The sequence below is a fragment of the Carettochelys insculpta genome, chromosome 6 (genome assembly GCF_033958435.1).
Source record: "Carettochelys insculpta isolate YL-2023 chromosome 6, ASM3395843v1, whole genome shotgun sequence".
Classification (NCBI taxonomy): domain Eukaryota; kingdom Metazoa; phylum Chordata; order Testudines; family Carettochelyidae; genus Carettochelys; species Carettochelys insculpta.
Genome location: NC_134142.1, coordinates 47,569,982 through 47,714,160, shown reverse-complemented (window position 1 = coordinate 47,714,160; position 144,179 = coordinate 47,569,982). Strand labels below are relative to the sequence as shown.

At 42.3% G+C, this 144,179-nt stretch overlaps 3 protein-coding genes and 1 long non-coding RNA gene across 4 annotated transcripts; 1 reads left to right on the top strand and 3 right to left on the bottom strand.

The window, feature by feature from the left end:
• Positions 1–51,433: 51,433 nt before the first annotated feature.
• SPTSSA (serine palmitoyltransferase small subunit A) lies at positions 51,434–58,597 on the bottom strand. Its single transcript, XM_074996860.1, has 2 exons — positions 58,365–58,597; positions 51,434–52,689 (listed from the first exon to the last, which is right to left on the bottom strand). The coding sequence occupies exons 1-2, from the start codon at positions 58,573–58,575 to the stop codon at positions 52,586–52,588; spliced, it is 315 nt and encodes a 104-aa protein (XP_074852961.1). The 5' UTR covers positions 58,576–58,597; the 3' UTR covers positions 51,434–52,585.
• Positions 58,598–62,470: 3,873 nt separating this feature from the next.
• Positions 62,471–73,795, bottom strand: EAPP (E2F associated phosphoprotein). Its single transcript, XM_074996858.1, has 6 exons — positions 73,672–73,795; positions 72,166–72,347; positions 69,785–69,883; positions 66,534–66,657; positions 65,340–65,456; positions 62,471–63,093 (listed from the first exon to the last, which is right to left on the bottom strand). The coding sequence occupies exons 1-6, from the start codon at positions 73,743–73,745 to the stop codon at positions 62,817–62,819; spliced, it is 873 nt and encodes a 290-aa protein (XP_074852959.1). The 5' UTR covers positions 73,746–73,795; the 3' UTR covers positions 62,471–62,816.
• Positions 73,796–77,421: 3,626 nt separating this feature from the next.
• On the bottom strand, positions 77,422–124,305 carry SNX6 (sorting nexin 6). The gene is made up of 14 exons (XM_074996856.1): positions 124,078–124,305; positions 123,931–123,978; positions 115,556–115,660; positions 114,839–114,949; positions 108,269–108,390; positions 104,847–104,970; positions 102,944–103,039; positions 95,107–95,212; positions 90,061–90,136; positions 88,451–88,490; positions 84,857–84,943; positions 84,036–84,195; positions 82,491–82,576; positions 77,422–77,865 (listed from the first exon to the last, which is right to left on the bottom strand). Exons 1-14 carry the CDS (start codon positions 124,081–124,083, stop codon positions 77,812–77,814), a joined length of 1,221 nt encoding a protein of 406 aa, XP_074852957.1. The 5' UTR covers positions 124,084–124,305; the 3' UTR covers positions 77,422–77,811.
• On the top strand, positions 123,870–129,909 carry LOC142014381 (uncharacterized). Its single transcript, XR_012645926.1, has 3 exons — positions 123,870–124,005; positions 128,090–128,179; positions 129,327–129,909. It is a non-coding gene; the product is annotated as an uncharacterized LOC142014381 (long non-coding RNA).
• Positions 129,910–144,179: the final 14,270 nt, after the last annotated feature.

Sequence of the window (144,179 nt, the reverse complement as noted above, 5' to 3'; positions counted from 1 at the left end):
CTTGCACTAGGGTCAAGGCATCCTGGATCCACAATCTTCCTCAAATTACTTCTCTGTCCATGTGAGAGCCTGCAGCTGCACCAGCTCAATCGTCAGGGAACTTAGGAGTGCAGCCGGGCCACAGCAGAAACATCTGATTGGCTAAGGCACTCAGCCTTGGCTAATTTATATAACAACCAAGATTCCACTAGGTCTCTATCTTCCATGCAAGGAAGCAGAACTTGCCTTTCAGTTCCTGCTCCCCCTTACCAAGAGGCCTTGCTATAGCCCAGAGTCACCTGATCTGGAAGAAAATTAGGGAGAGGCAGTGACTTGGGCCAACTTTCTGAAGATCCCACTGTGACTGAGTATCAGAGGGGTAGCCGTGTTAGTCTGGATCTGTAGCAGCAACGAAGGGTCCTGTGGCACCTTATAGACTAACAGAAAAGTTTAGAGCATGAGCTTTCGTGAGTTAACTCACTTCTTCAGATGCTCCATTGTGACTGAGTGGCTTGTTCATTTTGGGGTATTGCAAAAGCAACAATGCTCAAAGAGATGCCTGAATGATGAAGGGAGCCATCTTAAAGAAGCAGAGTAGGGAGGATATTGTGTGTGGAGGGACTTCGTGGGAACAAGCACAGAGAAAGATGTAGGAGAAGGAATCAAATAGGACACTGAGGTCTGTAATGATAGATATTTAGGTGAAATCCTGGTTTGGTCAAAGTAACTGACAAATTTTCCAGTTACTTCAATAAAACCAGGACTTCTTTTAATACTTTCGAGATGCTTGTCCAAAAGGCTTCCCCCTCCTCCTCGCTGTGGTCTCTCTTATACAACTTGTCCAGCTTTTCGGAGCTTATTACTCCTGGCTGGAGGATTGTATCTGACTTTCGTCTTTGCTCCTTCCAAGTCGTATTTAACACAATTACCAAAAATATAAATCTATTAAATTTAACAAATCATAAAATCAGTGCATTTAAATGCCCTAGCTCTTGGACCCTATTCTCACCTAGTTTAAATGGACAGGAGCTACACCAAGTTTCCACCAGCTAAGAATTTGGCCCTTCGCTTTTCTGGTGTATGATGATAATAGTCTCCTTTTGCATTGATGCACAAAACACTTATTTTTTTAGAAAAGGCTTGGGCTTTGGGACCATCAGTGTTTCCCCTGGAGAGCTCTTGTGGCACTTCTGAACTGAGACACTATTTTTTATTTAATTAACTTCTAGTCAAGCTTCTTTAACTACAAACAATTAAACTCCGTCTACCATGTCATTTTTCCTCCTTTAATACACACAAACCTCAAAGCTCTGGGCATTCTGAGAAAAAGAAATAACCAAATAACTCAGAATATTTAATTTTCTATCCTGGAAATGAGAAACAGGTGTAATTAAAATAACACTTTTTTTAAATTAAGTGACCTCTGTTGGCCAGCCATCTGTGAATAATTTAGATTTTTTTCTCCATTATTACTGTAAAATTAAAACTAGTGCATATAAATGGTGAGATCCACTTTAAATATCTTTAAGCACCAGCAATATATATTTTCTACCAGTTAAAATCCTTAATGATACCAAAAATCTGTGAAGCATAACTCCCCCAATTCATTTGCCTCAAACCATCAATATTTTATCATGCACTTGCAGTTGGCTTCAATTTAACAGTCCAGGTTACTAATCAAACAAAACACCCAAGTCATTAAAAGTTAGCGTGCCATTTAGAAAGTGCATTTCACGTTTATTAAAATATCTTTCATGGAGCCATTAGAAGGCTAAAGTTTTAATTACAATCAGATATTTAGTTCTACTTCAGTTATGCTTTTGGCGCTCTCTTGCAACTGCCTTGATTAATCTTCTGGACAGAATTCATCCATTACCTCCTGAAATTATTTTCCTCTTAACTTCTTCATAATTCATCTCTTTTTCTTCCCCCCGCCAAACTTATAAAATGTATTAAAAAGGTGTGCACAATACCTGCCTAAAAGATAAGTCATTAGAAAGATTCCATTTCAAATGCAATTTGTTCTCAAAAGTACTAAATAGCCATAATTCAAACAGATGTATTGAAATTGAAAGGTAGGTCTTAGTCATCATTTTAAACTATTTTCCTACAGACAAGACTAATATGAGCTCCCCCTACTCTTTCATGGTTTGAAATATACAGTTGTCAAATTTTGTCTGAGTAATTCTGAGAACACCATGAACTCTCTCCCACATTCCCTGTCACTGCAAATGTAACTTCTCTTTCCTCCTCATTATAATAGGGATAATGAAATATATTTTATCAAGGTTCTGTGTTGAGGCCAGGTCAATGGCCGTTTTCTGTCCACATTAATAAACAATGTTGTATGTCCAGCCTGCAGTAACTGAAATACTCATTTCTGTCCTCTCATTTAATAGATCCATTTGCTAAGGGCATACCCTAATTAGAGCTGTGCACACAAAAACAGAACAAAACAAAAAACACATAAGAGCCATGTCTGAAAGTTTGGCTCCCACAAGTGGCAAGTTTGGATCTATGCTTCACCCATTTTCTGCGCAAAGACCTTACCTTGAAGTTCAGCCCCATTTTAACTTGGATAGGATCAGATATATTTCCTCTCATCTCCCTCATTTTCATCACATTTATCCTTATCCCGTCCATGAAATCCTCTCAATGCCACCTTGGGTTGCATCACAACACTCTCCAGTAGACCCTAGTCATCTTTCTTTATAGTCTCCGGTAAGTTCTACATTATTATCCCTACTCAGACTTCCAGTCATGTGGTATTTAAGACATCCTTATGTTGCTTTGCTGGGGGACGTGTTCCCACATGGAGGCTCTCCAAGGCCCAGCACCCAGCTCCTTGCAACCCATATTCATGGATTACAGTCTAATGTGAGCAGATGAAGGGAATTTGAGGCTCTGACAAGGTTATCTAGCCTTCTAGACAGACTCCTAGTTAAAGGCTCATGAGGCCACCAAGCTTGCTCTTCACTTCTTTTTTCCTCTAACTGGGAAAGGGTCATTCAAGTAGTCTGGAAGTGCCTCTGTTCTCACAGTGGTTGAAATATAATGTAAATGAAAGGCCACCATCTCAAGGGTGCAAAAAGGCCATCAAAGGCAGCAAAGCTCGTATATCAGGCTGGCAAAAATACACAGAGGGTATAGTGGAAATACATTTAGGGCCTGTTCCATCCTCTTGGCAGCATTGGCCCATGAGGTGCACCAGGGTTTCAAGCCAGGGACTTCTTAAAGTACATTGGACAAGAAGCTTGCACAACCCCTATTTGCCACTCCCTGGGCTGAAGACAATGGTAGTTGAGCCTTTCATTAGCACGAAATTCACACTGTTTATTAACTTATTGTACTGTGTTACAGTAGTACGATATGTTATAACTAGATTTAGCAAAATACAGCAAAAGAATTTTTTGGAATGGTAGGGAAATCAGAGAAGCAAAACAGGAAAACTGATTAATTAGGTTATTCTTTTCTATGATCATTCAAAATTATGCATAGAACTAGGATGATACAAAATAAAAAGAACCCAGGGTAGTACAATTTTTTTTAAAAATGACAGAAGTGGGCCCAGCTCAAATGCTTGGAATTGGGCCTACGCTGATAAAAGCTTGGAATTAGTGCCATGGGTTAGCTCTCTGTAAACACATTTTGAAAATTTAGCTAAAAAAAGGAGATACTGCACCTTGCATTATTTAAACCCTGGCTTTTTCAATGTCCTCAAGAAAAAGAAAAGATTTTAAGGTAAGTTGCATTTTCTGGTGTAATGCTTGATAATCTGGCACCATCTAGTGTTTGCTATGAGAGTAGTATTTTAAGAGGGATGCTGGAGAAATGAAAACAAGAAGTCCTGTGGCACCTTATAGACTAACAGATATTTTGGAGCATAAGCTTTCCTGGGCAAAGACCCGCTTCATCAGATGCATGAGATGCACGAAGAAATGAAAGTTTGTGAAACTAATCCAGCTGAGGTCTGAATTTCCTAAATTGTACCTTGCAGAGTCTTTAGATCATATGATATAAATTAATTGGCAATAAACAAAACTAATGCTGTAGCTTTAACTCATAGTGATAATTAGCTGTCCATTTAGTCTTCCAGGACAGCTCTGTTTTTCAGCAGTCTAATTTGGAATTTTAAATCATGACAAGTATCTTCTTTTAATATACAACATCCCTCACTCCTCCTCTCCAGCAGTGTGTGCTGATGTGGGTTCTAGACAGCCATTCTTTAGAACAGAGGTGAGCAAAGTGGGGAGGTGGCATAAAATTTTGAAAGTGGGGTACAGTATCATTAGCTACTGGGTCTCAGGCTCATCTGTCTCATTAAAATGTCACAATATGTTACTGTTTTTATGTATGTGTATTCACATTTATATACCCATTTTCTTTTCTTTTTTTTTTTTTTTTTGTATTCAACATACTTGTTTTCTTACACATGCTGAAAGGATTTTCTTTCATATGAACACAACTGGAATTTCCATCAATTTGAATTACATTAGACAGGTTGTGGAGGCCCTGAAAATTGCAGTTACGAAAAGTGGGGCGTGACATAATAAGTTTGTTCACCCCTGCTCTGGAGCTGTGTAAATAACTGATTTGAGAAAAGGGGGTTGGTCTGCAGGCAGCCCTAAAACACAGAAAAATGTTAAAGGTGAATCTGAAATTAAATAATTTTATATTTTTGTCTAACAAATTTTGAGTGAATCTGAACATTTTGTTTAAATCAAACTAAGATATGCAGCTTTTACTTTGGCAAAGGAATACTTGTTTAAGTAGAAGTGAAAATTCCATTTGAGCTTGAAAACAAGTTAAATTGGCATACAATTTTAAAATAAAAATGTGGTTTGAATTGAAAGCTTTTGTTTCAAAAATGGCAATTCCAGATGTTGAGGGGTGTTGGCGATTTGGGGAGGGAAGAATCTGTTTTTTTTACTTAACACTTCAGCAAATTCAGCATCTTCACTGTTGCTTTTAAGCACCATTCTAATGTACCTTAGAAATCATATTTCTAAAACCCCTGCATTGGCTAGCCTGACAGTAATTGGTTATCAGATCTACCTTAAGTGCTGCTCAGCACAGAACCCAAAAGAAAAAGTTTCTAAGCAAAAGAAATCCTCATGTGATCATTTAAGAAAAGTCAAAGCATACAGATACATATCTGGGGAGAAATCCTGATCCCATTCAAGTCAGTAAGGAAACACTCATTTACTTCAGCAAGGCCAGATTTCATCTCTAGAACATTCTTTCATTTGTTTTGTTATTTCTTACTATGATATACGTCAAATTTAATACAGTAAGAGGCTTTGGGTGAATTATAGACACACACCAAGCTGGACTAACCCCATATCTCATGGGGTGCCCTTATTGCTAATAACACCTCCTCTTTATCTTCCTGGGGGTTAGCTCTGACTAAAGACCATGCCCTCCTCCACCAGTACGCCTCCTATCATCCTGTTGCCATCTGCCAGGGGTGCCAACAGGCACTGTGGGCCCTGGGGCAAGGTGGGAAGGGGGCCTGGCTCCACACCCAAGAAGGGGTGGCTGGGGAGAGAAGGATGGATAGCTCAGTAGTTTGAGCATTGTCCTTTTAAACCTAGGGTTGTGAGTTCAGTCTTTAAGGAGGCCATTTAGGGGTCTCGAGCAAATAGATTTTAAAAAAGTATGTCAGGGATGGTGCTTGGTCCTGCCGAGAGGGCAGGGGACTGGACTCAATGACCTCTCAAGGTCCCTTCCAGCTCTATGACATATGTATAGAGCCAGCCATACCACAGCGCTGGGACACCTGCTCCCATCTCAGCCACATGCAGCAGCAGCACCACCATGGCAATTCAAAGGGGCCCAGGACCAATTGCCTCCTTTGACCCTTCCCTGCTGGCAGTCCTGCCATCTGCCACTGAAGTGGCTCCCCCTTCACGACTTGGCTCTCTGTCCAAGTCACCACACTTCCCTTTGCTGAGAAGTATATTTCAAAATCCCTTCATATACAAAGACAGTCTTCCCTTTACTGCTTTGGCCTTGTCACTCATCCAGTGGCTGGTAGAGGGTCCCAAGTCCACCCCCTACTCTGGGTGCCAGCTCAGAGGACCTCTGGTCAGCCATCAAGGCCTGCACTGTCCTACTTAGCTGCCTCCTCCCCTGAGCCTTCTCCTACCTTCCCCCTTCAGTTTGCCAGCTCCCTCCTCTCAAGAAGTAACCGTGGACTACCCTCTAGTCCCAAGCACAACTCCCTCCAGAAAGGGGGAGGGGAGTGATTGCAGCCTACTTCTCTGCAGCTCGATCCTTCCTTATACAAACCCCACCTATTCCTGTCCATCTGATTGTCTTATAATTAAATCACTGCTCCCTGTCTCCTTCTCCAGATGCAGCCTAGGAAGTTATTTGGGCCACCTGAGACATCTAACTCCTCCAAGCCTTTACTTCCTTGTTACACCTCCCAGCCCAGGTCAGGGACCAAGAGGGGAACCCCTCCCTCTTAGAATCATAGAATCCTAGGCCTGTAAGGGACCTTAGGAGGTCACCTAGCGCACCCCCCTACCTAAAGCATGATCAACCCTAACTAAATCACTCCAGCCAGGACTTTGTCAATCTGTGACTTAAAAACCTGTACGGATGAAGATTCTATCATCACTACAGGTCAGTGATTCCCAGCCTTTTCCAGGCAGGAACCCATTTTGACAATTCAGGAAGACTTGGTGACCCAAGGCAATTCAAAAGTGCGAGTGGGGGGCATGGGAGCAGTGCCGTAATTAGCTAATTTTGTGCCTGAGACAAGAATATAAAATCGCGCCCCCTCATGTTTATATATTCATAGAAGTTATTTCACAGAAAAGGGGAAAGTATATTAATAATAAAATAGTAACACTACACTTATTACAGTTTATTATTATTTTATTATTATAGTTGATCTGAGTTGTGGTGGGGGAAAGACCTTCATCCCCAAAGCACTTCTCTTCTTCAGCCCACTCCCCCAGCTTAAACCCCACACTCAGAGGCCGGAGGGGCAGAGGGGAACTCTCACCCAGAGCCTGAAGGGAGTCACACTCAAAAGCTGGGGGAGGGGGGTCACACTCAGGGACTAGGGGGAGATACAAACAAAAAAAAACCACCCTGACAAATCAGCTACATGGGGCAAAAAGAGACAAGAGGGGAGGTGGGGCAAAAATTATTTACTTCAAGAGTAGATTGTTAAGTGACTTTCCTGGGATGGGTAGGCATATCAAAGGTGGAGAAACTGTCTTTGTAATGCGTAAATGCTTCTCTGTTGATAGAGCTGCTGGATGTGGCAGCATTAAGTAGCTGCAAATGGCTTCTTCAAGAGCCACATGCAACTCTGAGCTGCTGGTGACCCTAAACAAATCTAATCATGACCCATGTTTGGGTCCTGACCCATAGATTGGGAATCCCTGCTCTAGGTGAAGCATTCCAGTGCTTCACTACTCTCCTGATGAAACAGTTTTTCCTAATACCCAAACTAGACCTCTCTCTCTGTAACTTCAAACCATTGCTCCTTGTTCTGCCATCCGTCACTACTGAGAACGGCCTGTCTCCATCCTCTTTAGAGTCCCCCTTCAGGAAGTTGAAGGCTACTATCAAATCACCCCTCACTCTTCTCTTCTGCAAGCTAAATCAGCCCAAATCCATCAGCCTCTCTTCACAGGTCATGTGCTCCAGCCACCTAATCATTTTCATTGCCCTCATTGCACCCTCTCCAATGCATTCACATCCTTTCTATACCGGGCGAGGGACAGAACTGTATGCAATACTCCAGATGTAGCCTCACCAGTGCTGAGTACAGGGGAATAATATCTTCTCTAGATGCACTGGAAATGCTTCTCCTAATGCACCTCAATATGCCACTAGCCTTCTTGGCTACAATGGCATATTGTTGACTCACATCCAGCTGCTCATCCTCTGCTGCACTACTACTTAGCCATTTGGTCCCCAGACAAAACAATGCTTGGGATTCTTCTGTCCCAAGTGCAGGACTCTGCACTCGTCCTTGTTGAACCTCAGATTTCTTTTTGTCCTATCTTCCAATTTAGCTAGGTCACTCTGGATCCTATCCTTACCCTCCAACATATCTACCTCTCCCCACAGTTTAGTATCATATGCAAATTTGATGTGGGTGTAATCCATCCCCCAATCCAGGTCACCAATAAAGATGTTGAACAATACTGGCCCTAGAACAGATCCTTGGGGCACTCCACTTGAAATTGACTGCCAACCAGTCATTGAACCATTGATCACTACCTCTTGGGCCCAACCGTTTAGCCAGCTTTCTATCCATCTTACAGCCCAAGTAGCCAACCCATACTTCCTTAATTTATGGGAAAGAAAGCTGTGGGAGCATTCCTGCTGAGTTCAGGATCTAAAAACTGGGACGGAGCAATGATTCGTAGCACCTACTGTCTCTGGCACCCACATGCAAAGCTGTGTAAACCTACTTAATACAGTACAGTTACAGAATCATGTTAACATCTTCAACACGTTGGGTCTGTTTAGTCTATCAAAATTATTACAGGTGGGGAAATGAAAGGAAACAACAAGATAATATTGGTCAGCATAATAGGCAGTCATCTGAATACACCAGCAGACTTATCAATAGCAAGTTTTTTATAGCACTAAGAGAACTAAAGCGAATGTTAGGGTTGATTAGATCAGAGGTTCCCAAATAGTAAACCAGAGAGCACTTATTGGTAGTCCATAGGCAATTGGCTAGTCATTCTTAAATTGGATGAAAAGACAGTTAAAATTTCATTAAATGCTTTCGTAATATTTTTCCCATGTAACTTCTGCAGGGATGTGCAATAGAGAATGTGGCAATAGATTATAGAGCAAAAGCAAACATCATTCTCCACAGGACAATCTATTAACATGGTCTACACCCTAAAAATGTTTGAGAACCCCCTGAATTAAGAGAATTTTCTGTCTTCCAGATAGTGCAGATCTCTCTGCAAACATATTATACAACTAGGGTTTCAACAGTGTCCACAGGTTTTCTGGGTTTCTTACCTTTATCTTGGATCAAGATTTTGCCATTGATCTGTTCAGTTGCATCAATCTACCCAGTTATCAAAGATATCCTTCCTTGTCTGCCTTTGTGGCTTACATTATTCAGCCACTTATCAGTTTTAGAGGACAAGAACAGAAATAACTGATTCACTGAAAACCAGAAAGGAAACAAGTCAGACAATGACATATTTCAGGCCTTCAGGCCCTGCAGAAATTCTTGTTTCCAGACAATGAGATGCTAAGTCTGGCAGCTAGTTGAATCCCTATAAATGAAAAAAAAAAAAGACAAGCATTCTGGGTTCCCATCACTGGAGATATGAATTTCCACAGGAAATCCCAGACAAGCTGCCAGAGGAAGAAGAAGCAGAAAGACAGATACTTGAGATTTGAACCCAAAAAAAAAAAAAGGGGGGACACCAATCAAATCCAGTCATGGGATGTGCCAAACATTCATTTGACTAGGTAGAGGCCCTTCTGAGGAGACAGCACATCAGTACAGATTACTCTGAACGTGCTTTACACTGTGAAGCCAATTTAAAATAGACATAAACAAGATCAGTAGATATTGCAATGTCCTTCACAGAGCTAGAGAAAAGTTTATTTGGAAATGTCTGGGTACCTTTGGTGGACAGGCCTGCTACTACCTTGGGCATTTTGATTGTTTAAATTTACAGCAAAACCAACAGGTGACATGCCCAGCTGATAACACAACTCATAGAAAGGAATGCTTCATGGTGAGGGACACAAACTGGATAGAACATTAGGTAACATGCTGTGGTAAGTAATCTGCGTTAGATGGTGTATGTGGAACATGGGCTGTATTACTTTATAGGTTTTATCCATCTCTAAATTCTATTATTCCAGCAATGGCACCACAGAGCTGATCCACGCTGAATGACTATAAGAACCATGTAAGAAATACTTCCAGTATTCAGACTACTTGTGGGTAAAAGGTGTATTTGACAGAGCAGGGTGATAGGCTACCAGCAGGCAGTCCAGCAAATTGGATCATTTAATCCCAGGAAGTATCTACACCTGTCTGACGACTCCTATTTCCAGCTTCTGAGCAGTAGGGGACCTGAACCGAAGTACTCTGTTAAAGTAAGAATAGTCTAAGTGTCACAGAAGATATTTTAAAAAGGTCAGAAAGTTATCTGAGAACCTACAAAAAAGTTAAAGCACACTGGGGAGAAACTGCAGAAAGCAAAATCATCTTTCAGTGTAGGTCACTAAGAGGTAAACCAAAGGAGTTGATAGCAAGAAGTTAGGAGTGAAAGACAATCAAAGATACAAATTTAGTTAGCTACTGGGGGGGGAAATAATTTGATAACATTTAATAATCCTTAAAATGTTTGGACAAGGGACATATAAAGAAAGATCAATTGTACAGACATGCATGTCAATAGTAGCCGTCAAACTTTATAATAAATCAATCATCACAGTTTGCTAATGTTAAAAATATAGTAATAAATTAAGCTGGAAAATCAAAACTGGTCAGCTATGAGATTAATTCTGTTCCCCTGCTAAGCAGGGAGTAGGGGTGATTAGTGGGCAGAGAGAAGACTTAACATTTGCAGCCTGATAAATGAGACCTGATGAATAATGATTATGCTCATCACACCACCATAAGATTCCCCTAAAGTATCTATTAGCATGATCACAACCAAGTATGTGTCCACTTTCAACAGGGTGTTTCATCCTGCTGCCACTGAAGTCAATGAAGTTTTACAATTCACTTAAATTGAAGCTGGAGAAGATCCTGTTGCTGTTACAGAACTATCAACTAAAGTTTCTCACTCTCTTTGAAAGCATCCAAGTTTAAAACCAACCTAAAGGTTATTTGTTTTCCCAGGTTTTTTTTTCCCCCACAGAACAGACACAAGGATTTAAACAGAACTGCCTGGGAAATTTAGCATAACCTGTTTTTCTTTTCATTGATTTGTTAAGGGGTAAACAGAATGGCTAAACTAATAATTAAAAAAAGGATCTTGGCTGTATAAAATGAGTAAGGGTAGCAAAGATGTGACAATTCAGATCCTGACACATGGGTATTCTAACAGTTATATCAGTAATTTGTTTTTAAATTTTTCTCACTTGCTGGACCTTTCCTGAGCTAGTTCAACTGTTTTCTTAACTTTGTGGAGTAGGTTGTTGTTCGATTTATTTTTTCATTCTGTTGAATCACAATATTTTTGCAACAATTGCAAGAAAATGCATGTATTAGCTGCAACCACCACATATGTTCAAAAACAGCTTAGTTTATTTTTTAGAAAATCAGAACATCTTCTTACCATCATTATAATAGAATGAATGGGGAATATAATGACAAACCTGATAGCCCATATCTCTTTAGTTTTCTTGTTCTGTACAAATATGTTTGCGGATTGTGATCATGGTCTTGGAATTATAAACAGAGATTTAATCCATATAAATCAATAAACATGCTTTTAAAAAATCAAACAATACAAAGAACTGCTATAAATTAGTGATGTCAGAGATTCATTTTCCTTTCTCCTAAGCACGTTTTCCATCAGTTTCACAAATGTTGAGGACAAGCTCATAAGAGAAACACAAGATTTCAATTACAATAAGGTCTCAACATTTGCGAGTGTGACATCCACTTTTCGAGCTCCAGGGCTTGGACCGCCAGTGGCCACCGCTTCCCCAGGATTCCAGAGCCCCCTAAATTCATGAAAATCAACATTTGCAAGGGTTCTGAACATGGAACCCTCATGAATGTTGCGACCCTACTGTAAATCTAGGAAATTGACAGAGGAGAATCTAAAGTTGCTTATGCTGTGGAGTAGTTATTGAAGCCATATGGTAATTATTGCTTCTGATTATAAGTCTTTGCTGCAATAGAGAATACTACATGACAACTACTAGCAACACTCAGCAGTATTTAGTTTATTGTTTGCACGTCATAATTTTAAATTCTAACACTTAAATATAAGAGAACTAGTACTGAAATCAGAAAAGCAAGTTCTACACAAGCTTCTCTGTAAAATCTACACTACCCCTCCATCTCAGGATGAAATTCCCCTGCTGCTCCTGAGCAGAGGCTGCCAGTTTCATACAACTTCCTGCTGTTGATGTGACCTTTCAGAGATGTTACAATTGAAGTGAATTACAGGATAGTTCACTATGCCTCAAAGATTCAGTGGGAAGAAAGCACAGTTGTGGGGGCTGTTCAGGCTAGAAGAAAGGACCATTACATAGCTGCCTTGCTGGAAACCATCCCCTCATTTTTCTGTAACAACAGGCCCTCCTAACCTGTGTTCACTTCTGTAAGGAATATTCATTGCTTTTTTGATTGGTAACTCCTGTATAAATGGGGGGGAAGTCCTTCTTTTGTTTAGTTTTTCTTCTTTTCTGCTACAGCCTTCTGCATGTGTGACTTTGTTCCTCTGCTGCCTTACATCGATTTTAGTACTAGGTCATTTAATCAAAGTGCTGAACCTGGTGGGGACCCACAGCAGGTTATCTAATCCACTGACTTTATTTTTTTCCTCAAATTTCTAAGTAAATAAATAAAAGCAGAGTACAGGCAGAAGGTTTCTTTTTTCTGCTCTTTAAAGGACTCAGTCTTTCTACTGTATTAGTTTTCTCTGTAATCTTTACCCGTTTCTTAAACCTTTTGGCCGCATCTACCCTTCAGTAATCTTCCAAAAGTTGATCTTTCAGACGAGCACATCCATGTGGCCACGGGCGCCCTTTCAAGAGAATGGGCCAGGAAACGTGGAGGATGGGGGTCGTATAGCTGGAAAGCCCTTCCAGAAGTGCCAGCCACATGCTGCCTTAAAAGGCCCCTCCCAAACAGCACTTCTCTGCACATGCTACAGAGGTCTACTGACCTGCAGACAGCAAAGCTGAGCTGCATCCGGTTCTGAGCTTCATCTTTGACAGCCATGGACCCACAGGAGCTGTGCACCAACAGTATCACCCTAGCTCACCTGCTGGCCATCCTCCACCTCCTGGGGAGGATGGAGACCCACTCAAGGGGGCTCCAACCCACTATGTCCCCTGCTATGCACCCCACTGGGCCATCCAGAACATCTGAACCCACTCCACAAGCTTCAACTGGTGGGACCAGGTGGTCCTGGCCAAGTGGGATCACACATACTGGCTGAAGGACCTCAGAATGAAGGACACCATAATGGAGCTCTGCAGCTAGCTTGCCTCATCAGACAGCCCTCTCCATGGAGAAGCACATGGCCATCGCTGTTTGGAAATTCACCACCCCAGACAGCTACCACTCCATCGGGCAGCAGTTTGGGGTGGGCAAGTCCACCATCAAAACTATCGTCCTCGAGGTAAGGCATGCTCTGCTCACTGGCCCAGCACACGGAGAGGGAGGGGGCTGCCAGACAAGGGATCCCTCAGGGCATAAGGGAGCAGAGCAGGCTGGCCCTGGGGGTACCCACCCTTACATAAGCCCCCTGGCCGGAGGGGCAGCATCACAGGAAGGGTGCTAAGAGGGGCCAGGAGGGTGGGAGGGGGGTGTAGTAACAGTAAAAAAACTGGGTTGCTTAGGACCCAGGGGAGTACCTCACCGCACATTACCCGGCCACTGGCTAACAGGGGGACAGGAGAAGGGGCCCCAGGAGAGGGGACAGGGGCACCCCTGTTCACATCCATGAGCCTGCCTACTCTCTGTTCCCTGCAGATCGTGAGAGCCATCAACCAGGTGCTGCTCCAGAGGCTCATGTGCGTCAGGGACTCGGATGCAGCTATTGCAGGGTTTGCCATCCTCGTCTTCCCCCAGTGCTTTGGAGCAATTGAAGGGACACACATCGCCACCAGTGCCCTGGACCACAGCGCTGGTCGCTATGTCAACCACAACCACAGCTCACAGCACCATCCCTGGGGGCAGATACTGGATGTCACCTGCAGGTGTGCCCATGAGCCAGGGGCATCTGGGGTCAGGCTGTCACCCGTGTGCCCAGGAATGGGCACCCTCCCTCCCCACTCCAGAGTATGTGATGTGCTGTGCACTTACTGGAGGGTCCCTTGAAGAGGTTGGGGGATGCCTGGCTCAACAGGGAGGCGGCTGAGGGCACCTCAATGACCAGGGACCCATCTTAGGACTCATCCCCAGATGGGACCTCCAGCACACTGGCCTGGCTGGTGGATCTGGGCTGGTCCTCGCCTGAGCCTGGCTCCCCCTCCAGTGCAGCAGGAGGCTCTGGGACCACCCTGTCCATGGTGTTGCGAGTTGGGAGCCGTCCTCACCAGTGAGGAGCCCATGCAACTCCCAGAAGTATGGGCAGGTGACTGGAACTTGTCCTGAGCCCACATATATCCCAGCCGGAGTTCTTTAACTTTACACCAGACCTGACTGGGGGTCCAGGCAGGGTAGCCTTGGGCAGCCAAGCCAGTGGACAACTGGGTAAATTCAAGGGCATTCTGGTGGTGGCCCATTGTGTCCCAGAGGACCACCTCCTCATGCTAGAGCCCCAGGAGATCCTGGAGCTCTGGCTCACTCCATGAGGGGGCCCTCCACTTTGTGCCCTGGGACCTCATGCCTGGCTCCTTGGGCGGGGACATGCCCTGGATGTCCCAGGATGGCTGGCTGCTGGCCATGGTAGCTCTGGATGCTGGAGGGGTGGCTGGGAAGCATATTTGCAGCAGTGCATGTGCTTGCTGCCTCCAAACACTCAGTGTCCTGCCATGGGGTTTCTGGGTCCTTGCAGCTTTAAGAGCAGCAGGGGCATATCTGCCTTCCAGCTGGCGGACGCCGTGGAGGACTGCTCTTTTGGAGGAAGGTGTTGTGGAACGTCTCTCTTCCTGGTTGAAGAGAAGAATAGGGCCTCCAGAAGAATCACCGCGCTCTTCCGAAAGAAAGAAATTCGAAAGAGTGCATTGTGCGTAGACACTCCACTTGCTCTTTCTGAAGAGGGCCTGATTTTCTGAAAGGACTTGCTAATGTAGATGCAGCCTTTGAGACAACAGAACACCAAATAGTATTTTTACGCAGAACACTTATGAAAATTTTCTTTAAAAAAATTGTTGTCCAACAAAAAAAAGCCACAACATATTCAACAAAAATACAATTATGTAATTTAATCAGGTATCATAGCAATGAAGCAGTAACACTGTATCTTGTTTCAATACTAAAAAGCATATACCATCACTGTATTTTTCCAGAAGCTTGAGGAACACCTACAAGTTGTTCATGGAACACAAGTTAAGAAACACTGGTCAATGTCTTGCCTTTCACTTGCTGGTAAAGCTGCTACACTCATCCTTCGCTATACAAGCACAGTTGGTTCCCAACTTTCTGCTCGTAGGCAGAAACTCTAAGAGGGACATTAAATTCCTATTAAATTACATGTTAAAGTCTCTGATTAGCTACTAGGGCTCCTAACTCGGGGAAGGAGTGGCAGCAGGCGGCTCTGCTTTTATGAAGGTAAGTGAACCTTGGACTGGGGAGGGTTAAAGGCTGGCGGTAATGTGGGGCTGTGAGTGGGAGGGAGGGTTAAAATCTGGTGTGAGGGGGTTCAGGCTGCTGCAGTTTAGGGCCAGCAGGGGGGTCAGACTGCAGGGCCATGAGGGGGGAATCAGGCAGGAGGGGGGTCTGGCTGTCGTGGTTTGGGGGGGGATCAGGCTGCAGGGCCATGTAGCACAGTGGTCAGGTGGTGGGGGGATTGGGCTAAGGGCCGGTAAGGGGGTCTGGCTGCAGGGCCACAGGGGAGACAGGCGGTGGGGGTAGTCTGGCTGTGGAGGATACAGGCAGTGGAGGGGGTCTGGGTCTGCCAGGCCATGGGGGATACTGCTGGCAAGGGGGTGGATCTGGCCGCGGGGGATACAGGCAGCAGAAGGTGTCTGGCCATGGGGGTTACAGGTGGCAGGGGCGTTCAGGCTGTGGGGTCAGTAAGGGGATCTGGCTGCTGCAGTTTAGGGCTGAGGGGGCATCTGGCCAGGGGACCAGCAGGGGCATCAGGCTGCCATGGTTTAGGGCTGTGGGGGTGGGGTCAGGCTGTGGGGCCAGCAAGGGGTCTGGGTGCAAAGGGTTGGGGCTGGTGGGAGGGTCAGAGCCACTTGTAAAGTACTCATTTAATGACGGATGAGTGTATTGCTAAGTACGATGGCAAACAGGGACTATTCTGTTATGGAAAATGCTGGCAAATGCATCCCCCTTTTCCCAGAAGAAATATATGTTTGGGCTTACTCCACCACAAAGAATTTGTGATGATGCAATTAGGGTGCTTTGCCAATCCACTACAGAGTATGCATTATCCCTCAATTAAGTCTTTGTGGATTTAGGCATCTCTTGTATATGTTTACTGCTAAGGACAGAACTATACTATAGGTCACGTGTACATTGTATTTTCTTCTCTCAGACGCCAGCATGCTTGTAATAACTAGTCTGTCTTTACCTTATGGAAGAGGAGTATAGACTTCCATAAGTGCTGCAGCACTAAAAGTGTTGTAGGTACCTTCCAGACAAATAAGGAAACAAAGTCCCTGCACAATTTTAAGGGCCCAGTCTTGAACGCTCATGAACAACTTTACTCAGTTGAGGACAATGGGACTAAATCACGTGAGCAAACTGATGTGCCTAAATCATTGCAGGAGAAAGCAGTCGGCTAGACAGTCCCTGTGGGCCCAAGGTGAAAGGGACAGGGTTTATGGCAGTCTCTGAACCACTTGCAGAGCCGCAATACAGCGCTGCTGATTCTTTGGCCCTCCAGGCTCCTTTGAAAGGACAGGCCCCAAGGCAACTCCTCCCCCACCCAATCAGCAGGCCTGGGAGTAAGCCACAAGTAGACAGACTCCTAACTGATGAGGAAGGAAAAGTTTTCTGATGTTAAATTTTTAATGTTTAGAGGGCATCTTAAGCTGACATGAAGACTGAGAAAAAAATATCAAAATAAAATATATTTTAAGAATGGGGTATGCTAAATAATCTACAAACCACTGTTAGGTAACTTAGGTTTGGATTGTTACTGCTTACAGAAACTTCCTACATGTGCACACCAGAGGGCTGTCTAGGGCTTAGCAGAGGTTGGAGTTACAAGAACCAGTATTCTGTATAGCTATCAATTGATGAACAAGAACTTAATGCTGCTGGAAGAAAATGATTTTGAATGCTTATGGTTCAGTGTCTCAAATGCTAATACAGAACAAGGCATATTAGCATCTGCTACAGAGCACCAATTCACACTATGGAGCAGAACAATCAGCTCCTTGTGAATGTACCATCCTCAGCATGTGTAACAATTATAAATGACAATTTTCTGATTCAATAAATTTTGCAGTCAGCAAGGGATATTTCTAAATTAAACACCATCTTTATAAATAGAGAAACTGATCACAAGACTGAATTAATAGTACCTTATGTAAAAGTCATCATGACTTTCTATCATGTGCAAGCAGAATGAAATCCAAACCTGTTATATATATATATATATATATATATATATATATATATATATATATATATATATATATATATATATATAAATTTCACAAAGCTAAAAACAATTGTGAAACAAACCGGCTGGGCTGAAGAATTTAACTAGAAAAATATGAATGATAATTGGGAATTGTTTAAAAACACTACTAGACACCTAACAATATTGAAGAGGAAGGATTATTTATTTTTAAAAACAACCTGGTTTATCAGGAAGTGAAGGCACACATTTAGAAAAATTAAAAGGTTAAAAAAAAGTGAAACTCATCATAATGATGGGTACTAAGAATTGTAGAAAACAGATAAGGGTAGCCAGGGACCAAAAGCCTCTATAACTATTACAGTTAAGGACAATAAGTAGTAGTTTTTCCACATATATTCGAAACAAAAATAATGATAATAGTATTGATCCATTGCTAGATAGAAATGGTAGAATTATCAATACTAATGCAGAAAAGACAGAATTATTCAAAAATATATCTGTTCTGAAACTGGGAGAAAGGACAGACAGACAGACTCTCTCATCATAAAACACCATCATCCTTTCCATTGTACTAGTATGCCAGTAAGATGTTAAGCAGCTCCTAAAGTTAGACATTTTAAAATCAGCAAGTTCAGATAACTTACATCCAAGAGGTTTATAAGAACTGGCTGAGAAGCTTGCTAGACCATTAATGTTGTTTTCTTTTATAAGTTTTGGAACATTGAAGAAGTTCCAGAAATCTGCAAGACAGCGAATGTTATGTCAGCATTACAAAAGATAACCAGGCTGCCCTGTCTGTTAGCCGACAAACCTGGGCAAGATGATAAAATGACTGAGATGGGACTCAAAGAACTGCAAAAAGTATAATGTAATTAATGATAATCAAGATGGATTTATTAACAAAAAACAGATGCTGTCAGACTATCATATCTTTTTTGATGCGATTACAAAGTTGGTTGATCAAGGTAACAGTGTTCTTGTGATACATATGGACTTCTGTATGGTGTAAGACATGGTACAACACAACATTTTGATGAAAAATAATATAAAAACATGACTCACATTAAATTGATTAGAAACCAGCTAACTGATCTTACATGTAATTGTAAAATGAAGTATCATCCTGGAATGAGTGTAGTGGAGTCCTAGTGGGATCATTCGTGGCCTTCTATTCATTAATATCTTTATGTCATGAAAGAGAATATAAAATTATCCTTTATAAAGTCCTCAGATGACACAAAAATTGGTAGAGGGTAATAAACAACAAAGAGGGATCGTCACTTCCAGATTCAGATTGCTTGGTAAACTGGATGCAAGAAACAAAATGCATTTTAATACTGTTAAATATAAATGTATGCATGTAAAAAACAAAGAATGCAGGCATATTTACATGATAGGGGAACTTCTTCTGCAAAGCAGTGACTCTGAATAAGATTTGAGGGTTGTGACAGTAAAATCAATTAAATGTGAACTCCTAGGGCAAAGTCAGGGCCAAAAGGCAAATGAGATCTCTGGATGCATAAAGAAGGGAATCTCAAATAGGAGCAGAGAGGTTATTTTACCTATGTATTTGCCATTGACGCAACTGCTGCCAGACTATTATGCCTATACTTCAAGAAGGATGTTGATAAATTGGAGAAATTCAGAAGAGTCACAAGGAGGAAATTATTAGAAAATTCCCAGTAAGAATTGTGGAAGCAATCAACTTAATTAGTTTTGAGAGAGAGACGAACAAATTTGCTGCTGATGAGGAGGAGGTCTCAACAGCCCTGGGGCAAATTCTCTCTCAGGTGCTTTGCTGCCTGATTCTTGCTTACGTGATGAGGGTCTAACTGATCAACATATTTGGGGTCAGGATGGAATTTTCACCTAGATCAGTTTTCAAAATAGATACAGTTGTCTCCCAGGGGCCTGTATAAGTGTTCCCTCTGAGTTTTCCCACCCACATACAAAATTAATTTTGTTCTGTACACCAATATGGAGGTGATGTCTCACAAAATTCAGGAGGCAGGCTGAGGGGTCTGGAGTATGGGAGGGGACTTAGGGCTGCAGCAGAGGGTTGGAGTGCAGGGGATGAGGGCTTTGGCTGGGGGTTAAGAGCAGTGGGGTGTGGCCAAGAATGAAGACTTTGGGGTGCAGGCTGCCACAGAGTTACAGCAGAGAGAAAACTATTCACAGCTCTATTCTCACAGCAGCCCCTGGGTGGCGTCAGGGAGGAAACATAAGTCCCTAACTGATATACCTGGCCAAAAATGAACCAGTGTAGAGGAATGTTCCCTCATCTGCATCTGTTATTGGGATTTGTTCTTAGTCCCTTAAAAAGAAATAGAACCACTTAGAATGTGGGTGCAAACAAACAGTATATTCAACTGTTCTAAACAAGGTAAACAAAAAGCAAACCAAAGGATAGGTATAAAAAGGACCCCCAAAATTAAAGGAAGGTAACAAAGAAGTGGTAGGCTGCCTGCAACCCTGAAGAGTTCCCTCCCTCTAAATGGGGCCCAGGAAGGGAATGGAAGATTAGAGAATATCTACAATGTTCTGTAGCTTGAGGACCCTCACAGTGATGGGACATCTCTGGATTCCATCTCTAGGTGGTATTGACAGATTAGGAGTGATCAGGTCGTGTTAACTCCGGTGATGGCTTGGCTCACTCTCCCTTTCTATGATGTCATGGGTGTGTGTCTGTCCTCAGTTAAGAAGGGTGGCAGCTAGTAACTCAGCCCTTATGTGCAGGTAAGGTCACGCTCCTGAAACCAGATGTATATGTATAGTGCTTGCTTGCACCTCTGTGTAGCTCCAAACTCTGCCACTGAAAGGCAGACCCATCGAACTGGTGAGGCAGCCTTTAACCTGCTGTTACTGGGTAGTGCTCAGGTTACATGACTGATTTCCCACCAAAACGTCAAAAGAGTGGGAAGTGCCCTCAGGGGAGGAAGGAGAAAGGCAGCCAAGATGGAGCCCAGTTTGTTACTTGGACGCTCCAAGATGGTGTACCAATGTTGCTGTGCAGCACAGTTTTTCCCCCTACACCACCAGCTCTGCCTGGGCTGAGCCAAGGGACCTGAGTAACCTTAACTAGCCTGCTGCACAGCAACAGCTTATAGGGAACCTAGGCTTGTACCGGAACAAGCACTATTCAACATAAGCAGAAAAAACGGTAAACGGTGAGGTGGCAAAATTTGCATATGACACAAAAGTACTCAAGATGGTTAAGTCCAAATCAGACTGAGAAAATGTACACAGGGATCTCACAAAACTAGACAACGGGGCAACAAAGTGCCAAAGGAAATTCTATGTTGATAAATGCAAAGTAGTGCACTTTACAAATATAGCTGGGTTATGTTTTCCAAAGTATTTCAGCATTTTCCACATCATCTGTCGGTATGTTGTTTCCCCCATTCAATAAAGGGTCCCACACTTTACCTGGCCTTTTTCTTTTTGCTAACATATTTACAGAAGCCATTCTTGCTATCCTTCACATCCCTTGCTAGCTTCAACTCCAATTGTGCTTTGGGCTTTCTGATAATAGCCCTGCAGGCTCGAGCAATATTTTTATACTCCTCCCTAGCTATCCATCCAAGTTTCCACTTCTTGCAAGCTTCTTTTTCCATGTGTAAACACACCCAAAAGTTCTCTGTTAAGCCAAGGCTGATTCCACTTACTCAGTTTAACCTACATTGTTTCATTCTTTGCTAATGAACCATGATGACGGCATCAGAGCTGAAAGTTCTCTATATGCAGATGGCAACATGAGCCAGAGACCTCAGTCTAATGTCTCCTATCCTGGAGCCTTGGATTTTGGAAACACAAGCCGAGCACAGAAGTGGACCAGCTGGCAGGAGTTCTATCTGTGTGCAGACCCAGCAGAGGAGGAGATCAACAACAGCAGAATATTGTTATTTTATCTTAAGGCAGAAAAATCTGCATTATTTTCAAGCTCGCCATTCTCTCAAGCCTCACACCTATGTTAGGACCCCATGGGGACCTCCTGTTCCCCAAAGCAGAAAAAAAAACTGTGGAGTGACAGTTTTTCCACTAGAGACTAATCCAACAGGGACAGGGGAGACCCCTAAGTTAGTGCCTCGTGCAGACTGGCTCCTACATACAATTTTGGAGACTTGACAAACTCCGATTTGAAACAAGATAGTCTAATACTGCGATTCCCTTCTTGTGGGAGCAGCTACTTCAAAAAGGTGATACCACATTAGACAGATCCTTAGATGTATCAGCAGCTGCAGGAGAGAGAGAAGAGGAAAATCCTAGGGGAACACATCTCCAGTACATGCAGTGACAATAGTAAACAAAGGCAGGTGGCCAGGACTCCATATGCCTAATGAGCTGAATTTACTGTGGGAGTAGTTACAGGAGAAGTGCCCCACATAGGGGTATTGCTAAGGATGGGGAAGTTCAATCAAGGGCAGAAGGTCCCACAGAGATTCAATTAGACTTACACAAGAAGATGATACCATGACAACTTTATCCATGAGTCTGAAAGCAAGTCAGGTTTAGACTGATGGAACAGGAGAGCAACAACATAAAACCAACGTCTGTGCTTGCAACATTTTTATTAGAGAAGCAGCCAATGTAAATTCAGTTTGACGGGGACATCCTGCAATGTGATCTGTGGGGGAGTGAATTGGACTTGGAAATTGTACAGAACAGTCATGATGTAACAATATACAATGAGTGTATAATACAGCCCACAGGAAAGTGGGACATTATAAGTAATTAACCTCCCAAAATAACAGACAACTGAAGTTTGCAGTGCTGGATATTAAGGAACATGGATGCCTCTTGGGGAACACAGCTGTGCAAGTCGTGGATCTGAGCAGAATGCAGCAGCAGAATTTTTTAGCTAAAGGGCAGAAAGCAAAAATCGACATCTCACAGACAATGCAGCATATGGGGGTATTTTCAAAAGCAGTGGGTACCTGTCAGGAAACTAGAAGTTGAAAGTAGACCCCCCCCAGAATGGAAGATGAGCGCTTACCAAGAGGAAAGTTCTAATCATACTATATAATCTGGTATGCAAGAAGCTTGAAAGTCTTCAGAGCAGGAATATTACAGTATCTGTGGAGGACAGTATGGCTTGAGTAGGCTTTGTGGTGTCGATAAAAAGCCCTTGGGGCAAACTATAGATTCAAAGCCACTGACTGAGGCACTGAAAAGATGCCACCGTTTACTGCCCATTATTGATGACTTTCTACTAGAACTTTCCAAAGCTAGAATTTTTATTGTCTGTGATGAGAGATATGCACTTTGACATGTAAGCCTGGATAAACAGTGCAGTATGCTGACTACCTTTGCAATATCACTTGGTCACTACAGGTGGCTGTGATGGCAGTTGGGCAAAGGCCCAACACCACAGATGTTCCAGGGAAAACTCACCCATGTGCTGGAAAAACTGGGGTAACAGAAAACTAAGTTTTTCTCCAGCAATATTGTTTCAAATGGGATAAACTTTCTAAACAGAAGAATAATTAAATATAGTGAATATTTCTATTTGTATGTGAATATAAATAATTCATATGAAGAATCGCCCCGAACTCTTGTACAAACATCAATTCACTGAAGTGTTCATAAAGAGTGAACAGAAGTCTTATACTGCAGAAATCTTTAGGAGACAAAAGGCATAAGATCCAAGGCTAGAATCTGAGTAAATTCCAAGCAGAAATGAAGATGAGTTTCTGTAATGGGGTAATTAACCACTGGAACATACTAAGGAATGTGGTAAATACTCTGTAACTTGGAGTCTTTAAATAAAAACTTGATTTTTTTAAAAAAAAAGGTGTGAGAAAATTTTCACACAGTGTATTAACAGTCTTTCAAACAGATTTAGGCACTTAACCTTATTCTTAATGAAATCAGTGCTTCCGTCATTTAGGTACTTTTAAAAAACTACCCATCCTGTAGTTCAGCCACAAGTTAACGTGTTCGAAGGCAGAATCACTGGGTGAAATTCTATGACCTATATCGGAGAGGTAGCCGTGTTAGTTTGTAGCTTTGAGAACAACAAGATGACTTGTGGCACCTTATAGACTAACAGATATTTTGGAGCATAAGCTTTCGTGGGCAAAGACCCGCTTCATCAGATGTGTGAGTGGCAGGGGGGGTTTCAGAGGGGTATTTAAAGAGTGAGGTCCCAGTAAGAGAGGGGGCCAGTTTCGCCAATGTAAATTGCAGTGGGACATTGGAAAACAAGAGAACACCACTGACCATCACATACAGCCCCCACCTAAGGCCTCTCCAATGCATCATCAGTGATCTGCAACCCATCCTGAACAATGATATTTCACTCTCGCAGACCTTGGGAGAAAGGCCTGTCCTCGCCTACAGACAGCCTGCCAATCTTAAACAAATCCTCACCAGCCTCTACAAAATCACAAACCAGTGACTCTCGGCCTGCAACCAGCCCCTGCAACAGTCCTCGCTGCTAACTCTGCTCACATATCTACACCAGTGACATCATCACAGGACCTAACATCAACCATCCCATCAGGGGCTGCTTTACCTGCACATCTACTAATATAATATATGCCATCATGTGCCAGCAATGCCCCACTGCAATTTACATTGGCCAAACTGGACAGTCTCTCCATAAAAGAATAAATGGACATAAATCAGACATCAGGAATGGTAACGTACAGAAGCCAGTGGGTGAACACTTCAATCTCCCTGGACAGTCAGTGGCAGAGTTAAGGGTGACAGTTGAATGAAACAAAGAAATTTCAAAAATCAAATGGAGAGAGAAATCTCTGAGCTGCAATTCATTTGCAAATTTGACTCCATTAACCAAGGATTAAACAGAGACTGGGAGTGGCTTGCAGCTTACAAAGGCAGTTTCTCTGCCCTGGGCATTAATATCTCCCCATTAGACTCTAACAAAGGCTCACATCCCCCTGTCTGATCTAACTTGTTTTTTCCTCTTTTGATAAGTACCCTTGACATTGGGCCACTTCCACTTTGCTGAATAGACCTTGTCAGCTCTGGCCCTCCCTCTCACTGGGACCCCACTCTAAATACTGCTCTGAAACCACCCCCCGCCCCACTCATGCATCTGACAAAGCAGGTTTTTGCCCACAAAAGCTTATGCTCCAAAATATCTGTTAGTCTATAAGGTGCCACAAGTTGTCTTATTTTTCTCTATGGCCTATGTTATTCAGGAGATCAAACTAGATGATCCTTCTGGCCTTAAATCTACAAATATGGTCAAACTAAACATCTGGAATCTGAAACAATTGTTCTTTAGCACTACTTTTGCACAGGCTTTTGGGCACAGCATTTGGCAGCTTTCCAAATAATTAAAGTAGATTCTTACAAGTTAAGCTATCTGAAATTTATAATGAGCTGTAACAGGTCTTGATGTCCCCTTTTCTATTGCTTCACTCAAGAAAACAGAATAAGATTAGATTCCAAATTATGATAATTGTGTAGAATAGGATCTGATATTTGAGAAGCTATGCTGGGTAAAATATCTGCTTGGCATACAAAAGACTTCAAACAAAATTCTAGAAGAATCCAAAGTTAGCTTACCCAGCCTCTGCACACACTATATAATGCTATACATCATCCCTCTGAAGGATTGGTTTTTGAGAGCAAGTTGTCTCCTAACATGCTTGGTCTACTAACCAGCTGAGAAAAGATTACACAGATGTCAGTGACTGGAAATTACCTTATTTCTGGTCTTGTAAATAGAAGACAGGTGGCAATGAAAATATTAGTACTATAGCTACTCTTTTTTACTAAACAAACTACAAGCCTGATTCACCCCATTGTTGGTAGTAATCCATATTTTCCAGGGATTCATCTTTGGGGGAGGGCAAGTAATTTCTCTGAAACATTTTCTCCAAAGGAATACCACCCCTGCCACCCACGCCCACCAAAGGAAAGACACTTTAAAGCTTCACCACACTTGGAAACTCCAGAAAGGAAGAACTGAGTTAGTACAACCACAACTGCCCTGACCAGTCCCCTCACTGGGCAATGCTGCGCACTTGTGGAGCTTGGTTAGCCTGCTCTATGCCCTGCATAAAGGGAAGGCTGTGGGCACGTTGTATCGCAGGACCTCATTTCTTGGGCAGATTTTTCACCATTAGGAGTTTTGCAATAGGGTCCACACTAACTTCCGAATGCATTTTGGTACAGAGGCTATGATAGAGCACATGACTATAAATCCAGCAACCTGGGTTCTGTTCTCAGCTCTGCCACTGACTTGTTCAACTTGGGCAAGTCACTATAGACCATCTCCTAAACTAGTGTAAGCTGTTATACCTCTCTTGACTTACACTGAACTATGACAATTTACACAGGCTGAAACTTTTGTCATTAATCTCTATGATACTCCTTCCCCATCTGTAAAATGAGGCTCATGATACTTGTCTTCATTGGCAAAATGTTGACAGCCACAGGCAAAAAGCTCTATTTAAGTATTCAGTATTTTTGTTCTTGCTGATGTAGGTCCAAGACAGAGTCTCTTCATGCAAAGAAACGTAAGCTATTTTTTAAAAATCAATTATTTTACCCCACAGTGGCACTGTATGCACACCTCATGTCCTGTCAGGGGGACAGTGGCTGTGGAAACACTGTGGTTACAGTCTACCCAATTGTCTTGGGCCTCACCATAATGAGGTTTCGTTTAGGCCTGGGGTATAGTGGGAAGAGGGTGGAAGTGGAAAGAGGCTGGCCCTTCCCTGGGCTAGGTGTGGTGCATGGAAGAGTTAGATGGGTGGGCAGTCAGGTGGCTGATGCCACCCTTTTGTCCCTCCCCAGCAGTCACCACTACTTGGACAACTGTACTGTGAGAATGCTGGTCTGAACCCAAACTGCAGAGCATGGAAGCAGGCAGTATAAGAAGCCCTTACTGTTCTGGATGAATCCACATAGTACAGGCTGAACCTCTCTCAGCCAGCACCCTCCAGACCTAACCAGTGCCAAATGAGAGAATTTACCAGAACACAGGAGGGCAGTGCTGTCTAGCAGCATTACCAACACTTCCGCTGTTTACTGGGCTCTTACAAAATATTTAGGGGTTATACTGGAACTAAACAACAGCACAGAACACAGCGCAAGGAGTGGTGGCTGTACACAAAGTATATGGGACCTTGGGAAACTTGGCCACACCCAGGATAAGTGGTCATCTAGCTAACTAAAATCAGGCTGGCTTACAGATGTTGCCAGACAAGAGAGTTCCAGATTAGAGAAGATCAACCTGTATCACAAAGAAGTTATATTATTGACCAGTCCAGGATTCTACATGTGCACTGACCAGTGGTACTAAAAGATGGAAAACTGCTGCATGGTAAAAAAAAAAAAAAAAAAAAGGCTGTATCTTACCAGTGTAATAATAGTTTATAATACTGTATTTTGAATGGTAAAAGGGTAGTTGAGTTGTGCTGACGTAGTAGGCATCCTTCAGTCTGCATAGATTATGGATCGCGTCCTTTAAAGTTTCAACTGAGGACTTCATTTACAGCGTCTATTGTGACTATAAAGACCCACACGAGAGTGACAGTCCTTGCTGTATCCCTTGCAGATGTAGTGGGTGTCTGGCAAGTCCTTAGTGTGCCTTCTGTGCGCTCGCTTCTCCTCTGCTAGCTGTCTGATCTTCAGCTCGCCCTTCTGAAGGCCCTTGTGTAACCCCTGCCTCCATCTGCTGCGGTCGTCTGCTAGTTCTTCCCAGTTGTCCAGCTCTATGTCTACCTCTCCGAGGTCTCTCTTGCAGACATCTTTGTAACACAACTGGGGGCGTCCGGGAGGTCTTTCGCCAGAGGCTAGCTCACCATACAGGATGTCTTTTGGAATCCTTCCATCATTCGTCCTGTGGACATGGCCAAGCCAGCGGAGCCGACGCTGCCTGAGGAGGGTGTGCATGGTTGGGATTCCAGCTTGCTCGAGGACGGCAGTGTTGGTCACTCTGTCCTTCCATGATATTCCAAGGATGCGCCTGAGGCAGCACAAGTGGAAGACGTTCAGCCTCTTTTCCTGGCATACAGGGTCCAAGTCTTGCTGCCATAAAGGAGGGTGCTGAGGATGCAGGCTCTGTAGACTTGCATTTTGGTGTGAGTGTACAGCTTGTTGTTATTCCACACTCTTGCTGAGTCTGGACAGAGTTGTGGCCGCTCTTCCGATCCTCCTATTTAGCTCAGTGTCCAACGACAGGGTGTCAGTGATGGTGGACCCGAGGTAAACAAACTCGTGGACGACCTCTAACATATAGTTGTCAATGCTGATTGATGGGGATTCAGCAACATCCTGACCGAGTACGTTCATCTTCTTTAGGCTGATGGTAAGCCCAAAGTCCTTGCACGCTTAGGAGAACTGATCCAGCAGTTTTTGAAGCTGGTCTGCTGTGAGAGACACTACAGCAGCATCGTCTGCGAACAGCATGTCTCTGATGAGGACTTCCCGCACCTTAGACTTAGCTTTCAGCCTTGCAAGATTAAACAGTTTCCCATCAGATCTTGTGTGCAGCAAGATGCCCTCTGTTGAAGATCCAAAGGCATGCTTCAGGAGGAGTGCGAAGAAGATCCCGAACAATGTCGGAGCAAGCACGCATGCTTGTTTGATGCTGCTCCTGATTCCGAAAGCATCCGATAATGCGCCGTCATATTGGATGGTTCCTCTCATGTCTTCGTGGAATGACTGGATCATCTTGAGTAACCGTGGAGGACAGCCTATCTTGTGGCGCAGTTTGAACAGACCACCCCTGCTGACCAAGTCAAAAGCCTTGGTCAAGTCGATGAAGGCTATGTAGAGTGGCTTCCTCGGCTCCCTGCACTTCTCCTGCAGCTGCCTTAGAGAGAAGACCATGTCAATGGTAGACCTATCTGCGCAGAATCCACACTGCGATTCGGGGTACACCCTCTCAGCAATCTTCTGGAGTCTGCCAAGAATGACGCGAGCAAACAGTTTACCAGTGACTCTTAGGAGGGAGATTCCACGGTAGTTGTTGCAGTCGCTTCTGTCTCCTTTGTTCTTATACAACGTTACAATGTTAGCGTCACGCATATCCTGTGGAACCTCACCCTCTTTCCAGCACAGGCACAGTAGCTCATGTAGGGGTTCCAGGAGCGTGTCTGCGGCACATTTGATTACCTCTGGTGGTATACCATCCTGACCAGGGGCCTTTCCTGCTGCAATGCTGTCGATGGCTCTCTTCAGTTCATCCACAGTCGGTTCTTGATCCAGTTCGTCCATTACTAGCAGGAGTTCGACGGCATCGAGGGCTGCGTCAACCACAATGTTCTTGCGTGAGTACAGCTCGGAGTAGTGCTCAACCCAGCGCTCCATCTGTTTGGCTTTGTCAGTGATGACTTCACCAGATGTGGATTTCAGATGTGCCATCTTGTTCTGGGTGGGTCCTAATGCCTTCTTCATACCCTCGTACATTCCTCTGAGATTACCAAAGTCAGCACAGGTCTGGATGCTGCTGCATAGCTGGAGCCAGTGGTTGTTGGCACAGCGCCTGGCTGTCTGCTGTACTGTTCTTCTGGCCTCTCTAAGTGCTTGCTGGGTACTCTGGCTCAGTGAGCGTTTGTGCTCCAGGAGCGCAGCGCGCTTCTTTTCAATGACTGGAATCATGTCATGTGTTGATGTAATGTTAATGATTTATAGTTAACACAAAATGGAGAATGAAAAAAGATTTGAAAGTTTGGGTAAATGTGTAACCGGGCATGTAGGATGACAAAGGACATAAAGTGGGACATACTAACCCAAGTGACCAAGGGCCCAAGTTGGACAATACAAGCCAGAGACTATGAAGGGATGAGACCATCATGTAGTAAAGGGACTCCTGGTCTCCTGGAACACATTAATTTGATCTGCTACCAGTTGTCTGCCTTTCATATGTATAGGACCATAAATTATAAGTGACAATGATTGTCTGAAAATTCATAAGGCAAAAAATTGATTAAGCCTAAATTGGATGAACTTGTGGGTTCCCCATCTTACATATCTGCTCTGCTGATACTGACCCTCACAGCTGACTTGCCGTGTCCTGCTCACAATTTCAAGCCTTCCACTGAAACATTCAGCTTCAAGAATTTCTTTTCAAGTTCTAGAGCAGCCAGCTTCAAAACTAAATGAATTAGTAGCAATTAGATTTTTTTTTCCCTTTTCCCTTCCTGAGCTGACCCTTCAGAGGAAATGGGGAAAGAGAAACAATTTCTTCATCACTGAGTCATTCATGGTAGCTGACGTGGTAAATCTAATCTACAGAAGTCCTTGGGGTGTGGATAAGAAAGATTTAAACCTCCATCTCATTTGTCTCAATGCATAGGAAGGTTTCAGCATATACATTTCAAGGTTAAGAGTAATCATATTGCCTGCCTAGAGGAAAAAAAAAAACAAACACACAGGGAGAGTACATAGACAATCCACAGTATTAACAATGAGGGTAGTGAGAAGGAAATAATTGTTTTCCTAAACTAAACAATGCCATTCTATAGAAATAGTAGCTTACCTTTTACTGCTTTTATGGTAACTACATGGTATAATTTTCTTAAATATTTTCTAATTACCCAGCTCAGCAGATAGTTAAGCACAGAATTAAAATTTTGGTGCACTGTGTTACTTTAATTCATTTATAATGGAATCTTGCTATCAAGGATCTATAATTATCAGTTATTATTCATGTATGCCTCAAACATATCACTTCATACAACCAACAAGTGAGACACACGTAGTCTTATCAGTTGTAACACGTCTCCCCGGTCCTTGGAAAAAAAACCAAAAGTTATTTTCCAGTCCTACCTGTCATTCAGGCTCACAACTTAGGAATTTTTTAAAATTTCCTTTCCTTCTGTTCTTACATCTGGTCTTGCCAAACCTTATTTCCCTTTCACCTTGCTAAAAATCTCGCTTCTTCCCTGAGTCATCACTGAATCATACCATGGCTCTGTCCTGCAGGGACTTTTCTATCATCTTTGTGACAGGCATTCCCAACTTTCCCCTCTTCATTCTAATCATCATGCAGCAGCTGCAATTTTCTGCTGCTGGTGGTTGGGCCACTTAACACTCTCCCCATTCCCCCTATCAATTCAGTGCACTGGCTCTCAGAGGCCATATAAAATAAAAATTCCTGGTCTTCATTTTTAGGATTCTGCACAGATCTATTAACATCTCATGTTCTTCCCCATCTTTTCTTCTGCATTGACTTTTTCCATCTGCTACTCCTGTCTCCCTGATCCTGCTCTCACCTTCATGTCTTCTCTTACAGCTTTCTGCAACCCTAAAACATACCCAATTCCTTCACACCAAGGCTATGTCTGCACTAGCCCAAAACTTCGAAATGCCCATTTCGAAGTTTACTCATGAAACGCTGAAATACATATTCAGCGCTTCATTAGATTTCAAAGATGCCAGGATCCTTTCGAAAAGGAGCCCCATCTGGATGAGCTGCACAACAGTGACCTGCGTCAATTTAGAAGTGCCGTGGCTGCCGGCATTCTAATGAGGTACTGAATATGTATTCCAGAGCTTCATTAGTAAACTTTGAAATGGCCATTTCGAAGTTTTGGGCTCGTGTAGACAAGGCCCAAGTCTCCTCATTTCAACTCATATGAAAACACGATTTCTCCTTGCTTTCTGCCAGTATGGGTTCTTCAATAGTTCATATTTCTCTCTCCTCGCCAGTCACAGTCTCTACTTAAAAATGTCAGAACTTATATATTATTCTCTCTAATATGACCCATATTAATGTTGTTCATTTTTGTTCCTTCTTTCCCTATTTTGTCTTTATGTTCCATATCTAAATAAAAACTCTATGCTACCTGAGGCAGAATCTGCTTATTAGTTTCTCTAAAATACCATGGAAAGTAGTGGTACTGTATAAATGTTTATTACTACTAGTAAAAATAACTTCAACATCCGGGCCCACCATACAGCAGAGTTCAGGATGCAGGGTGTGTACTGGATACTTTCTCTCTCTCTGATATTCATAGAACATCAAGCAATATAATTTCCCCAGATCAGATGCATCATCCCAAGGAGCAAGGAAAAAAATTTGAATCTGTCTCTACATGCCTGCACAAAAGAATAAGAACTAAGTTACTGAGCCATTCCAAGCTACTGGAAATAGAATCAGTTTCTACTGTCATTGTATGAGATGTGGGAGAAGGACTGGTCAATTAAAATAAATGTTGCACTCTAGGTGGTGCTTTTTTGTCATGGTTTGTGTCAGTAGAGCGTACTGGCACCTTTTTTCAGAGCCCACGGAGAGCCCTGCTGGCAACTCCAGCCCTGGGAACCCCAGGCAGGGGAGGGAGTGGAAGCCCTGCTGCAGAGAGATGGCTGGAGCACGGAGCCCTGCAGTCAGCCCCCTCTGTGGGAACCCTAGCTGCAGGGGGGAGGCTCTCGGCACTTAAAAAGCACTGACTGTAGGACAAGAGACAAAAATCTTTGGTCAAAATGGAACCATTCAAGTCTTCTTTAAATTAAAGATAATTACAGTAGACTCTCAGGTACGCGAGGGGTTGCATTCCTCACAACCCCCATGTAACTCAAATTTTGTGCAAGTCGGGGGAGACAGGAACCAGGCACCAGCCTGGTTCCTGGATCCTCTGGGCTTGCAGGAGCCGGGCTGGTCAGTTTCTTGGTTCCCAGAGTGGCAGGCAACAGGAACCAGAGGGCAGCCTACTTCCTATCCCCACCCCACCCCCGCAGCTTGTGGGACCCGGGAAACTGACCAGCACATGGCTGCCCCCAGGCTCCTGCCTGGTCCCCATTTCTCTGATGCTAGCTAGTAGGACCCAGGAAACTGACCAGCAACATGCTGGTCAGTTTCCCATGTCCCACAAGCGGAGGGGAGCTAGCAACCAAGCAGCAGCCTGGCTCCTGACTCCTTGCTGTTGGCGGGAGCCAGGCATGGGCTTCCCTGACTTCCCAGCTGAGGGAAGCTGGGGAGAAGGTGCATCATCATGGCTGTCTGCCCTCCTGCCAGATTCCCCCTCTGGGGGAGCCAGGCAGGCAGACAGCTGCTGTGGCATGGTTTCTCCCTGCCCAGCAGGCTCCCCCAGCTCAGGGAGCCTGGCAGCTGATGCAGCTTCTCCCCAGCTAGGGGAAGGAGGGAAGCCCTGCCACAGCAGTTGTCTGCCCACCAGGCTACCCCAGCTCGGGGGAGCTGGAACACTTTCGATTTGTACTTCTCGCATTAATGCAAGTTAAGTGCAAATCGAAATTGCGCATACCAGGGGATTACTGTACAAAAAAATTTAATTACCTCATTCATGTGCTGGGTTATATCAGAACACCATTGAAGTAGTTATCACTGTTTTGCTTACGCTTTTGTTAAACAAAAATTGATAACTATTTCAATAATGTTTTCAAGTATATTTTGAATATTTCATGCAAATCTTCACAATTTTTTCACAAGAATGTTGACAACATTTTGTGCAAAATTTTGTGTTTGAAGAAAGGCCATATAATTATAAAAATGGTTTCTTGATACAAACATCCACCAAGGCAAATGTGGGGACTTTCCTGATCATTTGGGCTACAATTCAATGAGTATTTCCAAACTATAGTATCTCTTTATCAGAGGGGTGGCAATATTTGTCTGTATCCACAAAAACAATGAGAAGCCCTGGGGCACCTTATAGACTAACATTTATTGGAGCACAACATTTGGTGGACAAAGACTCACTGTCAGATACATCAGGAGACCATCTTGGTTACAAAAATCTTGCAGGCCACTTATGCAGCACACTTACTAGCTTAGATTGCCCATCACTATATTGGGACCATCTTTAGTGACAGAACGAACTCATTAACAAAAAATTTAAGAAGAACAACAATTATAGTTGGTTTATGGATCCATACCACTTCATTTCCAAAATTCAAGAAAGTTACACACACATAAAACCCCTTTTGGCATGTGTTTACATTAAAGTTTCTCGAACAAGTCTGATCAAAAGTTACTGTGGAGAAAGAGCAATGTCCCTAGCTCAGTGGTTTGAGCATTTGCCTTGTAAATACAGGGTTGTGAGCTAAATCCTTTAGGGGCCTGGGGCAAATAGATTAAAAAAAAAAATTAGTTAGAAATGGTGCTTGGCCAGGCAGGGAATAGGACTTGACCTCTGAAGGTCCTTTCCATTTCTATGAGGTACGTATGTATACCTCCATGTCACCTTGTGAAGGTTAATGAATAGCAATAAAAAGTAAAATAGACATCAGTTAACATGTAAGGCAGATGTTAGCCAACACACACAGCTCAAAAAAAAAAAAACCACCCTTTCATGTTGCCATGACAAATAAGGAGAATGCCAAGCTTAACGACCTTTCCCTGAGCAATGTCATTTCGTAGCTCCTTGATGTTTAGGGTATACCAATAACAGATCTACTAGGCAATCTCAAGATTCAGCTGTTTGTGCCTCACATGGTTATCTGACTAGCTTAAAAGTAGTATCAAGGGGTTCCACAGAACGACTTTCATTGCTCAACAAGAATGATAGTTGATGTAACATACAGCTGAAATAGAAGAACTCTTGGTGTTTCATTGGTTTCAATGGCACCATGATAATTTACACAAGGGACTACCTTACTGAAATCCAACACATTAATATGATTTATTTTTGCTCTCTCTCCTTTTGCTTTTTCCCATTAGAGAGATGAAGTTTAGCTGCAAGTTTTGAATACAATTCCAGGTTTTAGATTCGTGCCTTTTTTTTTTTCCCCCCGAATCACTACACAAAGGGCAGAGACACAATAGGATGTGCCTGGGATGCAATAGTTTTCCCTAGCACAGAAAAGGAAGCCACTTCTAGAAGGGGCAGTTATACTGCAGAGTGACCACAGAGGGGCAGGCACATCAGAAAGACAGTGACCAGCTGGAAGAGGGGCTCTGAATTTTGCTGGTGGTGAACATCCCATGCTGGTACTGGACGATTGCCCCCTCCACCACCCCCCCCCGCCCCATGTCCCACAGCACAGGGCTATTCTTACGAATTATGGGGCCCTATGCAAATTAAGACATCTCAGCTACTGCCAGGGTCCAAGGGCTTCCCTCCCCACCCCCACCCCCGTCTCCAGCCCTGCATGGCTCCTGACACAAGTCCAGGATTTCCTTCCTGCCCTCTCAAGTGCAGTGCCAACCAGGGGCTTTCCGCAATCCTCCTGCATGCAGCTTCTGCGCGCCTACCCCTTCCCTGAGCCCTCCAACTCCTGCCCTGACTCCTCCTCTCTCCCCTCCAACCAATCCCCTGCCCTGACCTGACAGCTCCAAGTAACATACACAATGACGCTTCCAAATGGAGAAATCAGCATAAAGCTGTGTGTGTCCCCCACCTATGGAAATATGTGTACAGTGTGTCATCCTACAGATTCAGTGATTTATCACTGGTGACACTGCATGGGTTGAACCATGGCTACCCTTATCACACCATCCTGTTAGTAAAGCACCAACATATCGAGAAATGGGAGATGGACAGCTTAAAAAAAAAAAAAAAAAAAAAAACACTAAACACAGGATTTTTACATCTGTTGGTCAGAGATTAAAAAAAAGACTTCACACACCCCGCCCCCAACATATTTGGTTATTTTTGTCTCCTTGAAATAATCATAGAAGGCCAGGATGCCAGCTTGAGTGGAAAATAAATGAGTTCAGTCAAGAAAAAGGCAGCAAATGTGAAAAGAAAAAGTTGTACGTTCAACAGAAGGTGAATTTGTGCTTTACCACAGATAACCACAGAGAATGAAAAATGACTTCATTAATCCCATTTTAAATTTCTGAAGTTAAAGAGAAAAAAAAACCATAATAGGTCTCCATCACCTTAAACGCATCTGTCAATCCAAGGTAGGGTTCACAGAGGTATATCCAGTCACAGCTGATGCACATAAATCATGATCAGCTCAGCTATTTCTCTATAGTAGGATCTTTTGCTTCAACTGAATGGCAATCAGTGGTTCTATTGTATTACAGCAAAGTCAGCTGTACCTTGTCAGAAGATGAAGTTATATAAATTCACTGACAAGACAAGCAATAGTGTTGTAAACACAGAAAAGAGGACTGCAAAATCCAAAAATCATGAGGGACTTGCTAGTGGAGAATACTGTGTAATAGCAGGCTGTGCTGGTTAAGCCACCTGTAGTTAGGATTACAAGAGCATTTTCATTGTAGCTACCCAAACCCAGTTGCCCACAATTTCCTGAAAAATTAATTTTATGCCCTGAAATTGCACAGACCTCTACCTGAAGGCAGATATTTCTGATAAGGTTGATCAAAAATGGCTGAGTTTCTTTAAAAGTACAGGGAGAGTGCAAAAATGCTAGGCTGCATTCTAGGGAATCAGGGTAACAGACATCCCAAGCACCAAACTGAGCGTGTGCAGAATGTTGATATTTGGCAGGGAAACAGCACTCACCATGGGGAAGTGCCTGCAGGGGGTTCTCATGAAAATAATTTTTATTGAGCTGACTTACCATGTTTTGAAAGTTTCTATTAGGTAGGTGCAGCAGTTGAAGAAACTAGTTAAAGCCTTTTTTAGCAGAGGAACTAGGGTGGTGATTTTGCAGGAAAGAGGAGAGACTGGTAAGTGAACAGGAGTGGCAGAGTACTATCTACTCCTGCCTTCTTGCTTCACACAAACCTGCTCAGATTCCATTTGTTGGATAGCCACACAAGGCTGTTCCCCACCCTTGCACTTGGAAGGCAGAAGGTGGGGGTCCTCAAGGGTTTTTAAAACATTTTGCCACTAAAGGTTTGTGTTAAACTCTCCAAGGTCACAGATTCCCTGGCCTTGGATGGGTATTGCTGCCGCCACCCAAATGAAAACACCCAGGAAGGAGCACTTGGGAATTCCTTTTATTGAGGAACCCTTAAGCTCTTTAATCCCTCCATCTGGAGAGAGCCTGAAAACCTTACTCTCTCTTAGTAGCACATCTGTGCAGTCTTAGGGTACATGCATACAGAATTTCCTGTCTTCTAGGATACAGGAATCAAATTATGGTCTAAAAGGTGATTTTTCTTATTAACAAAAATAAAAGATAAATACTTGGTGAAACATTATTTTGATGTTTAGTGTTACAGATCAACTTTTAAAAAAAAGGATTAAAACACAGAATTGCTTACCTGGCATTCAGTTTGGAAAGTTACAGTGTAAGGGGATAGGTACATGTGCTTAGTAGACAGAAGTCTAAAAAGCCCCTAAAAGAGAAAAAAAACTCATTGCATCAGACTAAAAACATTCCCTATTTCACAGAATCATAGAAGAGAGCTGGAAGAAACCTAAAAAAACCATCAAGTCCAGCCCCCTGCCCTAACCAGGACCAAACCCATCAGATCAGCCCAGCCAGGGCTTTGTCAAGGCAAGACTTAAACACCTCTAGGGATGGAGACTCCACTACTTCCCTGGGTAGACCATTCCAATGCTTCACCACCCTCCCAGTGAAAAAGTTTTTCCTAATATTCAACCTGGACCTTCCCAACTGCAACTTGAGACCATTGTTCCGTGTTCTCCCGTCCATGACCACTGTGAACAGCCTCTCTCCAGCCTCTTTGCAACCTCCCTTCAGTAAGTTGAAGGCTGTTATCAGGTCCCCCCTCAGTCTTCTCTTCTGCAGGCTAAACAGTTCTAATTCCCTCAACCTTTCTTCATAAGTCATATGCTCCAGCCCCCTAATTATTTTGGTCACCCTCCACTGGGCCCTCTCCAGTGTATCCACATCCTTCCTATAACTGGGGGCCCAGAACCGGACACAGTACTCCAGATGCGGCCTCACCAAAGCCAAACAAAGAGGAACAATCACTTCTTTGGATCTACTGGCAACATTCCTCTTGATGCAACCTAATAGGCCATTAGCCTTCTTGGCTACAACGGCACACTGTTGACTCATGTCCAGCTTCTCGTCCACTAAAACTCCCAGGTCCTTTTCTGCAGAACTACTACTGCGCCAGTCGGATCCCAGCCCGTAACAATGCTTGGGATTCTTCCGGCCCAAGTGCAGGACTCTGCACTTGTCCTCACTGAAACTCAGCAAATTTCTTGCAGCCCAGTCTTCCAATTTGTCTAAGTCACTCTGGACCCTATCCCTACCCTCCAGTGTATCGACCTCTCCCCCAGCTTAGTGTTATCTGCCAACTTGCCGAGGCTGCAATCCTACCCCTCATCCAGGTCACTGACAAATATGTTGAACAGAACAGGACCCAGAACCGAACCTTGGGGCACTCCACTAGAAACCGACCACCATCCCGACATCAAGCCGTTGATCACTACCTGCTGGGCCTGACCTTCTAGCCAGATTTCTATGCATCTTACCATCCATTTATCCAATCCACGTTCCTTTAACTTGCTGACAAGAATATTGTGGGAGACCATATCAAAAGCTTTGCTAAAGTCAAGATAAATCACATCCATTGATTTTTCCCTATCCACAGAGTCAGTTATCTCATCGTAGAAACTAATCAGATTGGTCAGGCATGACTTGCCCTTCATGAATCCATGCTGACTATTCCTGATCACTTTCCCCTCCTCCAAGTGCCCCAAAATGACCTCCTTGAGGAACCCCTCCATGATTTTTCCAGGGACTGATGTAAGACTGACCAACCTATAGTTCCCTGGACCATCCTTCTTCCCTTTTTCAAAGACGGATACTACATTTGCCTTTTTCCAATCATCCGGGATCTCTCCCAATCTCCACAACTTTTCAAAGATAACAGCCAAGGATTTGTCAACAACATATGCCAACTCCCTCAGAACCCTCGGATGAATTAGGTCTGGGCCCATGCACTTATGTGCGTTTAGCTTTTTAAGATAGCTCCTAACCTGTTCTTTCCCCACCAAAGGCTGTCCACCTTCATCCCACAATGCATCACTTATTGCATTAGTCCAGGAGCTGCCCTTGTCCATGAAGGCAGGCAAAGAAAGCATTAATTACTTCTACTTTCTTACATCATCTGTCACAAGGTCACCTCCCTCATCCAGTAGGGGCCCCACGCCCTCTCTGATCACCTTCTTGCTCACAGGCCTGTAGAAACTTTTCTTGTTATTCTTCACAAGTCGTAGTTCCACTTGCGCTTTTGCCTTCCTGATAACTGCCCTACATTCTTGAGCTATGCATTTATATCCCTCCCTAGACATCTGTCCAAGTTTCCACTTTTTGTAAGCTCCCTTTTTGTGCTTAAGTTTTCCAAGGATTTCCCCAGTAAGCCAGTCTAGTCTCCTACCATATTTACTTCTCTTTCTGCTCATCGGGACGGCTTCCTTCTGTGCCTTCAATAGAGCTTCCTCAAAATACTGCCAGTTTTCCTGGACTCCTCTTCCCTTCATGGTAGCATCCCAGGGGATTCTGCCCATCAGGTTCCAGAAGGAGTCAAAGTCTGCTTTTCTGAAGTCCAAGGTGTGTAATTTACTGCTCTCTTTCCTTCCTTTGGTCAGGATCCTGAAGTCTACCATCTCATGATCACTGCTTCCCAGGTTGTCAAAGGTTCACTGACCTATCTGTAGTTTCAAGACTTAGACCTTCCCTAAACATATATGTTGCTGGCTTCCCCATGCCTGCCTCACTTCACATCCTCCAAGGCCACACAATGACAACAAGAAGGGCTAGTGCTCCCAGTTAAAAAGCCCATACTGTTTCCACTGGCTACCCTGGCCTCCTGCCAACTCAGTTCCTGCTTCCCTAGCATTCCTGGAGATTCTCTAGAACCCACAATCTACAGTTTTAAGCAGGGGTGGAAATATCTTATTTCAACCAGGATCTCTGCCAGCATTTTAAATAACTCCCTGCTGGCTTTTGCCACAGCTCAGCCAGCTCTTGCTGGAGCTGTGTACCAGGGTGCATCAGCTTACTTTCACCTCTGGTTTTAACCTTTATAGGCAAGACAATTTGGGCTACACCTCAACAGTCAACTACTGAGAAGAGACTTTAGCTAATCAAATGGCTGTAATGTCCAGAAAAGGGTATTACTCCCCACCACTCATTTACCACACCCACACTGTGCTGTTCATTAAGGTTAACTCCCATCAATACTTTTACATTCCCTGTAATAATGTTATTTACAGGTTCCTCAATGCTTTTCTCCAGAGCCTGAGAGAAGCAACATTTCCTTTTTTTTCCCTGTGCAGCTAGTTCCATTCCCCTCTTCCAGTCCATGCTTTCTTCTTGAGCCCTTATCAGTGTTGAGCTGATAGGCTAATTGGCTCTTTAGTGCACCAGTCCCTGACTCACACCAAATTAAATAATTAACTCCAATTACCTCAATCAGCCTTCTCAGGCTACCAATGGCAGAATCACAATCCTGGACAAATCCCCACAGGAGCAGGGACATAAGTCCACTTGTGCCTTCTTGCACTACAGAAATCTCAAGAAGGGTAGCAGTGTTAGTCTCTATGGTGCCATAGGTTTGTTACTGGTGAAGCTACAGACTAACGAATTTGTTAGGTCATGAGCTTGTGGGTAAAACCCACCTACTCAGATGACAAATTAAAAAAGGAAAAACAGAACCCAGAGATTACATAGACAGGGGTGGAAATAAGACACATCATACTGAATCTGCTTTATTAACTCGTTCCACTGGTGACGGATAGCCTTCCCTCTCCCCCTCAATCAGCCTTGCACACGGGAGCTGGGACTAAGTGATCAAAATGCAGCCTCAACTGTTAACTCCCAGCACTCAGGGGGAAAGGTCTTGGGAAAAAGAAACACTGATGGGATTTATAGGAAATAGGAGAGAGTTGAGATACTACAGAAAGAAATTACTGACAGTCAGAATGAAAGAAAAGAGATGGGGAACTGGGGGAAAAATAATGGAAGCTAGATACAGTAGGCTGTCTGAAGACTGCTGGTGAATCAGTTTTGGAAGCTAAAGAGGTCCTCATAAGAGAGGCAATGGGAGACTGCAGTGCAGGGACAGGGAAGGGTAGGGGAGTTAAATGTGAAAAGGAATTTGTGAAGTTGGAAATACTGAGCTGTGGATGCTCTTGCAGCACTTCACAGCAGTGTCCCTACTTTGGATAAATGCTGTGGGCACTCCATTAGGCCCAGTATTCTCTAACCATTCCTCTTTCCTATTGGGCAATAAGGAAGACTTCATCCTCTCTGTCTCAGAGGGGTAGCTGTGTTAGTCTGTAGCTTCACAAAAAACAAGCAGTCCTCTAGCACCTTAAAAAGACTATCAATTTTATTTATTAGGTAATGAGTTTTTATGATGCATCCATCGGCATGGCACCTTAGTGAAACAGCAGACTATTTCATCTCCCCACTTATATCAATCTACAGTAATACAATGCAGTTCTACCTAATCATGCAATCCTAGCTAAAAACTTTACATTCCCCAATCCCACATTCCTCATATTTTTATTTCTTTTCCTGTTTGCATGGCTACACAAAACGTACATTTAAACTTTTTTTCTTGTCCCCTTTCATTGTTTGAAAGAGACATTTGCAGAAAAATTCACTGGTGGTCTTCTATCCCAAAACACCATAAGAAACCAGCAAATGAAAATAACCTATTTCCAAGTAGACAATGTGATAAAATAAACGGAGTACAATATTAAAAATGTCTAGATTTCTACAGCAAAAACAATTAATACCTGACAAAGACACCAGCTATAAGAATCCCCATAAACAATACAACAGCTACAGTTTCAATCCAACGTATGTAGAGAAATATCAGTGTCTGAGGAAGGAATTACAAGAAAAGAAACTAACACTGGTCAATCATTAAGCTTTCTGATATCAAAGACCAAGCCACTCAAGTCACAGATAGACAATAAAATGTAACTTTGAGGAGTAGAGAGCTCAGTTGTTATAACTATGTATGTTGTGAAAAATATATGCATTGTGAGAATATTTGAATTTAGTGTATATACAGGTTTAAATAAAAATATTAACAAGAGACTATCACAGATCATTCCCTAGCTCCGTACAGATTTCCGATCTGACCTTGGACAAATCATTTAGTGTATCTGTGGCTCAGTTCCCCACATGTAAAATCTTGACAGCAGCACTTCCTGACTCCCTCCCTTGGTTTGTCTTTATTAAGTCTACAAATTCCCTGGAGTAGGGATTAGCTCTTACGCTTGGACAGCGTCCAGCCCAATGAAGCCCCGATTTCAGTTGGGGCCTATCAGCTTTACTGTAATACAAATAATAATCACATTTTGACTCTTTTTTTTTTTTTTTTACAGGTATAAGCTGGTGATTAAGGCTTTAGCTGGTAGTAAGAAAAGGCAAGTTGTGGGGCCTAGATAGAAGCCATCGTTCTCTATCAACTCCGCCTTTGAGACAGCATTCCTTCCTTGTGCTAGGGGAAGAGAAAATTGCTTTGACAGTGGGAAAATAGCCCTTGGGGCACCCAGGACATTACACCATCTTGTCATGCTGTGCCTCTGGCATAAGGGAAACTATCTTGGGGTAGCTGGTTGTTAGCTCCTTACCACCACCAGCCTGTTAACTGCAAGCACACTCACTCTTCTTCGACATCCAGGTTAATGATAGGTGCACATCAGTCCCTGAGTCCCTTTGAATTGCTCACTATCATATCCAGCTCCTGATGCTGTTTACTGATAGAGCAGTATGGCTCCGTTTACTAGTTTGTTTGTTTTTTAGCACTTAATGAAATAAATAAGTTTTTCATAAGATAGCAGGGAGAGTGAACTGCAAACAAAAAAGTGGTGGAAACAAAAGATTACAGTGAAAAATAAAATCAAAGGAGAACTTGGAATTAAACTTATTAATCTTTTCTATATAATCACGTAGGTTTCCCCCCCAACATTCAATCTATCGCAGAGCTGACTTGCTTCACAGGAATCAGGATCCATTTTTCAAAAGAACAACCCTTCTTCCCAAGATGGCTCCTTAGTGAAAACGATAGAGGGTTTTCAAAACATTTTGTTTTTATTCACAACCTCCGTCTGTTGTAATGTTCCTGCTTTAGGTTCAAGGAGTTTCAATTGTTTGCAGTGGTCTTCGATAGTTTTCAGTTGATAATCTTCGGATGGAGTAAGACTAGACTATTGAGCCTGGTATTGTATACACAGCTATATAAAGGTAGGTTGACAATCTTTACTTGAATGGAACATCAAGATATATTGTCCTGTGATGGCTAACTTTTACTCTAACTCCACTAAACATACTTACAGTACAAGTACATTGTGCTTTAAATATTGTTGCCTGATCAATTGTGTATTAATTATACTAGTCAATTAGAAATCCAAATTAATATGCGATTTGGCAGGGTCCTGTCTTGTAATCAGACCCAGAAATATTACACTGATGAGCGCCTTGGTATGCAGAGGAGAGACAATCACACTTAGGAAGGCCTTATGTCCTCCTAATACTTTATTAGCACAGTTAGCAAAGTCATAAGTCCTGCAACATAGCAAAGTAGATAAATAAGAGAAGAGGGTCCACACTTGAATATCCATATATTTACACCATCCCTTGAGGATAAACCCAAAGCATCAGATTTCATCATCATCTCCACCAACAGCATCACCAGCCATGATCATCATCATAGGCACCTACTCTGTGGGTAAGGCACATCCATGAGGGAAAACTGATGAATGCTGAGCACCCACCAACAACCCTCCATCAGGTCTTCCACAGTACCTCCCCCAGGACTTTGGGCCCCACAGTTCAGCGCACTCTGCACCCCTCCCACCCACTATGATCAGCTTTGCTGGAAAGGAGAGGTGAGGAGGAATGACACAGCATGCTGGTAGGTGAAACTGGGTAGGAAGAGACAGAATGGGAGCAATGCCTTTTCTGGAAGGGACGGAGTGGAGGCAAGGCCTGGAGCAGAACTGGGGGTTGAGCAACCTCTAGTATTTTTGAAAGTTGGCACTTAGAAGCATCGTCCTAGCATTTCCAAAGGCTCACTGGCCAGGATACAGCTTTTATAATGAGTTACATTAGTGCTCACTATACCTAATGCATATTCAGTAGAGATTTCAGCACCTTTTCCTTATCTTTACTTCTTCATGCTCCTGATAATCAGATGCCCTTCTCCCATAGCTGACTGGCCCCTTGGTGCCAAGCTTAATTACTATCTCAGTAACCCTGGCATTCGTGCTGATGTTCCTAACTTAAATTAGTTGAAGCTATCAACCGGCATCTTGTCGTTACCTGCCAACAATTTATTCGTTATTTATTACAGCATTCTACCTTATGATTTCTTACAAGCTAGGATTAATCCTGTGTAGCAGCTTATGCTAAAAATGTTCTGGCCATAGCCCATAATTTGCTTAGCTAAGCTACTGTCTTAACAGGCCTTGAGGTTTGTAGGCTCATTGCTTTACTGCCTTAACTTATACTGATGCCTTACCTAACATACGAATACCTTTAGATTGCAATATTACCTATATATACACATTTCCCCAATTATAAACCCGAGTGGCCAGCTTACTGTTAATACCTTACCTGCTGCTCTTTATGGATAAATACCTGGTAAGACAAACATGTTTGGTGCAGTAATTTTGTCAAGTTTGAGATAAGAGTTGTTTGTAAAGTGACTGCTTTGCCAAGGACCCTATGTTAGGGATTCCTGTGCTGCAGACCGTCTGAACCTAGCAAAGAGTCTGAACCTGTTCAGCAGTATTTTGGAACAAAGGAAAAAATTGGAAGAAGCTATTCTAAAAAACTATGTAATGCCTGGATCTCTCATGAACTATATGCAGGAACAACTTATCAGCATTTGCACCTCTGTGCATGTCTGTTATCTTGGAGATGTCCAGGTGTTCCCTTTGTGTGGGAGGAAATGCTCGTTAATCCACTGATTATCGATCTAGCTTGCAACAATCTTTTAACTGCTGAGGGCAGTAATAATTAAAAAAAACTTTTCCCACATCTGAACACTCTAAACACAAACCCAAGTCCTTGAAAAGGTTAGATATGGGGGAGTACTGGGTGGGAGGGTATCACCTTCACAGAGTCATTCTCCATTTCCTCAGTCTTGTGCAAGCCTTTCCTAAGGAAGAACACACGTGGCTGGCACCTATCTTTAAGAAAATACCAGACAGTGCTAGCAGACTTTCTACTAGCTCCTCTCTTACAGGAGGTGCACTGCTCTTGTTCATGCAACATTGACACAAACAGGTGATTGTAAAATCAGAAATCATCCTTTTAATTCCTGTGAAATATCCACTAAACAAGGAACCCTGTCGCAACTTGTTCCCTGCACAGAAGGGGAACATACAAATGAACAGATACTGTGCCTGCTGAGGGGAGGATGCAAAAGGGTGTATGCACTTCAGCCATTCCCTTGACACAGCCTCTCTGCCCAGTAAAATAGCTTTGTCTGCACTCCAAACAAAATTGCAAGGATTCCCCAACTATATGCTCTCACTATGTCCAGGTCCTACAGTCAACACAGGAATCCCTGACCTTGACAGAATGCAACCAGCTATCTGTAGTCATGAGGTCAGGAGAGAGATAGAAAGAATACAAAAGCACAAGGTCCCCATGTCAACTGCACTGGCAACTAGAAGCTTTCTTCTCCATCCAGTTGCAGCAAGTGCACTGTCTTCCAGCATGGGAATGAGCCAGGGAGAAACTCTAGAGTCTAGAAGAGCCTCACTGTTTCTTGTCCCCATTTATCAGGATTATGTCAATGTAACAGTGCTTGATGCCCTCATGTTGGGATTAGTCACATGAGAAAGGCGTTTAAGACTGGCCCAAAAAAAAAAAAAAAGGAAATGCAGAACTCTAGTTACTAGAGCAACGTAGCCACGAGTATTCTACATTCAACCTGTCAGTGCAGTATTACGGTATGTAACTGGGTCTCGATCCTGCAAGATGTTGAGTACTCAGCTCCCATTAAAGACAGGGCTGCCAACAGGGCTGTCCTTAGATTTTTGGTGTCCCTATGCAGCCCAAGCACCTGAACTCTCTATCCATGGGGTGGGGCAGGGGCAGGGGCAGCCACTTCATGGGGGAAGGCTGTGCTATGGGCTATAGGGATGGGAGATTTATGGGGAGCAAAGCAGACTAAGCAATACGGCTGGCTGGAGCTGTTGGCCAGCAGCTAGAGGAGGGAGGGTGGAGGATTGGGACACGGAGATCAGGACTGGGGGTTAGGGCCAATGGGGCCAGAGGTGGAGCAGGGGGACTGGAACACTGGGTTCAACCAGGCTGGAAGGAAAAGCAGGGGACCAGGGAATTGGGGTGGACGGGCCAGGAAGCAGAGCAGGGAGGTGGGGAACTGGGGCTGACAGAGCTGGGAGGCAGAGAAGGGAGTTGGGGTGCATCACTGCTGAGAAGGATCTGAGAGCCGTGGGGGATCGCACCACAACATGACTCAGCAATGTGATGCTGCTGCAAAAAAACAGTAAATACAACTTTAGGTTGCATTAACAGACATTGTCATAGGAGGTGATACTACCATTCTGTTCAGCACTGGTTAGGCCTCAGCTGTAGCACAGGTTCAACCTCCCTTGTCCAGCAACCTCAGGACCTGACTGGTCCCAGATGAGGGAATTTGCTGAACAAAAGGTGGTCCCCTGCTCTGGCCACCTTGCCTGCTGCCAGATCCTCTTCCCCACCCCCACCTCCAAATCTAGCCACAGAGCCCCCTTACCTACTGCCTGGACCTCAGCCCCTGCTGGGTTTACACTGACCTGTCCACCTCAGGCTGCTGGTCATGGAGATCACTCCAGCCCAAGTCAAACTGCAGGTACTGGCTATGGGCACACCCACGACCAAGGTCACACGGCACTGGCTCAGCCCTGAGTGGCCTGTTGAAATGGACGCCAAGGCTGGTGGCCAGCTCTAGCCCCGGATGGCAGCTTGAGCCAGAGCTGCAGCTGAAACCAGCTTTAGCATGGGCCAGGCTGCTGGGTGCCACATGCACCAGGTGCACCCCTGTGCCCACAGAGGCTGGCTGTGCCTCTGGCCAGGGACACAAGCCCTGCTGGGCTCCCCTGTCCAAGGTAGCCAGATTCTCTATAATGAATTCCCACCCTGGCATCTCTAGTCCAGTAACATGTGGTCCTTCCAGACGATGGATGTTGCCAGACGAGAGAATGCCAGTTTTAGGAGTTTCAGCTGCAGCATGTCTAGTTTTGGCCACCACTGTATAGAAAAAAGAGGTACAGAAACTGGAAAAAAATGACAATCACAGGGATGGAATGCAACCTATATGAGCAAAGGCTAAAGGAACTGGTTATGTTTAGATTGAAGAGGAAATTAAGGGGGAAAATTATAGTGTTCTTCAGATACTAGAAAGGCTGCCATGAACAAGATGTTTTTGCCACAGAGGGCAAGACAAGGGGCAGATTTAAATTAAGTTTCAAGAAAATCTCTTACTCTAAGAACAGTAGAGCAATGGAACAGACTGCCTAGCGACGCTGCAGAATGCAAAACCTTCATTACAGGTTTTCAAAAGAAAAATGGCTAGCCATCTGCTTCAGATGATTTACACACAAGAAACTCTGCATGTTTGAGGGGATTAGACTAGAAGATCCTTGTGATAAAGTACATTAGGTAAAGTGAATGTGACACAGATGTAGATGTACTAACCAAGATATGAGGATTTTTTAAAAATCAAGTTACAGTTTTAATAGCTGAAACTGCAGCCTCAGAGTGAGGGAGTTGTAAAAGTCTTAAGTGGTACCTATACTGTACAGCATTTTGGGGGGGAGGAGGGGGCTGAATGAGTGTGCAGGCACCAGAACCTGGAATCTTACAGTGGCAATTGCCAGTATACATGCATGCTGAGGCACTGCTCAACAAGGATAGAGAGAAGGAGGCATGAGCAACTTTATCCCACCTCTAACATCATTAGGTTAAATCCAGTAGATGGCCTCACCAGCCATGCTTCCACTGATTGAAGAAAGCTGGGAGCCTGGGCTTTCAGCTCCACCTGTGCTTCTCCCTTTCCCATCAGGTATAGGGGCCAAACAACTGGGTTTTGCGTCTCCCTGAGCAGGGAGGCCAGGGGACCAGTCCAGCTGGGAGTGAGACACTTAGATCTAGCTGCCTGCTTTGTCAATTGACCTGTGGAACTGACAAAAGAGCCAACAGCTGATGTTAAGTAATGTAGTGTCTACACAGACACTGTGTTGCCATAAGTTCTATGCCTGTCATGGAGGTAGAGTTATGACATCTGTGTTGTAGAACATTTACATGAGCAAGACAAGACTGCAGTGCATACATTGACATACTAAGGGTGACAAACTGCTTTACATCAATTTGTGTAGTGTAGACTGGGCCTGAGGAAACTTTTGGAATTAAAGTACTAATAGCTCAAGTTTAAAGCATATAAAATGATGGGAAGGGAAATGCTCTACCTCTTTTCCTGTATTAGCATGCACACACTGTTTAAAAATGTATTTTCTTGAACACTGTTCTCAGTTTACAATCCTCAAAGACTTACTGGAGGTCATATATTACTTCAGGTAAAACGTTGCAAATGTAGGCCATTTTGAGTTACAGCTCCCCAATAGTTTCATTTCAAGCTCTCCATAGTTGGGGAGTGGAGTAACTCCACCTAGAACATTAAGTTTTTTTTTGGCGGCTTCTCTATACAGAATCTTATACTCTTAAGGTCATGTCTATACTACACAGTTGTGTTGACAAAACCCAGAGAGCATCCAGATTCCCAAGGTGATCTGTTGACAGTAAATTGACAGAACACAGCACTTTGTTGACAGTCTTATCCCACTTTCCCATGAGACATAGCGCTTCTGTCAGAGATCCGTCAGCAGAAAGGCAGTCTGGACATTCTGGAGGGGCCCTCTGTCAACAGACAGGGCTTCCAGCTCATTGGGAAGCCCTAACTGCTGTACTTCAGGTTGGTGTTTTGTCAAGAGAGAGGTCGGACGGTCCGGCTGCTCTCTGTCAGAGTGGATTGCTCTTGCAATCCATTTGGCAATCTGGCTGGAATCTGTCAACAGAAGTTTGGTCAGAAGATATCTTCTGACAAAAACTTCCATCAACAAATCAGTGCAAGCTAGACATAGCCAAAATGACTCCAAATTTAGCTCCCAACTTTACAAGGTACCCTCTTGAAACACAACAAATTGCAAAGAAATCCAATGGAGCATGTTATTTTTAAGAGGATGTACAAAAGTTGACCTTTAAACGGAGGACATGCCATACTACTAGAATAAGGGACATACATAAGGTTATGAGGAATTGTTGAACGTTCGTGCAGTTCCAGAGCTTTAAGTTCTTAACTACACAGCCTTCATATTACAGCATAACTGTTTCATGTATGGCCATAAACAATTTAAGCCTCACAACACGCCTGTTTTACCCCCATTACATAGACAGGGAAGTCAACTCATAGGAATGACAACAAGAAAGTTATTACACCTACACAACAGTGGGTGAAATCCGGGGTCCATCAAAGTAAATAGCAAAGTTCCCCTGATTTCAGTGGACCCAAGATTACACTCACTCTTCGCAACCAATCAGTCAAAGTATACTGTGAGGGTTCCTCAGAGAAAGAACAGTACTTTAAGTATCTCTCTTTGGAATTGTGCCTTAAAAAACGTAAACCACAGCTGTCAGTATTGTGGGACAAATAGTATCTTTAAAGAAGTTAATTGTCTTGCCATTTTTGGATGCTTTTAATGTACATTAATTCTAGCCACCCACTTGCTTTGTTGCAGTTATTGGTGCCTTGACAAACTTATCTGTACGTTCAGTGGTCCCAAAGGCTGATTAGTGATGACAACCCACCCATAGTTCTGAGGTTAGAGTCAGTAAAGGAAAACTTCATTTATTCTGAGGTCTTATCTTTCAATGAATTACTAATTTTACAATCAGAGAATATTTCTAGCATGTAATCAGAATCACCAACAGAAAACCCACAGAAAAAAAAAACAATTTGCCTAACTGAAAATCCTACCATCACAATTTTTCAGCTTTATGCCAAGACATCAACATATATTTTTTATGTAACATCATTCTTCTTAGAATCATAGGGCTGGAAGAGACCTCAGAAGTTTATTAAGTTCAATGCCCTGCTCAAAGCAGGACCAAACCCCACTAAGTCATCACAATCAGGGTTTTCTCAAAACCAGGATTTTAAAACTTCTAGGGATGGAGATTCCACCACCTCTTTAGGTAACATATTCCAGTGCTTTACCACCCTCCTGGTAAAACAGCATTTCCCAACATCCAACCTAGATCTCTCCCACTGCAACTGGAGACCACTGCTCCTTGTTCTGTCATCTGTCACTGTTCAAAACAGCCCTTCTTCATCCTCTGTGTAACCGTGTTTCAAGTAGTTGAAAGATGCTATTGAACAACTTTTCTTCTGTAGATTAAATAAGCTTAAATCCCTCAGCCTCACCTCGTAGATCATGTGCTCCAGACCCCTAATAATTTTTACTGCCCTCCACTGGACTCTCAATGCATTCACATCCTTTTTGTAATGGCCGGCCCAGGATTAGACACAATATTCCAGATCCAGCCTCACCAGTGTTGAATAAAGGAATAGTCACTTCTCTATACCTGCTTGCAATGATATTACTAATGCAGCCCAATGTGGAGTTAGCCACCTTCTTATAGCCATACTTAAAATAGCTTCCTTCAACTCTTAATTTTTAAATTGCCTTTTAAATCTGGATTCCCCTGAAAAAGTGATGAATAATACAATATAGTATACAAGACGATCACTGAACTGACAATGGCTGTAAAATGTCCACAGAAAAGTGGGAAAATGTTAAACTAGATTTCCTTAGATAAGTAGTTGAAATAAACTTTCTGATCTATTAGCTACCTACTGGTCTCCTTACTTTTAATAAAGAGCACATTCAATTTCACAACTACCACCTCTGAATATCTGTCCTCCAGATCAGTGTTGTGAAATGTGTCTTACAGACTTTGTTTTTAGGAGTGTGCACTTAAATTTTTTCCCACAATAAAAGAATCTTTCATCCTGACATTTAACATCTATCAGGATGATTCAGGGATTTTATGACACTTATGTTGCAATAAAAACAAACCCAAATTTTCACGTGTATTATTAATTATTGCTAGAGTCAAGTCCTCTGTAACTCCATTTATATTGTAGACCTTGTCACAGTTGCCTTTTTCTAACCCTTAAAAAGTCACTGAGAAAACTTGTACATCACCAAAACCCATTTACAAATGCTTTTCTACTTAAAAACATTTTTACATGCACACTATTCTGTAACACATCTGTCACTGCATAAAAAGAATTCCCAAACATCTCATACAATCTTCAAGTAATTGCTAGGTGGCAATGAGATGCCTTTCACAGCAGTTTAAAAAAACAAGTCTATGGTAGGAATTTGTTTTCTCTTCACACTCAAACTTATTATTCACACCACAGTTTCTCCAGCTACCAACACAGTGACAACCTCTGACACACCACAGTAAAGTAACTTGGTATGTGCCCACTTCAGCTTAGCAAAAGGAAATCACTCGTCCATGTAAATTTTAACGTTCATAACTCAGTACATTTATAGAGGTGCTTTCAAAAAAGGCAGGCTTAATGTTTATATGGCCATTTCTTTTAATGGAATGAAGACGGAATTCTGCACCAGCTGTCTATTGCCATATCAGTAATATTAACAGATTAGGCCTATCATGTAACTGTGTCCCAATAAAAAAAAAAACAAAAAACCAAGTGTTAAGGCTCACATTAGCTTTCAATAAGTTTCACTCTCTTACCTGCCCCGTCCGAAGCACTAATCAACCCTAACTTTTGATACCAAGGACAGTCTTATGTAATATATGCAAATCAGGTAAGGAAAAGTTAAGTCACAAAGATTACAAATAGATTTTATATAGCAGGTTTCATTCAGTTAAACTGAAAATAAAATGCTTCCACTTATTTTTAATTAAGAAAGGTTAAGATGCTTTTTCTCCTAACTGGAATACAAATTTAAAGGAATTAAACCTTGTCATATTACATATTGAAATTGTCTTAACAGCTATGCATTAGTTAAATATAATGCATTATGTATTATCTGTGCAACTTCCATTAGCATCAACAGGAGCTGCACATATTAGGACACATTTGGACCTTGACACATGTTGATATTTTTACTAGGACAAGAAGTCAGCTTCTTTGAAGATCATCCCCTGACCCCGTCAGAGCAGTATGAACCACACACACGAGTCTCTCACAATAAAGGAAAACAGTTTTGCATCAACTCTGCTTTTAGTTTTTATTTAAAAAAAAACAAAGAAAATTCTCCACCTTAGAAATTTAGATTGTTGCCTTTTTATATTTCAGAATACAAATCTGAAAGAGAGATAAAAAAAACAAGACTTCAGCCAAGTATTCTGCTTCTTATTGCTGTAGCTTTAACTCAAGTCCACTTTGAATCCTAAGTTTTCATCATTCGTAACAAGAACACATTCAGAACACTAACTGCAATAAGGAGGTTCTAAACAAGACACGATTACACTGCTGATAATGAGCATAAGGAAATATCTGTCTGTACTGAAACAATCCTTAGAAGATAAGCATTATGTACTAGTACAGTTTAGTTAGAAGTTAGAACAATATTAAAATTACAAAACCTTGAAGATCTAAATGCAGTTCATCTAAGAGCATAAAACCATTAGTCTTTTTGCTCCAGCTTTTGAAAGAACATGCCTATAACCTTATCCCAATCGTGACAGTGTTAACACCGTCTCATTCACCCCTCCTGCTTCTATCAGGTACAATAAGAAGACTTTATATTTGTTGCTAAAGCCAAATACAGCAATATGCACAAATATTTTGTTGAACAAAATCTGGACATCAAACAGTACACCTGAGTTGAGGTTTACAAACTGCTTTTTGTAAGTAATGTTAAATGAATGCACCTATGTTAATGAATCTAAAGGCATCTTCTTAGAAAATGTGTAAATAGAAATATATCCAGGCAGATGTATACCATACAATAGTAAAAGCTTTAAATCCCATTTAATGATTCTGATTAAATATAGAAGGCAAAGTTTACTCAAAGTTACATTACAAAAAGCTTTCACAGTGCAATATTGAAACAGTCACAAAGTTAAGAAAATACTAATATCAAAGTACAATCACAATGTTAAAATAGGCAAAATTACTATTTAAGGGCATCTTGTAAAATTAAAGTGGATGAACACAACACGTGACACGTTGTGTTTCTGCTCTGCGCATCTGGTTTCCGAGTCTTCAGAGTCATAGCTGTGTGTTGTTTTCTTTGACATCTGTAGAAGTCTCATTAAAATTAGCTAGTTGCATCTTCTTTGCAGGATTAATCACTGTTACTTCTTAAATAGTAAGTACTTCTTGAACTTTTTTTCCCCAATCACTGCACAATTTCAAAGTAGTGTAATATAGCCATGATATGCTGAGGCATGAACACATAGCCAGTGTAGAGTGCCATTCCAACAACAGAAATCAGCATGGAATCTGAGCTAGAGCTAAGGAAAGCTACAGTTTGGAATTCTACGAAATCACAAAACAGGAACGTTTTAAAACTATCCTTCAAAACCATAACAAAACTTGTACAATTCTAAATTGTATCTGCTCAGTGTTCAGAAATCCACTGTAAATTTGAAAGTTATCAGATCAGTAATAATGACTGACGTTACCACCACGAGCCTTAGACAGAAAGACTTCTTTTTGGGGGTAAGGAGGAGAAACAATTAATGGGAAATAGCCAAACTTCCTAAAACACAAACTTCTACACTTCCTGAATTTTACCCCATCAATAAGCACAATGTCTACACTCTAATTCACAGGGATAGAGAGCTACACAAGATCTTATTAAGGGTTCTACATCTGTTATGCTCATATTTGAAGAAACTGGTCCCATTTGGCTGACCTTTGTGTGGGTGAAGATGCGCCGCTCCCAAGGCCTGAGAGCATCACCCCGGGCAGGGGTGCAGCTGCCCCAAGTGCCAGTTAAGAAAATGTGCTCGTTATCTGAGTGCCAAGTAACATGGCTTTTACTGTAGTATCAATTCCCTTAGCTGATCTATAACTTATAAGTAGAATCAATCCAGATGCTTCACTCAAGTCATACCATCTCAAAAGCACAGCCTTGGTTTTAATTCAAGCTGTGTTTGTAAACTGTTCGTTAGCATTTTATTTAAAGTGGCTGCAGCTCTCTGAAAACTGTTTTGGTAGTATTTAGCAATTCAAAAACTCTCTCAGGATAATTTCACTTGTTTATTTCTGAGCAGCAACTGCTTGGAAAATTCATAAGACAAATTACCTGTATTGCTAATATTTCGTCCTACAGCCAGTTCCAGAAAACACAAATCCAGCCTACGGCAATGCAGTGGGACTGTAATCATCTGGAGGCTGGATTAACTCAAACCTGAACATTTCTGGATACCCAAAATTTGGGGGGGGGGGGGGGGGGAACGTAGTCTAGTCGCTCGAGTTATGAGAAGGTAGCATTTCCACACACTCTCTCCTAACAAAAATTTCACGTAAGTCAAGGGGTGGCTTTTTTCCCCCCAGAATGCACATTTTGCAGCCGAGGAAGCAGCAGAAGCACCTGGATCTCCTTTTGAAAGGTAAATCCTGGAGCTGGGGCGCAGTTGAGATGGGTTAAGCCTGGCAGTTGGTTGGGGCCATGGGAGAGGGGCAGAAGGGTTAACCCTGAGGTGGTTTAGGGCTGCAGGGGGTTGAGCAGGGGCCACACACTGGGGGGGGGGAGGTGTTGCGCCAGGGGGAGCAGAATTTTGAGTTGCGATTAACTCACATTAAATGTGAATTAAGTGCAAGTCAAAAATCGTACGTTGAGAGATTACTGTACAACTCCTCTTCAATCAGACAACCTGCAACTTCCTCCAATCATAACTTTAAAATTAGATTAAATAAATCTAATAAGATAGCATTGTAAACATAGATTAGATATTAAAGGGCTTGACAAAAGTATCTAGCTATTACAGTTTCAACAACATGAACTGCAGGTGCTCAGCACCTCTGAAAATTAGGTCTGAACTGTGTATATTTAACCTTGTAACTATCTGGCATATCATATAAAGCACACACACTAATTGTACTCGTTCACTATTTTTAGTCAAAACAAGTCATGGAATATTGGAATTTAAGAGCACGCAGGGAAAAAGTCACCTCATACATCCCTAAACTTTGACATGAACATAAGCATGAAAGTACACATAAGGACTTAATGGTGCGTCCTTAATGGAGAGGAAGGAGGACAGCTCTGAGCTGCACTCCCCCCAAGGGGCAGAAGGTGCCAGGGCTGGTGGAAGACCACCCAGCCCAACCAGTCCTTCAGAGCTAGCAGCCAGAGCCCTTTGGCTGCAGTAGTGGAAGCCAGCAGCCCCACGGCTCCATAAATGATATGAAGGACCTGGGGCTCCTTTTAAAATTGTTGTGCCCTGGGGCAACTGCCTCTTTCATTCCCACCCCCCAGTCATCAGCCGTACTGTTATGGTCTGGAAGTACTGCAGCACGTCAATGTCACCACTCATTTTGCCTGAGCAAAAGGGGCAGGGAAGCACTGATAAACCCTACAAGCAGGTACAACAATTGGTGGGGAAAGCGGCAAAAAGTCAACTGCTCATAGACCAGTACTTACTGATGAGACACATTGGCTTACCTTCAGTTCTGCATGAGTGCTTAGTGCCTTCGGATTCCAAGTGGATACTAGATCTACTTAGGCTACCTCTAGATTGCTGAGAATCGTCAGCAGAATATACCCAAACTTCACAAAGTTTTTGCTTACAAAAATTCTGTCCAGAGAGTCTGTCCTGACATTTGGCCTCATTTGAAATAAGGATGACCTGCATGTCTACAGAAGGGTCCCAGATCAGCAAACTTCTACCAGGAAGCTGCTGGGCTCCTGACAGAAGCCCACAATCTAAACATAGCCTACACTCTTCAGGGCAAGAGTCTTCTTTTGTTCTCTTTGTACAGCACCTAGAACAATAGACTCCTGTTCATGACCGGGACTGCTAAGTACTACAACAACAGAAAAACTATTTAAGGCCTTCTACTCTAGAATGTCATCCCATCATTGCCAATGGCACATGCTTCAGCCATGCTTTCCGTCACAACCCTCTCTACAGCTGAACTGTTTTCATACACAAGGAGGGCCAAGTGGGAATTAGTTACTCAACTGTTCTCAGCAGCAGGTCCTAGTACTGCCAAACTAGATCCTAGGGTCAGATGTGAATTTATGTGGAGAAAATATGGCCATATGGCAATCAGGATGCTATTACTTAACCAAGCATTCTTCTGCCTAAATATCCTCCCCTCGCCACCAAAATGATACTTAAGATTACAATAGCCAAAAGGTATGAAGAAAAAAATACACTGGATTTTACTCACACTTCATATGTAGTCAGAATTTTAAAAACATACAGAAATAAAACAGGTAAAGGGGCTCAGATACAGGTGTACTATCTGAAACTACTTTAACTTTTTCAACAAAGATGATGGTTTATGCTATTAACATCCAATGAAAATCTGACATTTCCAGTTTTCAAGTAGCTTATAAACATAATTCATACCTTGCTTGGCTCTGCACAGACATAACAGAGACCTTACATTCAAAGCATAAGAAAAGAAAAAGTATACAGATACAATAAGACATATTCATTACTTCATAGATAGCAATACCCAGATAATGCCTTTATAAAGTGAATGATACCCTTAAACCAGCAATACTACACGTAGTGCTGGTCAAGGTCATTTTAATAAATCTTGGACTTTAACTCAGGATGAATTTCAAAGCCTTGCAGAGATGTTGGTTCAAAGTCAAGCCAGATCAGTGACAACAAGCTTACATGATCAAGTTATTAATATCAGTTCAGTCTCTATCACATTCAGTAAATTCACTGAAGGACTCAGAAGAGAGTTCTTCAAAGACTGAATAGGCATGAAGATCAAAATAACATTTTCTCTGAGGACACTAAAAGGCTTTAGGCTTGTATCTTTGTATTCAAATGCAATCTTCATACTTGTCAAAATGCTTAACATGTTACATTCTGTTCAAAATGGCCAGCAAACTTACAATTACTGTAAAAATGTAATTAAAAGTTACTGGCAATTGCCAAATGAGCATACACAGCTATTACTTCAATACAATAAAAAACCCTCAAAGTTTTACCTGTCAAACAAACTTTTGATCCTGTAAATAACAAAATATGAAGAGAAACATAGTTAATGTTTTGCCAGAATCAGAGGATTGTTAAACTGATGTTAAGTTGTCATTGTTCAAGCCTAACTACTCTGACAAAACATATTATTCATGAAGCATAGAAAACAAAGATCTTTCTTCACTGACACTGGACCTGGCATAAATAGAGCCAAGTATCATTGCTAAGGTATAGGATAATTAAGCAGAGGACAAATAATTAAACATATTATGTGGATGTATGTGAACATATAGATACCAAGTCCATCCCATGTTCATTCATTTCTGTTTTGTATGGTTTCCATTTTTCAGCTTTAAATAGAAAAAAATTACATGATTTTGCACCTGTAATTCAGACAACCATCCCCACTTTTACTAATGGCACATATTTTCTTTACAACAGAACACCACCTCTATAAAGGCAATCTTATTACTACTTTCACCATATCCTGTTTGTTACTGGTTACATTAGTTTCTCATCACCTCTCTCAGTACTCCTTGCAGGTACTTTTAAAGGTCATTAGAGATTGGCTGCAAACACAAGGTAGTGCTTTAACACAACATCAAATCACCACCACATACAGAACAGAAAGGTATTTGAGATACAACCCCTGAAAAGACATTATATTATCCTATAGAAAGAGGGGCTCAAAGAAAATCTAGATACAGGTCTCTACATTAAAACCTCATTTTAGTAGACTCTCTTACAGTGAAATACATAAAACAAGCAAATTTAGCTACTACTGGGTCAGGAAACACCAGTTTAAAAAGCCATAGGTAGATGAAACAAAATGGAACATAGAGTTGCATGACTATGCAACATACATAAATTTTCTTATATGCAATACACATTTTCCTTTCCAGTATGCAAAATATGAAGGAATGCACAAAAGATTTTTGCCTAATGGAAGTCTGAGAGGAACTAAGGGTAACAGAGAAAACAATTGGGACTTAAACTGAAAGTGGAAATTGTATCAAGACACAGAAACCTGCCTCAGACTCAGAACTTAACTGAACTGCTAAATGGACACATGGGATATAAATCCAAAAGAGCACTGTGAAAGTTTAAATTATACTTGATACCTTATTACTTTCCAAAAGATACCGTGTTGCTCTCTCCAACATTGGCAACACTTGTTATATATTGTTGTAATGATACAGATTGTGAATATGAATGTGGTTTAACAAGGTGTGAGCATCTTAAGAGATTAGTCACACATGGACCAAAGAGTCCCCTCTTTGTTCACACATTAAACCTAATTAGTGGGACCAAGTCAGTGACCCCAACAAAACCCCATGTAATTCTAGACTGCTGCTATGCAAGAGGGTTATTTTATCTTGGTACTCAGGCCCTTAGAACCCCAAGTTTTTAAACCACCAGCTTAGTTACAGGGATTAATAACCCTCAATGTGAAGAAGAGCCAAGCATTGCCCAAACATCCCTTAAATGTACGCCCCATACACCTGCCAGGAAAGCGTTGCTGGGGCCATTTTACAGACAGGTTAAGCACTCAGAGGTAGCGAAGCACTCACAGACGTTCTGTCAGCCTGAAAAGCCCAAGAGTGAACCCCAGGCCTCCCACTTCATCTCCTGGCACTTCAATCGTTAACACCTTCCCCACAATAGGGGCTGAATGGGCAGCAGAGCAGCTTGCTCAGGACCAAGCCCAGACCCTCCCGCAAGCAGCTCCTACAGCTCAGCCGCGGCTGACGCGCTCCCCCTCGGGGCGCATCGGGGCACACGAAGGGACAAACCAGCACACGGGGATCCAGCCCCCGCCCGCAGGCCCTAGCAACACACCACTGCCCCGCACCGCCCAGCATACACCTCTCCACGCGGGGCCATCACCGCCACGCCTACCGCCCCTCTCCGAGCCTAGCCATGCGCCCGGCCGCATCTCCGGCGCGCCCTGCGGCTCAGGTAACGGAACCCGGCCCCACGCCCTGCCCGGCCGCGGAAGGATACTGAAGACCGTCCGCTCCCAGGGCTCCAGCATGTAGAGCGCGGTGACAAGCAGGTACTGGTAATAGAGCCACGACACCCGCCCCCAGGCCGAGCCCAGCGCCATCGCCGGACCTGTCTGCGTCCGGCGTGTGGGGCCGCAGCAAACCGACCGAGCCCGCCCTGAGGAGGCGGGAAACGTCCTTTCAATGCGCCCCGCCCTGCGCCGCACCATGCCAGGCACCCAAGCTTCCCCACTCCGCGCCTGCGCTGTTGAGAGCGAGCACGCGCCTGCGCGGTCCGCATGCTCACTAACACCTGCAGGAGTCGCCCCTCCCGTGGGGTGGCCGCGGGCGCCTGGCTTCGGGAGCGGAGGTGCGGGCGTGGCTGCGAGCCAGCTGCGTCACTTCAGAAAGAGGAGTGATGCTGGAAGCGGGGTGGCGTCCCGTTCCCACGTTCCACCGCCTGCTTCCCAGGGCTGGGCCTTTCCGGGCACACCAGGGCTCTGAGGCCCCCCAGCTGAGCTGCTCCAGGTGTTTTGCTCCAGTGAACTATAGCAGAGAAGCAGCCGTGTTAGTCTGTATCTGCAAAAACAATACGTCCCGTGGCACCTTATACACTAACAGATGTTTTAGAGCATAAGCCTGTGTGGGCAAAGACTCGCTTTCTGTTGTTTTTTTCAGTGAACCGCGTTACATACAGTAATTGGCAATGTTTAAAAGAATCTAGTCGCGTGGCAGGAAACACATTTGACTTGCCTTTTTTCAGGTTGTCTGGACTGCATTTTTCTTGCAATCCACTGCTAAATGGTGTTTTGCTCCTTTATTTATTTTTTTGAAATATTTTATTACCTTTGCAGTTCATTTACCTTTGTTAATGTTATGCTGATGAATGTCAAGATAGTTAAGAGACTTTTTTAATAGCAGTCACTGAAATTGAAGTTGCTAGGGGCTTCTGCTATCACATCTCACAGTAATTCTGCCATGGCACTTCCTGTTGGGACTTAGAGCTGGAGCAGCACATGGTGGAGAGACACCACGCCTGTTTCTGCAGGGATGCACATGCCAGCAGCAGCCACAAGGAGCAAACAGTCAGAAACTGCTCTAACCGCCTGTGATTCCGATGGTGGCAACACAACTCCCCAACCCCACAGGCATTTTAAATTGCAAGTTGTGGCAGGCAGGGCTAAGGGACATTGGGTGGGAAGTGTGCAGGGCAGTAGGGAATGCAGGGGATGGCACCTGTGGGTGCCAAGCTTTGGTGGAGTCTGATCCAGACCAGGAATATTCCTGGTGCCCAGACATCGCAAGCCCATATAACTTTCCACCAATGATATTAACTTATCTGAATTTTGCAGTTTTTTTATATTTTTGGTTAAAGTTTATTCTTTGGAATCACATGATTTCAAGGCTGACAGAAATCCTGGTATGATGTCAGAACTGCTGTTTTCTTTGAGTGTCTGCTGGGGATTGACTTTGGCAAGTGTTATTTTGCCTCTTAGTGCATTTTCATCAGTTTCAACTTACACGTAGAACCTGTTTTCCAAATATTCACTACAGGCCAGATTATCTTAAAGTTTGAAAGCATCTAGATGATTTTTAAAAGCCCATTAGTTGCTTAAATATCTTTAAAAAATCTGGCTTTAAGAGTTGTATGAAATCCTTCTCAAAGGCAAATTTCTTCTGGTAGGTATACAACCCTAAGATAGACTGACAACCACCGCTATTCAAAAATCATGAGTTATACACCCCAAATGTATGAAATTAAAACAAACACATACATATATATCTATGGGGTTATTTTAATTTTCCCTCTTTTCCCTGACATGTTAGGGCACCCTAGCTTTATATTTGTGCTGTTACCTCTCCCAAAGAATCCCTATATTTAAAACAATCCTACATTCCTATACTGTACACTTTCTTGGACTTCCATACTATCATGAGTTTCTACTCCTGTGATAATCGAAAACTTATTAAAAATACTGATTTCTGTAATTCTTCACCCTGCAAACACAAATTCACATTTGACTCTTATTTCATTTGTTCCATACATAAATGTTGATCTTTCTGCTGAATGTGTTTATACTTATAATTGTATATTTTAATTTCATTACCTGTCATGTATACTTGATAACCAAGTATGCAGCAATCAACAGATTATCTTCAGGGCACAGCTTCAAAGGACAGGATTTTGCATAACTGGAATGGGAAATTTGTATTTAGCTCCCCCTGAGATTCCCCACGGAACCCACCTATGTTTTTCCAAAAAGTCCCTTCTTCTCTCATACATTGTTCTGTTAAATGAGTTCATGAAAGATTGTTACTAGACAGCCTGGTCAGTGACAGATGCCCATGCTCTGTCCCCCGCTAAATCTGTGACTTCTAGAAGCTAGAACCATTGGGTGGATCACTTGATAATTTGCCCTGTTCTCTTATCTTCCTCTAAAGCATTGGGCACTGGCTACTCTCAGAAGAAAGTATACCAGGCTAATGGACCATTGGTTTATCCTATGGCTATTCTTAGTTCTTCATACAGTCCTTTGAAGTTCACAACACTTTCCCAGATCCAGCTCGTATCTCCCCCACTCTTATATACCAGTGTTTCCCAAATGGTGTTCTGCAGAGTGGAAATAAGAATTCCATGAGAAAATGATCAGAGGTCAGCAACCTGCTGCTCTGGACACTGGCACCACCGACTTTTCTGCAGCTCCCTGCCTGGCTGCTGCTGAAACAGTAGAACTAAATTTAATTGGTTTAATGGCCGGAAGGGTGGCAGGAGGGATCAGGCCATTAAACCAACTGAATTTAGTTCCATTATTTCAGTGGCAGGGAGTCGCAGAAAGCCCCTCACTTGCTGAGTAGCCAGTGTGCATGCAATTGGAGTGGGACAAGGGGAGCCAATGGCTATCCAGAAGAAAAGCCAGATGGGTTCTGCAGTTCCTGCTTCACCCTTGCCTGTCATTGGATGCGACTGGCCTCTTGCGTTGCCACAGGGCGGCCAATGAAATTGGGCCTAACGGGACAGTCAGTCAAAGCTGAAGAACAGGAGAAGCTATTTGGATATTAGTAAGTGTTGTGCCCACCTCGAGACCCCAAACACCTGCCCTAATTCCCACCCACACACCTCCCAACCTCCTGCCCTCACTCCAGTACCCCCACCTGCTACCCTGAGCCCTGCAACACCCAAATCTGTGCTGACATCTGCACTCCAAGACTCTGCCTCACCCCCATCAAAACCTCTACCCTGACCCACACCTCCTGCCCTCACTCCAACACCCCCCCACCCTGAACGCCTCCACACCAAAATCCCTACTGTGACATCTCCAGCCCTGACCCATTCCCACCAAGTCCTCTGCCTAGATTCCCATTCCCCCGGCCCTAATCACCCCACAACACTGCCTTGAGCCTCTCCACGTGAGCCCACAGCCGTGACCCTCCACCCCCTGCCCTGGACCCCCACAACCCTCCAAGCCCCCTCTTCTCACTCCACCACCTCACCCCTCCCATACAACAGCCCTTACTTACCCCGGCCTTTAGACACGCCCCCACCCACCAACATCTTACACATACTACTTTCTAATTACCCCTGTGACCCATGAGGAGTACCCTCAAGGGCCGGGGTTGCTATACAACAGTACCTGGAACACCTTGCAGTTACTTTCACTCCTGGACTGCCCCCAGATGATCCACAACAATAGGATAAAACTACAACATGATTTCTTCTCAATATACCTTTGAGAACAGAGCTACAATAGACTAGCAAGTATAGCTTCTCACTAGAAGTGACAACTTGCACAGTAAAAAGTTCACTTACAGAATTTTTTGCAAAATGCCTAAACAAAAAATACCACTGCATCTAATGTTATCCAACTACATCACATTCATAAAGAATGGCACAATCAAGAGTTGCTGAAAGCACAACACCAAGACAAAGACAAGCAGCTCTTTGATCACATGAAGATGAAGAACACAGAGAAACTCAGACAGAAGATGGTCAACAGCTCAACCAAACAAAAGTGAGGAGCCCAGGGAAACCTGACTTCAGAGTCAGAATAAGACAGTCAACACCTTGAGCACACAAACCAAAAATCCAATACTCCACTGAAAGATTCAATGAATACCAGGTAAATTGGACAGTTTTTATTATAAGCAACAGTTTAACACATGACAACATACTGCATATGTACACGAGCAATGGTTCCAATACACAAAAATATTGCCTAGTATGTACATGAATTTAAACTCTCTATGCTTTTATCATTATCTGAGGGCCTGACAGGCTATTGCTCCCAAATGTGATCCATTAATGTATTAATCCATTCATGTATCTCTTCCATGAAGTTTTACAAAAAGATTCTTACAGTGACAGTTTAAAACTTGTCAAATAAAAAGGGCTTGTCCTTTTTTAAAAAATAAAATATTGTCCACATTTTTTGGGATTTCATAGAGTCTTGAACAGCACAGCTGTTTTTCCACATTAACAGTGGCTTGCTAGAACATTGAAGAAATGAAAAACTTCATCTTTATCCAAGACTGCCACTTCAGTTGAACATTCGGTACATTTGACTGGATGATATACTTCCTCCTCTTCCTGATTTGCTTGCACAGTGGTGACTTCGTTGCTGTGTTTCATTTTCTTATGGCCTTTCTTTATCTTCTTGTCCACTGGGCCTTTGTATTTTAGAACCTCTTCTTTGTTAACAGAGCAGTTCATCACAAACATAGCTCTGTACTGTGTTTTGTAGGATTCATGTCTAGGAAGAAAAGAAGAAAATGCAATTGTCATATTCTCCTCTGATAGAATTCTGTTTTCACAAAACTAGTGACCACAGCTGAAGGTAGGACTGAAGACAGGAAACACAAAATCAAAAGGTGTTTCATTAGTTTTGAAGTTAACCTGTTTATAAGTATGTAGCTGCTTGTTATGATAAACATCCCTGAACTACACAGCAATATTACTGTGGAATCATGATGGTGATTTATGGCTAAAATGGGACAAAGATTAGAAACTAAAATTTGACCTATCCTTTGCCCCCAACATTAACTCATTTTAAGCCTGTCATTTCTCATGATTCTAATCAGTCCAAAACTAACTTTTTCCAAAAAAGTTTGTGAATCACAAATCTGTCAACGTAAATTTAGTATCTTAAAATTCTGAGCCAATATATTTACACTAGAAAGATAAATTCAGATCCAATCTTCTGGTACAGCTTTCAAGAAAGGAGTGACAAATTACTTTCTGATTTGTTTCTTTCCTTATAAAATAAGGCTATACTGTTCCTCAATTCATCACCATGCTAAATGCTCCCAACTGTTCTCTGCTAAGACATTCCCAAATCCTTGCGTCTATTATTCAACCAGGATAATAACCTAGGTATACATTCTCATTCAGTTTTGGCTTCCAAAGAGCTTCTTGGTATGAACAGAGATTTCATCCATTTTAGCCAAGCATTCCTTTCAAAGCCTGAGGCACTAGGCAACTGTCATTAAGGTAAACTGATAAGAGAGCTCAACACTTCTCAAGATTGGACCTTTGTGAGCATCTTTATAGTTTCTAAAAATCTACATCTCAAGAAGAATGTAGAACTTGTACGTGCAGTTTAGAATCCAGAAGGCTAAATTAGACCAAGTGTGAAGTACAGTAGATGGTGGGCAAGGGTTCAGCGAGGAAAGTGTTAACTTTTTCCCTGTTCAAACAGATCAGATAATGTGCTTTTGTTGACACTTCTCTCTTTTTAAAACAAAAAAACACTATGACTAGATGGGGATCAACTCAGTTACATATTCCTAGTGTCAAGAATATAAGATTAGACACCAAAGATCATTATAATGCTTAGGACCAGTGCTTTTTTTGTGATGGTACGGCATGGTATGCTGTATCATCACATCCCAGCCAAAATCCCCAGCCCGATGACAGGGGAACCCTGCCAGCTCCATGGCCGGGGCACGGAGCCATGCTGGCAGCTCCAGACTCAAGGACCTGGCTGCCGGGGAAAACCCAGAAGCCCCATGTGAAGGAGCCATGTGAGGTGCAGAGCTACAGCCCAGGGACCTGGGTGGGCCAACCCTGATAGCTGCAGGGCTGGGAGCTCCACCAGCAGCTCCAGCCCCCAGGACCTAGCCAGGGACGGGAAACCCTGGCAGCCCCAGGACTCGGAGCTGGCCCAGGCACGGAGCTCCACTGGCAGCTCCAGCACCATGGACCCAGCCAGGAGGCAGGGGTCCCCAGCAGCCTCATGGCTAGGAGCTGGCACAGAGCCCTGCCAGCAGTCCCAGCTGTGGGATCCCTACTGGGGGCAGGGAGCCAGCTACCTACCTCCCCCCCCCACTTTTTTCCAAGTAAAAATCACACACACACACACGCACACACACTGAGGTAACATCTTTTGGACATGCCATAAAATTGTACTGAGAAATAGCAAAGACATTTTCTTGCAACTCAAACATCTGCTACTATATCCGAACATAGTATCATCATTTCAATGTCTTCTACATGTTCTGGAATACTAGTTTGTTGTGACCCAATATTCTTTCAAAATACCAATGTATTACTAGGGTTATTTACTACTCTGCCTTTGAGTTCTACTTCCCACCACAATCAGCATAACACAAAAACTGAGTGTGAGTATTTGATCATTTAGTCATTGATTGATCCAAGCTGACAGGCTGGTTTACAAAACAGCTGGGATGTACAAGATTAAGGCTTCTGAAAAGCATTAGTGATCTGAACTATATCTATCTCATAAATATTCAATGAATTTTCAAAACACATATTGCTTCTTTCCATGATGGTCCCACTCCAACATCGCCACAGAAAATTCCTAGATTTGCTACTGTTGAACCAAGGTGAAATATAATTGCATGCACTGAATCCACACCTTTACTTCCATAATGACATTATCTACTGTTCAAAACTAATAAGTATAAATTACATATTTCACTGCAGCTGAAAATAAGACATTATGGAAATACCACTTCATGTTTATAGTTCAGTAATTACCTTTGGCAGTCGAGGCACAATGTAGTCATGCAAGCAGGGCAGTTCAAAACAGCATCACTGTTTGGAATGGCTGAAGGTTTGAATTGCTGCTGCTGAGTTCTTCTTACATTTTGGTACCTACCATGAGGTAAAAAAAACAGGTGAAAATATCCATCCCTACAGATTAGGCATCTAGACTGAACTTTAAAGCTGTATTTTACAACACTACCTGCAGCAAATGTTGGATACCTGGAACCCTGCTCTCCCAATCCAAAGCACACAGGATTCATATTGTTGGGGGTAAAAATAAAGCACCAACATTTGTTGGTCTCTCAGCCTCGCTTTTTATATTTAATTAGTATGCAAGGATTTTAATTTGCTCAAGAGCTTGAATCTTAACTGAGTGTCAATTTCTTTATGATAACCTTTTGCTCCACATGAAATATGGTGCATTTTTTCCTAGGTGTAATCAGCACAAGGCATTTAATTCTGCTTTTATTAGTTCTAGCTGAACTTCAGAATCTAGTTTTCACATAGGTCAAAGGGTTTTTACTTCTTACACAACCCCAAAATCCCACAGAAAAGAAGCTCTTGGTTCTTTCCATTTTATCTAAACACTCTTCTGCCTCACTAAATTCAAAGCCTGCCAAAACCAAAAATGCATTCACCTTAGTTTTACCTCATTTAGCATAGTGACCTACTGCTAAACGGTCGAGTGATCAAACTATGCCAGAACATTAAAAAATATTAGACACCACCTAATCCTGCAAGGTCGCTGTATGTGGAACGTCATTTGCCTTCAATGGGAACTCAACACATGGGTGACTTTCAGGATTTATTTTATTTTATTTTTTTGGTAAACAAAAAAAAAAAAAAAAAAGGGACAGTAATAAAGCAGCATTTAAAATCCTTACTTCCTCTGGTGGTATTTTCAGAGTTACATCCTAACACAACTCCCATTAAAGTCAGTGAGGAGTTTATGTTGAATAAGATTGGCACCGAGTATGTACAGGTTCAAAACGATAAAAATACATGTTTTGACACCTGCAAATGTAGCTAAGCACACTGTTTTAAAACAAGTTTTTATTTCATATACGTCAAATGAAGCTGTGAATCAACAAAACAACTCTAGATATACTGTATTTATAGCACAGGCTTTTAAATTGCTCAGCACAGTCCAATATTTCTAGGATTAAAATGTTTACAGCTTCTTACCCTTGTCTCTGTGCGTTCACCCACTCTTGGTCTCGATCATCTGCTTCTGGATCATACAGTAGCTCATCATTAGTAGGAATCTGGCGCTGCGCCTGTCTTTTTTTTTTCCTGGCCACTGGTGTATCTGCGAGGTGTTTGTGAACATAGTTGAACTTTACCTCTCACATAATGTGATCCATTAAACAGAAAACTATTATCTATTTCAGGGGTTCACAACCTTTTCCTTCCTGAGCCTGGTTACTTTGCCCAGTTACCATGCCCCCCGGCCCAACATGCTATAAAAATTTCTCAGCCTCCCCATGCCACAACACCTGTCTTCCTGCCTAGTTAGGGCTGTGTCTACACTAGGAACTAACTTTGAAATTAACTTCGAAGTAGCCACCAGAGAGTCTATATGCATTTTCCATTACTTTGAAGTTAACTATGAAGCAGGGAGCCCAACTTCAAAGTCCTTACTCCATTCCCAGAAATGGAGTAGTGCCCTACTTCGAAGTTCAACTTCGAAATAGGGTGTGTGTAGATGCTCAACTTCAAAATTATTTTTGTAGTGTAGACACAGCCCTGGAGACTAAAAGCTGCCAACATCAGGGGCAGCATGCAAGGCAGTTGCCCTTGGCCCCATGCTACAAAGGGCCCTGCAAAACTAAATGGCCTGAGCTTCTGCTTCAGTCCTAAGTGGCAAAGCTCAGCCTTTGGCTTTCTGCCCTGGGCCCCAGTGCATATAATATCAGCTCCTCTAATGTATTTTTGCAGACCTCCTGAAAGCTTCCTATGGCTCACCAGGTATCCCCAGTCCCCTGATTGGCAACCACTGAACTATTTAATCAAAGGAAAAGTTCCTACTTCCTTTTTTACTGTACCACGCAATCACAAAAATCTCCATTAATACTAAGGCTTCGAAGATACTACCAGAAAAGGATTAATGCAGCACTGGGCTATAGAGTAGAACCCCAGCTATGTGCACTTAAGCTGTGCGTATCTCAGCTTAACGTGACCCAGTGGTGGGGAGCTGGCACCTGGCTCTGGGCTGCCCACCACTCCAGGAGCAGGAAAACTGACCCATGCTGCAGCGTAGGTCAGCTCCTGTCTCCTGTGGGCAGTGGGGAGCTGACAGCCAGGTGCCAGCTCCCCACCACCCTGTCTCCCTGTTTCCCCTAGGGTGGGGAAAGCAGGGAGGAAGCTGGGAGCCAGGCTCCAGCTCCCCACTGCTCGCAGGAGTGTGGAAACTGACCAGCACTGGTCAGTTTTCCCGCTCCTAAGTAGGGGGCAGCCCAGAACCAGGCTGTCCACCACTCACAGGAGTGGGTGCTACGCTGGTCAGTTTCCCCAATTCCCCCGAGTAATGCAAAATTTGACTAAAGTCGGGTTGCCCAAGAATGCAACCTCCGCTTAAGTTGGGGGGAAGGGGAGTCCTACTGTATACAGTGAACTCTCTTTTAACCAGCAATGAAGGGTCCTGTGGCACCTTATAGACTAACAGAAAAGTTTAGAGCATGAGCTTTCGTGAGTTAACTCACTTCTTCAGATGCTGGTCCTGGAAATCTGCAAGGCCAGCTATAAATAGGCCAGAGCAAGGCTGGGGATAACGAGGTTAGCTCAGTCAGGCAGGCTGAGTTGTATTGTCATCAGTAGATCTGGAGGTGTGAACTCCAAGAGAGGGGAAGCTGCTTTTGTATTTAGCCAGCCATTCACAGTCTTTGTTTAATCCTGAGCTGAGGTTATTGAATTTGCAGATGAATTGTAGCTCAGCAATTTCTCTCTGGAGTCTGTTCTTGAAATTTCTTTGCTGCAGGATAGCTACTTTTAAATCTGCTACTGTGTGTCCTGGGAGATTGAAGTAGTCTCCTATGGGTTTTTGTATATTGCCATTTCTGATGTCTGATTTGTGTGCATTTATTCTTAATAAATAATAAATAAATGCACACAAATCAGACATCAGAAATGGCAATATACAAAAACCCATAGGAGACTACTTCAATCTCCCAGGACACACAGTAGCAGATTTAAAAGTAGCTATCCTGCAGCAAAGAAATTTCAAGAACAGACTCCAAAGAGAAATTGCTGAGCTACAATTCATCTGCAAATTCAATAACCTCAGCTCAGGATTAAACAAAGACTGTGAATGGCTGGCTAAATACAAAAGCAGCTTCCCCTCTCTTGGAGTTCACACCTCCAGATCTACTGATGACAATACAACTCAGCCTGCCTGACTGAGCTAACCTCGTTATCCCCAGCCTTGCTCTGGCCTATTTATAGCTGGCCTTGCAGATTTCCAGGACCAGCATCTGAAGAAGTGAGTTAACTCACGAAAGCTCATGCTCTAAACTTTTCTGTTAGTCTATAAGGTGCCACAGGACCCTTCATTGCTGCTATAGATCCAGACTAACACGGCTACCCCTCTGATACTTCTCTTTTAACCAGTACTCAGTCTACCAGAACTCTCAAACACCTGGCACCAGGCGCCATCCCGGTACCTAGGCCGCCTCCTTTAGAAGGCTCCGCTGCTTGCAGCTGCCTCCCCGTCCCACTCATCTCCCACGCATTGGTCACATGGGAAGCAGAATCCAGCTGCCGTCTGGGGAGTGGCACAGACCCATCGGTCCCTGGTGTTGTGGCACCACTGAGCCAGTGTCCTGGGACAAGACAGCCCTGCCGAGGGGAGGTGTTACATTTTCCAGGTGGGGTGAGGCCCTGGAGTGCCCTCTGAGTGTGTAACTGCGCTGATGCCAGAGATAGCTGGAGAGCAACGCGCTGACCTCAGGGAAGGGGAAGCCCCACAACAAGGCCCTGCTGTGGGCCACCAGGGAGAAGGAGGCACCAGGGAAGAGGGGCAACGTGGCAGTGAAACTGGCAGCAGGAGGAGTTGCCACACTGACCAAGCCACAAATGAGAGGTGCCGCCAGCCTCCCATGAGGCAGAGAAGAAGGAGCAGAACAAGATCACCATGCTGCAGCTGGCGTGGGACAAGAGTCCCCTGCAGGCAGGCACAGACCTGTCACAGACCGGGGGAAGATGCCTCTCCACTATTTGTCACATTTGAATATCCAGCAACGTTCCAGTCACACGGGTGCTGGATATGAAAGAGTTTAATGTAAATGAATGCTTTTTCAGAGCTTTAGTGGTGATGCGAGAGGACATACATGCCCTCAAGACCCTCTCCAGCCACAGCCCCTCACTCTAGAGAAGACTCTTCAGGTTCGGAGTAGGAGATACCACTGTGGATATCACCAACTCTTTCTGCAGCCATTTACCTACTTTATCTTCATCCTCTGAATCAGAGTCAAAATAAATGTCATCATAGTACTTTGCCGTGGTGACTGTTCCAGCTTGTTCAGTACTTGAGGAAGTACCTATTTACGAAATCATAGCCAAACAAAACAAGAAGGCACCAGAATTAGCTATCATGAGCACGATATATAAAAACAGATTGCATCTCCATGAGTGAATTCAGGAAAAGGGATCACCAAAGGCACATTCCTTGTAACTATTTGTAAAGGCAACTGCGATCCAATTGTTACACGTTATAGATCTTTACCCTCTGAGTAGCCCCACTGAAATCAATGTATGGATGATAGGTGTCTAAAATCACCTTTAAACTAACCAGTAATTGAGAACCTGCATACAATGAAACATCAGTTTGCACCAGTAACCTGCGCTGTGACTTGTAACAGGAACCAAGATACACATTCTTCTCAGTTGTAAGAAACTAATGCCTCTGGCAACTGTGTCACTCTGGACCAAAAAGAGCAGAAAAATACCTGAGATATGCATTCAGCTTTTAATTCTGGTTTGAGAAGTAATTATACTCCCAGTTCATAGCCTAGTTTTTGAATTATATGTTACCGATGTTTTTTCAGGGGACTAATATTTAAAATATTGTTTGTTTTGTTTTCCTGTTAATGCATTCACATTGGAGATTCCAAGAAGTAGGTCTTATCCACAAAATCTCATTACCTAATAAATAAATTTGCTAGTCTCTAAGGTGCTCCAGGACTGCTTGTTTTTTGAAGAGTATGTTATCACCCTAATTGATTACATTCACAAATACACTTCATACCAGTATCAATTTCCTTTATAAAAGTACAAAATGGGCACTGAACATTGTTTGCTATATAACAACACTTCAAAAGTGTGGCACACACAAAGACTGAGGTTTCCTGCACGTTCAACACACCACTATTCCTTTCCTTCTGAGGACGGAATCCTTGTAGCTGCTTTCGATGCCTTAAAAAGCAATCTATTTTCACATAAAGAAGTCTTCTGAACATTACAAATGCTCAGAAAGAAAGCAAAGCCTTAAAGCCTACAAAACAGCTATGAAAATTGGTCTAAACCTAGTGGCTTTGTGCAACACCACTAATGTGAAGAAGTGGCTGTGTTATCTAAAATGCACTCCAGAATGCACATCTTGGAACAAATATTTTTAGCACGTCCACATTAGCATTTGCTTTTATCTTAGTTAACACAATTTAATCAGATATCAAGTCATTCAGGTTTAAATAGAACCGCAATTCTAGAAAAACCATTAGTGTACCTCTACCCGCCAATTACGTTCGTCTAGCACAAAGGGATCCCTGGGCAATAAGCAAAATTTCTTTTTCCTCTTTGTAACATAAAATGTCTTATTTTTACTTTCCCCTATACTGCCAGTAAGTGATCACTTCCTAGAGCCCCACATCATCAGGGCAAAGTCCCATTTGCCAGAAGTGTGGCTGATGCTCTTAAGATGATCTGCAGTATGTGGAGGAAATCTACTACCTGTTTTTCCTTCTTACATGAGATTTATACAAACAACTCCTGACAACATTACAGAATCACTTAAGGCAGGGAGAGAAGTAAAGCCACAGCCCTCTCCCCCACCCCCATATTTGGAGGAGACAGTCTGAAAACAGGACTGGAGACCCCCTAAAATAGAGCAATGGACCAAGGAAGGCAAACCACTAAACCTGCATTGTCCAATATGCTTCCTGTTCACCACATGTAGCAAATGGGGCAGCGCAATGTGGCAAACGCCACTCAGGCTCAATAGGCCCCACATGTGGGGCAGCCCTCTGCCCACTCCATGCATGGGTCCCACCACAAGCGCGTGGCAGCAGCGGAGAAGGCAGCCCCTGCAGCCCTTTCGTTGGTGAAGCTCCAGAGGCTTTGGTCAGGAGCTGCGCCGTGCCTTGCGATGTTGCCCAGGCACAGCTCCTTCCCAGTAGGTCTTGGGGCTGCACGGCTCTGGCAAGTCACTGGAGGAGGGGAAGGTGCCTGGCTGCACGGAGGGAGAGGGGTGTTGGTACCTGATGGGCATTTGACAATTGGTGGACTTCCTTTTGGAAGAAAAGGAGGAGGAGAATCTTGGAAAGTACAAAATTCACCATTAATCTAAATGAGCATTGGTATATTGAGGTATACTGATAGTAGCTTAAATTCAAATGACTTGGTGAACTATTTAATCCCTGATCACTTCAGCACTTATGTCCAGCTATTCTATAATTGTCAGTGAACACACCATAATCAAACTGAGGGGTCAAACAGTACTATAATTCAGTGTATCAACATAACTGAATCCCAAGGTAAAATAATCCATTAATTTAGCTGGCTGACTGTTTTACAGAGAAGCAGATACTAAAACAGATGTATTTACCTGTTTCTAATGACTTCCACTTGCCCTCCATAGTTTTCATGGTGCAGTTTAGTTCTGCCTCCATTTCCTTTTGGAACTCATCTTCACTTGAAGATTCACTTTCTCCAGTAAGACACTCCCTTATCAGTTTGCGCTTCTGATCAGAAGTACCATATAAAAGCACATCCACTTCATCTTCTGAGCTACAAGATATTTAAGTATTAAAATGCATTATTATTGGTTTACTATAATCAATCCTTCTATTGATGCAATAAAAACCTTTGAATTGTTCTGACATACTGAAACAACCTTCTGTGTATTGAGTGGACATATTCTACAGTTTAGTTGGACTACTGCTCCATTTTGGTCTATATATTAAGTCTAAAAATCCCACAATTGACAGTGAAGTCAGTGGGTCTATGAGTAAGCACAGTAGCCTACCTATGCATTGCCAACTGCAGGATCACAATCTTAAGTATTTCAGTTTAGATATAAAAACTACTCAGACTGTAATTAAAAAAAAACCACTATAGCAGCCATAAAAAAAGCAAGCTCAGGAAAAATCCTAGAAAATGATGTTTCCTTTAAAGAAACAAGTTCCATTTGAGTGAGGTCACATATAGTTTGCTATAAATTACAGCTTGCCTCCCTTCCAGTGTATGTTCCATATGGTTCATTTCTCGGTGTACAACAGTGACGTGCAATAAGAAACTTTGTTGTGTGTTGAAACAGTCTGGGAATGCAAGAATCAACAGTGCACAAAACTATAGTGTTTTTGCGATGAAGCATGTATGTTTGTTTTCTTGGATGCAGTCACAATGCCACTATGCCTATGAGTGTAGTTTTACTGTGTTGCAAGGAATCAGAATTAAATGCAAAGTACAACAAGCTAAGAGTAGCAACTGAAATGACTATTAATACGTTTGGCAGAAATTTATTTTTAAAAGAAATAATTTCAACAGCTAATACTCATCTGTACTTTTAGTCATTTTTGGTGGCCCATTTAAATTTTCACAATTGCAAGAAATGACAGATTACTCCAATTTGAGATTCAAAAAAGCATCAGAAAGCAGCTTGTTTCTGCAGAACTGTAAACAGGAACGTTACGCAGCATCTTCCATCAGATTTCACGCTCGGCAGGGTGGGCCTCAGGCAGCATCTTTCTTGCTTTGCCCACCCGTACATTTCGGTGATTGTGGAGGGAAATGTTTTAAGTTGGGCGCGTGGGAGCTGGAATCACTTCCAACCCTTCCCAGCCTAGTTGCAGAACTTTCTTAGAAAAGGAGATAAATGAAGCAGCGACTTGGCGGGACACCTCCCACTGGCCCGGCCGCCGAATCTCCTCGGGGGCTCTGTCAGTCGGCGCTGAGGACGCCAAGCCCAGTCAGGTTCTGCCTTTTTACTCCCTAAGCTCGAGAGCCCAGGGTAGGCAGGCCCATGGTGCGGGCGACGGGAACTCGGCCCGCCGCTCCCTGCAGTGACGGGGGGCGGCTTTATACTGCAGCAGGAGCGAGGGGCGCTCCGTACCTGCTCTGCCCGGGCTCCTCATCGCTGGGCTCCTCGATCACGTAGGGATCCTCCTCCTCATGCAGGCGGCTCATACCTGCGGCCGGCCAGACCCCCAGCTCCAATCCGCCTGGTACGTCAGCGAACTCTGTCCCCACACCGGGTCCGCCCGGAAACTTGCCCGCCGCCCACTTCCGCCGCTGCGCTGGGCGGCTGCCTTACCGGGCGGATGCGGCGGAGCCCTCTGCTGGGCTTCCATCCCCGCGTCATAAGAGCCCGGCAGAGCCAATAGGGGCCTAGAGAACGGAGTGAGCCGCAAGTCCCGTACCCGCTACTGCTACAAAGTGGCCTTTAAAACAGTGGCTCAATCGAGGCCGGTCTTCGCACTTAAATTACATCCCCCTTCTCCCCGACTTCCTCCGCGCCGAGCAATCCTTCTCTCTGACTGACCGCTAAAGGCAGGCGGATTTAGCCTCTTCCATCACCACATCCAGGGGGAACGGATTAACTGTAGTGACGGGCACAACAAAAAGTCTTGTGGCACTTTATAGACTAACAGATACGTTGGAGCATAAGCAACGAGGGGTCTTGTGGCATCTTATACACTGACAGAAGTGTATGAGCATAAGCTTTCGTGGGCAAAGACCCACTTCGTCAGATGCAGGTAGTGGAAATTTGCAGAGGCAGGTATAAATAAGCAGGCCAGAGCAAGGCTGTAGACAACAGGGTTAACTCAGTCAGAAAAACTGCTTTTGTATTTAGCTGGCCATTCACAGTCTTTGTTTAATACTGTGAATGGCTAGCTAAATACAAAAGCAGTTTCTCCCCTCTTGGTGTTCACAGCTCCAGATCAACTGCTGGCAGTAGGCCTCACCCTCCCTGACTGAGTTAACCTCATTATCTACAGCCTTGCTCTGGCCTGCCTATTTATACCTGCCTCTGCAAATTTCCACTACCTGCATCTGACGAAGTGGGTCTCTGCCCACAAAAGCTTATGCTCATACATTTCTGTTAGTCTATAAGGTGCCACAGGACCCCTCGTTGCTTTTGCAGATCCAGACTAACATGGCGACCCCTCTGATATTTGGAGCATAAGCTTTCGTGGGCAAAGACCTGCTTCATCAGATGCATTGGGGGGCGTGGTTTCAGAGGGGTATTTAAAGAGTGGAGTCCCAGTAAGAGGGAGGGCCAGAGCTGACAAGGTCTATTCAGCAAGGTGGAAATGGCCCAGTATCAACAGTACTTATCAAAAGAGGAAAAAAGTTTGATCAGATGGGGATGTGAGCCTTTGTCAGAGTCTAATGGGGAGATGATAGCAACCAGAGCAGAGAAATTGCCTTTGTAAGCTGTAGTGATGGAACAAACTCCTCTGTTAAAATGAGGCATCTAAACTTACTGTAACTGGTTTTTTTTTAGTTAATATTATCCTTTTTCCCTTCAGTCTGATTGTAGATTGAGTGCCTCAGAGAAAAGAAAAATCCCCAAACTGACTAGCATATTACAGACAGAACTGGGAATAATTATGTGCCTCAGGAGCCACTGGAAATTTTTTTTCACATTTATAATCAGTTCTTGCAGGATGCAAGCAACATTTTCAGCATCAGTTCCTCTTTAAAGGCTTGTCTATATTAGGAATTTATACCTGTGTAGCTACATATCTGTGCAATTCCCTGTATAAATGGCTGGATCAGAGTAAAGGCAGGGTTCCATTGTGCATCTTATCAATGTTTCAACTCACTTGTCATGTTTCAGAGCAGTAGCGGGAGTAGTCTGTTTTAGCAAAAGTAAACCTTAAGGACTAATTATTATCCATAATAAAAATTAACATTAAGGTGCCATCCAACTCCTTGGTATTTTCACTTCTGTCTTGAGACCCCACAAATGGTGTATCAACATGACCTCATGTAGGAAAGCTACTTATTGGCATATTAACTCACTTCTGATTCTTCACCACAAACCCCTATTTATCCAAATCTCTGCTTTATCCATAAAGTAATACAAACAGTAGTTCCAAGACCAGATGTGATTCATGAAGGTATAGACCATATTTTCCCAAAGTGGGGGGTGTGAAGAAATTCCGGGTCAGGCATGAGGCAATCCAGCCCCTCTCATCATTTCCCCTACCCAAACAAAAAGATGGCCTTTGTTTCCAGCTCTCAGCCCCTGCCATTTTGGGGGGAGGGGGGTAACCTGGCACAGCCACTACAAAAAGTAGGCACCTCGTGAAGACCTACATGGAGCTAGCTGCCTCCTGAAAAGGTAAGAGTGTGACAGGGTGAGTTAGATGGGAGGCTGGGGGTGCCTGGCTTAGATGAGAGGAATGGGGATGGGGTAAGAGCAGGAGGCTGGTAGTGCCTGACTTTGTCGGAGGGGAAGGGCTTGGGCGGGCAGCGAGGGGGGCCCGCTGACTCGCAGGACTAGCCCCAGCAATGCGGGGCTTGGGTGACAAACTGGCAGGTGGGTGGGCAGCTGGTCCCAGTAGCACAGGGCTCATATGGCTCAGACTGGCAGATGGGCAGCTGACCCTGAGAGTGTGGGGCTTGGTCAGGTGGCTGGCATGTGGATGGGGTGGGCAGGCGGCTGGTCCCAGCAGCATAGGGCTGAGGTGGCTGGCAGGCAGGCAACTGGTCCTAGCGGCTCATGGGCGGGTAGCTGGCTGGGCCCAGTGGCATGGGGTTTGGGCAGGTGGCTTTGGCAGCACAGGTCTCAGGCAGCTGACATGGGCAGCTCTGGCAGCTGGGACGGGGGCTCAGGCAACTGGCCAGCTCGATCTGCACCAGGCACCCACAAGGGGACAAGAAAAACTGTATACTTATTTTTAATTTTAAATAACATTTTTATATCAAGTTTGTTTTTAAATTATGAATGTTTGTTTGTTAAGGGGGGGTTGGATGATGGATAAAACGTGCGGAGTGTGAGGGTTTCTCAAAAATCAAAGGGGGGGATGAGGTGCCAAAAAGTTTGGGAACCACTGCTATAGACCCTTTTGCACTGGTGTTCTGGAATTACACAAACAGAGCCACAGCTCTAGACAAAGACTCAGGGTTCAAATTAGGAATGAGAGAAAGCAATGCTCTAACCAAAGACGTAGGATCCAAACACAGTAAACCTAAAATTCTGGTCCAGGGAATTTGAACCGCCTGCCACTCCATGTCCAAAAGTTTTGTTTTGCTTTTTATTCTAGAAGCAGAGCTTCTTGCATGTAACCAAGGAGTTAAGTGCAACATTTTCTCTAACTGTGTCCCCTGCATTCACCACTCTTCTTCCCCTTTCCTACATTTTTAAAAATTACTCTCCTATAGAATGGCAAGCAGTCTAAGTGAACTGGATGAGAAAAATCTAGTTCCAGTAGATAAGCAAGCTAAAAAACCTTCAAACTTGAGTGAAGAGTTATTGGATGAGTTTAGCTATTCAACAATTTGATTCAGGGGATAAGTGGAGAAAATGCTGATCAAATTAACCAGTTTGCTATAAAAGTCTAGTCAAGTTATTATGAATGATACAATGCTGCATAATTTTAGGGAAAAATCACTGATTCACAGTTTATTTTACAATAATCGGGATTAATCTACAAGTTAAGGCAAACATACTAATGCATTTGCTTTTCCTTTTAAATCATAATTATAAAGATTACATAAAGTTTTCCAAAATTTCTAAGAAATGTTCATTAATTGGAAAAAAAAAATCATATTAAGATGCTTGATACCAGGACATGGAAAAAGTAAGGATGCATACAATGCTTTATAACAACAATATTCAAACATCTAATGGCAATATTTAATCCATATGAACAATGCGTTCAAATGGGCAACTTCAAAAATTACTTACAAAGGTAAATAAGATTGGCAGCCATACCAGAATACTATTCATAACATGAACATAATTGGCTACTTTCACAAAGAAACAGGACATCTGATTTCTGAACAATGAAAGCATACGATGATTAAATAAATGTGTGTGGATACATGTGCATAAATGAGTATGCTCTTGCTTCATATAGTCTGGAATTGCTTTCAGGAGGCTTCACATTTTCACAGAGGAGGAGCTTAGTGGTGTGTACTTTGCCAACTGATTTCTCCAGTGAGATGTAAATCCGTATCAGAAGTCATGAAAACAAACTCCAGAAGAAGGCAGCCCTTGTTAGTGGAAGGACAGTGTGTTTTATGTGTCTCCATTTAACACTGCCAGGCAACTCTGCAGCAGTTGCAAGTTACCCTGTAGGAATAAGGAAAAAGATTACCATATTTTCCTTTTAGGTATAAAATATTTTTCAATGAAGATAAAATTCATGACTTATTAAGCACCATGAAAGAGATAAAACATTAGAATAATTTTTCTTTAAGCAAGTTTAGTCTGTTGAATATAGCAACCCAGTGTCAAGGAACCAAAGAACAAAAATTCTGAGATCTAGTACACTTTCTGAATGTGACTAGTTTAAATAACTTCTCTGCTGTATCTCGTATCTTTCGCATACATATTTTCATCAGAAGTTTGTGATGCAAAACTCAACAAATTCACCATACAAACCTGTCGTTCTCTTTTGGAGTTAAATTCTCAGCTGTAGAAGGGCAATTGAGATTTGCGTTGAAGATATTCTTTCAGGTATTCCTCACACGAAAAAGACAGTAATACTACTAGTGTCAGATTACTCCCATAACGTAATTATTCAAGTAATACACTGAATAGCAGTGAAAATAAATTAGACAGGAATTGCTGTGGTATACTTATCTTGGAGCAATGCAGGAAAAGCAGACTCTAAAAGCCCTAAACCAATTATTTAAATTTTGAAAAAATTACAAAAAGCAGCACCATATTCCACAGACACGATCCACGTGTGGTTTCACTTTCCTGATGACAGTGACAACATTAAACATGTTCTTAGACCTGCAGAGCCAGAATGGCTCTGGAAGACTGGTCATTAGAATTGCTAACTAAGTTTCAACTGCAAGGCAAATATTTAAGTTGTACAGATGTAAATAAAAACAATTTGGCATGCAAAGTCTATACTACTAGTGATGTAGAAAGCAAAAACCAACAACTGGACCCTCAGATCTCAAAGTTTACTCAGCTGGCAGCTAGAAAAAGATAATTCACTTACAAAATGTCATCTTAGGATTTTGTAATGAATTGTTTATTGAACTATATAAACTGCATTTAAATCATACTGTTTATCCTCACCAAATCCAGAGTATGACCACTACCTTGTTACCTTGTTGTTTGTTCAAGTTCAGTGTTGTGGAACTAAGGTTTTAAAATCATGGGTGGTCATAAGTACATGTAACTCACAAGAAAATCAACATTAACTACAGACTTCTGTGCTTATAGCTCAAGAGCTTCTATATGCATAATATACTGAAATTACTTGCTAGAAGTCACAAGCTACGCACACCTGCACATTTTAGAATTGTTTGGAGGTTTTCATTTGTCTACAAAGGTACCACAGAAACATCTTTACCCTCTAGTGGCAAATAAGGGTAACAGTAATTTATTAATTTAGTACTTATTCAGTTTTCCTTTAAGATAAACTTTCAATGTGTGTGTCTGGAATTTACATAATTCCCATTCCAAAAACTGAGATCCAGAGGGGGGCATGAGACCTCAGGCACTCCTCATCTCACAAAGTCTAACAAAATATAAAGTCTGAGGTACAGTGGATTTTATTTGCAAATCTACAGAATTTTTCATGAAAGTTCTTATTCAGCATTTGGGGAGATGGGTTAAACAGTCTAACAGTAAGTAGATCAAAAGCCTGCCCGATAATTTTTATAAACTGACAGTGATAAAAGTTTTACTAACTCCACTATTGAATTTATCCTCATCAAAATATGCCTGAGTGTCAATGCCTCTTAACTAATCCCTGAAGGGTCCTTGCTGGGGTTTATTCCACCGCTGCCCGTCTCCACCATTTTAATAGTTCCCCAGGTTTTTAAAACCAGAATTCCATTTTTCTAGAGACTGAATGATGTATGTCTTTTGTGACCATTTCAGACATAGCAACCTAAAATCTGAAACAGAAAGCTTGGTCATAACATTTCCATTTGAGTAAGAATCTCTTGACCAGAGCCAAAACGATTTAAATCATCATTTTAAAGGTTTAAAGTTTCCTGTAAGATTGTCGTGAAACAGTCAACTGCAATTGTCTGATTCAACATATCAGAGTATGTAAAAATTTAAATATGGCAAATAGAAGCTGAAAGGTAAATAATATAAATACACTACCTTGCTACAGCTTTAATTTCTTTTATACTCTGTCACATTTTAAAAACAAAGAATATGCAAGGACATCTGAGTCATAATCATTTCAACAAGACCTGATGGGCTTAATAAAAAAAATTAACTGAATTAATCTAAGACTTGGTTTTAGTTCATAACCATAGATCATGTGGATCAGAATTTTCTATTATGCACTCCCGTGCATCATTAATGATTCTGTCTACAGATCAAATCTCTAAGATAGTGGTATTATGAACTTTGCAATATATGACACATCAGGACTTGAACCCTATCCAGAGCAGTAAATTGAGTGCTATTGTTAAGAATAGAAAACTGTTATTATTAGGTAAGAGACTAAATGGAGTAGGAATTAATAAGTTTTTTCAAGTATCAGTCTGTATGAATGGATGTGAGGAAACCTGGACAACTAAGTTACTGCGAAGGGAAGGAATTAGTCACATATATTAAAGCAAATAGTACAAAAGGAAGGGGTACATACACAATTACATATAGCTTTCAGATATATTGTTTGTGTTTGGAAATCTTTATTCTGAATGATTAAAATAAAGAACTCAATATGTGGGTGCACAAAAGGTCCACATTCACATCCCTGGCCAATTAAAAGCTAAAATTGTAAACTATTCCCAATATGGACAGCACCTTTTGGGCGAAGTAAAACGAATATTCAGGGCACCCCCTGTATTTCTCTGTGTGACACAGACACTCACAACTAACAACTGGCTGTTAGTGCAGCACCAGCTGAAGCCCCAAACCCTTTAAGTAACAACTGGAGTGCTGCAGTGCACTCCAGGCAGCAGTGCAGGGGCAGCAAGGAGCAGAGTGACTGCAGTCTGAGCGATGATGAGGGCTGACTGTCCTGGCTCCACCCTTTCTGGGGGCACAGAGCAGGGTCCCCCACTTTGTAGAGGAGCCCAGCAAGGCTATCAGTTCCCTGGAGAAAAAACTAGCTGTTAATAAATTTAGGCCTTTGTTTTCAAGTTATAATTTTGTTTCATATGTAACTATTTGTTTCCATCACTCACTCTTGTTCCTACTGGAAACTCTGTTCTGCTTTACCGTTTCCTTTGTTTTACCATAACTGAACTTAAGTGCTGTGAGCGATAAAGGAGCCATGGCCTAACCTCACACTAGTAAACCGGGGCACATTTTTCCTGTGGGAACAGAAGATCTGGGATTTGTGTGGGTATCCAGCAGTCAGAGGCTAGATACCATAAGGAGACACTGACAAGGACTTGGGAGCTGGGATGTATCATGAAACTGCAGGGCAAAGGCAAGGCTGGCATAGCTCAGAGGAGAGTACTGGGCAGCTGAAGTGCTAGCTGTATGAGGGAACTGATACCCAGGGAACACAAGAAAGAATCCCTTGCACTGAAAGCAGGGGATAAACACAATGAATCTCAATCTTGGATGCCCCAAGAAACATCATATTCAAAACCAATAAATAATATATATAATACTGTAAAACAGTACATGTGAAAGCCATCTTATTCATAAGAACAAAAGTGAGGAGTCCCATATATTCTAGTGCTAACAAATATTTTGAGTTTAGTTTAAGATAGATGGCAAAAGGATAAAATAATGAAAAAAGATTTCCTGAAAATTACATTTAAAAAAGCCATTTCCTCTCCTACCATTAAAAGGCATTCAAAACTAAAAACTGTTTTACATCAAAAACTGAAATGTCCAAACCAATTTAAACAAAAGTTGCATGGATGTTTTGTTTTTATAGACCCTCACACACTTGTGAATATCAAGTATCTATGTTTCGCTTTAGCTTCAAATATTCAAAATAAATCCTCTCAGATAAGGTTTTAATGAACCAGCAGCCGTGTAAATAATGATAATTGAATAATGTGAACACTGAAGGAAAAATGGTTAAAGATGGTTCTTCTGAAAAGTCCTTTGATATAAAACATTATAGCCACTATCTGCAGCTTTGTCAAAAGTAGTAAGCTGTTATCTCTATGTGCAATAGCTGCTCACAGGCATTTAAATGACATTTAAGGACAGTGCACTTAGGTCTTCTAGGGGAAAAATAATTCATCTACTTAAAAAGCATTTAGCATGTTCAGTAAGTTATCTGCAAGTTAAATTTCGTATTCAACATCCTATGCTACTGAACTTAAAAAAAAACAAAACAAAACACAAGGCCCATATCTCAATTTCTTGCTCAGTGACAGACTTCCTACATGAGCTTCATTCATCCTTTTATACCTCACTGGGATATTGCAAGAATATAATCCACTAATAGTAGAGAAGGAAATTCACATAAGGCTAACAAGGTTCATACATGTACCTAGACAAACAACTGTAGCATTACTATAAGCCAAACCATGCGATCCCTTCTACACAACAGAGATGTTCAAAAAAAGCACCTAAAGCACTTTGGAGCACAAGCCCCATTTAAAGTCTCTGCTGTAACTCCTATTATCCATACTTAATTAAATTACCCTTTCAGCTGAAGCTGCTTATATTTTGTATCAACACAGACAACTTTCTGGACATGGAGAATACATTACATACCTCAAAAATGGCCGAACTAATTTTATTCAGGTATTCAACATGGAAAATGGATTTAAATGCAACCCAAATGGGTCTTTGAATACCTTTGCATGCTTCAGTTCCAATTCTGCAAGTTCCACTAGATTCTTTCGAAATGCAGCAACTCTTCTTGTTTTGAAGTCTACAAGTTCTGTGAAGTATAATTTGGGATTTCATTAAAAACAGTGTCAACATATTCAAGCATTAAGACTCTTTCCTTTTTGAATGGGTGGGTGGAGGGAAAAAAAAAAATCACAAGTTTAAGACTACAATTTAGGCTCAGCTCTATTGCAGCACTGCTACACACAAGGTGGAAGCTCAGCCCTGCCTCTCCTCCCCCCCTACAGCCAGGAAATTGGTTAATCCATAGGCAGCATGGCTTTGAGCAAAGACCAGCTAATGCCATCAACCACCACATAAATGGTAAAGCGCTATATCTATTTATTTATTAAGGAAGCTGTTGTAATTAGGACTGTTAGTGACTTTAAAGAGGTTCACCGGCACTTGGGCCATAAATAGAGGTCAAAAGGTCAAATTCTGGCATTCCACCTTGGAAAGGTTGCTGACCCCTGGCCTATACTTCAATTAAAAATCTTGGACTAGCCTGTGCCAGCTAGCTCAGATTCAGAGAATTAGGTCTAAGTATCTGTTTAATTAAAATACAAGGTACTAGCATCCTCCCCAAAACCTGGGCTCTCAAATCCTATGATTTGGGAGGCTCTCAGAGCATCTATTCTGCAACTTAACAGTCCATTACCCCAAGCCCCTGGAACCCAAGTCAGCTGCCATATGCCTCTAACTGCACTGTAGATATACCCTTAGAGAAGGAGCTGTTTAAAATATGGTTTTGCTGTTTTATCCGAACCATAAATTTCCATATATGTAAAGCTATCTGGAGTCAGATAGTGTAGGTATTCATTTTTCTCCTTTCCCTTCATCACAACTTCCCTAGCAGGGGGAGGGGGTCTAAAGCCATGGTGTCAACCAGTTCTGAAGTCACTACCTTAGCTACTGCTTTAGTGAACTAGATACGTTATTCTGAATATCTATTGTTCAAGCCAACTAGCCACATTCAACTGGCCAAATAATCACATGTGGCTGCTGGCTAACATGTTGCACATTAGGGCTCTCAAGGGAAAGCACCTTTCACCCACAAAAGTGGCTTCAGCTGGAACAGACCTCCACTACTAGTATTCACACCAAAACCTCCTCTCACTTGGTCTTCTATTTCTCACAGATCACAACCTGCACTGAGATATGGCCATCAAAGAGAATCAGCACTAAAATGCCTAGGCAAAGTTGTATAAGGGTTTCCTGTTTCAACTGATTTTGATACAATTATATTTGGCTTCACTATCTACAGTCAGTTGCACTTTTATGTGTCAAAAAAAAAAAAAAAGCAACAATTAGTTATTTATATCATGATTTGACCAAATTCAGCCAGCATTTAAGCAACAGTTTGGCACCAGAAAGACCATTAGTCTATAGTATTGAAGGAAAATACTATTAAAATGTCCTCAGTCACAAATACAGAGAAAATTCAGAGCAGTAAACATTTTATATGTCTGAAAAAAATGAGGCTACTTGAGAATTTTTTTAAAATGTAATACCTTGTTTTGCTGATTCAGATATTTTTTCAAATTTCTGACAACATACTTGCTGAGTGGTTTCAGCTTGTAGCACATCTTTATTTTTTGCTCTTGCTTTATCCAATGCCTTATTAGCATTTTCATAATCCACTAATGACCTAGATCTTCTATATAGGAGATCCTACAAAATAAAGTAAAAAGAAGTCTACAGTGACCTACCGGTGGGTATTTTTAGAGCCCAGATCAAGGAGTATTGACTATTTTGTTTGTCTCTAGATTTTCATGTTATTCCTGTTTGTGAGGATTGTTTTAAATTCAGTCATGTGAGTATAACAAAAACAGATTCTCCCTGCCACCAACTCAATGGATTGTAAAGTTCCCATATTCAACAGCCAAGTGGTCTTGTCCAGTCTAATACTGCGTCTGATAGTGGCCAATACCAGAAACTTCAAAAAATGTTGTTAAAAGAAACCCATGAGAAAGGAGGCATCGGGAATTCCTTATTTTCCCATCATGTTAGACTCAAACTATAGTTTAGATTATTAAAGTAAAATACATGCATACCATGAGAAACAGTACTAGAAATGCATTAAAAATGTGAACATCCATCATTATAACCGCCTCTTTCTGAATGTGGACAATTCTGTAAACATTTCCCTCGCACTATCAGAGGAAGCAAAAATTACCAGGCAGGAAATTTTAATCTTCTTCCTAATCCACTGAATTAATATAACAATTTACATTCACATGGGTGATCTAGTCTATGTTCCTTGATACTCAGAAATGCTCTTTCAAATAGCGTACATAAACTAGGTACATTGAACATAAAAGTACAGATTTACCTTAGCAGCTTGGGATTCTCTTAAGTAATATTTCAGAAGGTCAGAAAGCTTAAGATCTTCATCTGCAGACACTCGTGCTTCTATTTTCTGGGTGGGGAAAAGTGATATGCCCTTCTTAAAAACATCAAGACTTCAATTTTTCATTTGTCTGATGCACATACAGTAGCAAATATTCTCAAAGCAATAGTGCACGACACACACATATTGCCACTAAAAGTATATCAAGGTTTATCATCATGGGCTAGTTAAGCCTCCTTTTGTAGTCTTATAGAAAGCCAGTTTTTAAGAGACACATTGTTTCTACTCTCAATGGACAGTCACTGTATATTGAAAAAGGCAGAGAAATTTAAGCAACCTCAGAAGCAAATACATACTCATGTGACCGCAAGACAGAATTATGGTTCATTAACTCAATATCAATTACTCAAATGTGCTTCAAAGAGACCATTCTACTGTATGAACTGTCTGGAAAGGTCAACCAGTTCTGTACAGTAAATAGCTATCTTCATCTTCGGTTTTAAAATGCTACTATGGGTTTGATTAAATTAGTACCTGTGTTCAAAAGGTGCACTCACAAAGTTGAATCTCGGTGATGAGATGGCAACAGACTGATTCAACAGTGTACCCAATATAATATTGCTGTACCCATATGTAGTTAACAGAACAGCATGAATCACTGATCTGAGGAAGTAGTCCTGATTCAGAAAATCTAGCTTATTTGATGTCTTCATAAACAAATAGGCTTTTAATTATTCATATTTACTAGCTATTTACATAAATTTGCCACTCTCTTGAATGATTGCTGCTCAAGGTCCCAACTGAAGATCTTAAAAATTTCCATTAGTGTCCTTGTTAGTCAATCTAATGCATTATATATTCTTGTTCCTGATAGTTTGAGTTCAAAAATATAGTAAAATGGACATTTCAATACTTTCTAAGTAATGTTTACAAATAAAATAATTAAAGGATTTTACTATTACGATATAGAAGTGATTTTAGATGACTTGCACTTGGATCAACATACAAGACAGCTTTCATATTATACTGGCCCACGAGAAAGCTAACATGCTGTTCCAAAACCTCAATGCTGAAGAAACATTTAAGAGAAAAATTACTTTACTTTTTTGGCCATTCACTTGTTTAAGATATTTTAAAAGGGTGTACGTTTTAGGAGTTTGAAGTATTTTTTTTTAAAAAGTTACATCTTGCAAAAGTAGAATTAATACTGATGTGTTACAGCAGGGGTCAGCAACTCCTGGCACGGGTGCCAAGAAAGACACAGAAGCCTATTTTCACTGGCACATTAGGCAGAGGGTCAGCCCCACCCCTCCTCCCTCATGTAGCCAGGGCCTTGCTCAAAGCCATGCCACCTGCAGATTAACAAAAGACCAGCTAATGCTACCAACCACCACCTAAACACTAAAGCTCTGCACCTTTATTTATTTATTAATGAAGCTTTTATAAGTAGCGCTATTAGGCTATGTCTAGATTACAGCAATTTGTTGACAGATGTTTGTCAACAGATTGTAGCCAAACTGCCAAGTGGACCACAAGAGCAATCCCCACTGTCAACAGAGAACAGCTGGACTACCTGGCTGTTCTCTCAACAAAACAGCCAACTGGTAGCACAGCAGTCAGGGCTGCCTGGTGGCCCAGAAGTCTTGTCTGTCAATGGAGGGGCCCCCAGAATGTCCAGACGGTCTTTCTGTCAACAAAAGTGCTGTGTTCTATCGATTTACTATTGACAGAATGCCTTTGGAATCTGGATGCTTCCCGTTATGTCAGAAAAATGCCAGTTTTGTGGAAAAAACCCTCTAGTCTAGATCTAGCCTGAGTGCAGTGGTGCTCAACCTGTTTCCAACCATAACCCCCATATTTTAGAGTACTTATGTTGCGACCCCCAAGGCCCAAACCCCTCCCCCGCATCCCCAGGCTTTACCCTCCATCAGCCCCCAAGCCCACACCTACCTCCCCAGCCTTAACCCCTTTCAGCCCCAAACCCCCCATCCCCAGGCTTTGCCTGACTGTAGCAACAAGCTCTGCGCGCAGCTCCTCCATGGCCACTGCCTCCCCGCACCCCACAACTGTTCCCCTCAGCATGGCTCCAGGAAGGCAGGCTCAGCCACCCCTCCCCCCAGCTCTCCTGCAGCCTTAGCATTCCTCCACATGCAGCGCCCGGGTGGCTCCCTGACCTGATGGTTTCCCTTCTGGCGCTCCATGGTGCTGTTGACTCCACTTGTGGCTGTGGACGCTGCTGCTGCTGCTGCTTAAAGTTTAAACAGTGGCAGCCTCCAGAGCCACAAGAGAAGCGCTCATTAAAGTGCATGTGGCCCCCAGGAACACACAGGTTGCACACCACTGCCTTAGTGACTTGAAAACTATCACCAGCACTTGGACCATACATCGAGGTGAAAAGGTCAAATTTTGGCACTCCACCTCAGAACGGTTGCTGACCCCTGTGCTACAGTTAATATTTTTTTTTTATTAAGTGCCACATTGTTCAGCACTGTATAAAATGTAAGACAGCTCCTGTCTAATAAACAGACTGTCTAACAAGACAGAATGGGGGGAAGGGGGGAAAACAGTGGAAAGTCCAGAAAAACTGATCAGGATTCTTCTTCTGTTAAAATATTACTGTATAAAATAGCGATCTCCCAGAAGTGATCTTGAATGCACAGTGAAGCTGTGATGCTGCAATAAGACTTCACATGGGAACAGTGGTCTGCCTACATATTTCAGGATTAGGGCCGAAAAAAAAACCCCTATTATAAAGGGAAACACAATTAATACCAGATATAATAAACAAAAGCAGCCCCCCTTACTTGGTAAAAAATAACGTCAGACCACAAAGTAGATAACAGACTATATTGTTTGAAGAGCTCTGTACAAGCCTGAAAGCTTGTCCCTTTCACCAAAAAATGGTCCAACAAATTATATCCACCTTGACTCTCAATTACACTTTTACACACCCTACAAAGCCATTTTAAATGTAGTTTTATGAAAAGACTAGAGCAGTTAAGATTTTCAAACAGTATCTTCCTCCTTACCACTTCCCAATACTCAAAGGCTATGTGTAGATCACAGGGATTTGTTGACAGAAGTTTTTGTTGGAAGATATATTCTGACAAAATTTCCATTGACATATCATAGCCAGACCATCAACCATATCAAAAAATAATCCACTCTGTTGACAGAGAGCAGCCAGAGGGCCCAGATACTCGACTGGCAGAACAGCCAACCAGAAGCACAGCAAACAGGGCTGCCTGGTGTCCTGGAAGCGCTGTCTGTTGACAGAGGGCCCCCTGGAACATCCAGAAAGGCTTTTTGTTGACAGATCTGTCAACAGAGGCGTTATTCCTCAGTAAGCAGAGTACTGCTGTCGACAAAAGTGCTGCGTTCTGCAGACTTTCTGTCGACAGAACGCCCTTGGGAATCTGGATGCTCCATGGGTTTTGTCGGCAAAATGTCCATTTTGCTGACAAAGCCCTTTAGTCTAGATGTAGCCAAAGATTCTAATTGTCAAGGTCATGGCATACACTGCGATATACAATTACACAGCATTTTACATCTACAAATTGATTGAATGATACATACCCTTGTTTTGTCAAACAACTCTGATACTTTCAAAAAAAACCTGGGGAGGAAACAGATGTATTATGACTAATGATTTTCAGTTCACTTTCAAATCAATAACAACCTAATCTGTATTTTCTTCTTTTAAAGCCACAGGAAGGTAAGATAGTCTATACTGGACGAGAAGGGACAGCATCTCAATTGCTTATAAAACTAATGTATGGAATCAGTGATAACAGTGAATAACTGGTTTCTTCAATGTGTCTAAGACAAATTACAACACTGTCAAATCCTAAATCAAACAATTCCAGGTCAAACAATATTTTTTATTTACTAAAGGAAAGATTAACATGGGAGCACTTCCTCAAGGACTGCCTTTGCTTCTGTATGTTTAATTTAGACCCAGAATATTGCCACATTGTTTATCTCAATTCTTAGCAGCCTTACACCATTATCAGATGTTCTTTACATGAGGTTCAATACACAGGAAAGTAAATTCACATCTACAAACACATGCAATGCTGAAAGTTCTGTATGTAAGAGGTTGAAGAACAATGACGGATATCCTCGCTGGATAACACACACAAGCAAAGGAAGAAAAGGTTATGCAGCTTGGCAGACACAGTCAGAAGTCAAGTCTGCCTGAAGCCACAACTGAAATGAATCTGGAGCATGTAATTGAAAGTCCAGCACACTAATCACAAAACCACAACTTGGTACAATGCAAGGAAGACATACCACTGCAGTCCTATGAGACCTGAGGTGAACACACAAATCTCTGTACAGATTGAACCTCTAGTCCAGCACTTTCTGGTCCAGTGTGATTTTAGTGAGCTAGATATCCACTTATCATGGGTGTGACCCAAATTTCCCAGGATCCCATAAAGCATATCACCATCAGTCCTGGCTCTCAGTATTCTGGGCTGTTATTTTGCTATACTTTACCCCTAAATGTCTTGTAAGAGCACAGTAAGTAGTGGAAGTGTTGGTAATGTTGATAACCAAATTATGAGAGGTCAGTATTGCCTAATTCTCTGGTTCAGCACCAGTGAAGGTCCTGAGGGTGCAAGACTAGAGATGTTCAACCTGTATGCTAATTTCATATATAAAACTCCTTCCTACAATAATGTGAAGTATAAGTAGTATTATTAAGCTTGCCTTTCCACAAGCAAGGCTTAAAGAACATTTTAAAACCTTCATGAAGCATGAAGAGTCCAGGAGTTCAATTTAGACCAGAATATAAAAGACGACCATTCAACATATTGGGAAAAATTACCAAAAATTTGAGTAAACACAAATTTGGATCCCTAACTCCTGTTTTCAACTATAACGAAAGATTGGGGATCCACAGATGTACACAATGAAGACATTTGTCATGGTTTGCTGTGACTATAACAAAGCATACCCATATCTAGATTTAGATATGCTCTTGTAATGCCTCAAAATCTGCTTGCTGTGCATATTGGGAGAGTTAAGGGAAGAGAAATAAACCACTCTTTTGGATGTTATTCTCCCTTACGAATACATTCCATTTTGGGAAATGAATGGACATCAGCCTGGCCAGTTAAAATTAACATATTGCTGGGTAGCAATCTGTCCTGTAATGTAATCACTTTTAATAAAAATCTTACTTGCACATATCTGTGGAGTCCTGTGTTCCTAACGTATATAACGAAGAACCAATTCTATTATAGTCATCTGCAACATCTAGGGGGAAAAAAAGAGGACCTAAGAGTCAATATTTCACTCTACTGGCACAGGAACATTATTTCAAAAAGCGTGTTTCATTTCTTCAAAACTGGATACATTAATAAAAAAGGTATGATCCAGCTCAATCAAGAGTTATGCGTTCAATTACAAAGAATTACAAAGCAAAATTCTATGGCTTATATTGTATTAGAGGTCAAACTAGATAATTACAATGCTCCCTTCTGACTTTAAAGGCTATTAATGTTACCCAGACATATTCTAACACCACTCAGAGGCTATGTCTACACTAGCCCCTCCACCCACCGTTTTGAAAGGGGGATGCTAACAAGACACTTTGGGATATGCTAATGTGACGCATATTCATTGCAATGAATATACATCACCTCATTAACATAATAGCAGCCATGGCACTTCTAAAGTGCCGATTTTGATCGTTTACAGCTCATCTGCATGAGGTCCTTTTTGAAAGGACCCCACACACTTTGAAATCCCCTTATTCCTATATTTCTAGGTGTTGCAGATGACTGTAATATTTGGTTATATGAATAAGGGGATTTTGAAGTTTGCGGGGCCCTTTCAAAAATGACCCTGTGTAGATGAGGGGCACGCGATCAAAAGTGGTACTTTTGAAGTGCCATTGCTGCCATTATGCTAATGAGACACTGCATATTCACTGGAGTGCCTCATTAGCATCTCCCTTTGAAAGGGAGGGGCTAGTGCAGACATAGGCAGAATGTAGTATCTACAAAATATAACACTACATTAAACTTAATCTTTTCCACCATCTAGGTATAATCCTAAATCATTTGTGTTTCCACATTAGAGGACAGAAATCTCAGTCCCTAATTGCGCGACTACAGTATAGTTAATACAAGCTCTGAATTGCCCAAAAGGAACAAGAAACATGGTTTATGTGGGACTTAGATATACACTGAGTGAAGGCTTTCCTGTCATAGTTATCTAACATCTAAAAGGTCATTGACTAGAAGGTTAATTCATGGTAAATTCAAAACGATTGCTTTAAAACAAACAAAAATTAGTTTTCATTACAGTTCTTCAATATTCATGTTAATTCAGCTAATACCACTGTTGCTATTCTTACTGCATTTGCGAGTTGAATACCGACTGATTCTGTTCATGAAAGCTGTAACGTGTTGAGAAAAAGGCAGGAAAGCCAAACAAGACTTGAGAAAAAGATATCTGTGTAAATGGGTACAGATTTATATTGGGCAGGAATGTAAAATATCAATGTTAATTTATACTCTGACTTTACCACTGAATTTCTCCTTCTCCCATATAGAAACAGGAATGCTCTACTGTACTTTTTTATCTGGGCTATCCTCTGCACACTCCTTTTGGCTGCATTTAGAAGAGACATACATTATACACAACCCCTACCATGGATATATTCAATAGAACAGACAGCAAGGCATTGTTTAGGTGAGTAGAATAAGGGTGCTCCCGAACTCTGGGGTACGTAGCCCTACTTACCCAGACAGTCATCAACATGGCGACTTTTAGCAGCATAACGTCCCACTGCATCCTCATTGCAGCAGCCTTTCCCTGCCACTGAGAGTAACCGGAGTCTTTTGCTCCTACACTGAACAATTATGGCAGTGGGAAGACAGCAAAGACAGACTCTAGCAGCAGAAAATTGCTGAAGGCTAACCCTGCTAATTCCCTCTGCCAGGGCCTTTCATAATACATAAAGCTAATATACCATGTTGTGGACACCACCTTCTTCCCTGCAGTATGTAGGTACACATTGCCTTTCAGCTTTCAGATATCTGACAATTGGAAATTTAACATGCTTAACCTTATGAATACAAGGAAGATGACGACGATCCTTATTCTTATGCTGTTTCATTAAAATAGATCATTACAAAAGGGATACAAACTTTTTTTGTAGCATGGAAACACCACCTCCCTTTGACTACTGTATATCAGCCTTGTGGAATAGCTTACATAAATGTAAGGAAATTATGCATTTTAAGCTGTCTAAATTATACTTTAGTGTAACTGAACAGCTGGTAGTAAGATGTCATAAGGAGTTGCTGTCACTATAGATCTCTGTAGATCACTAGTAAGTACTCCATGGATAATCTCTTGAAGATTCCTAGTGTCCATACTCCCCTACATAGAAGGGGCCAGTATTCCCCAGGTGCCATTTGACTGAACTAGCAAACCATGTGCAAACAAGGTGCTTCTCCTTTCATGTCCTGAGGTTGGTCAGTTGGTCAGTAGCGGATCCTCATTTTTTTTCTACTGCATTGGAAATAAAATCGGCAGAGTTGCAGATCCTGTCTTGGTCATTTAATAACTTAGGGCCTTCTTCCTGTCATCTAGCATGATATCTAACCCCTGCTAGGTGTAAATGAATTTCAGGAAGGAATACAAGAAAGTTAAGTGTTTGGTTAAAATGGGAACCTGATATTGCTTCAGACATATACTTGTAGTCAGGACACAAGGCCATTCTCATGGGACATATCACATTTGCCTGGATCTCACAATTAAGAATATAAACCTCCAGAGAAAACAAACAAAGAGCTGTCTGACAGGAGTTAGAACCATGGCTCCTGTGAGCTTTGTAAGTACCAGTTTCAGATCCCATCAACACAGGTGGTTCACACAGAAGAAATACATGGAGCAAATCTCTGGCAAACTGCATTATTGCAGAGTTAGCAAGAGACCAGTAGTTTATGCATTAGAGGGTGGAAAGCTAAAATGAGAGATGGATTATGGTAGCTTCTATTTTTGACATATATATGGAAGACCCAAAACGAGAAGTCACAGAAGATCATTTTGGATATACTCTTCTCTAAGTTGCTCAGATAGACAATCCCTTCCATTTCATCAGCTAGATTTTTCTGGACAACAGCTTTCTGTTTTTCTGTATAAAACTTTTGACTGACAACACACTCAATTTAGTGGTCCCAGAAAGACAGAAGTCTAGCTGTCAGCACAAGCAGCAGAATCGGGGTGAAGAATCTTACCATCATTCTGAGATAAAAGTTCTGGTAAACTGGAAAGCAAGATTTGCAGTTTGGTTCCCAGTTCTGGGAGGGTGGAGAACTGAAACTGCATAACAAGACTGGCACTAATACCACCAACTTGGGTTGCAAGCCATGAACACTGTGATGCAATAAGCAACTCAGCATACTCCACAGATGTCAATTACTATTTCCAGTGGAGGTGTATGGAATTGTCCTCTGGCAAGAAAGCTTTCATAGCTGTGGAAGGTCAGAAGTCCAACCCCCACCTTTGTGCTAAGATTAAAAAGGACTCTATTGATGTGAATCCCCAAGGATTCCTAGAGAAGAAGACATTCCCTATAGAGACCAAGCTCTTATAAATCAATCACAGTTATAGCAAACACAGATGTCCTTTCTCCACTTCTTCCCTGAGAAAGTGCTGCTTTAAGCTACTGTAGATGTGGACAAACCTTTACATCCTTTAACTGGGGCAAAAAACAGACTTTGCCGTCACATTTGCCACATCTGTACACAATCACTTTGTGCAAATGGATCTTTGATATTTAGACGCCCTTTTAATTCAGAGTCTGCCAGACTCCACAACTTGCTCCTTCAGAGACCAAGGCTGGGAAGGCCTGCTCACCATGTTACCATTGTGTCAGCAGACCTTAACAAAAGGGGGAAAAACAAAGATAAAACAAAACGTACTAAAAAAAGATAGTACAGCAGTGCAAAAGGGCTGAACCCAGACAACATTTGAAAACCAATGTGAATACTGAAGGGAAAAAAGAGCTACTCTAAAAGCATCCTATTTAACTGTTCACAAACAAAAAAAATCACTAGAAAAGGTAAGGACAAACCAACCCAATGAAGAAAGCATCAAGAACACTGAGCTGTGCACGCCCACTGCCTTTTTAGCATTTTGAAGACATAGATAGGTCTGTGCTTGCTACTGTGCCCTTGGAATTCACTGACTGGAAGAGATGGGTGCACACATGGTCCCAAAGCAACTTCTAGTAAGCAGTGTCTCAAGTTGATTAATACCAATGGCAGCTTCCACAACTGAAGTTGTATATGGACAATTGCAGCTGGAGAATTTTATTTCCCTCCTGAGTTTAAGGTTGCCAACTGTTCCCAAATTTTGGCATGCTGATCCTTCCCAATACTCTTCCACGTCCGACACATTATAACTGGCAGTTTTGTTGAAGTAGACAAGTTTGATGTTGAGTAAAGTAATGTAATTTCTTGTGTGGTACAAGTTGAACCCAGGTAACTGCAAGCAAATCTAAAGTGCTCACCACTAGAACAAGTTTTGACAGAAAACTTGATCAGAAATGTAACTGTATCAACCATTCTAAAATTCATAAAGTCAAACATGTTTTTTCTTTAAAAGTACTGAAAAATTAAAATACATGTTTCAGTTAACCCCAAAAGAGATGATGCCCCCCAAAAAAGCTTCCAATATAAAACCAGATTATTCTAATTCCAAGTGGTCTAGTACAGCATGAGCAAAGCCGCCCACAAGGAAATGGGCACTCTCAGCAAACTTGTATTTTGGTGCCCCGGTATCCTAGCCACTGCCCCTGGCCCCACTATTTCCCCACCCTCCCCTTCAACACCCAGGCTCCTGCTGCCTACATGGAGCCAGTGTCTCTCTCCATCGTTGCCCCAAGCTCCTTTCTAGGGCCCTGTGCCCCAAACCTATTCTGTTCCTTGCCTATTGACCATGTCGCCCACCTTTAATGCCAGCACTCAGCATTACTTATACCCATACATGTTATTCCAAGGTCTGATTGTCTACTTCTGCTTGCATAAAGACATTTATACACCCTGAGAATCTTCCTTTTCCTTGCATATAAGACAAGTTATCAAAAGGAAGGTAACAGATAATAACAAAGCATTAGAAAGTTTTCCAGAGTGTGCTACAATTAATGGAGCTCCCCTGCCACCAGAGAACGGGAAAAAAAAAAAAAAAAAAACAAACCCCACACTCACTTTTGTGTGATCTTGTCATTTTATCAGATTTGCCAGAAGCATCTTTGACTCTGTTATGATATTCTACAAGGAATGTTCTTTCATGTTCAAAAAAGTCATCTACATCCTAAAAAAAACAAAAACAGTATTTAGAAGACAGATTCACTTGTTTGTAATAACAATCCATGAAATTTATTCTATAGTCATGACTGTGTACAATTAAATTCTCTATAATAGGTATAAGAGAACTTTGCACTTATATTGTAAGACACCCTATACAAAAGTCAGTTTTTACTTCTAATACTTCCAAGTCCCTCACAATGAGGTGTTTGCCTGCATTTTAAGCTTTATGATATTAGGTGTCGGTCTATAATACTGCACTAAGTCATCCTAATATACCTTAGGTTGCGTTACTGTGGGGATTATGTTGCAGGGCAGTCAACATACCTTATTCTTCTTATGCAAGGCAGAGTACAAAGGTCAACTGAAGAATGATCTGTGGTCAATTTGGCAGGTCTTCAATAGACCCGCTAAAGCAGCTGCTGGTGGATTGATCTCAGGACATTGGTCCTAACAGTAATGTAGATATAGTGTATCTCAATCTAGAATCCTGAACACACAGCTCTTCCTCCAACTACCTGCAGGGTTTCATAATGCATTTGAAATTTACTACTGAGGCTGTATGAAGAATACGCGAGAAAGGAAGCACTTTGCAGTGGCAAGAACTACAGAACGATTGCCTTAACCAGGCATCTAGGCAAGGTGCTGACGATTATACCGACAGAGAGATTGAAATTGCAGATAGAAGAACATCTAGCAGACAAGCAGGCAGGATTCAGGAAAGATAGAAGTATCATACAGCAGGACATTGGCACTAAGCTTGATAGCGGAGAAAGCGCAACAAAAGAACAAGAACATCTACAATTACTTCGTCACTTTGCAGAAGGCATTTGACAGTATAGATCAGAAAGTGACTTGAGTGGTGCTGGAGTCATACAGAGTGGATAGCAGACTGATACAGTTGTTGAAGGATATCAATGACTATGCGGAAGCAGTGGTGAGAACATACAGAGAGTTGGGAAATTGCTTTAGAATGAGCACGGTACGAGACAAAATATTGCCGACTATCTTCATCGCGTACCTAGAGAGCGCAATGGGCAAGATCAAGGAAGAGGTGGAAGGGACAGTTGTGCATAGTATGAAAATGAACAACTTGAGGTTCGCGGATGATATAGTTATCACTGAAGATGATGAAGAGATAGTAGTGAGAATGGTGCGAGTGCTAAATGAGGATGGGAAATGCTATAGGACTGATTCTGAACATTTATAAAAACCAAAACCAATGGTATTTGGAGATAAACAACTAGGAAGATCAGTGTAGATGGGATTGAACTAGAGAATAGAGAAGTTCACATATCTGGGAAGCAACATAACATATGATCTAGACCGTAAGAAGGAAATAGCGAAAGCAAGAGCAAGTTTGAAGGCAGTGGATAAGATCTGGAAAAGCAAAGTGTTTAGCTTAGGAATGAAGCTGAGCATCTTGAAAATGTGGATTCAGCAGCATGTTGTACAGACGTGAGATGGGTTCAACGAAAGATTTGAAGAGAAGAATATTGGCATTCAAGAGGATTCATAGAAAGATCCTGAGAATAGGATGGATGCAGGAGGTCACCAACGATGAATTATATAGGAAGATACAGCCGAAAGAGAACTTACTGCAGGTTATACAACAGAAGTTACAGCTATTCGGACATATCTGCAGAATGAATGACGAATGAAAATTTAAGACCCTGATATTCGACATAATAGATGTTTCAAATAGGAGAGGGAGCCCCCACAGAGAATGGGTACATGATATAGTAGATTGGCTTAGCTTCTGTAGAATAGCTCCACATCACTCTGCCCTGGGCAGGGAAAGATGGAAGGAAACAGTGAGGGAGGCATCAGACACCAATGGGTGCTTAGCCCATGGCTGTTGATGATGATGATGTACTAAGTACCTTACATGTCTAGATCACCAATTCCGTTACGACTCAAAACATCAGCAGGTTAACAAAAAATAGCTAGACGCTGAACTCAACTGAAGTAGTGCATCCAGTTTTGGGTATTTCAGTTTAAAAAAAAAAAACAAAACACCGCCAAATCAGACAAAATCCAGAGAGAGTAAAAAAAAAAAAAATTAAAGGATATAGCAAACATAACCTACCTGGAAAGATTTAAAAAATTAGAATTTTTTTGTCTGGAGAAGTGAAGACTTGGGGGGGGGGGGAGGAAGAGACATAACTGTGTTCAAGTACGTAAAAGGCTGTTCTAAAGAGGAGGGTGATAAATTGTTCTTTTAAACCACTCAAGACAGGACAAGCAGTAATGGGCTTAAATTACAACAACAGAGACTTAGGAAGTTTTTCCTGCTGTTTAACCTAACTGCAAGGGTAGTTAAGCACTGAAACAAGATGCCTAGGGAGACTGTGGGATCTCCACAATTGAAGGTTTTTAAGCACAGGTTAGAAAAACGCCTGTCAGGGATAGTCTAAATCAGCGGTTCTCACCCAGGAGTACATGTACCCTTTGGGATATGCAGAAATCTTCCAGGAGATACATCAACAGCTCTAAACATTTGCCCAGGTTTTACGACAAGTTACAGACAAAGCACTAGCAAAGTCAATATAACCCAGCTTTCTGTCCACTGAGCAGATATTAAATAGGCAGTAGCTGTTGAAGTTGTCTGTATTAGGCTGCTTATATGCTTCAGTATCATCTGGATGATGAAATAGTTAAGTGTCCTTGCCCACTTGGTTCATAGCCTCGCTGCAGAGACTACTAACAGCAGGGTCTAACAGCACCAGTTGTGTAGCTAATGTTTTTAGGTAGATCCCTGTCTACTAGGTTTAGATGAGGAACAGAGAATCATAGAAATTTAGGACTGCATGTGACTTCATTAAGTCGCGTAGCCCAGTACTCTGCACTGAGGCAGGACTACGTATTACTTAAATCAGTGGCTCTCACTCTTTCCACACTAACCTTTCCGAGCAAAGTCAATACAAACTAAAATTTCATACGGACTTACTTAACACTCAATATATTTTATACATTGAAATGCAAATACAACAGATTACAATTTATTTTATTATTATATGAACAAGTAAGCAATTTTGCAGTAATAATGTTCTATAACATCAGTATTTTTATGGCTGATTTTGTAACGAAATACTGTTTAAACGAGGTGAAATCTGGGGTATGCAGGCCAAACCCTGAAAGGGTAGTGTGGAAAGACTGAGAGCCACTGATTTAAGTAATACAAGCTGTGTCTACACGTGCACGCTACTTCGAAGTAGCGGCACTAACTTCGAAATAGCGCCCGTCGCGGCTACACGCATCGGGTGCTATTTCGAAGTTAACTTCGACGTTAGGCGGCGAGACATCGAAGTCGCTAACCTCATGAGGGGATCGGAATAGCGCCCTACTTTGACGTTCAACGTCGAAGTAGGGACCGTGTAGACGATCCGCGTCCCACAACGTCGAAATTGTGGGGTCCTCCATGGCAGCCATCAGCTGGGGGGTTGAGAGACGCTGTCTCTCCAGCCCCTGCGGGGCTCTATGGTCACCGTGTGCAGCAGCCCTTAGCCCAGGGCTTCTGGCTGCTGCTGCTGCAGCAGGGGATTCATGCTGCATGCACAGGGTCTGCAACTCCTTGTCGGCTCTGTGTATCTTGTGCTGTTTAGTGCAAGTGTGTCTGGGAGGGGCCCTTTAAGGGAGCGGCTGGCTGTTGAGTCCGCCCTGTGATCCTGTCTGCAGCTGTGCCTGGCACCCTTATTTCGATGTGTGCTACTGTGGCGTGTAGACGTTCCCTCGCTGCGCCTATTTCGATGTGGTGCTGCGCAACGTCGATGTTGAACATCGACGTTGCCAGCCCTGGAGGACGTGTAGACGTTATTCATCGAAATAGCCTATTTCGATGTCGCCACATCGAAATAGGCTACTTCGATGTAGGCTTCACGTGTAGACGTAGCCACATAGTCCTGCCTCAGTGCAGAGTACTGGGCTACGTGAGTTAATGGAGTCACATACAGTCCTAAATTTCTATGATTCTCTGTTCCTCATCCAAACCTAGTAGACAGGGATCTACCTAAAAACATTAGCTACAAAACCGGCGCTGTTAGACACTGCTGTTAGTAGTCTCTGCAGAGATGCTATGAACCAAGTGGGCAAGGACATTCAACTATTTCATCATCCAGACAATACTGAAGCATAAGCAGGCTAATACACACAACTTCAACAGCTACTACCTATTTAATATGTGCTCTGTGGACAAAATGCTGGGTTACAGTATTGCTAGTCTGGCTCCTTTCACGAACACTGCTCAAAAAGGGAGGAAAAAAATCCCAAGCACATCTCCATTATTAAGTAATACATTGGAAATACATGATGCAATACTATTCACGTGATACAAGGTATGAATGAATACTGATGTTCTCTCGTTTTGAGAGCAATTACTGTGGTGATTGGGAGAAGCCAAAACATCTAAATAGCTTTACAACAGATGCAGGCTTACGCTATACAAGAGTCTAAAACCCAGACAGTTAGATTATCTTTTCTCCTTGAATTGGAGGGTTTTTTATACAGCAGTCTCTCGAGTTACGTGAGGATTGAATTTCCACGTACCCTCATGTAACTCAAATTCTGTGTAAGTTGGCGGGGGGTGGGGGAGGGGGCTTTTTCCGCAGCAGAATGCACATTCTGCAGCCAGGGAAGCAGCAGGAGCACCTGGAGCTGCTTTTGAAAGATAAGTCCTGGGGTTGCAGGCAGGGTTAATCCTGGAGGTGGGCTGGGGCCGTGGGCAGGGGGCAGAGATGAGCCAGCGCAACGCGCAGGGGGTGGCGAGCTGGAGCTGTGCTTGCATGGTGCGCCACCGTGTGTGTGCGGGGGAGGTGTTGTTTTGAACCAGTGCTGCAGGGGCTGGGGAGGCGGGGGAGGAGTTAAGCACAAGTCCAAATCAAGCATTTTGAGGGTTTACTGTACACATCTTTGCACCAGAACTAATTCATGGCAATAGTAACAGCATCTGATGTCTCTTGAACTCAAGGGCATACAATTAGGAAAGTTACATGGATCTTGAAAAATCCACTTGCTAGTGGGAAGCTTTCACTGAGGTGCAAGGGGGATGAAGTCAATTTCTCCAGAATTTAAGGTTTCATTATAGTAGTAGTAGGCATCCTTCAGTCTGCATAGACTATGGATCACGCCCTTTATAGTTTCAATTGAGGACTTCATTTACAGCGTCTACTGTGACTATGAAGACCCACACGAGAGTGACAGTCCTCGCTGTATCTCTTGCAGATGTGGTGGGTGTCTGGCAAGTCCTTAGTGTGCTTTCTGTGCACTCGCTTCTCCTCTGCTAGCTGTCCGATCCTCAGCTCGCCCTTCTGAAGGCCCTTGTGTAACCCCTGCCTCCATCTGCCACGGTCGTCTGCTAGTTCTTCCCAGTTGTCCAGTTCGATGTCTACCTCTCCGAGGTCTCTCTTGCAGACATCTTTGTAGCGCAACTGGGGGCGTCCAGGAGGTCTTTTGCCAGAGGCTAGCTCACCATACAGGATGTCTTTTGGAATCCTTCCATCATTCATCCTGTGGACGCGGCCAAGCCAGCAGAGCCGACGCTGCCTGAGGAGGGTGTGCATGGTTGGGATTCCAGCTTGCTCGAGGATGGCGGTGTTGGTCACTCTGTCCTTCCATGATATTCCAAAGATGCGCCTGAGGCAGTGCAAGTGGAAGACGTTCAGCCTCTTTTCCTGACGGGCATACAGGGTCCAAGTCTCGCTGCCATAAAGGAGGGTGCTGAGGATGCAGGCTCTGTAGACTTGCATTTTGGTGTGAGTGTACAGCTTGTTGTTATTCCACACTCTCTTGCTGAGTCTGGACAGAGTTGTGGCCGCTCTTCCGATCCTCCTATTTAGCTCAGTGTCCAACAACAGGGTGTCAGTGATGGTGGACCCAAGGTAAACGAACTCGTGGACGACCTCTAACGTATAGTTGTCAGTGCTGATTGATGGGGATTCAGCAACATCCTGACCGAGTACGTTCGTCTTCTTTAGGCTGATGGTAAGCCCAAAGTCCTTGCACGCTTTGGAGAACTGATCCAGCAGTTTTTGAAGCTGGTTTGCTGTGTGAGACACTACAGCAGCATCGTCTGCGAACAGCATGTCTCCGATGAGGACTTCCTGCACCTTAGACTTAGCTTTCAGCCTTGCAAGATTAAACAGTTTCCCATCAGATCTTGTGTGCAGCAAGATGCCCTCTGTTGAAGATCCAAAGGCATGCTTCAGGAGGAGTGCGAAGAAGATCCCGAACAATGTCGGAGCAAGCACGCATCCTTGTTTGACGCCGCTCCTGATTCTGAAAGCATCCGATAAAGCGCCGTCATATTGGATGGTTCCTCTCATGTCTTCGTGGAACGACTGGATCATCTTGAGTAACTGTGGAGGACAGCCTATCTTGTGGAGCAGTTTGAACAGACCATCCCTGCTGACCAAGTCAAAGGCCTTGGTCAGGTCTATGAAGGCTATGTGGAGTGGCTTCCTCGGCTCCCTGCATTTCTCCTGCAGCTGCCTCAGAGAGACCATGTCAACGGTAGATCTCTCTGCACGGAATCCACACTGCGATTCAGCGTACACCCTCTCAGCAATCTTCTGGAGTCTGCCAAGGATGACGCGAGCGAACAGTTTACCAGTGACGCTTAGGAGGGAGATTCCACGGTAGTTGTTGCAGTCGCTTCTGTCTCCTCTGTTCTTATACAATGTTAGCATCGCGCATAGCCTGTGGAACCTCACCCTCTTTCCAGCACAGGCACAGTAGCTCATGTAGGGGTTCCAGGAGAGTGTCTGCACCACACTTGATTACCTCTGGTGGTATACCATCCTGGCCAGGGGCCTTTCCTGCTGCACTGCTGTCGATGGCTCTCTTCGGTTACTACAGTCCTAAAGGCAACTTTCTAATCATTTACTGAATGTAAGATTCAAAGTTGTCTTCTTGAGTATGCAGACAGCTCCAGTGCCTAAGAGTTCTTTATTATCAATACTTCACAATACTGTTTGGGAAAGCTATCAAGAGGGACATATAGAAGATAGGTCCATAATGGTAATTAGCCCAGATAGTCAGGAAAGCAACCCTGTACCCTGGATGTCCCTAAGCGTCTGACTGCCAGACACTGGGAATGGACAAAGGGGGATGGATCACCTGATGATTACCCTGCCCTGTTTCACTCCATTGGAAGTATATGGCATTAGCCATTGTCAGAACATAGGGCACTGAGCTCGAATGACCATTGGTCTGACTCCACATGGTCATTTTTAACAAAAGCAGGTACTACAGTTATTCGGGGGGGGGGGGGGGAGGGGGGCGGGGAATGGCCCATATCACTACATCCCACTCGCAAAAAAGGCTGGAAAAGGGATAAAACAGTGAAGCCCTCCCTGTGAAAGCAGCTAAATAGCATTGGAAGGTGACTGGGGTCAGGGTAGGAAGAGTTGCAAAGTCTTTTTCCTGCAGATGGACAATGCAGCTTTAAGATTACATTCCTACTACCCAGAAGAAAACAACATGAATGATGAAATCTCCAGAAAAAGTCCTACGACAGCTTCCTTCTCAATAGCTGATGTTACAAGGGGCTAGTATCTCATCTAGCTGTTCGTGCAGCCCCATGTTTTCACCTTCACTCTCTTTCATATCCACCTCTAGCAAGCATGTGATACATTTGTGAAGCCCTAAAATATACTTTGCATACATTTGTTATTTGTTTCCTCTTGTAATCAGTTCAAAAAGATTGTTTCAAAAAAATTTAACATTTGTAGAGATAAATCACCTTTACTCCTGAAACAATGACACCATCTGCTGACTTAACCATATTTTTAAAGAAGTCTTCAAGTTTCTCTTTCTTGTTTTTCCCACGAACACTCAACTGAAAAATAAGTTCACACCTCAAGTTAGCACGTTCTCTGATGACAATAAAAGCAGTGAATTAATTTTTGCCCTGAGAGGAGCTAGAAACTACACTAGAAACTGCAAGTTTTGTACCAGGTTGATTTCTGTCTGTCTACATTACACGAGATACTGTGTATTACTAATATGACATTTTGCATTATAAAGGTGATTGATTAGACAGACTTCCTTTAACATCTAATGTAAGGTGGCAGCCTGGTTCCTGTCTCCCCCTCAACTTGCATGAAAATTTAAGTTATGCGGGGATTGCAGGAAAACAACCCCCATGTATCTTAGGGTTTTACTGTGTACTAAAGAACCAAAAGCCATGTCTCAAGTTAACAAAAAACTCCATTACCCAAGGCTTGGTTTTAGTTTTATATTCAATTTTCAACACTGAAGGCACCTCAAGATATACAGTTACATTTATTTTAAAAAAAATAAGCGAGGCTCCACTATTTAGCTAATACATGCCATCGTCTCAGAAACAGGCATTTGGGCAAGTTACATTACATAACAGCCTCCACTTCATTAGCCCAAGTTAAGATTTCAACTCACAATGGCTGCGTCTACACTTGCCCGCACTTCTTCGAAGGGGGCATGGTAATCAGCCACAGTGGAGAATACTAATGAAGTGCTGCAATGAATATGCAGCACCTCATTAGGCTAATTCTCCCCACTGCGACTTTGAAGTTGCAAACTTCGAAATGCCCTTACTCCCCAAAATTTTGGTATTAGTATTTATTAGTATTCTCTGCTGTGGCTGATTACCATGTCCCCTTCAAAGAAGGGGGCAAGTGTAGAAATAGCCATTGTGAGTTGGAATCTTAACGCCCAAATGACTGTTTCTGAGAGGATGGCATGTATTAGCTAAATAGTGGAGCCTCACTTATTTTTTAAAATAAACGTAACTGTATATCTTTCACTGCCTTCAGTGTTGAAAATGCAATATAAAATTAAAACCAAAATTTTGAGGAGTAAAGGCATTTCGAAGTTGAGCAGGTACTTCTAAGTGCCCGTGGCTACATGGCATGCCAGCGCTTCGAAGTTTGCAACTTCAAAGTTTCCATGGAGAGAATTAGCCTAATGAGATGCTGCATATTCATCGCAGCACTTCATTAGTATTCTTCGCTGTGGCTGATTATCATGCCCCCTGTGTAGGCATACCCAATATGCACTAAGACAGCTTACACTGGTTACTTCTCAATATATTTAATTAATTTAGCTATCACAAAGCTATTCTGCTTCTCAGAGATGTTTGTCGTCTAGGCAGAATATTTAACAACCATGTTTAGCTACGAATTCTTCATCAGTATAACAGAACCATCATAATTTTTAATCCAAGAGCTACTGTCGGGATCCTGTCTTGATGAAAACTAATTTAATTTGAGTTTTACATAACAATGATATTGGGAGCTAGTTTCATCATGCTCTCTCTTTCAGAGCACCTAAACTGAATCAAGAGACTAAGTGAATATCATCGTGAGCCACAGCAAATGGTGACTGTTCAAAAATATTTATGGGAGTCTAGTAACACTTTTTTAATGACCAGGCTACAGTTCAAAAATTATAAAAATAGGTCCCGAATGCCAGGTTCCCAGAAGGTAGAGTATGAACTTTGACAATGCCAGTTTACTTAATTTCTAAAATTCTAAATCCAAAATAGGTTTGGTTAAAGAATTGTTATAAATTACTTCAGGAGGTAAACTGTTCTACCCATTTTCCAATCATATCATGAAAATACATCTTGACTACTTTTGCTATGGAATCAAGTTTTCAATACTCACATCCTGATTATATTCCAAGAAAACATGGAAATTTAAATCTTTTCTCAAAACAGGATGTGCTGCCACTCGACACAAGAACACTTCATGCATTGCAACAGTCTTCTTGAATATTGCCAGATACTCCCTGGAAACAAACAAACAAACAAACAACAAACAAGTACATTGACTACACAGTATAAAATTCCACCTGAAGCTATTAACTTTTGATTAAGCCGACTGCAAAAATCAGACATCCTAGTACGCAAACAAAACTGTAGGAATGCTAAAATATTCTACCCCAACCTTTGATGTATTTGATGTTAGTATATTATATCGTATTTAATTTGTGTACTAGAAAAAGGTAATGTTAATACATGAAGAAAAAAATGTAAGCTTGTATCCTATGACATAAGCAAACACACAGAGATAAATACAACGAATATTACAAGTCGTATAAATGAAGATTCAAATTCAACCTCTGTGATAGTTTCACTGGAAATAAAATCCCCCCTTAGCCTTCCCATAAACTATCAAGAAACAACAAGACGCAGAATTGTATGATACAAGCAACTACATAGCCTGCTCTGAATACTCCTGCCTGTTCTGAATATTCCTTCCTCTTCTATCTCCACATCTTTGCCTGTTTGCTCCCCTCTACTTATTTGTCTGCATTTTGTCAATTTAGTGTTATTTTGCACGCTCTTTGGATCAGAAATTTTCTAAGGGGACAAACATGTTGGGTGCGATATACACAGATCTTTTGCTTGATTTCAGTTTGGAACGGTCATAAGATTTAGTACACTAGATCCTCAGAATTATGAACACCTTGGGAATGGACATTGTTCTTAACTGAAATATTTGTAAATCTGAACAAGATATTATGGCTGTTCTGTCAAAAGTTTACAATTGAGCATTGACTTAATACAGCTTTGAAACACCACTATGCAGAAGAAAATTGCTGCTTTTAACCAATTTAAATGAAACAAGAACAGAAAAAGTTTACTTATATTGTCAAATTCTTTTTAGTTTTCTTTAGCAATTTATGTTTAACACAGCACTGTATTTTTTTTGTCTGTTGCTGCTTGTGTACTTCTGTTTCCTACAAAGGGGTGTGGTCTACCCATCAGTGCACAACTCTGACGTTCTACTACACATCAAAACCAAGTATCATGAGAAGAAGTCAGTTGCCCAGTTCAATCAAACTAGATTAAGGCAATAACCGAGGCTTAGTTTATCATGCAAACAAAAAATTAGTCATGAGGAGGAACATCTACCAACATCAATACAAGTTTACTACAGTTGATTTTATTTTGTAAATTCAATTAACTGACATTTAGTAAACTGCACTGATTGTGCAGAGGTAAGAAGAAAGGGGCTTCTTTTATTAACCCTCAAGTTAACAATGAAATGGCTTGGATAATTGACACACTTGCTTCCACTACGTGCAAGGAGGGATCATAAGATTTACATACCAGCAAACCAGCAGGATCAGTGTTGGGAAGTGTTTGATCTCTGTGAGAGCAGTAGTCATTCAGTGAAGACAAAAAAGAAGGATGCAGAGGATGGAGGTGGCAGTAGAAGAAACCCCAAGGTTTCTGTGTTATCCAACCCCTAACCAGACCACAAAAGAATCATGATCAGGGCCCCTGGAAAATCACAGATTCTTCAATATTTATTGTGCTCTGCTAATTTCCAGTTTTCTGTCGTATGAAGTGTATATTTCCTCTGCTGTCAAACCATCTCTTGCACACCAGTCTAATGCAATACTTTCAATACAGTAGCTCACCCCAGCATCCAGCTGCTAAGAGCTGCGTCTACACGTGCACGCTACTTCGAAGTAGCGGCACCAACTTCGAAATAGCGCCCGTCGCGTCTACACGCGTCTGGCGCTATTTCGAAGTTAACTTCGACGTTAGGTGGCGAGACGTCGAAGTCGCTAACCTCATGAGGAGATAGGAATAGCGCCCTACTTCGACGTTCAACGTCGAAGTAGGGACCGTGTAGACGATCCGCGTCCCGCAACGTCGAAATTGCTGGGTCCTCCATGGCGGCCATCAGCTGGGGGGTTGAGAGATGCTCTCTCTCCAGCCCCTGCGGGGCTCTATGGTCACCGTGGGCAGCAGCCCTTAGCCCAGGGCTTCTGGCTGCTTCTGCGGCAGCTGGGGATCTATGCTGCAGGGACAGGGTCTGCAACCAGTTGTCAGCTCTGTGGATCTTGTGTTGTTTAGTGCAACTGTGTCTGGGAGGGGCCCTTTAAGGGAGCGTCTTGCTGTTGAGTCCGCCCTGTGACCCTGTCTGCAGCTGTGCCTGGCATCCCTATTTCGATGTGTGCTACTTTGACGTGTAGACGTTCCCTCGCTGCGCCTATTTCGATGTTGGGCTGAGCAACGTCGAAGTTGAACATCGACGTTGCCGGCCCTGGAGGACGTGTAGACGTTATTCATCGAAATAGACTATTTCGATGTCGCAACATCGAAATAAGCTATTTCGATGTTGGCTGCACGTGTAGACGTAGCCAAGAAGTACTAATTATTTTCCTGCTAGTTCAGTGCTTTTGAGAGAAGTAATCTAGTAGCAATGTAAATATACACATGAAAACTGAAATCAGGGAGGGAGGAAAAAAAGAGCAAAGAGGTCCATGAATGGCATAAAAGAAAGGGGATGGAGTAAGGAAAAAGACTCTCTTATATGGCTCAACACAGAACACTAAACCTTACAAGAAATCCTCCAATCACTATTAACGGCATAACGAGGGACAAAGCCATTTCCAAGAAGTAGTCCTCCAGTAAATTTATGTATACCCATAAAATATGTCAAGTAGTTACCAAATGTCAAGTTCTACAGACCAGAAGTTTGATAATTGCATAAGAACATCTAACTACTGTGGTTCTACAAGCTCCTATCACATCACATAGATTTGAGAGCTCTTCTGCCTCACTTATGTCTGTGTCACTAACAATAACTAAAGATAGAAAGTAAAAGTTGCATTTATTACTAGGGCACATCCACAGAAAGCAACTAGTTAAACAAAAGATTTATACAAGTACACAGCATAAACAGAAAAGCAAGTTATCAAAGTTTGATTGAAATGATCTGTACAGGAAAATGTAAGTGAAGATCTAATACCTCACCTTTACAGATTATTTTTAAAAATTCTTTGTAGTTACAAATAAGCCTCTAACCTCCGTTTCCATTTTTAATGTGTATTCATTTACTCCTTTATTAAAATTCCCACAATTGTGGGCAATCATTTCTACAATTTTCCTGATGGCTCTGATCATGATCATTGAGATAATACTGGTCATGTGGTAACTGAAGCTGCCCAAACCTGCATCTTCTGGAAGGGACCAGTGCTATAACATGATTAGAAGTATGAAATAGCAGAAAGCACTAAAAAGCAACTGAAACACACACACCCCTACAGCTGTATAAAATATACATACGCTTCCAGTTCTTGTTTCATCTTAGTAAACTCTTCCTTAGTCATTGATCCTTCTCCTTCTCCAAGCTTCTGCAGTTTTTCCCTCGAAGCATCAAAGTCAGGCCTGGGTGGTGCAGGGGGAATCTGTGAAATGAGTCAGAGCACTTTTAAATTCCTCATCTGTAGTCAAAACTAAAACCCTTCAAATAAGGGCACAGTAATGCCTTGTATCCACTATAGTTTTACTAACAAAAGTCAGCTTTTGTCAACAAACCAATACAGGGAAAGGATCTTTCTGCCCATGTAACTCCTCTATTATGCCAACACCGTAAAACCACCTCCACGAATAGCATATTTTTTTTGTGACAGAACAATGCAGCATCGGTGTAGCCACCTCACTTGATTATGTCACCATAAATGGACTCCAACATGTTCCACAATAACTATCATGACCGTTCTGACCAGCAGTTTGAATTCTGCTGCCCTGAAGGTACACAGATACGTGCTGCTCCTCCACTTAAGGCTCGGGAATTTTTGAAATTTCTTCTCCAGTTTGTTCAGTGTGCATAGTTCACACAGCACCTTCCCAGCTGGCCATGTTGGTCTCATACAGCAGATGCACACTCCTGTGTGGAGCACACCAGAGATGTTTGATCTGCTAAGTACATGGGGAGAAGAGATGGATGTACAGCTGCAGCTCCACATCAGCTATAGAAACTTCAATGCCTATGGGCTGATGGCTAGTGGCACGCAGAAGGGCATGAAAGGGACATACAACAGTGTTATACAGAAAGAACTGAGAAGCTGAGAGACATGTACCAAAAAGCGAGGAGGCCAACCACTGTTCCGCAGTGGTGCTGAAGACCAGCTGCTCCTATAAAGGAGCTGCCTGCCACCCTTGATGGTGACCCCAACTTCATCATGAAGAGCCTCCTGGATACCACAGGGAGACTGGAAGCTGCAGCCGGTGGACTTAACCAATGTTTTCTGATTTATTTTTACTCCCATGTGTGGAATTAATTGTTTTAGGTGTACCAACATGGATGTGTGATGGCAGATGCAGAGTTGTGCAAGTGAGGTCTTTGGAGGTGGGCCAGGGATTAAAGGTTTAAACTGACCCAGAGCTGTGGTAAGAAGAGAAGACTCCCCCACAGTCCTCTTTCTCTGCAGCAGCACCAGGACTCTGGGAGACCATCTCTCCCTGCATATTTTGGGCTGCAGGAACTGCAGTGCTGGAACCAAGGGAGCAGCACCTCTCCCTCGCTGCAGCCCTGTACACCCCGACTTTCTCTCCACCCCAAAAACTACCTCTCTGCTCTACAGGCCCTTGCAGCCACACTGCTTAGAGGGAAGTTAGGACTTGACCTTATACAGGAAATAGCGAATGATGAAATGTAGCTGAAGGACAATATGGAGAAACACAGCAGGATCATTCAGTGGCATAGCAAATCAGGACATTTTTGACACTCCAGAGAGGTCTAGCCCATCCCAGCGCTCCTGCACTAGCATGCAGGAGAGGAGCTACAATAAGCCTCATTCTGCTTTGATACTGCATGGTGAGAGATTGAATTCTTATCTGGTAGAGGACAGGTAAGAGAAGTTGATATAGGGTATCCATCTACACAGTGGGATTATAGCAGAAAAATTTGTGAATGTAAACAGGGATATCCCAGGAATTCTCTACAGAAATCTCTAGGAAGCTTTTCTGTAGGTATTCTTCATTCCTCTGCTGATGGCTCTGTGGGAGATCCACCTTGTTTCTCTCCCTGCTTTTGAAAACTTTGCTGTACTACTCAGCAATTATTTCTGTAGGGAACAGACCAACACACAGGCAAGTGACATACTGGGCTGATCTAAATCCACATGCATGCTGGAGATGCACCCTTAGGGGTGATATAAAGTTGTACTATCCTAGCCTGTGGAAAAGGATACCAATATTCCAAACCAACTCCCTAGCTGCTCCCCCTCCCTGCAAACTCACCATAATCGGGACTCGTACTGATCTCTGTGTTAGCGAAGGCGTTGAGGAAAAGATGTGTAAACTCTTGCGATTCATGGTGGGGAGCGCACTCACAATGACTCTTTCTCTGACTTCTGCACCTGTGCACTTGAGGACCCAGACCTCCAAACCAGTGCAGTGCCTCCATCAAATAAGGCAGCAACCCAGGAGGGTTAAGAAGGATGTTTTGTAAAGTGCTGCAGTAAGCAGATGCAGCTCACAAAAGAATAAAAAGCATGAAGGGAGACAATCCATGAAAGACTCAGGCTGAACAGAAAGGGAAGAGGCCGGGGCAGAAGTTGATGGTGAAGCTCCTGAACGAACAGACAGATGATGGACTTCAACATTAATCTGTAACCTGAGCACATCCACATCTGACTCTCCCTCCAGCCACTACAGAACTCCAGTCCGTGATCTCCTCAAACTTCCTTTCCTCATTCTTTGTATGTTCCCAGTCCCCCTCAGTACCCCACTGTACTCCAATGAAAGCTGAACTAACACCCAGTTGTGAGGGCCCTAACTATGAGACTGTTCCTTATATTTACATCCAGTTTGATCACAAATTTGTGTTTTATCCCTTTATTAAAACTTGAGTCTTTATTAACTTTATTAAAATGAGTCTTTGCGACAAACATGTATTGCTCAGTACCAACACAAACAAATTGGCTATAAGTAGCAATAAATGCTCCTTGCAATTAATGATCAGGAAGCAAGCACTGCAGGCAACAAGCAAACATTTCCTGATCCAATGAATCACAAAGATGCATCACTGGGAATCATTGTCAAAATGCTTCCTCAAAGCCTTCCTGATTCAAACAGCCTCCTGCTGCGCCACTCTAATTGCCTTTTTATCTGGCTGCTTAAAATCAGCAGCCAGCTGCTCACTCTCAGCCCTCCAGTCCAATTAAATTTTTTCTCCCTTTATTTCACAAGTATGATACAGAGTACAGCAAGCCACAATGACCAGAATATTTCCCCAACCAAGGCCTAGCTGGCCAAAAAGGCTGTGCCAGCAACTTTTCATCAAGCCAAAGGCACATTGAATAGTTATTCAGCATCTAAGACAGTTATTAGAGTGTTCTTTACTATTGTCTAGGTTTCTAACGTAAGGCATCATGAGCCAGAGGAGCAAGGGCAGCCAGGTTCTCCAAGAGTCACTGTGGGTACTACTTCTGATCTGGACAAAAGTGCCAGTGTGCAGATGTCTAAACAGTCCAGTGTTCCAAAAGATACATGCAACATGCACATTCCCTAGCCAGCTCAAATCTATGACAGCAAAACAGCCATGGTGCTATACCAACATCTGCAAGACCACAGAGAAGTAACCCTTTTGGTTGATATGCTCCATCTCGGGATATGCATTCTATCTATCACCCCACTGCAGCAAGGGAATATCATTGCCTCAAAGCTATCAATTATTTTCTGCATATTGCCAAGAGTTACAGTGCTTTGAAGCAGAAAGCAGTTACTGACCTTGCACATTTGCACGACCAAAATCCCCCAGGTAGATATTTGCTATGGTCAGCCGAAAATCTGTTTGGAGTCAAGTCTGGAGTTGCCAGTTTTCACACAGCAATCACTACCCACTTTTCCACAGTGAGGGAAGCTCTCATTCTGGTGTCTTCGCCCTACCTTGTTGAACTGAGCACTGCACTCAGTGCTAGGTAGGTGGCCTTCCGCATCTGAAAGTTCTGAGATCACGGTTTGTCATCCCAGGCATGCACCACAATGGAATCCCACCATTCAGCGCTTGTTTCCTAAGCCCAGTCCCAACAGTTCACCATGACAATCTGCACTGTGAATGCCAGCAAAAATCTTGACTTGTTTGATTCCATGGCAGACAGCAGGACAGGCACTACTGATTCAGTCTAGTTCATAGCTCATGAAACACTGCAGGACTTTCTATGTTAGGTCTGTAATGCTCATCACCAGCAGCTCAAGATCCACGCTGCCAGGTAGAGACAGCAGGCACACAGTTTACAGCAGCCATTGAAAAACAGCACAAAGTTAAGAGAAGCCTGTGAAATCATGGAATGGAAAGAACTGCATCACAGGACAACAAGCACATTCCCATGATTCACCACAATCTATTTCCAGAGTTCCAAATAGCAGAGGATGACAAAGTTGCACATTGGATTAGCTACCAATGACAAAGCTTGTGCTTTATTGATGTGAGATCAACAACTGCAGTGCATTCAAACCAACAAAGACCATTGTACGTATGTGCTGCACTGATGTTAAGTGACTTTGGATTATCAATTTAGCTCAATAGTTAAGACATGGCTTATGTTACTTAAAACTTTGTAGATCTCAACTCGACTGTTCTCTTCTCTACTAAACACCACTATGGCAAAAGTCACCTGATGAAAAATTCACAGAGCATGCCAGCCTAATGAGCAATTTCCAGGTCATGGTTTCCTTTTCATACTACTATAATGCTGTTTTCTAGTTCAATAATTAAACACCATTTCTTATTCACAGAATTAACTTGAGTTAACTTTAGTTTTAAAAAAAAATCCTCAGAATGGTCACATTGTCAACTTAACTTTTAAAAATTGCTTTAATGCCCTTCTCAGATAATTTCTGTAAAGCATGAAACTGGAGTCATTTTTCAACCATTTAGTTCACACTAAGTTGCTATTGTTAGGCTGCTGGCACTAAAAAAATATATTTGTTGGAAAAGAGATATGAACTTAACATATAGTAAATAAAGATACAGTAGGTAAAATTTGGAACCACTTAACCTTTTAGTTATAATATGGTCCACTGTAAGTTAAAAACAATTCACCTGAACTCCATGGTGCAAGTAAACAAAAAGTTCTTACCAGTATGAGAGAGGGAAGACACACCAGCTGGGGGCAGGAAAGACATGACCCCCCTCCACATGACTCTGATGCTCTTTCACTCCCTATCCCATATTACCTGGGGGGTAGGGAGGATGCAAGTGCTTACACCCAAAAGTTGACAAGACAAAAATTGCCAGAGGATGTTCACACTTTCCCCCGCTACACAGACCATGCCCATATTGCAGGTATGTATCCCAACGTGAAGTGTTGTGGGAAGATGGAGCTGATCACTGCACATCTTGGGATTCTCTGAGCTCTCCCTCAGCATCCTCATCTGCTTGGAACAGGATCATGAATAATTCATTCTGAGGGAATGTCAAAGCAGCACACATCTGTCTTCCACCCCCCAAAGCAGGAGTCTGCCTGTTGCAGTGCTCCTAGTGCAGGGCAGAATGGGAACATTCCAATCATTCGCTCTTTGTTCCCCAAACAGGAGCAGCATGCTCAGCTGTCAGATACTTCCCAGAGCTTTGAAAGAGGAGGGCTGCATGTCTACAGGGCAACAGAGATCAAAACACTGAGCAGAACCATCAGCGCAGGCATTGTGGGATACTAGCAGATGCCAGTCCTACCAAACAAAAACAAACAGTCTCTACACATGGCTCTTTGTTGACAGTTAAGGGAGGGGGGGGGGGAAATTTCATATAAAGATGGAAGGTTTTTGTTGCCAAAACTGCATGTTTTTTGCTGCCAAAACTGCAGTGTGTACACTTACTGCTTTGTCACCAAAAGGCAGGAAGTGTAGAGAAGGCCTTAGAAACATGGATTAACCACAGTGACAGGAGAACCCCTCATCTCTGTTGTGTCTACAGTTAAGCACTGCTGGTATGCCTCTACTGTTTTAAGTAGACAAACTAGGATAACAGGTTCATTCTTCTCAAATTCATTCACCTCTTTTCCAGGATTAAAAATTAGTGTGATTGCAGTTGCAATCCTCTAAAATGGTGCCTTAAGATAGACAATGTGCACAAAAGTAGTTAAACATTTTTTAAAAAAATGGTTTGAATTCTCTTTTAACAACTTAATTTAAATGCACTGAGTTAAATATTTATATTTGTAAATAATTGATTAATGTTAACACTAGCTGTGTTTACAATTTTCTCATCATTTAACTACCTACTTCAGAGACATTCATTCACTGAAGGCCTGAAATAAATCCAAGAGGAAAGTCCTTTATAGAAATTTTTTTTTTCTGTTTCCTACTTTAAACCATATTTATTATTTTCTTTGCGTTAATACAAAATTAAAGTTGATTTATTCCCCCTAAAGAAATGACTAGTAAAGGAACAAAAAAAAATTCTGAAAGCACTCATGACCTTACAGCTTAATACTCAATTCTTTATTGCCATTCCAGCTACAAAGGAAACAAAAAAAAAAAAAATTGACAAATATTAACTCCTCAAAATAAGAATGCCAAATTTCACAGTTCACTTGTCTTCTATGTTTTAATTAGACTAAACGATACAGATGCAACATTAAGCCACGCAAAATTTTTATAGGAAAGTAAACAGACACACTGCAATAAAACATGTTATAACAAAGATTCCATTGGCTTACCTACAACTTCGTTTCAATATCTGACTTTGTGAAGTTGCCTAACACTATTTTGAGAGAGGAAGAGCATCTATAGCTCCTATCAGCTTTAAATAGTATATAGGCGGTCATTATATGTGATAATCAAGTCCTCAGTCTACAGCATTTTATAAAAAGAACAAGACACACAAAATAAAAGGCTTGTAATACTTACAATATAGCCTGCATAGTCTTCATTTTCAACAAAGGAATCATGAAGCCAGATAAACTCTTCATGTTGCCGAACAACAGAAAATTCATTTTGTTTAAAATTTGGCAAAGAACTCTGCAAAGAAGAGGGCTTTTTTCAGATTTAAGAATTCAGATGTTTACACTACCAGATCACATCCTAAAATATCAATGCTGAAACAGTGCACAAAAACCTTAACCTCTGCTAAAAGACAGCTGCATTCAGAGTAACAGTTCATCTTGCAAATGTGTTGTAAAATAAAAGGGGTATTATATTTTCTAGCTTTAACATCATAAGACAGTACTCATACACCATCAAATAAAGCTGTAAGTAACTTAAGAAATTAAAAATGTAAATCTGAGGCAGAACATATTACTAGCCTGAAGTACAGTTTCTCTCTCCATTATTCACTTCTCACTTGAACAATGTACACCGGGCTGAAGACTAAGAGTGGGTATAAAGGCTCCAATACCAAGACTGACAATTTAATAAAGTAAACGTGAGACTCACAAGGCATAATACAGTAACTACTGAGAATTTCAAGTAAATTTTTTCTTAAATCTACATTTTTGCATATACAGCTTGAATTTTTTGTTGATTACTTGAAGCTGATGGTATACCTCGAATGACCAATTATTACTTTCTCATATTTTAATTGCTTTATTACACTTAAACCACATCCAGATACAAGATTGGGTTTACCTTTGTATGTACAGTGAATTTCACTTTATCCCTTTCACTAAGAGCATCTGAAATATCCACTTGTAGGGCAGCATCAGTCTGCAGATCTACATTTATTGCTCTAAGCTAAACAAAAGAACATTAGGTTAGACTTAATAAAACCTAACAAAAGCAACATTTCTCATTCAACATGAGCTGATTACTGCAATGATGGGCACCTTTGTAACACAAAAGATGAAAAGAACAAAAACTACAAAACGTAAAAGACAAAAAACAAAAACAAACAAACAAACAAAAATCCCAATGCAGTGCACCACCAAACAAGGCCATTTCATAGAATATGCTTCCCTGCACTATTATGAAGTATTGACTTTTCTCATTACATTTTGTTTGTTTACATGCTCACAATTTAGAAGAGCAGAATACACTACAAAGATTAAAGATTTTGAATTCTAAACAGAAGGATTTTCCTTTTTTTTTTTTTAAACACATTATTATTTACAAACACCCAACTCTGAAGAATATATAGGGCTTGTCTATACTACCACGTTCCTTCAAAGGAAGGATGGTAATTAGGTTGTTGGGAGTTTACTAATGAAGTGCTGCCCTGTACAGGCAGCACTTCATTAAGCAAATTCCCCCCCGCAGCAGCTTCAAGGTTGTAAACTTCAAAGTATCAGCACACGTCTAGCCATGGCTCACCCGCCGGTTCTTTGAAGTGCCAGGGCAACTTCGCAGTCCCCTTACTCCCACCCCAGCACTTTGAAGTACCAGCAGGTGAGCCAGAGCTAGACAAGTGCTCATACTTCGAAGTTAAAACCCCGAAGCTGCTGCAGGGGGGAATTTGCTTAATGAAGTGTGGCCTATGCAGGGCAGCACTTCATTAGTAAACTACCAAGGCCCTAATTACCATCCTTCCTTCGAAGGAAGGTGGTGGTGTAGACAAGCCCATAATATGAATGGAGAGTTTAAAGGTGTCCTCAGAGTGGGGGACAGTTTATTCCTTTTCCTTCTGTATGGTACACAGATGCCCGATTTATTTTTAAAAAGTATTTTCAGTTTTTTTGTATTAGAAACTCTCATCTTGCATAACTTGGGGAATATGACTGGCCAGAGATGTGCTAGGATAACCACAAACACTATCTCATTAACCAACAGGTTAATATTTTTATTCAGACTACATTGAGACTGCTTTTGTCTCTAGTATCTATTAACTATATATCCAAGGTTTTAATTATGGGCTGAGAAGGCTAAGAAAATTACCTAAGAAGTCCTCCAATTTGCCAGGAAGGGCTTTACATTCCTGATATGCATGCATAAGATGAAACAAGATGAGAAAATGTTTAACTATATGCTTACCAAGCTATATGCACAAAGCAAAATTGGCACACACTCAATTTTACTTCTACTGGAGGACATGCACAAAGTGGCTCTCATTTGAGGTTTCAATAAGTCAGTCTTAATCTCAATATACTAGGCAGAAGTAGATCTAAAGATTCCATTTAGGCCAAAATTTTCAATTATGTCTGAACTCAAAAGTCACAGTCATGGCCGTAACCGCAGGTCAGATAGTTCACATGTGCTAGAAAAAAAACTAAAGCCAGAACTGAATGGGGGACTTCAGTATGAATGCTGCGGTTATCAGCATTCCATCCTCCAACCAAGTCTCTTAATGTGTGCTAAGAACACAAAGAACAAAAAAAGGAAGAGGTTGGGCATGAGCAATGCTGCCTTCCCTCTGATCAGCACAGAGTCAAAGTTCTGGGGAAAAAAAAAATTCTCCCAGGAATTACTGCTGTTCCCCATTCCACAGAAGTAGAATAAAGAGGTAACGAGGAGATTAAAAGGAGAAGCAGGCTCTAAATGCTACAACCAAGTCATCCACAAAAACCCAGATATCAAGACTATTGTCCCTTCCATCAGGATGAGGCTGGAAGCCCATTCCACAGAGGGGAAAATGAAAGGAACACAGAGAGGAACACCGTATACCTTTTCAATAAGGGCTAGTCTAACTATGCCAATAGGCATAGCTAGAACCAACGTCTCAGAAATCAACTTCTCTGGCTGTCCTAACTAAGGAGAACCGCTCTCATCAACCTTCCTGTCTACCTCCCATTGCGTGAAGCACAGGGGTCGACTGCCAACCCCAGAGAGATTGATTTTGTGTCTCTTTATGTGACCAGATCAATCTTCCCAAAAGTATAAACATGCCCTAAGAGTGGACAATCTAGAGTCCTATCCCTAGTTCACCTTGTAGATCATTCAAAAAATAATGTAATTCAATACAAAAATCTCTTATTTAGTCCCTGCATATGCAGGACGTCTTAAACATACTACAGAGAACTGGGGCATATGTATAAAAGAAACAGACACTAATAAGTCTCATGAAACTTATAAAAATTAAAAAAGCTTCTAAGTCAATATTAGCATTGCTCAGAAGCAAATCTCAACTTGTGCAACTTTGAACAATACAGGAACCAGAGTTCTCATTCAACAAACGACAAGACACTAAAAAGGCAGAGATCAAGATTTCTGTTTCCGGTCCTTGAAATAATTAAGGAACAATGGTCTTAAAAGTATGAAAGTTATTTTGAAATCCTCTCATGCATCATTATCTAATTATCCCATTAATAAGTTTGAGATATTCAGTTTCCTATTTGTGATACTCATTTTTGGCTATGAGACAACTGTACTTTTTTTTTTAAGTTTCTGCTGAAGTGTCAGCTTTTGTAGCAAAATATCCTTTTGTACCATACCTACAGAATAGTTTTTTTTCACAGAATGCCAACTCAAATGACAGCCTTTATAGTTAAATCAAATTTTTAAATTATAAAAGGTACAGGTTGAACCTCTCTAGCTTGGCACTCTCTCACTAGGCAACATCCATAATCCGGCATAATTTTAGTTAGCCAGATGACCACTTTTCATGAGTGGCCAAGTTTCCCATGGTCCCATAAAGTTTGTTTACAAACACTAGTCCTGGCTCTCAGTGTTTTATGCTGTTATTTGCCTCTAATTTACTCCTAAATGTGTTCTAAGGGCTCAGTAAACAGTGGAAGTGTTGATAATGCTGCTAGACAATACTGACCTCCCATAGTCTGTCCAGCAAGTCATCTTGTTAGTTTGGCTTATTCAAATAATACTTCCATAAACTGACTTTCATGTATGACAGAATGAAAAACAAATCCATTTTGTATGGGAAACATTAGATCATCTACTCTGCTGACCCCTTGAACATTAAAGATAATAAATTTCACCCAGATACTCATTTTTTAGGCAAATAACTTTAGCTGAATTAAAGCATTTTAGTTCTCAGGAGACTAAAGTGTTCTCTGCCTATAGCACACAAAAAGAGCTACTGAGATGCCACCAATCTCTGAGACCTCTGCAAGAGCAAGGAATTGATTAGGCAAGACACACTCAGATGACCCTAGAAGGCACTCTATACCCCATACTATCACAATGGCAGAGACATTAGCCTTTTTTCCTGCCTAGCTGAACTTACTTTGTTAACCTTTCCAAAGAGGCAAATAAGACTAAAAATTATGCAGTGTAGACTTCTGAGGTTCAGTACGATTTCTTCCTCAAGTTTTTCCATGATACTAAGTGCTTTATACAATTCTTGGTGTACCAAAGCCATTTTACTTTTACAACTTTACCACTGCATTAATGTCTACTGTAACTTTCTGAACACAAGTTACTATTTTAAAGGACAAGAGTAAATAGGACAGGTGCAAACAGCCAGTAAGAACACTGTTTTGATGGATGGCTTGCCCAACAGATAAAAACTGTACTTTTGCTTTAAACTTTGAAGAGTTTAACAATATGTTAAGTTATGCTACCTTGCTTGCCTGGCAACAGGGCCATTTTTATTTACAATGGTAATGAAGCATTCTATAAATGGTATCAAAGACCATCAGAGAGCTGAAGGAACTTTGCGAGCCACTGTGCAACAAGAATAAATTCTTTGCATTTCTGGATACTGTCTCAAAAGTAATGCTGTCATGCTACAACAGTGAAGAAATTGCCTACTTCATATATCGCTAAGAAAAAAAATCATCATCAACAGATGACTTATTGATAGAGAAGGGAAGGAGAATGAAGAACCTGGAATACGCTGCAGACTTTCAGAGAGATGTTGAGTCTAAACCAACAGGCTGCAAAAGGTAGACGTGCAATTATACCAAGCTGTAATTTTTTTTTTTTTTTACTTCAGTTCATACTTTCTACCACCGAGTTGAATTTCTTGTAAAGCATCTAAAAATCAGAAGTGTAGCCATGTTAGTCTGTAAGTTTAAAAAACAACAAGTAGTCCTGTAGCACCTTACAGACTAACAGATGTATTAGGTCATGAGCTTTCTTGGGTAAAACGCACTTCAGCATCTGAAGAAGAGGGTTTTACTCATGCAAGCTCATGACCTAATAAATTTGTTAGTTTCTAGGCTGTCATCATACAAGTGAAATCAGTTAGCTTTCATTTTATAATCCTCTTTTCTCCTCTTTAATGCATAAAACCCCCTCAACTTTTATTTAAAAAAACTGGAATATGTTGTGAATCCTGGAAATTACAGTAACTGCTCTTGGGGCACCTGAGAGATAAGGAACCTGACCTCAGAAGAGGTTGGGTCAGGAGTGAAGAAGCATCTTGCACTTTCACTCAAGGGAAAAGTTCGTTTCAAATACTATCATGAGGAAGCTGGCACAGGCAAGTCAAACTACTTGGGTAATGCCAGGTATCAATGTGTCACATAATTTACAGTAACATTTATGCATGTACTGTCAAAAATTTAAGAGCCCAGTTGGCATGACAGTCTCAGAATTATAAAGAGGAAAGGGGACAGAAGCACCCAATGAGGAACTCCATTAACTTAATCAAAAGCAGATGTATAGTCCTTCACTATGCGGCAAATAAAAGAACGGGACAAAAAAAGGCCTAGGAAATGCCAACTTACAAAAGAGTTCTTGTTTTTACTAATGCCACAGAAAAGGGCTGCTATGTTTTTAAAGACTCAAATAGCTGAACCTGAGGCCAGGTCTATAGTACAGACCTATATCAGCATAACTGTGCCCCTCAGGGGTATGTAAAAATACACTCTCACACACACAACACAGCCTAACTCCCAGTATACACAGCAATAGGACAAGAGGGAGAGCTGCCATAGTTACTGTGTCTCAGAGAGTTGGATTAAAAAACAGGAGAAGCTCTCCCATTGGTGTATGTATGTCTTCACTACAACAGTGCAGCTGCGCCACACTAGTGCTGTACATGAAGACAAGCCCTTAGGAACAGCTTTGCCTTTGATCCTTACATGTATGTTTACATTACGATCCACTAGCAAAAAGGTCTGGTAATTAATGCTGGGGATTTAGATTCAGAATAAATAGGCAATGAAATAAGAGGGTCAGAAAGTAACATCAGCTGAAAAGTTAAGGGAAGGTGGTGATATGCTGTTCTGTAATAATTACCTAGCACTGGATGCGAAAGGAAAAAAAGAGGCTCCTACTGGCCAATTCAAAATGTATACTTGAAAAACAGCTTAGTCCCAGGGGTCTGCAACCTGCAGCTCTTTGAAGACTTCTTTGTGGCTCCCAACACTCTAATTGCATAGTAAAAAAATGTATAAAAGCCCAGCAATGAACAACTCAGATCTGAATAGCAAGAGATAAGTGATCTTCAAATACTGGGTAATTCCCTCTTTAATAGGTGCAGGGCAGTGTGGAATATGATACTATATCTGTGTTTTGATCATGTTGCTGATAGTCTCTATTTTGAAAAGGAAAAGGAAGCTTGTAGCATTCCTGATGTGAAGGGCAACAAGCATTTTAAGAAAGAAAACTGAAACTAAACACAAAGTAAAATCAGCATAATTAAAGTGGGATTGGAATGGCTTCAAAAAGGAAAAATAAAATATTAAAACAGAATTTCAAACTGAATGGACCCAATCCTTCACATTTATATCTAGTTTGGTGGTGCTCCCTTTCAGCCTCATTTGTGATGAGACATTCACCAACAATAAAAATGCAACCTTGACAGTCATTTGCTCAATAACAAAAAACACAGCACATTACTTTGACCAAACCGAATATAGCTGGAGATGCCAGAAAAAAGAAATGGAGGAGCTGCTGCACAAAGAAAAGCAAGAACACGTTTGCTAAATGGGTGAAATCACCAAGTAGCATAACTGTGGCAACTAGAGAGATTGTGAAACAAGGAAAGATGTTCACGGATGGTGAATATATAAAAGAGTGTTTTATCAAAGCATCACAGAAGCTGTACAGTGATTTCAAAAACAAAAATGAAATTGTTCAGAATCTAGTGGCCTCCAGAGAAAGAGAAGATTTAAGAGTGAAAGTCAGGAAGGCAGTGGGGCAAACCCACACATGAAGCATGAGGAAAGAGAACAAAGTTTTGGAATGTTCTGCAGTAAACATGCATCATATTACAAATCATTGTGCATGCTCTGTTCCTAAGACAGGGGTTATAAACAGTAGGCTTTGACGTTACTAAGGACCACCTCATATTCGCATGCATTGTGGCTCTTGAATTATTGAGTTTTTCACCAAATTCAGAAAAAAATGTCTCTTCTTCCTGTTTTGATTGAGGACCCTTGGTCAAGACCCTTGACTAAAACATTTGTAAAGGCATGAAACAGGACAGTACTATAAACGGATTACTAAAGGAGCCTGTAGCATTAGTGAGAGGAAAAATTTCCAAACAAAATCAATCTGCCTGCAATTATGGCTTTTATTCAATATTTCAGAGATGGGCAAACTAGCTATTCATTTTTAATGCACCCATCACCAGAATATGTAGGACCAAATGTACACAATGGAGAAGTATCAAACATTCAACTCTCTCTCATTTCTGCAGTGGCTGGCACTGTTAAGTGCACAGTGATCATTCTTCCCACCCTCAATCACTTATTTATGCTATACTTTTTCAATAGGAATACTTACAAAGGTTCCACAATACACTCATCCAGGAGCACAATGTTGAAAACAAGATTAACAGTCCTTCTGACCTTTTGTTAATTTCACTTAATGCTTCACCACCAAACCAAATCTTAGCATGCATGCCTACTTACTGTTATTGATTAAAAATTACCTACCCCCCTTTAAAATTCTCACACAATACGTCATTTTATGTCATACAGGTTAAATATATTTTGGTGGGCTACATGGAATTTTCACAATATCAGCTTTCATTTTAAAAAGTTTTTAATCTTCAGGGGGTTGTCTAGATTAGCTAACAGGTAGTATACCCAAACCAAGCCTGATTCACCCTACCCTGCAACACCCAATCTAGCTAGATGATCAAGGTCAATTCTTTCCAAAACAAACTGTAGTGAAATCAGTATGAAGAATGGCTGCACAAGTTTAAGTGCATCTACACTGCATTTCTGCATCTAATTAAACTGGTACATTTTTCTATGACAGAGAAGTTCCAGGGTGAGAAGAGGAAGAGAAACACAGTGCAGAAATAGGCTAAAAAGTCAATGGTTACAACATTTTCCAGCTAATACTGAATACAATGAGATACTGAACAAATAGTAAATAATTAACAAAAATTCTTAAATGTCCTACTTGCACACCCCCGTGACCTTAACCGCCTGCTGTACACAGGAGAGAGAAAAATAACCTATTTATTACTGAGACCACAGCCCATAATTAAAAGTGGAATTCAGTGCTCCCCACCAAATCTGTTACCCCTGCTTGATGCAACAGAGATTTAAGAAGCACATGGGGAGGGAGAGAAAAGATCTGTGTGAGAACTACACAGATGCAAAAAACATACATCTACAATACAAATGAACCTGGATTCAGCTACTCTTTAAAAAAGCTATTAAAACACTTGGCTGGTGGGAAGAAGACAATACGAACAGCAGGCTAAAAGGTACTTGTTCAGCGCTGTGGTTTCTACCTGACCTGAAGAACCCTCATCAGAACAGCTTTTGAAAGGCATCAAAACAAATCAGCGCCCCCAAAGGCACGCAGCCAGCCGGACCGTTACGAGGGGCGGGGAGTTACGAGCCAAAGGTGCACAGCTCGAGTTCAGGTAGAAATGCAGCCACCCGCCCAAGGGAAAAGGCCACGGCCACCGCCAGCCCCACCCCACCGCCAAGTGCCCAGGAACGCGCAAATCAGACACACGCTCCCCAGCCCAGCCTGAGGGGCCCGGATCCTGCAAATCTGAACCGCCCCCAACCCGCCAGAGCGCCCCCAGCAGAGCCGAGCCAGCCCCGCCCCACCCGCCAGAGCCGAGCCCCGCCCCGCCCCATCCCGCCAGGGCCCCTCGAGGCAGAGCTGGCCGGCCACCCCCCGGGTGCCAGGGGCCGCAGGACAGGCCCGGCCCCAGGTGCCAGCGGCCCGGGAAGCCGCAGGGCAGGTACACTTACTTCTCTGTCCTCCTCCGAGAGGAAATCTGGGCCGTCGTCCGAGCCTTCCTGCGCCGGGGGAGACAAAGCGCACAGGTTAGTGACCGGCCACACGCCCCTCCCTCCCGGCCGACTCGCAGCGGCGCCCGCAGCCGCCCAGACACCCACCATCATGGCTGCTTCTCCGCAAGCGCAGGCCCAGCCCGCCAAGCAGCCCGAGCTGCGGGGAGGGGCCGGGCGGAGCTAAAGCGGGAGGCGGTTGCGCGGACAGCCGGGCGGGGGCGGGGTTGAGTCCGCGCGTTGCTTAGGAGTCTCGCTGCGCGGCGGGGCTCGGCTCGCGGCTGCTGCGGGGCTCAGGGGGAGCCCTGGGGCCGGGCACATCGCTCCGGGCCACGGGTCTGCCGTCTGGCTGTCACGCGCCGGCTGGGCAGGGGCTAGGGATCCCTGAGGCTGAGGCGTCCACCCCAGCCACCTGCCGGAACGGCGGCTCCCCCTCGGGCAGTATTGTTATTGCCCGCCCCGTGGAAAATGTACATCTCCGTTCCACGCTCGTTTAGCTCTCGGCCATGGGGTCTTATTGTACCGTCCCCGTGGGACTGGCGTCCCCTTTGTTCCCCATCCCGCTAGAAAGCAATTACCCCTCTTCTTGTCTTCTCTTTGCTAACCTGAATAGACCCAGCGCCTTAAACCTGCCCCCATAAGGCAGGTTTTTTAACCCTTGCCTCGTTCTTGTGGCTCTTCCTTCAACCCACTCCAAGTAACAGGGAGGGAGCTGTGTTAGTCCGTACTGTAACCAAACAAGCCAGCAGTCATGGAGCACTTTAACAAAATAATGTATTAGGTGATGCGTCTCATGAAAGCTCACCACCTAGTACATTATTTTGTTAGTCTTTAAAGTGCTCCACAACTGCTGGTTTGTTTGGTTACAATTTAACTTTGTCTTTCTTGAATTCTGGACATCAGAACTGATCCGGGTCTTTCACCAGTACCAAATATAATGTTAAAATAAAATTCCTACTTTTGGTGGAGGTACCCCTTTTTCTGCATCCCAGCACTGATCACAGCTAGAAGAAACTCCACCGCTGAGGTGAGCAGCATGACTACTGTGCTCCATCTCTGGTGGGAGACTGCAAAGAATGGTCTGAGGATCTCAGACTGTGTAGGTGCTATTTTATACTCTTGCAGCTCTTGAGGCAGGCAGAGCACATGCATGCTCAGGGGCGGGGAGGAAAGGCGCACTGCTGTAGAAATCTCTGATCTTAAGACACTGCAGCCACTTAACCTGAGTGGAGCACCCACAGCAATAGCTCTCCAAGGAGAACCAGAACAGACAGACAGACCCATTCCCTAGGGCTACATTTACGCTAGAGGGTTTTTTCCACAAAACAAGAGTTTTGTGGAAAAACCCACAGAGCATCTACACTAAAAGCATGTTTGTTCGGTCCTTTTGTTGACAGCCTTCTGCCTCTCCCCCATGAGGCAGAATGCCTTTCTTGACAGAATCTGTCAACTAAAAACCATGCAGACACTACAGGGGGGCCCTCTGTCAACTGGGCTTCTGGGTCTCCGGGCAGCCCTGGCTGCTGTGCTTCCAGTTGGCTGTTCTGTCAAGAGAGGGCCTGGCAGTCTGGCCATCTCTGTCCACACAGCAGATCACGTTTTCAATTTGCTTTTGTGGGTGGATGTGGTGTGTCCACACAGGTCTTGTTTGAAGCTCTCTTCAGACAGTAACCTCTGTTGTAGGCATCCTTCAGTCTGCGTAGACTATGGGTTGCTCCCTTTATAGTTTCAATTGAGGACTTCATTTACAGCGTCTACTGTGACTATGAAGACCCACACGAGAGTAACAGTCCTTGCTGCATCTCTTGCAGATGTGGTGGGTGTCTGGCAAGTCCTTAGTGTGCTTTCTGTGCGCTCGCTTCTCCTCTGCTAGCTGTCTGATCCTCAGCTCGCCCTTCTGAAGGCCCTTGTGTAACCCCTACCTCCATCTGCTGCGGTTGTCTGCTAGTTCTTCCCAGTTGTCCAGCTCGATGTCTACCTCTCTGAGGTCTCTCTTGCAGACATCTTTGTAGCGCAACTGGGGGCGTCCGGGAGGTCTTTTGCCAGAGGCTAGCTCACCATACAGGATGTCTTTTGGAATCCTTCCATCATTCATCCTGTGGATGTTGCCAAGCCAGCGGAGCCAATGCTGCCTGAGGAGGGTGTGCATGGTTGGGATTCCAGCTTGCTTGAGGACGGCGGTGTTGGTCACTCCGTCCTTCCATGATATTCCAAGGATGCGCCTGAGGCAGCGCAAGTGGAAGACGTTCAGCCTGACAGATCACCATACTGTAGACGTAGCCTAGGTAGGAAAAGAGGGGCCCAAATGAGGCTGTGCCTAGATTGCCGAGAACTGTCAGAAAAAGATACTAAAGTTGTACAATCCATTTGCATGTCTCCTCCTAACAGTTCTGTGGGGAGAGGCTTTCCTGACATTTGGCCCATCCAAATGGGGTCAAATGTCAGTAAATCGTCCTCTGCTGAGATGTCCCTTCCTCCTCATGGAACAAGGAAGACAGGGATGTCAGCAGAATGCTCCTGACACAGCAGACTTCAGCCAAGAGACCTCCGGTCTCCTGACAGAATCCTGCAGTTTTGACATAACCTGAGAGTTGGTCTTCTTCCTTCTGTATTGACAAGATGCATATTTGATATGGACAACCACATGCTGTTATGGGGTAATATTGTCCAGGTCAGTGACCCTCCACCATGTTTACTCTTTTAATAACCAGACAGTTCTCACTGCTATGTTTAGAATAAAGCTGTATAAGCAGCCGCAGGGGGTGTGGTGGCACAGTGCTTTTGAGAGAGTAGCAGTTTGCTTCAAGTGAACATGACAGAGTAGCCTTAACAGCGTGGCTTAATTATCTATCGAGGAGTTGGAAAGCAAGTAACGATAAGGGAGCAAAGGAAATACATATAATGTGTTAGGAAAGAATTTCTCATTATAGTGAAGGACAAGGGAATTAATACTACCTAAGCCTGTATGGTAACACTTTGAGCAATGCTAGGGGGAAGAGAATGTGCACTGTACCTCTTTGAGGTTCTACTCCTAGGTGTTCGCAACTGAGGTGCTATTCATGCCAACTTCAGGGACAGCACAAGAATGATTTTATTATGGAGAAAGAAAAAACAATTGGAAACTTCAAGGAGAGGAAAATAGAAATAGACAATGAATAAAAGAATGAAAATACAGAGACAAACAAAATTTAAAAATAGAAATAGGCAGAGATTAAAAAAAAATTTAAAGTAGGAAGTGGCTCTGAAAAAGTCCAGAACTTTTACACTGAATCAGGAATCATCATGCTATTATGCTATGCTATCTATCACCAGCTAGAATCAGAAATCATCCTGGGATGCACTAGCTAGTTTACTTATCTATATATTACTTATCAGTGTTACCTCACCTTTCTATCCCCTTTTGTGTATTGGACAGCCAATAAGTACAATGGAGATCTCGTCCTGTCCTAACTAAAGTCTCTAAGTTACTGTGACAGAATGCTGAATAGAGAGGCACTAGCTGACCCACCATTGAGGACCTAAGCTTTAGTAATTTTCCCCCCCCAAAAGCTGTAATGACCTAATGGAGTAGCTGCACAAATAGCAAGCAGTCCTGTAGCACCTTAAAGACTAAAATATTATGGACACCTCTGTTTTAGAGTGAAATCCAGAATGTTCATGGATAAGACACACTTCTTCATATTAGTGGGGTAGCTGATGTGCTAAGGAACAGGATAATTAAATAGCACTGTAAGGAAGTGTAAGGGGAAAGGTTAACAACCCAGAGGAAATAAGATCCCGGAGTGGTGACTACCTTACCTCCTTCTGGAGAAAGGGCTGAAGACTATGGGAAATTGTAAACAGAGGTGCTGCATGGGATTGAGAGTGGATCTGTGGAGATAATGTAAATAACTCATGGAGCAAATGAAAGGCATCTAAGATTGCTTGTGTGGGATGTCAGGCAGGAATGGAACATGCCTTTTAGGAGTGGGGGCTTGTCCAGAGTTATTTCCCTTATCTGTAGTGATTAATCTGAAGGAGGGAGCCTGTGGAAAGACTCAATGGTCAAGGCAGTGGAAGAAACCTTACAATGGCTGGTGGAACAACTGTAAAATCTTTTGAATTTTTTTTTTTGTTTCAGCATTTCCACCATCTGAAATAGAAATCCCTACTCCGTTGGCAAGCTGAACAACAGAAAAACATGCAGACGTTCATGTGAAGGGAAATGCAGGTATAGCAATGATTACTCCAAAATGAGTTCTGCCATGGGAAATGTCAGTTGAGCACAAGAGGTTGGCCTCATGGACAGCCCTGATGCTTTTTTGATTACATTTAAAAGGGAAGCTCTTGGAGCTGGCTGGGACAGAGGAATATAGGCCCTCCATTTACCACACTTCTTGGAGGAGAGACACAAGTGGTTTACATTAGCCTGAGTAACAAATAAGTCAGGGACGATGATATTAAGACAGCTATACTAGACCAAGTGGGCTGTCTGCAGAAAAGCACCAGCAGATGCTTCAGGTTGCTAGATGGACAGAAGGGATATGATAGGCCATTTGCCTGCAAGCTAACAGACTGGTCTAACCCCTGGATAAAGCTGGATACTCAAATGTGGGTGAAATTAGGGACTCTGTCGCACAATTATAATTTCTTCAAAGGCTATCTCAGATCATGGTGGGTCAGGAAACAATACCTAACAGCAATGGAAGTGGTAGTCAAACTCTCAGAGGAGTTTGTGGAAGTAGGTTTCATCCTACAAGGTGTCCATTTAAGGGACCAGAGCCAAGAATGAAGGGTGGAGTATTTGCAGCTGTTAAAGATGAGGAGAAGAAAAGAGATTAGGCAAGAGGAATTCCTTTGAGGAGCCAGCAGATTCTACGTTACCAGTGTCGGCCTAAGGGATATATAAAAACAGACTGCTGCATGTGTCCTGGAGGCAGGTGAAGTGTTGTGGTTGGACTATGACACTTATGGGGGTAGCAAAAAAGAAAAATGCCAAGTGTCACTTTAAAGGGGGAGGATTGAGGCAAAAGGAAACATCTCATAAAGAAAGGAGAGCACAGGTCAAGAAAAAAAGGGCATGAGGAAGGAGAACCCTTGCTCTTATACAAGGAATAGGAAGTTGTGTGGTTGATGCTCTGACCTCTTAAACATTAATTATTTCCACAATAAGAGGCCTGATAGAGAAGTGGAGTATTTAATTACCTAATCAACCCCCACCATGTGATTATGTAAGGAGCTAGTTGTCCCATTAGTTGAGAGGGCAGCTAAAAAGCTCTGGAAGGACATTAAAGGGGGAAAGGCTAGAAGAGCCAAGAAAAAATAAGATCTTAGGGAAGTGACCTCTCACTCTCCCTTTCTCTCTCTCTCCCAAAAAGGGCTGCTGCATGGGATCTTGATGATTGTGTGGCAGCGGTATAGTAGAATCTCAGAATTATAAACACCCAGAGTTACAAATTGACTAGTCAACCACATGCAACACCTGAAACAGGAAATATGCTATTGGGAAGCAACAGCAGTGACAAAAAGCATATACAATATTGTTAATTGTAAACTACTTAAAGAGAAAAATTAAAAAAGAAAGATTTGACAACATAAGGAAACTTTCTGTGCTTGTTTCATTTAAATTAAAATGGATAAGAGCAGTATTTTTCTTCTGCACAGTGAAGACAAAGCTCAATTAAGTGAATGTTCAGACACAAACTTTTGAAAGAACTGTAACCTATTGTATAAGGTCTCTGGACAAATATGGAATGTGTCTCATTAGCGTGATTGTAATAGAATAATACTACCCAAGTTTTAGGATTGTGCAGATTTGGAAACATTTTCCTGCAATGATCCTCAGTGTCAGTAGACGGTGGTAGTGATATAATTTTAAACAGTGCTTTGGAGACATTCACCCATTTCACTTTGAAGACTCATACAGTCAGGTGTGCATCCAGAATGCTGGAAGTCATATAATGTAAGGAACATTTAGCTTTTATCAGCAAACAAGTGAGATGTACAAATCTTTGGACATCTGCCTTATTGTGTAAGTTCCTTGGAGCTATGCTATGCAGTGAAACTTAACTCAATGAATAAGAACACTTCAATAACAGAGGTGCAGCATTTATCTCTGTGTGTGTGTGTGTGTACGTGTGTGTGTGTACAGGTATACTGAAACATTTGAAATTGTCTTAATAAAATTGTATCTTTTACAGATCTGCCTCTCAATTTCTCTCCCCACATTTTTTTGCCATCCACTTCTCTGTTCCTGCATATAATCTCATTGCCATCAGTGTTAGGTGCTCAGATACTACAATGAGAGGCAGACTTAAGTCATGGGGAGCAATTTCCCTGTGTCATAACACATTACTGGCTCTCTTTCATTTCAAATTAAAATATTTCCCCCCATTTTCTCTCTCTCAACTCCTGACTTCTATCTTTATATTATTTAAGATACCATACCAACAGCTGCTGTATTTAGTGCTATGACATTATGTACAAGAGGAAATATGAATCACTAATGCAATAGACTATGTTTTATCTGATATTCGATCAACCAGAACTCTCAAATAACTGGCACAACTCTCAAACCCTGAGCCATGATGCTACTTCCCCTTTTTACTCTGGTGGAGAGCAGAACTGAGTCCCAAGCATTGCCCCAACCCTTGGGAGTCAGCCCACTTAGCACCCGCCCTGCGTCCCTCTCTGCTGTGTGAGAGTTCTGCCAGCCAGCGCACCTGCTCTCCTGCCTGGTGTCCACTGTCCAGAGTGGCTCCCCGTACCATGTGGCCATGTGTGAGCCCCCTGTCACTATCTTCACACCATCCCCATCAACAAGGTAGCGGCAGCAGTTGAGCAGGAGGCAGCGCTGGGATGCCAGAGGAACTGAACTTTGTTCTTAGAGGGGCACTGACTCCCACCTGAGCCTACCCCTGCTGCTCTCTATTAACCATAATATTTGGACATTCAGCAATCTCCCAGTCCTAGGGTTGCCAGATATGAAAGTTTACTGTGTGTAACAGTCTCCTTTTCATTTTCAATGACAAAATAGATGTGTAGTGCTTTGTTCCCAAGAGGGGAAAGGGTCAGAGAAGCAGAGCAAGTTCATCATCTTATTACAAAACCAGTCTCCAAAAGGTCATGGCCAGTGAAACACTGCTTGGCCAGCTTACAGAAGAAAAATGGTTCCATGCTGAAGATTCTTATTTGCAAGCTCTCCAGGTCAGGGACTGTCTCTTATCCTTCTGCAGGAGTATTTTTGAAGAATAACTTCTGAAATAAATATAGCTTTGTAATTTGTGCAAAATCTGCAGATTTTGCTTTAGATCATGGGTGTCCAACCTTTTGGCTTGCCTGGGCCGCACTGAGTGAATAGGAATTGTCTTGGGCCACATATAAAATATATAATATAGTTAATGTATATCAATCACATAATAATGTTAAAAGTTTACAATCTTGTGGGGCCGCATTACTAGCTGTCCAGGGCCGCGGGTTGGACATGCCTGCTTCAGACCTTTGACGCTTCAGTTGCTTCACTAGAAGATTACTTATCAAACACTCTCCTTTTTATCCACTGTCTTCCAGGTTTAGAAAGGTTAGCTCTGTTATGGCAACCAATTTGTTCAGAGTTATACACTCTTAAGATAGTAACAGTAGAGTGCTAGGGCCAAACTGTACTGATACATGGAAAAGGTTTGCATAAGCTCAGGTATGGTGCAGTGTTAGACTCCCATGCAAAAAAAACACAGGGCACAGATCCCAGAACCTGCAAGAAATCAAGCATATCAACTTACTATACCTTTTCATCAGGTCTGGGACAACTTTCCACCAATATGGCTCTGTGCCAATGCAGTAAACACACTGCAAGTTACCATAAGCAGACTGAAGTATGGCTGTGTACAGGGATAGCCCTGCATGCAAAATTCTTAGAGTCACTCAACCCAATCCTGCAAGGCATTAATTCCGCTTAGGCTAGAGCCACAGTACAGTGGAAGATTGACCTGCTCAGGATCAATCTTCTGGAGTTTCATTTCGTGCATGCATGAAATGATGCTTCTAGGGGTCAATGTCAAACCCAGTACTTCTCACAAGAGGTGAGGAATAAAGAAGGTCAACCTTCTGCCATGTTGACAGACATGGAAGTTGACCCCAGATAAATCGACTTTAGTTATGCAATTGGCATAGCTAAAATTGAATATCAGCAGTCGACTTCTATGTCTAGTGTAAACATAGCCTTAAAGTCAATAGGAGGGTGCTTAACAGTTGGCAGTGTTCAGCCCATTTTCCTCATGCTGCATTCTAGATTAGTCAAAAAGTCCATCTATACCTACTGGCCAATCAACCAGCAGTCAATCTTCTGGAGTTCAATTTTGCCACGTGTTAAGATGCAGCAAAATTGATCTCTCTGGGCTTGGCTGTCAATCCTGCTACTCCACGCTTTTGCACATAGTAAGGGACATTGGCGCAATCCTGAAGCGCCACAATCTATACAGGGTAGGAAAATTGATTATGGTATGTCGATTCTAGCTACACTCATGGTGTGGCTAGAATTGCTTATCTGGGATCTACTTTCTACCCTCATGTAGATGTACCCAAAGAAAGCGTCGACACTTAATGTGGGAATTCTGCAAAGACCTAAGAAATGGAAGTAGGCTATAAACTAATAGCCTGATCCTGCAAGCAGTAAGCTGTATTTCAGTATGGTTACTCCTGTGAGTAAGCATAAGAATGTAGCCTTTCACTCAAATGGTCAGATCTTCAGCCTATGTAAAGAGCAGTATGTATGTTGGTTTATGCTAAGTGACAAGGTAGACTTCATACACAATTTATAAATTATATTTGTTTTAAAATGAGCTGGAGTGAGAAACCTCTTGTCTTGTCTTTATACAACACAAAGATCTATGTAGTTTTTTACATTTCTCTTGCTGAGAAAAGGCTCTGAGTGACTAAATCAAATCCCATACATTTGCAACCTTTTAAGGCAATGCTATTCTTGGAATGTGCACTTGCAAGAATCTCACCATGAGAATTTGAGGATTAGAATAAAGGTGGAGAACATTGTTAATCCTAATTAGACATGTATTTTATTTAGACTAGTAAGAGACAATACAATGAACTTTAAGTTAAATCTCAAGAAAAACCTTACCTTTCATATCTCTTAGACTAAAACAATTCTATACCAGTTCTCAATCTACACTTCTGTATCACTCTTCCCACTGCGGCTCCGATGTCTAAAGCCAAGAAGAACAAGATTTACACTGTTTAGGAATCTGGTCCTTCATCTGTGCTGATCTCCTTTATTAATGCTCAAAAGTGTAGCTTTTTCCCCAGCTCATATTTAAAAATACATGCTGTTAAAAATCAACAGCTAAGTCTCCTATTTAATGATGTCTACATTACATTGCTGTACTTTACACCACTGTACATGGATTTCAGTCCAAAGAGACCTACGCACTGTACAACTCCACATCAGATCATGCAAGGTAAACAGAGCCAAGGCATGGTTACACTTGGCCCTGCTCTGTCAACAGAGTGTGTTCACATTGGGAGCCCCCCCAGTTGACAGCAGGAGCAATGCACTGTGGGTAGTATTTCTAGGCACCATGAGATACCTATCTGTTTTTAGGTATTGGGGGATCATGGAAGAGAGTGCAGGGCATCTTTGGGCCATGCAAAACACCCCATCAGACATTGATTTGTTTTGGGCTTCTGCAGTCCTTTTGCACCTTTTTTTACAACTGCCATTCTTTGCTGTGCATTTGGGCATCTGCAATGAGAAGTAATGGATCCTGCACTTCTTTTGCATGCTCTGTTAACTGTGGTGTGGACCTCACTTGCAGCACTGGAGATCATCTTGACATTACTGACAGGGGAAGAAGACTTGGCGGAGCCTGACAGTTTATGTGATATGGACAGCAGCAACCTGTCATTGCATTTGTTACAGAACAGCTGTACAGGGTAAAGCAGCATTTTTGAACTAAGGAAACCAACACTGGAGAGATCATGTTGTCATGCAGGTGTGGGATGAAGACCTGTTCTGTAACTAGTGTTCTCCCAGATGTGCTGCTCATGCCCATTCCAGCTGGGTGTGCGCTGGTGCATGCCCAGACACTGGAAGCTCTTTGCCCTAGCCAGTAGCCCTAGGGTCAATGCAGCACCCCCTAGAGTGGCACCAATATGGTGACCAATATATGCACCCCGCCTCCCAAACCCTTCTCCATGCCCCCTGGCTCTTGCCAGCTATTCCGACCAGGGGGAAGGAGGGTGGGTTTTGGAATGAACATGAGCAACAGATCTCAAAGAACACCATTTACAGAACAGGTAACTGTCTTTTCTTCTTTGAGTGATTGCTCATGTCCATTCCAAGTTGGGTGAATAGAAGCCAATACCTAGGATGTGGGAGCGGAGCCCCGGAAGGAGTGCAGGACAGCCCTGCCCACCGCAGCATCTTCCTGTGTGTGCTGCGTCAAAGTGCAATGTGCCGTAAACGTATGAATTGAGAACCAGGTGGCCGCCCCACAGACAATTCCTGCGCTCTTGTGGAATGCACTCTAACCCAGGGGGGGAACCCCGTGCGCTTGTAATACTCCTTGATGCATGTCGCTATCCAGAAGAAAATCCACTGGGAGGAGACTGGAAGGCCCTTCATCCTATCAGCAACTGCCACAAACAGTTGCTGCATTCTTCTAAAGGGCCTAAATCCTATCCATCTAGAAGGTGAGCAGGCTTCTAACATCCAAGACATGTAAACATTGCTCCCTTGTGGAGGCATAGGGCTTTGGGTAAAATACCGGTAGGGAAACGTCTTGGTTAACATGCAACGCGGAGATCACCTTAGGTAAAAACGCGGTGTGAGGTCTCAGCCTAATTTTATCCTTGTGAAACACTGCGTACAAGGGGTCCATCGAAAGTGCCCTCAGATCAAGATACTTTCCTGGCTGAGGTGGTTGCCACCAAAAACACTGTTTTGTAACTCAGAAACAGCAGAGAGCAGGTAGTCAGGGGTTCAAAGGGAGCCCCCAAAAGCTTGGCTAACATCAAACTGAGATCCCACAGGGACAGTAGTGCCCAAACTTGGGGCTTAATTCTTTCTAAACTTTTCAGAAGCCTTTTGACTATGGGGTCTGAGAACACAGAAGATGTTCCATGACCCATGTGAAAGGCTGAGATGGCAGCCAAGTGCACCCTAACCGAGGAGAGGGACACGCCCCCCCGTACCAGACCCAATAGGTAATCTAAAATTAACAGGATGGGGGCTTGCGAGGGAGACAGCCCTCTGTGAGACACCCACACTGAAAACCTTCTCCACTTAGCCAAATAAGTCACCCTTGTGGAAGATTCTCTACTATTTAACAAGATTTCCTTTATGGGATTCAAACAGGCCAGCTCCTGGTCCCTCAGCCACAGAGCATCCATGCTGTGACTCCCTTTGCAGCAACTGGAGACTGGGATATTGCAGTTTCTCCTCTTGTTGCGTCAGCAGGTCCGGCCAGATTGGCAATGGCATTGGCTTGCGGATCAACAGGTGCAGGAGGGTCAAGTACCAATGCTGACAGGCCCATGCCAATGCTACCAAGATGATCAGTGCCCCTTCTGAGCGAATCTTGAGGAGGACGCTGTGAACTAGTGGGATCAGAGGGAATGCATTCATCAGCCTGCCCAACCAGGGGACACTGAAGGCATCTGCCCAGGACCCCCCACTCTGATTGTGGCAGGAGCAAAATGTCCTGCATTTTGCATTGAGGTGGGAGGCGAACAGGTCCACCTGGGGATACCCCACTTCCGGAAAATAGAATGAACAACCCCCGTGTGGAGAGACCACTCGTGATCCATCAAGGACCTGCTGAGTTAGTCTACCAGTGAATTGTGCACACCTGGCAGGTAAAGGCCTGCAGCATGATGCTGTGCTGTATGCACAAATCCCAGAGCATCATGGCCTTGTGACACAGGGGAGAGGAGCGTGCACCCCCCATTTGTTGATACACTACATTGCTGTTGTGTTATCTATACTGACTGACACACAATGGCCCACCAAATTGGCCTTGAAAATCACATATGCTGATCTAATGGCCCTGACCTCCCTCACATTTATGTGGAGCCGAAGGTCCAAAATACTCCAAAGAGCCTGGTTTTGTAGCTGACCAGGAGCGCTCCCTGCCCCCTGTCTGAAACATCCGTTACTAGAAAAAATGAGGGCTGCTGAGGGGCAAAGAGGACTCCTGTGAGGACAACCTCCTCATCCAACCACCAGTGCAGGGTTGATAAAGTCTCTGTCAGCACCGTAACCACTAAGTCTAAACTGTCTCTTACACAGAGGTCCAAATAATTTTATCAAGGTTAACAAATCAGAAAAATTGTTATCAAGGTTGGCAAATCAGACAGAAGACCAGAATGTTGTGTAGCACTCCAAAGACTAACAAAATAATTTATTAGGCGATGAGCTTTTGTGGGACAGACCCACTTCTTCGGCTCTTCTATCTCATTTACCAACCTTGATAAGTTTTGGGCCTCTGCTTTATATATTGAGTCTGTTCTCGTAGAGCTGTAGATCTGAAGAAGTGTGTCTGTCCCATGAAAGCTTATCACCTAATAAATTATTTTGTTAGTCTTTAAAGTGCTACATGACTGCTTTTTCACAGAATATACCTGACTTCAGGGGCAAAAAATATCCTAGGACAATAAATCCTGTCATTTCTAGTCTTTTCTCCATATCAGACAGCAGGAAAAGTAAGACTGATAACATTATACTAATCCATGAAGAACGAAGTGGAATGATATTATTGTTATACAGAATAATACCCTCTATAGAGGGTAACCAAAGATTTCAAAAAATACAATAAAAAAATCCACCCTTGAATGTGCTGTCCAGGAATCACACCTGTGCCAATTATGAATTTATCTTTTTTTTTCATAAAATAGATGTGAAAGCAACACAGCAGTCATCATATTTATAAATAATCTGTATTTATCTGTAGAGCTCAAGGTTTGTAATAATGGAAAGTGATCTCATATGGATGCCAGTATTTACAATATTTATCTCTCACATATGCCAGTGAAGGGATGACGAGTTGGTCTATGATTATGTCAGGATTAAGAGCAACAAGTCTATATAATCCTACTCCCACTCAGTGTTCCTGAGCAAATCCATTTGCCATTTCCCTTAACTGACTGGGTTTAATCCTGTATAAGTAATGAAATGTCTCACAAAATTGGGTCAAGTATACAATTTATATTTTTCCTACAATAAGTCTGTACTTTGAGATGTGCAATTACATATATTTCAACTCTTCTTCACTCTAATCAAAGATACAGAAACAAGAGAATTTGGTTTATAAAAGTCATCATAGACCATAGCTACTCTGAAAAGCAAAACCAAGACCTGTCACTGAAAGTTGTTTATTCTCCAACTTTTTCATATGAGGCTCTTCGAGAATGCAGTATCTGTGCTAAGTCTTTTTCATCACAAGCTATTTTTCCTTTTAATTGACTCTAAGTAGTTGAGTATTACAATGTATACTCACAAACAATTATATCTGAGGCATTTTCTAGTAAAATTCCTAAAAGAAATAAGTGGTTTTTCAACAAAGCTTCTTCTAGCATAAATAAGACAAAGCAGCATAAATTTTAAACTGGCAGCACTCTAACTGAAATGGAGAATTATGTCCAGGTGTCTAGAAGTAAAACAATTTTCTGGAATCATCAAAAGTTTTCAGAATGGTTATAAATTTCCTTCCTTTGAAATCAGTCTAGTCCAATCTATAATTAGATTAGTGTGATACAAATGTTGTGTGACATTTCATAAAATGAGAAGTTTAAAAGGGTACAACTGAACATCATACTATAGTGAAACAGTGTAGTAAAAAGCCAGTAGCTTTATATTAAGTATGTACTTAATATGCTTCCAAGTTTCATTTGCAGACCCATGAACATTTTCAAGTGGAGGTGCAGATCCTTTGGAAAGCTCATAGTACGTGCACCCCCAGCAGCCTGGAGACCAGAGGCTGAAGACCACTGTATTTGATAGTCTTTTAAAAATACTGATATTGTTAAACTGGAATATTAATTACATGTTAATCCGTGTAACTGCTATAGGACACTAAAAAGATCAATGTTGAATCAGAAGGCAAACCATGGATTCCATTTTTCCTCTGAAGAAGTGGATTTTACACACAAAAACTCATCACCTAATAAATTTGTTAGTCTCTAAGGTGCCACAGGATGGCTTGTTATTTGTGAAGCTACAGACTTAACATGGCTACCCCTCTGAAACTACTCTTGCCTGGTTTACACTAGATTGTTTTGGGAAATATCTCATCCTTTTGCTCCCACTATTGTTAGCAAAAGCTGGAGCTCTGGTTCAGAAGGGACTCAGGTGAATGTCTGCAATTTTACCACTGCATCATCCAGACTTGCTCTGAGCCAGTTTAGACATAATTGTGAAAACACCACTATAAACACCAACAGAGGTGTACTGGTGGTAATGCACCAGGAAGAAAATTCCCCAAAACAGTCTAGTATAGATATTGCATACCCCTGACATTCTTTCACAGCCCCTGCCATGGCCAGACCAGAATATTGATGGACAATCTCTACACCATACTCCCATTGGTATTCTTTTCTGGCATACAGTGAGTGCCAGGCATCATTTAGGCCTTTTACTGTAATGGAAAATATCTACCAGAGTAGCCACAATAGGATGACAGTGGTGTTGACTGCAGATAATGCCTGGGCTATAATTTGGCTGTGTTCTCTACACTAATGAAAAACAGAAAACATATGTAGTCCTCCCAGGAAGCACAGAATGCTAAAATCCCACAACTTTAGCAGATAAACAAATGAGTAAGGGAAACAGCAACAATAAGTAGGTCTATCCATTTACATGTACCTGCTCACAAGTGATCTTGCAAAGAAAACTGTGTCCTAGCTATGAGAAAGGAATCCTTTCCATATGGCTGCCACACCTACACAGAATATGTTGCCCAGGTGCCCCAAGATAAGTAAGTTATCAACTAAATGAAGACCAAGTCATATGGTTTAATCCTAATACTCTGAACCTCCTCATCCCTTTTGCCAACATCTGTAAGCGGCACTACACATCTGAAGGAATGCTAAACTTCTAAGAGAAGCACCCTCACTGAAAAATTGATGTCAAGCTGTAAAAGTAATAGCATTTAAACAACTGCTGATTTTGACAATGCTGATCGTTAGGTCTCATTATGCTGTAGCTAGCTGGATTCTGAGTGTTGAGCTGGCCCTACTGAAATTCAGAAAGTTAGGATAAGTATTATTTTTCCTGAAGACACATTTTGGATTTGTCCACAGATACAGACACAGAAAACTGGCTAGGGTCAAAGGCAAATGTTTTGTAAAGCACCTGTAACAAAAATTATCATCATGACCCTGTTGGCTGCTCAGATTAATCTCTACAGTGAATTTATTTTTGGCCATCAGGAAAAGTTTTCTTAGCAATATTAAGAAGTCCTTCTATATGCCTACATATTCTCTAGGTTGGACTTGCATTACACACAAGCTACAGGTATCTGAGGAAAGTTTTGTCTGGAATAAATGACCAGTTAGAGATGGAATACTTTCTGTGGACAGCAGCAATGACAATAGGCTAATCCCACAAGTGTATTTCCTATGGATGTTCCACAAGGCGTCTGTCTACTTCAATCACACAGTACAACTACATTTTAGGTATTCTGGGAATTTGTAAGTGAGTAGCAGGAATTTATTCTGATGTACGAAAGTAAAAAACCCACAATCTTTTACTAAGAAATATTACAAATAAAAAAGGACTCTCAGTAGTTCAGACTGACTCACAAAAAACACAGAGGAATCTGCAAGTACGTAAGGATTAAAGCCCATTGATGTGTCAGCATCATAACAGAACTTGCAGCTTATGTTCTCAAATATCTACAGAAGAATTTGTGCAGGTAATGAGTAAAGTGAGTTAGGAGTTACATGGCTGAGTCACATTTAACTCAGTGAGTTACTGACCCTTAAAAATATATTTGTCACTTCGAATACTCTAATAAAGAACTTTCTGAATTGGAGTTCATATTCAAATTTGACACATTAACACATGGTATGAACAGACACACCAATTACCTCCTGCATTACAAGGACTGTTTGCCTTCCTTCGATGCTCAAAATTATCTCAGGCAGAACACTTAACATCCCCCATCTCTTACCCCATTCCTTCAGTCCTAAGTACTTCATTTGTCAGTTTATATTGCAAATTTTTTTTTGTCCTCATACTTACAAATGTCAGTCTGTATTGGAAATGAGATTGATCTGAGAAGTAGATCTGTCCCACAAAAGCTCATCACCGAATAAATCACTTTGTTAGTCTTTAAAGTGCTACATTTCTGCTGTTTTGTTTTGTTCACGTACAGGCTAACATGGCTACCTTTCTGTTACTATTCAACATGCAAGGCACTACATTTAGCCGTTTGGAATGGAGATCTATGAACTATATGAAAAAACTTGCTCAGATGCAGACAGACATCTTTCTCTCCAAATGCAAGAAGATGGACATCATACCAAAGGGACTGACGGTGAAAAACCATTACAATCAACATACTACACTGATTATAGTGAGAAGCTATGCCACACACTCTCTAAGAAACTGAGGAACCACTTGATCAGCATCCCGTACAGCAAGCAGGAAAGGATCACGAATGACCAATCTGAACTTGAAACTTTCATCAATAATCAAGCTTCCATGCAAGACACCCCAGAGTGGGACTTTTCTATAATACACACTTCCACTCCCTACAAAAAAGAAGGGACAATAAACTATCTAAATTATCTAAATAAACTGTCTAAATTACTTCATACCTCAGGATACTACCATTACAGCAACTACAACACACTTGATAATATTGTTCAGCTTTCAAGCTACAAACTGAACTCAGCTTAAGAGTCTCTCTTATCCCGAGGTCCTCCTTTTTGCCCCACCACTTTCACGAACCTAATACAATTTTGTGGTGATCTCGAGGCCTTCTTTCATTGCCATCTACAAGAATACTTCCAACACACCAATGAGCATCAGTCTGACTCACCAGTTCCCCCTTACCAATACCAAAAGAAGAAGAATTCTATGTGGACTCCCTGTGAAGGTTGTAGTGACAGTCTAGATTTCTATGCACAATGCTTCCGCAACCGTGCACAGACTGAAATTATACGCAACCACCACCAAATGAAACACAATCTCAACTGTGCTGAACACTATACTGTCCAGAGTCTCAAAAATAACTCAGACTTTATAATCAAGCTGGCTGACAAAGGGGGTGCTGTCATCATCATGAATAAGTCAGACTAGACGAATCTCCAGCACCACATTTTACAGACCTCCTTCCTCAGGTCCCACTTTAGAATTCCAAAAGAAACTACACCATCTACTTAAAGAACTCCCTGCCTCTGCTCGGGACCATATTCACTCAAACACACCATCTGAGCCCCAACCTGGATTATTCTATTTACTGCCTAAATTCCACAAACCTGATAACCCAGGATGCCCCATCATTTCACGTATTGGCACCCTTACTACCTGACTGTCCAGCTACGTAGACCCCCTCCTCAAACCCTACACCACTAGCACTCCTAGCTATCTCCGAGATACCACCGACTTCCTGAGGAAATTACAAAACACTGGAAACCTTCCTGACAGTTCCATCCTTGCCACCATAGATGTAGACGCTCTCTACACCAATATTCCACGTGAAGATGGACTTCAAGTGATCAGAAATACCATCCGTGATGTCATCACAGCAAATCTGGTGGCTGACCTATGCAACTTTGTTCTCGCCCACAATTATTTCCAATTTGGAGACAACTTATACCTCCAAATTAGCGGCACTGCTATGGGCACCCACATGGCCCCACAGTATGCTCCCATTTTTACGGCCAACTTAGAATGACGATTCCTTAGCTCTCGTCCTGTTATCCCTCCTTTACTTACACTACATTGATGACATTTTTATCATTTGGACCCACAGTAAAGAGACTCTGGAAGAACTGAGATTTTAACAATCTGCAAACTAACATCAATCTCAGCCTTGACTATTCCACATGAAAAATGCATTTCCTGGATACTACAATACAAATCCCTGATGCCCACAACGATACCACTCCTTTACTGGAAACCCACTGACTGCTACACTTACCTACATGCCTCCAGCTTCCATCCAGCACATACCAAATGATCCATTGTTTATAGTCAAGCCCTTACATACCATCACATCTGCTCTGATCCTACTGACAGAGATCAAATACTTCAAGACCTCTGCCAAGCATTTATAAAACTTAATTACCCACCGGGAGAAGTAAAAAAACAGATCAACAGGGCCAGATGAATACCCAGAAACCAGCTACTTCATGATAGGCCCTAGCAGATCAACAATAGAACACCACTCATCACCACCTATAGCTCCCAACTCAAACCGCTGCAACACATCATTAAAAACCCACACCCATTCTAGATCATGATGCTACACTCCAGAAGGCCCTAGGTGACAGGCCTGTCCTCTCCTATAGACAACCTCCTAACTTAAGAAAGATTCTCACCAGGAATCACAGGCTACACTACAGTAATACTAATCCTGGAATTCTTCCTTGCAACAAACCCCGCTACCAACTTTGTCCACATATTTATTCTGGGGATTCCATCACTGGACCTAACCATGTTAATTACAAGATCAAAGACACATTCTCCTGCACTTCAAACAAGTCAATATATGCCAACAACACCCTGCCACTATGTCCGTTGGACAGACTGGGCAAAACTTTCGCCAAAGAATAAATGGACACAGAGCAGACATCAGGAATCTCAATACGTATAAGCCAATCAGTGAACACTTCAATGGAGTTGGCCATTCTGTTAAAGACCTGAGAATTTGTGTCCTAGAACAGAGAGAATTTAAAAATAGATTACAGCAAGAAATTTCTGAATTGGAATTCATATTCAAATTCAACACGTTAACACGTAGTATAAACAGAGACACCAATTACCTCACACATTACAGGGACTGCTTCCCTTCCTTTGATGCTTGTAACATCTCAGGCAGGACACTTAACATCTCCTACTCCCTACCCTTCTCCTTCAATCCTATGTACTTGATTTGTCAGTTTTTCTTGCAATTTTTTTTTTGTCCTCTGTACTTATAAATGTCAGTCTGTATTGGAAATTAGATTGATCTGATGAAACGGGTCCGTCCCATGAAAGCTCATCACCGAATAAATCTTTATTTAGTCTTTAAAGTGCTACATTTCTGCTGTTTTGCTTTGTTGGTTTACAGACTAACACGGCTACCTCTCTGTTACTAATAAAAAGCTGTAATACTTTATCATAATTCTTAATGTCACAAGTCAGCTGTTACATGTGCTTTCAGTAAGAAGTAGGGCATTAAAAAGACCATTTAAATATCACTCAGGTGCATACAGTACAAAACAACAGCCAAGGCTGAAAGACAGGTGGCTATATATGGCTTCTTATGTATCAGCATGATAACAAACAAGATGTTTAATTGTAACAAAGAATTTTACATGTATATTGCATCCATAATGAGCACTACGTGGGACTTTGTGGAATCATTATGTCTATGAAGAGAAGGAGCAGTTTTTAAAGCTGAACAACTCATATAATAAATTAAGTACATCCTTTTTCATATCGTTTTTGATCAGTGTTTTTTATAGTTTTTATATCAGTTCTCTGATATAAACTTATTCTAAATTTCCCTCACTTTTTCTGTATCATCTATTCTGTGTGCACATGGGATTTTCTCAAAATAGACAGAATAGAAAAGGGAAGTTCCTATGTTATTAATAGGTCATGTACAAATAGTGCAGCATGAGAGGGAAGCAGCAGCAAAGTGAATGCTGAAGAGTTTTGAAAATAAATATTTTTCAAGCAGATGTGTGATCAGCAGTTGTATGCAACAGAAACTTTCTGATGCTTTTAACTTTTGCTGTAATAAAGATACTATACTAGAAGTATTACAGGCCTGTCTAGCTTTTCCCTATTCAATTTGTTGAGTACAACTGCAGAGAAAAAAGGAGAAAATAGAGAAAGGCAGAAGAGGATAAATTGCCTATGAAAAATTAAGTAACATGGTGGGCAGACTGGAGATTGTGGATAGTGGAGATTGTAACGAGACAGATGATTTTAAAAAGTAACAAAACGTGGTTGTGGCTATTCCTTCTTAAGGTCTGATCACTAGAAGAGGAACAAATTAAAGAGGCAG

Excerpts from the sequence above, each read along its gene's own strand:
- SPTSSA (XM_074996860.1), bottom strand. The coding sequence starts at position 58,575 with ATGGTGCGGCGCAGGGCGGGGCGCATTGAAAGGACGTTTCCCGCCTCC. Across the intron at positions 52,690-58,364 it reads CTGGGAGCGGACGGTCTTCA|ATTCCATGCTGATTTCTGTT; the intron begins GTATCCTTCCGC and ends GCTCTAGCTCAG.
- EAPP (XM_074996858.1), bottom strand. The coding sequence starts at position 73,745 with ATGAGCCGCCTGCATGAGGAGGAGGATCCCTACGTGATCGAGGAGCCC. Across the intron at positions 65,457-66,533 it reads GTGAACGCACAGAGACAAGG|GTACCAAAATGTAAGAAGAA; the intron begins GTAAGAAGCTGT and ends ACCTCATGGTAG. Across the intron at positions 63,094-65,339 it reads TTGTGCCTCGACTGCCAAAG|ACATGAATCCTACAAAACAC; the intron begins GTAATTACTGAA and ends TTTTCTTCCTAG.
- SNX6 (XM_074996856.1), bottom strand. Across the intron at positions 115,661-123,930 it reads TCTCGGAGGAGGACAGAGAA|CTTAGAGCAATAAATGTAGA; the intron begins GTAAGTGTACCT and ends TCTTTTGTTTAG. Across the intron at positions 95,213-102,943 it reads TCATTGTTTCAGGAGTAAAG|GATGTAGATGACTTTTTTGA; the intron begins GTGATTTATCTC and ends TGTTTTTTTTAG.